The sequence below is a fragment of the Ambystoma mexicanum genome, chromosome 1p (genome assembly GCF_040938575.1).
Source record: "Ambystoma mexicanum isolate Mex_15411 chromosome 1p, UKY_AmexF1_1, whole genome shotgun sequence".
Taxonomy (NCBI): Eukaryota; Metazoa; Chordata; class Amphibia; order Caudata; family Ambystomatidae; genus Ambystoma; species Ambystoma mexicanum.
This window is the reverse complement of record NC_090921.1, coordinates 1328257323-1328401501: the sequence shown is the minus strand read 5'-3', so window position 1 is coordinate 1328401501 and position 144179 is coordinate 1328257323. Positions and strand designations below refer to the sequence as shown.

Sequence of the window (144179 nt, the reverse complement as noted above, 5' to 3'; positions counted from 1 at the left end):
CAATTTTGCACATCTTCAATCTTGCTGGGCAAAGGCCTTATTTCTCCACCTCCTACCTCATGTCCAAGGTAGACCACTTTACTTTGACCAATCTGGCACTTACTGGCTTTGATTGTCAAATGGGCCTGTTTCAGAGCCTGCAACACATGTCCTAGGTGGTTCACATGTTCTTCCCAGGAGTGGCTGAAGACTGCAATGTCATCCAAGTATGCCATGCAGAAATCTTCCATCCCAGCCAGAACTTGGTTCACCATCCTTTGGAATGTGGCAGGTGCATTTTTCAGTCCAAAAGGCATGACCTTAAACTGGTACAAGCCAACTGGGGTTGAAAATGCAGTTTTCTCCTTGGCATGGTCTGTCAGGGCTATTTGCCAATAGCCTGACGTCAGGTCAAATGTGCTGAGGTACTTGGCTGCACCAAGTTTATCCACCAACTCATCTGTCCTGGGCAAAGGGTGGGCATCAGTCTTGGTGACTGCATTTAGAGCTCTATAGTCCACACAGAATCTCAAGTCTTTGGATCCTGCCTTTGGTACTAACACAACTGGGCTAGACCATGGACTAGTAGAGGGTTCTATTACCCCGAGATCAAGCATCTTCTTGACCTCTCCTTTGATGTGGGCTCTGATATGTTCTGACATTCTGTATCCTCTGCTTTTGACTGGCAGACAGTCACCAGTGAGTATCTCATGCTGGCCCCAAGGGGTCAAGCCTGGTGACAGTGAGAACAGGGAGGCAAACTGATTTAACATAGATTTGCACTCCTCTTGTTGCTCAGGTGTCAGGTCTGAAGAGAGATTGACTCCTTCAACTTTTTCATCTAAAGGTACACCTCTGAGGAGATCAGGGAGAGATTCACTCTCTTCCTCCTCTGCAGCTGAAGCTAGGAGCAAGGCTCCTACATCAGGTCTGGAGATGTAGGCTTTTAGTCGGTTGGTGTGGAAGACTCTAGGAGCTTCCCTGGGTCTGCCCAGATCCACCAGATAGTTGACCTCTCCAAGTTTTCCCACAACCTTGAAGGGTCCCATCCATTTGTCTTGCAAGGCCCTCTGCCTTGTTGGGAGCATAACTAGAACTAGCTGGTCTTGAGTAAACTCAACCATGTTAGCCTTCTGGTCGTGCCAATGTTTGACCAGGGCTTGACCAGCTTTCAAGTTGTCACTTGCTTCTGCCATCATGTGTGACATTCTCCTCCGGAGACCTATCACATAGTCAGTCACTCTGACTGGCTTGAGGGGAGGAGCACCTTCCAACCCCTCCTTAATCAGGGCCAATGGACCTCTGACTGGATGGCCATAGAGAAGCTCAAAGGGAGAATAACCTACTCCCTCCTGAGGGACTTCTCTATAAGCAAAGAGAAGGCATGGCAGTAGAAGGTCCCACTTTTTCTTAAGGGGTTCTTCCAAAGCACCTATCATGCTCTTCATGGTTCTGTTAAACCTTTCAACCAACCCGTTTGTCTGAGGGTGGTAGGCGGTTGAGAACTTGTAGGTAACTCCACAGGTTTTCCACATGGCCTTCATGTAGTGGGACATAAAGTTTGACCCCCTGTCAGAGATTACCTCCTTAGGAAACCCAACCCTGGTAAAAATACCAAGGAGGGCCTTAGCCACAGCCGGAGCTGTAACAGTCCTCATAGGAATGGCCTCCGGGTACCTAGTAGCATGGTCTACTACAACAAGGATAAACCTGTTGCCTGAGGAGGTTGGAGGATCAAGGGGACCAACAATGTCAATCCCTACCCTCTCAAATGGGACTCCCACAACTGGGAGAGGCACTAAAGGTGCCACATTCTTGGAACCAACCTTACCAGAAGTCTGGCAGGTATGGCAGCTCTTACAATATCTATCTACTTCGGCCCCCATCTTTGGCCAATAAAAGTAGAGTGAGAGCCTTTCCTTGGTCTTCTTGAAACTCAAGTGGCCAGCCAAAGGTATCTCATGGGCTAGTTGTAAGAACTGTTGTCTGTTTTCCTGTGGGACTACAAGGCGTTTGTAGTCTCCAGGTTCAGACTCAGTGGGTTCACTGTAGAAGAGGCCATCTTCCCAGTGCAACCTATACTTCCCAGGCTCTTGCCCATCAGCTTGAGAAGCTGCCTGGTGGCGGAGACCCTCCAGAGTTGGACATTCTCTTTGCCCCTTACGAAAAGCTGCCCTGCTAGGCCCACCTTCTGCCAGTAAAGACTGCAGCTCAGGATGGTCCTCAGGGTCCAAATCTCCAATAAGGTTGGGGCCTCCTTCTAGCTCTTCCTCAGAGTCTAGCTCAACCACACAGGGTTGTACCTCCCTCTCAGCCTCAGCTGGAGGTGGAGTTACAGGTGTAACTTTGGACAACCTAGGGGAAGTCCTTGTTGGAAGCACTGGAGTGCTTGCTGCTGGCTTTTTCCTAGGAGTCTTGGGTTGCCCCTTTGCTCCTGATCTGGTAGTTACTGCAGTAAGTTGCTCCAGTGGTAGAGGAGTGATTTCTGTCATCATCTCCTGAGATAACCCTCTCAGGGTTTTCTCCCTTGCAGGTTTTGTGAGTTCCTGAAACCTTTTGCTAGGAGGTCTGGGGGTATGAGATACAACTCCAAGAGCTTTGAGGTCATTACCCAACAGAACCCTACCTGGCACTTCACATTGTACACTGACAGGTATTTTTACAGCCATATCATTACATTGGATGAGAACTGGTAACTGGGGACACATCTGCACAGGCCCACCAGCTAACTTGGTGAGGCATTTGGGTGCCTTAGCAACATCCTCTGCCTTGAAAAATGATTCATCCACCACAGTTATGCTGGCTCCAGTGTCCCTAATGGCAGGAGTCTCCTGACCATTCACCTGGACACTGTCCTTATAATACTCTTTAGTATTATCTGGGATAGAGTTATAGACATCTAAATTCTGTTGCTCCCACAACCCCAGAGAGACTAAAGAAACACTAGCTGAGACTCCAGTGGGTTCATCAGCTAGTAATAGAAAGTTTCCACTTGCCATGGGTACTTCCTCTTCTGGAGCGAAGGCTAAGGAGGCAAGCTGGACCCCTGAAGGTTTACCCTTACATCTGGGATCTCCTTTCACATGGTCAGTAGCCTTACAAACAAAGCATGAGCCAAAGGCTCGCTGGAATGGAGGCTTGTTCTGACCTCCTTCTGGTCTGGGACCAGAAGGTACACTAGCCTGATTTGGTTTCCCTTGTGGCTTACCCTTATAGTTTTGTTTGGGGCCCTCTTTGGAATTTGTAGTATTAGAATTCTCTTTGGAGTCCTTCTTAGACTGTTTTTCCCCATCCTTCTTCTGAGTTACCCCAGAATCCTTGTGAGTGGCCCTGTTGGCAACCCACAAGTCAGCAGCCTTAGCTAGCTTCCGGGAATCTAATTCCCTGGAATCAGCCAAGTGTTGTCTGAGCTCAGGAGAGCAGGCATCATAAATAGTCTCCAACATAAACAAATTCTTCATACCTTCATAAGTGTTCACCTTGTAACCCTTAATCCATCCCTCTAAGTTTTTCAAACATTCATTCACCCAGGTAGCCCAAGGGGTACCATCATGCTTTTTGAGGCTCCTAAACCTCTTAAGATACTGGGAAGGGGTCTTCCCAAACCTAGCTATCAAAGCTAGTTTCACACATTCATAGTCCTTCCTATCCTCCTCCCCCATCTCCATTACCACATCAGTTGCAACAGGGGGAAGCCTAGAGAACAACCAGGTGAGTAAGTCATTTCCTGTGATGTTCTGGAGCCCATGATTATATTCAAACAGAGACAACCAATCCAACACATCCAACTTAGGCTCATACATACCAACCAATTCTTTAGGCATCCGGGGTCTTTTAGGACTGGAACTTCTAGAGGAGCCAGAGAGAGAAACATTCTCAACAGATAATTTCTTCATTTCTAAGTCATACTTGAGCTCCATTTCCCTTAGCCTTAGTTCTTTGTCAGTTTGAGCATTCAGTTTCTTATACTCCAATTCTAGCTTCATTTTCTCTAGTTCAAAGTACTGAGGACTAAATGTGGGACCTGGTAAAGGTCCAGTAGGCACAGCAGGTAGAGCAGGCAGAGGCCTAGGGGGGACAGTTACAACAGCCTCACCCTCCTCTTCTGACTCTTCCTCAGAAACATCAACATTTTGTTCCATGTTAACTTCAACACTGTCATCTACAGTTGCTGGAGTGGTAGGTTCCTCTGAACCATCACCCAGACTTTGGTTAGCTAACAATCTTTCAATCAGCTCCATTTTCTTGCCCTTAGTCAGGAGATCCTTATGTTTACAGAGCACTCTTAAACAATCAGCAGTTTTGGCTGCAAGGGACTCTTGACTATAGCTTTCTATAACTGACATGTTAGAGGTTTTACTTTTTCAGTGCTAAGCTTTGTGGTTAGTTGCACTAAGGTATCTAAAGCACAATAAAATGTATACTCAATACAAATCCCACCGCTGTACACCAGTGTTAGGCAGAAACCTGTGCAGTTCCCTTGGGGAACACTGCAAAAGATTTAAGACTACAGGTAGAGCAGTAAACCCCTTTGGTAGCAGTCTGTACCACCCAGATTTACCTGGTAGCTGTGGCTGAGCAGTCAGACTTCTCTCAAGAAGAGTTAGGCAGTATGTAAAGTATACACAATATGTACCAAAACACAATAGCACAAGCAAACACTGACCAGAGCTTGGTTTCAAAAGTATATAGTTATTTATTTAAAATACACATAAGTTAAAAACACTCTAGCAAAAATATAGTAAAAGCACTTCAACACAGTTATAATGAAAGTAGATTCAATCCTTTCTCCTATCTAGACAACTCTAAGTAAACACCACTTAATTAAAACAGAGGTGAGTGCTTAACGTTAGATGACACTCTAGTAGTTTCCAAGAAAGGGAGAGAAAAAGCAGAAATGGGTTAGACACACCACTCTAAGGTCCAGAGCACTTGCAATAGGCTTAAAGAAGAATAAAGTCACAGGTGAGCAAAAGTCACTAGGCAGGGCCCACTCTTAGAGTAGCCGGAGCGAAAATGTGCCCAAGATCACACTGTTAGTTAGAGATTCAAAGTCTTGCAAAGAGTCAAAAAGAGGTTAGAGTGGCTCAGAAAGTTTAGCCAAAGTGTCCCAGGCACTCCCAGGTTCGAAAGCCGGGGACTAAATCTACCCCGTACAGTCGGTAGCAAGGGAAGCCAGGCAGAACACAGTACCTTAAGCGGAAAGGATCCTCCAGCGGTGGCAGTTGTTCCAGGCAGTGGCAGCAGGGCTCGACGTCGGTCAGGGGAGAAGAAGTTCTCGCTGAAGAGCAGAAGAAGAGGGTCGTTGCACTGCCCGGGAAGAAACCAGCCGCGGAGTCCTCCGGTTAAAGGGTTGGTACCGACTTTCGCGGTATGGGGGTAAAGTGTGGTATTCCGGTTGCCGGGGTGCTTGGCACAGGCAAGGCGGCCACGAGATACCTCAAAGAACGGAAAGAAGGCGAAAACTGGTTGTCCCCACCAGTCAAGGGAAGGAGCCACTCCGTTAAGAGTTCTCCTCGGTCGTCGGGAAAAAGTGGTGAGACGGTTCAGCAGGGCTCCACCGGGTGGTGTCGTCGAAGCAGGTCGGCTCAGCTCTTCCCTCGTCGGATTCTTGGTCCTGTGGCGACTTCTGAAGTCCCAGTCCCCAAAGCCCTGCTTTTATGCAGCAAACCCCCATTCACCCAGCCTAGCTGTCACTCAAACATGCTAAGTGGTGAGCCGGGCGGCTCACCACTTGGGCCAATCAGGACGGAGTGCGACTTGAGTTACCAAGGTAACTCAGTCCAGGGTGCCTAAATCCCCCTCCACCCCTCCTAAGTACCCCAGACAGAGTGGCACCACTTTGGAGGGCTTCTGTGGAGAAGCCCGCCAAAAGTGGAACAAAGGGCTCCACTTTGGGTCAGAGTTACAGAGGCGAACACCAACGCCATTTTAGAATCAAGTTTTGGCAAAAAGTCCCAACCGGAGTTATAAAAATAAATATATAAACCGGCGGTATGTTTAAGGCTACCGTAAATAATTAATTAAATGTGTTAGCCTAAAACAATGGGAAATCCCATAGGGAAATATTCGCGGTTGAATATAAAAAGTAGTTTCCACTGCCACCAGCCAAAACTCGATCAGGGGGGACGGAGACGTGCCCCCTCGACTAACAGACCCTGGGGCAATCGAATTGCCCCAGCCAGTACGTCCACAATATGATGGTTTGTACTGGTTCTGTTCAGGATTCAAGACTAGCAAAGTCTTTGGTGACTTTACATGCCCTGGGAGACAGTAGTCAGTCCCAGGGTATGGAGTCTATGTTGGGGAGTCCCTAGGACACCCCTGGGTCACGGCACAGAGGGTGCTGTGTGACCCACATCACAAAAATACATGAGGCCCTATGGAGTAAGAGACCCCATAGCCCATTCAACACAAGGTTTAACCAAGAAAACACACTTCAACATGTCCAAGAGTGAGGGTAAAAGAGTCTCACTCTTGGCAGGAGAAAAAAATTAAACCCCAGAAATCCAGCAAAGCTGCTGGGGGACTCACTAGGTAGGGAAATTCAGCCTAAACAGAGAATTCTCCCTAACAACCTGCACGCTGCCATTACCAGTTAATATGCTGTCCTTAATCCCAGACAGCTGGCCAAGCGCGCGCGTGTTGAACTACAAGCAGACCCAGAGAATGCTGGGAATTGTAGTTTCTAGACCTTCCCAGCTTAAGAGGCATATCTAAACACTCCTCGTCTTTGCCAGCCCTGAGTCCTGACACCAAAATAGCATCTACCTTCTTAGGGTCCATGGTAATTCCATGGTCTGAAAGGATAAACCCCAAGTAGGATATTGAAGACTGTGCAAATGCACACTTCTCGGGCTTAATCAGAAGATGATGCAACTGAAGCCTGCATAGTACCTCCTTAACATGATGTGTATGCTCCTCTTGGTTTTGGGAATAAACCAGTATATCGTCCAGGTAGACAACCGCGGTTTGACCCAATAAATCAGAGAACATACGATCCATGAATCGTTGAAAAATGGATGGAGCATTGACTAGCCTGAACGGCATTACCTGATACTCAAACAGACCGTATGGAGTGCGGAAGGCAGTCTTCCATTCATCCCCTGCTCTGATGCGGAGCAGGTGATAAGCGTTCCGAAGGTCCAGTTTTGTGAATACCACAGAACCTTGAACTGCTTCTAGCACCTCTGAAATGATAGGCATGGGGTAGCGATCTTTGACGGTTAACTTATTTAGTCCTCAGTATTCTATACAAGGCCTCAATTCCTTGGTGTCTCGTTTTGGAATGAAGAACAAAGATGTCATACACAACAAACCAGTCCCGCCACCATGCACCTTTTCAGATACACCAGCACACACGGTTACTGTCCCCGGGTTGCAGCCCACCTCCCGAGACATCTCCTTACCTAGGGTGCGAGGGAGTCACCATCGTCAACGAGGGCGGGCAGTGCGGAAAGTCCGACCCGGTTTGTTGCCTCGTTTCCATTGGCAACTCCCATGGAGACTGCGTTCGGGTTGGAACACCCGATTGCGGTTACTTCCTGGTTCCGCGGTGCTCTCCCGATCACGTGCCCAGAGTTCCGCTCACGTGATCAGGAGCCGGCACACATAAAACCGGGAAGTTCGAGTTTACTCACCGCTTCACAGCTGTTTCACGACTCTGTTCGGCAATTGCAGCATTCACGTTACCTTGATACTTCGGATTTGGACCTTGGCTTATGAATCACGGACTGGCTTGCTTACTCCTCGGATCTTGTTGCTCAGATATTGGTACATTGGACACTCGGCTTTGATTAACGGATTGTTTTCGGATTGCCCTTTCTTGACTCTACGATTTTCGGCCACTGGCGCTACGTGGTTAACTCAAGTGCCCATTAAGTTACCGTCAGGCTACAGGTACAGCCGGCAACTACCATCTGGGACACGGCTGACACGGCTGTCCGGATCTACGGCGCTCCCTCGCACCGGATCCCCGACACCCCAGTATCATATCCCTGTTGGGTTTAGGTAAGAGATTCTTACACACTTCTTCATATCACAGTACTGTGTTTGCCTGTGCTAACCTTACCTTCCATTTAACAGCCTCCGGGGTCCTGGCGTCATCAGATCCGGCGAACCAACAAACCACCTGTGGCCTCAAAGCTCGCACAGGGAGTTTATTCACTCATCCCTGTGGGTGATTTGTGGACAGAGGTCCATTACTCTTCACTACGCGGCAAGTCACGACAGACTGTGAAGCCGTTGCGTCGTGGAGAGTATGGAACCTGAGGACCCCGTGGCTGCCTTGGTACAGGCACTCACACTGCTAAGAGCAGATATGGTTGCCGCTACTGCTACAATACACCAGAGGTTAGACTTGATCCAGAGCACACAACATCCCTTGCCCGCTGATGCTGAGTTCGGGGAGGCTGCTGCCGCAGCGCAACCCCCAACTGCTCAGCCGATTATACCCCAGCCTCCTCCGGCCCCTGCAGCACCTCAGGTTCCAATACTCATGTCCACGCCTTTTCCCTTGGCTGCTCCAGAAAGGTTCCACGGTGACCCTAGAAAGTTTCGCACATTTGTAAACCAGTGTAAACTGCATTTCCTCTGTAGACCTCAGGCTTTTCCTGACGCCACCACTAAAGCGGCGTTCACCTTGTCCCACCTGGCCGGCACCGCGGCAGAATGGGCCAACCCTTTATTGGAAAACGACAACCCCGTCCTGTACGACTTTGAACTACTAGTCACAGAATTGTCCCGTGTGTTCGACACGCGTCACAAAGCCCAATCTCGGGACCTCGAGCTGTTAGATCTGACTCAAGGGAAGAGTTCTCTCCTTGAATACATTGCTCGTTTTAATCAGCTAGCCGCTGAGACATCCTGGCCTGAACCAAAGAGGGCGGTCGTTTTCTATAGGGGGCTTAATAACACCATGAAGGATGCTATGGCTGTGGTTCCATCTTTTCCCACGACCCACACTGAGTTAGTGGACCTCGCATTACAAATCGACGCAAGACGTTCCGAACGTCGGTTTGAAACAGGAATCCCCATTGCCACTTCATCCTCCTCTTCCTCTGGTACAGGCATCGAACCCATGCAAATAGGTGGCATTCGCAGCCCCATCACGCAATCAGAAAGGGAACGCAGAAGAACCGACCATGCCTGTTTTTACTGTGGTCTAAATGGTCATTTTGTAAAATCATGTCCCAGACGCCCTAAGCTCAAGAATCCGGTTTTTCCGAATGCTCGACCCTAGATCCGGGGACGGGATCGAGCAATACTTCCATTTCCCCGGATAGGAACCCTACTTTTGGCAGGATCAGGCCAGTGTTGGTACAGGCCACACTTAACCCTACACCCGACATGTCCCATGTCGTCTCGATTTACATCGATTCAGGCGCCACAGGCAACTATATCGATATAACTTTGGCCAGATCCTTAAACCTACCTCTGATCACCAAGCAACATCCTGAGCCAGTACAAGCAGTGGATGGTACAGCACTGATATCAGGCCCTATCAAGCAACAAACCGCCCCCATCACCCTCACTATACAAAACACGCATCAGGAAATCATCACATTCGACCTGATTACGATGCCACAGTTCGGAATCATCCTGGGTCTTCCTTGGTTACATCTACATAACCCCTTGATTGACTGGAAGTCAGGGCAGGTCCATTTTGAATCTGAGACGTGCCAGAATTTTTGTCTCACCGCACCTGACGACGCAGAATCACCCCCACGGGCCCTAGGGGGCATAGCGCAGCTCACACTGCACGAGGATATCCCTATGGCTCTCGAGCCTCATGTAGTGGGGGCTGTTGCCGTTGGTTTTCCTACTGATTACAGTGATTTCCATGAGGTATTTGACAAGGGTTCCTCGGAGGTGCTCCCACCACACCGATCCTATGATTGCCCCATTGACCTAATTCCTGATTCCGTGATTCCCTCGGGCCGCATCTACTCCTTATCTCCATCAGAAGAACAGGCATTAAAGGATTATATCCAGGTAGCATTGAAGGTCGGTCATATACGTCCCTCCACCTCTCCGGCTGCTAGCCCCATATTCTTTGTCCCGAAAAAGGAGGGCGATCTGCGTCCTTGTGTGGACTACCGCCGACTTAATTCCATCACCATCAAGAATCGATACCCAATACCATTGATCACCCCCTTACTAGACAGGTTAAGCCATGCTACCGTTTTCACAAAACTCGATCTCCGCGGGGCCTATAACCTGGTCAGAATCCGCTCCGGAGACGAGTGGAAGACGGCTTTCTGTACACGTTACGGATTATTCGAATACGTGGTCATGCCCTTCGGGCTTTGTAATGCCCCTGCTACCTTCCAACGTTTCATGAACGAAGTATTTCATGATTTGTTGGACGTATGCGTGGCTGTATACCTTGACGACATCCTCATATACTCGCAGGACATAAAAGAACATATAGTGCACGTCCGCAAAGTACTGTCCCGCCTCCGCCAACACTCACTCTACGCCAAACCCGAGAAGTGCCAGTTTCACACTGAAAGCGTTGAATTCCTGGGTTTCCACATTACACCTGGATGTTTGGCCATGAACCAGTCCAAGGTCCGTGCGGTTTTGGACTGGCCAAAACCCAGCAATCTCAAGTCCTTGCAATCATTCCTTGGGTTCTCGAATTTCTATAGGCGCTTCATCCAGGACTTCTCATCTCTGGTAGCTCCCCTTACTGCTCTAACCAGCCCCAAATCGCCTTTTGTCTGGTTGGAAGAACACCAGGCGGCTTTTGACGCCCTGAAGTCTGCATTCACTACTGCTCCTGTCCTGAAACATCCCGACCCAGAACTCCCATTTATTGTGGAGGCCGATGTGTCCTCTTTCGCTCTCGGGGCGGTCTTGTCCCAACGTTGCCCTCATTCAGGTCAGTTGCATCCGGTGGCATTTCATTCCCGGAAATTCTCTGTTACAGAAATACATTACACCGTCACGGAGAAAGAACTGCTCGCCATCAAAGATGCTTTCTTAGTCTGGCGGCATCACCTGTTGGGGGCAAGGCACACGGTCACGGTGTTCACCGACCACCGCAACCTCCAGGATCTGGCCTCGCTCAAATGCATTAACAGTCGGCAGGTGCGGTGGCATTTATTTTTTGCGGCTTTTGGCTTCCTGATCAGACATCGTTCCGGTCTGTCCCACGGGAAGGCGGACGCATTATCTCGCTCTCCGGGTGGGGTATCCTTACCTGTGTTCCCAGAAAACCTGTTAAACCAACATGTTATTTGCCTTTGCACCCCTCCTTTGTCTCTGTTAGACTCAATTCGCACATGGGTTTCGCTACATCCCGAACAGGTCACCGAGTGGGATCCGGTGTTTCATGAAGGGTTGCCCTATATCCAAAACAGGTTGTGGTTACCTTCGACCGACACTCGCAATCTTGCTCTGGAATGGTCCCACGATAGCGCCATCAATGGCCATCCGGGGCAGAAACGCACGTTGGACATTCTCAGACGTTGGTGTTGGTGGCCCTCCATGAAACGCGACGTAGAAGGGTATGTTAACACCTGTGCTATATGTGCCCAGTGTAAGCACCGTAGGGGGCATCCGGTGGGGCTCCTGCTTCCGTTACCTGTACCCCCCAGACCCTGGCACACGGTTTCCATGGATTTTGTAACTGACCTACCCCGGACAAAGGGATTCGACACCATATGGGTGGTGGTCGATTCATTTTCCAAAATGGCTCGCTTCATACCTTGTTCTGGCATCCCTTCTGCCCCAGCTTTGGCCGATCTCTTCTTTAAATCGGTCTTTTGTTTCTTTGGGTTGCCCACGATTATTGTTTCGGATAGGGGGCCCCCATTCACTTCTCGGTTCTGGCGTGCTCTCACGGCTCTCCTGGGTATAGATTCTCGCTTTTCCTCCGCTTACCACCCGGAGACGGACGGCCAGACTGAGAGGGTGAACCAGGCCATGGAACAATATTTGCGTTGTTTGATTTTGCAACACCAGCAGTCCTGGCTGGGCTTGCTGCATCTTGCTGAGTTTTCGTACAATAACTCCACACATTCCTCCACTGGCTCTTCTCCCTTTTATGTTTTGTATGGTCAGCACCCCCGCACCTTACCTATCCCGGACCTGGCACCCTCTGACAACCCAGCTGCTGTCGCCTGTGCCCGCGACTTGACGGCTGTTCAGGCTCGGACCCTTACTCATCTTCAGGAGGCCCGGGAATCCATGAAGGCCGCAGCGGACCGAAGGAGGGCGATGGCACCTTCCTATGTTGTGGGGGACAGGGTTTGGCTCTCTTCTCGTCACCTTAGGCTACCTGGTTGTCGCAAGCTTTTACCCCGTTTTGTGGGCCCGTATAGAATTACTGCTGTGATCAACCCTGTAGCCTATCGCCTCTCAGTCCCTGCTTCCTGGCGCATACACCCCGTCTTCCACACCTCTTTGTTGAAACCTTGTCCGGCCCCTACTCGTCTCCGGTCTACGCCTGGCCCTGTGGCGGTGGGTGACTCCGTGGAATATGAGGTTTCTGCTATCTTGGGTTCTCGCTTTATCAGAGGTGGGCTCCAGTATCTTGTTGACTGGGTGGGTTTTGGCCCCGAGGAGCGTTGTTGGGTTCCTGCTGGGGACGTCCATGCCCCGAGACTTGTTTCACGTTTCCACCGGGATCACCCTTCCTACCCACGTGGTCGTGGGCCATTGAGGGGGGCTCTGTCATACACAACAAACCAGTCCCGCCACCATGCACCTTTTCAGATACACCAGCACACACGGTTACTGTCCCCGGGTTGCAGCCCACCTCCCGAGACATCTCCTTACCTAGGGTGCGAGGGAGTCGCCATCGTCAACGAGGGCGGGCAGTGCGGAAAGTCCGACCCGGTTTGTTGCCTCGTTTCCATTGGCAACTCCCATGGAGACTGCGTTCGGGTTGGAACACCCGATTGCAGTTACTTCCTGGTTCCGCGGTGCTCTCCCGATCACGTGCCCAGAGTTCCGCTCACGTGATCAGGAGCCGGCACACATAAAACCGGGAAGTTCGAGTTTACTCACCGCTTCACAGCTGTTTCACGACTCTGTTCGGCAATTGCAGCATTCACGTTACCTTGATACTTCGGATTTGGACCTTGGCTTATGAATCACGGACTGGCTTGCTTACTCCTCGGATCTTGTTGCTCGGATATTGGTACATTGGACACTCGGCTTTGATTAACGGATTGTTTTCGGATTGCCCTTTCTTGACTCTACGATTTTCGGCCACTGGCGCTACGTGGTTAACTCAAGTGCCCATTAAGTTACCGTCAGGCTACAGGTACAGCCGGCAACTACCATCTGGGACACGGCTGACACGGCTGTCCGGATCTACGGCGCTCCCTCGCACCGGATCCCCGACACCCCAGTATCATCCCTGTTGGGTTTAGGTAAGAGATTCTTACACACTTCTTCATATCACAGTACTGTGTTTGCCTGTGCTAACCTTACCTTCCATTTAACAGCCTCCGGGGTCCTGGGCGTCATCAGATCCGGCGAACCAACAAACCACCTGTGGCCTCAAAGCTCGCACAGGGAGTTTATTCACTCATCCCTGTGGGTGATTTGTGGACAGAGGTCCATTACTCTTCACTACGCGGCAAGTCACGACAAAAGATGCCCCGGCTGGAGACCGGGATGGTCGAATGAGTCCGTTAGCGAGATTGTCATCAAGATAGCTCCTAAGTACTTCCTTTTCCGACACAGAGAGGGGGTACATTCTGCCAAAAGGAACCAAAGCCTGAGGGACTAAGTCGATTCTGCAGTCTTCTGGTCTGTGAGGAGGAAGTTTGATGGGTGACTGTTCCTGGAAGACTTCAGAAAACTCGGTTAAATAACCAGGAATGCAATGAATAGAGTTAGTTTCAGTCGAGCATATAGTCTTCACGGTTTCAAACAGAGGTTGGGGTAGACATTTCTCTTGACAGTATTTGGAATGGAAACTCAAAAGGTTGTTGGTCCAGTTTATCGTAGGATTGTGTCTTCTGAGCCATCCAATACCCAAGATGACCGGAAAGTGGGCTGCACGGATGATATCGAATCTCATTCTTTCAGAATGTTGTTTAATGAAGACTTGTACTTCTTCTGTAGTATGAGTAATAAGGCCGGAACACAGTGGGGTTCTGTCCACTCCTTCCACCTTTTGGTCTTCCGTCTTGGCGATTCTTTGTAGACCCACCTTGTCGGCCCATATGGTGTCCAGGAATTGCCCGCTGCACCGCAGTCTAGCAGTGCCTGAGTGTCGACTTCTCTCCCTCTGAACTGGATCTTAACCACAACCACCATGAGGCGCGTATCTTCGGAAGAATTGGCTGAGGTGACTGAAAGGGTGGTGTAGGGACTGGAGGTCGCCCCTCGATAGTCTATCCTATTAACTATCGAGGGCGTTCGTTTCCTGGCCTCCTAGGGGGAACATCTGGGCCGTCCCTCAATAGATGAGCGGAAGAACCACAGTACATACAGAGACTACCATCTCTTCTTCTTTTCCTCTCTTCTGGAGTCAACGGAGCTCGTGTAGTTCCTATTTGCATAGGTTCGTCTATGGATGGGCGCGTGGCAAGTGAGTTAGGCGAGGGGTTAGCTTCCGGGAAGGGAACAGGACTGCGATACTTCTTCTTTTTATTCATTCGCTCTGTCAAGCGGAAATCTATTCTTAGTACCGCAGTGACAAGATCTGTGAAAGTCTCGGGACGAGGAATTCTGTCGAGCTCCTCATTGAGTTCTTCTTTGAGCCCCCTGCGGAAAATGGTGTATTGGGCTTGTTCTTGCCAACCCGCCTCAGCAGCTAATTTCTTGAAGAGAGAAATGTAAGTCAGTAAATCGGTATTTCCTTGGCGTACATCTAGCAGGTCTTCACTGGCTACATAGGCACATTCTGTCCTGAGGAATGTCTATTTCAAGATATCTTTGAAGGCTGTAAAGTCTTGTAGTACTGGATCGGACTGAGATACTAGTGGAGTCGCCCAGGCCAAGGCATTTCCAGTCATATGAGTTATCATGAAGCCCACTTTGGCATGATCAGTAGAAAAAGCGCTCTTTCTGAAGGTGAAGTGAATGTTACAGGTGTCCAAGAATTCCTTCACCTTCCTTTCAGAGCCATCAAATTTTCCAGACACCAGTGGTAAAGGGTGGAGATCTGTGGACTGTTGTTCTCGAGCGGCCACTCTCTGCTGTAGCGCTGCATTGTCAGTCTTAAGCACCTGAACCTCAAGGTTAAGGTTTTGAACAGCTGCCACTAATTCTTGTATCTGTTGTGGGGTAGCCATAATTTCCGTTTGGCGTTGCAAGCTATCAGAGTTGTCAATAATGCTATCTGGCTTGTCAGTAATGTCCTCCTCTTCACTTAGGAATTGGAGTTCACCGGGTGCCCCTTCCACCTCACCTGATGTCGTTGAAGAGTAGTCCAGCTTCTTTCATCGAGATCGCCAGTCTTCTGGTTTCTTTTTTTTGAGCAGATAAGTTCTGCCTCAAAAGGAAGCCACCGTGATTCCTGTCCTGGGAATGCCCGGTGGCTCCTCTCCGCAACAGCCGGAAAGTTGCAGGGGAAAAAGCCACTGGCATAAAAAAAAAAACAGGATTTTCACAAGGATGGAACAATCGGATGGCCTTGAATGTACTTGAAAACACAAATCTGGAAGAGTAACTGCAGGCTAGAAAAAAGGTTGTTCTCTAAGGAGTGCCAAAAAGGAGCTGCAGGAAATAACTAAAAATGAGTACTAGGGAACAAAAAAAGAAGAAACAGGAATAATAAAAAATCTCAAAGGAACGGGAGCACTAACGAACATACGAAAACAGAAAAGGGAAACAGAAAATGAGAGAGAGAGAGAGAGAGAGAGTGATACCTAGAAAGCACTGGAGCGAGCAGAGGAGTGGAGCGAGAGAGAGAGCACAACTGGAGGAAGATAACAAGGTAAGTAGAGGAGCGGGCGGACCACCGCCAAGAGAAATGATCCAGAGCGCAGGCAACGAGGAGAAACCAAGAAGTTGCAACGTGCTGATCCGCCGGGTGAAGAGCAGTAAATACACTCGGCGGCGGCCATGTTGGAATAAACTAGACTGCAACTCACGTTGTGGAAACAACGTAGTGGAACATTCTAATGGCGGCCGTACTTCCCTCTATTCCACACAGGCCAGTTTCCCCGGGTTGTGACACAGGTACAGACTCTGAAAGGAGAGAATATTGCTCTGAGACAACTCATATCATTCCCTCAAGCACTGCCTGGGTCCTTACCAGGAGGTAAATATGATGGCAACCCATAAAAGCAGAAAGAGTATCTTGATGCATGCACCGTCCAATTTGTGTTCAATGAGAACTATTTTCCTGCCGATAGATCCAAAGTTGGATTTATGATATCTAACTTGGCAGGAAATGCCCAAGCATGGGCTACCCCATACGTCACCTCAAATAACCCTTTAATGGACTCATAGCCTGGATTTCTTAATAGCATCCGAGCAATGTTCAGAAGACAGGAAATTCTCGTGTCAGCCCAGGAACAACACAGACTACCTTCAAGGAACTCAGGATCTGCTCACTTACATCACACAGTCCAAACAAAATCGCAGCAGGAACGGCCTGGCTGAACAACGCATTACTTACTATTTTACAAGAGAGGCCTTCATGAAGACCTTAAGGATGTGGTAGCCAGAGTGGCTAGACCAGCTAACTTGGCAGACATGATCACATTAACCATGCAAGTTGACTATAGATTATAAAACAGAATAGCAGAAAGGAGAAAGAATAGGAATATATGAATTTTTTCAGAACCATCTAAACCCGGTCCTAAACCCACATCTACTGAAGAACCCATGCAGATAGGGGCAGAACGAGGTCCACTCACATCTACAGAGCACAATTGTCGTTACACCTTAGGTCTCTGTATGTATTGCGGATCCAAAGAACATACGGTTCGCAAATGCTCTCTAGCTCCCCCTAGATGCCAGGGAAACGCAATTTCCCATTCATAGAGGGAACCATGACTCAGGAAGAACAAATTGGTTCCCAAATAGATTCAAGTCAGACAAAAGACACCTCAATGGTGGTCATTCGAGTTACGCTTCAATTCCATGAACACCAGATGGAAAACATTCCTGCATTAATCGATTGTGGAGCAGCAGGCAATTTCATGGATGATCAAAGGGCTCAAACCCACCTTATACCAAGAGAAGTCAAATCTATCAGCATTCTGGTGGAAGGAGTGGCCCGGTCACCTTTGATTTCAGGACCCATCATGGAACAGACCGTAATCCTGAGCATGATGATAACATCTCATCAAGAATCGCTTCCCTTTGATTTAATTCGCACTGCCCATTATCCTGGGATTACCATGGTTACGGTTACACAGCCCCATTTATTAACTGGACAGCCGGATCCCTGTTTTAGGATCCAAGAACTGTATTATGCACTGTCTCACACACGGATCAGTGGGTTTACATTTTTCCCAAGAAACCAATTACCAATCTAACAGAGCCCTAACTATAAATCTACTCCTACCCAAACCAGTATTTACCATTTCAAGACGTATATGAAGAAACAGGATATAAGGCCTTACCACCTCACAGGAGGGACGATTGTTATATTGTTATACAAACAGACAAACCCCTACCATTTGGAAGAATGTATACCTTATCTATTCCTGAGAAAGACGCCCTTCGCGGATATCTTCAAACTAATCTCCATCACGGTCTTATAGCGGAATCCAAGTCACCCACAGGAGCGTCTCTTTTCTTTATTCCCAAGAAGGACACGAAAGAACTAAGTCCCTGCATAGATTCTAGAGGCTTGAATCAAATTACAGTCCCTGATAAAGACCCTATGACTCTTATCACAGACATCTTGGAGGCCTTCAAAGGAGCAGTTTACTTTACCAAACTGGACCTTCGGGGGGCTCATTACTTCATTACAATACGGAAAGACGATGAGTGGAAGACCGCTTTCTGTACCCCCTTTGGTCATTTCAAGTGCTGAGTTATGCCCTTTGGCCTCTCGAATGCCCCAGCGGTCTTCCAAAGTTTTATGGACCACGTCTTCTCAGATCTGATGCTACAGACAGTCATAGTATATCTTGACCATATATTGATCTTTTCCAAAACTAAGCAAGGTCATATACACCATGTCCAGGAAGTCCGTCACTGGTTACGTGAACACTTCCTATACACCAAACTAAACAAATGCGCCTGCCATAAGACCCAAATCCCTTATCTGGGATACAAACTTTCCTCTCAAGGAAACATGATGGATCCAACTAAGGTACAAGCTGTACTGGACTGACCACCCCCGAGAACAGAGGCATATAGCAATTCCTAGGATTTGCAAACATAGAAATGTATATCCAACTTTTCTTTCCGCATCCTACCCATTACTGCATTGCTAAAAAAGGGAATGAGATTTCACTGGGACGAGAAGGCTCAAACAGCCTTTCAGGAGTTAAAAGAAGCTTTCACCACTGCACCCATACGGAAACTTCCTGATCACGACCGTTTATGTTGGCAAAGCATGTCTCTTATGCAGCTGTAGGCGCAGTCCTCAAACAAAAAGACAATACAGGAATGGAACATCCGGTCTCATATTTATCTAAAACCTTATCCCCTTCAGAGTTGAACTATACGGTATTGGGAAAGGAATTGCTCGCCATCAAGAGAGGCTGTAAGGAATGGCACCATCTGCTTTTAGGAACACACATCCCCATTATGGTATATACTGATCTGTAATGCTTACCTGGACTCCAGGGGAGCGTAACGATCCCCAGGACTGTTGATCTGCTAATCTGGAGGCTTTAAAATGTGTTTCCTGTGTTTTGTGTTTGGGGAGCTCTCCATCCTGCTATCACATATGGGCGTGTTGATGTTGAGTCTCTGAAAACTAGGATGCTGTTGAACTCAGGAAGACTCTGGAGGCAAGTGTCTTTAAAAGTAAATGAGTCTATTTACAGAACCAAAGTGAAAAAACTGTTGTCTCTGAAGAATGAACGTTCTTCCTAAATTGGAGAGATCTCTTTTACTATCTAATGTATTCTTCTTTATCTTGCAGGTTCTCAGAGGATAAAGTTTTAACAGAAGAGTTTGAAGTTTCAAGGAAAAGAACATGGAAACCTCTTCTTGTGGAAAATTGGCGCGCTTGCTAAAAATGAAGTGCAGAAAACATGAAGGGGATTTCGGTATCCTAGCTGGAGTTTTGACTGAGGAAATGTTTGCACGCGTAATCAGGGAGATGAAACGCTGCACACCGTAAGTTTGTTTAGTCAGAAAACACTACAACCTTCTACTGCGAAGTGCGGCAAAACAACTGTGAGGAAAAACTCTGTGGAGCTTTAGGTACGTATGCGCGTAGGAATTATCTTCACTCTTAACGCTGTAATGTTTGTTTTATAACTAAGGGACCTTTTGCTTTGCAGGTCTTCGGATATGGAGAAAAAACCTCGGAATATGCTGCGGCTGCGACTGAAGACTGATGACTGAAGAGGAAACTGTGACGAAAGAAAATTCTTCTACTGGATGACTGAGGCGGTGGAAACGTAGGTCAGGTAATTCTTATATGGTCAATAGGTATTCAGTGAGCTATTCAAAGTATTCATATTACTTTCTCTTCGATTTCACAGGTTCTGTGAGCAGAAGCGTCAGTAGCGTTACAACGCTGTCAGCAGACCAAACGCGAAGCGTGCGTTACTGCGGAGGCAGGGCTTAAGTAGCCCTCAGTGTCAAATGTCTAGATCTCTGCTGATACTTGTCCATGACTCACTGGGCAGTCATTTTATGGGTATTGAAAAGCTATTAAATCCCTATGAAAGTCTGTAGTTATTTAATGCTGTGAATTGCGAGAATGCCATGTGTGCCAGGCTAACACCCACTTTAAATCTACTGATCGATACAAAGAATCCCGCTGGTCTGAACTCTTGAATCAAGACTATGAACCCAGGATGTGATCATGACATGATCATTGCAATCTACAAGCTCTTCAGCCGAAACCCAAAATAGCAGAAGTGCACGCTGGGCCTACTTCTTTTCCTCCTACAGTATCTCTTTACCTTTTCACCTGGAAAAAGACAATCTGCTGGCAGATGCTCTATCGCGCACCCAAGAAGATAAGATAGACTCCTTCCAATCCGAACCATTACTTCCCAAAGCTATCCTTGTGTTTCATCTCACCAATTTCGTACAATCACTCCTTAAGGACACAAAGGATTTATTCCCTAGTCTTCATGATCTAATCCAAATATTCCACTTGATACAAGAAGACGGCATTCTCTTTTATGGCAAACAAGTATTCATACCTTCTTCCCCTCTTCGCAAGGAAGTCTTAAGAATGTGTCACAACTCGGTTGTGGCAGGACATCATGGCACACGCGTAACCTTGGAACAAGTACGCAGACATTTTTGATGGCCCTCCATGATTCCAGAAATACGAGAATACGTTGCAGCTTGTACGATCTGTCTACAAACTAAACCACCTCATCAAAGACCAGCAGGTCTCTTGACACAATCCATACTTCCCACAAGACCTTGGCAAAACATCTCCACTGATTTAATTGTCGAATTACCAATCTCTATAGGCAACACCGCTATTATGGTCACAGTAGATACCATGACGAAAATGGCCCACTTCCTGGCATTACCGCATGTTCCCTCTGATATAGAAATGGCGCACCACTTCTTGGAACATGTCTTTTGCTTACATGGCCTTCCAGATTCCATCGTGTCAGAGGCTCCCTGTACACTTCACGGTATTGGAAAGAAGTATGTCAAATACGGGGCATCCATTAAGCTCTTTCATCAGGGTATCGCCCCCAAACCAACAGCCAAACAGAACACCTCAATCAGACACTGGAGCAGTACCTTACATGTTTCGTCTCATCCACACAAGATAACTGGACCTTATTACTACCATTGGCAGTGTATACATACAAATATTCTCTCCATACTGCTCTCGGAATGAGCCAGTTTCGCTGCACATACGGGTTTCATCCTTCAAGCATACCCTTGCCGGTCAAGTCCTCGGGAATCTTTCCTTCACAAACGGCCTTATGTCATGACATAGAAACAGGACATACACAAGCACTGACTACCCTTGAAGCATCTTGAGCAAGCGACAAAAAGATGGCTGAACTCAAAAGAAGCAAAGAACAACCCCATAGCATAGGAGATGAAGTATGGCTAGCCTCCAAGTTTCTACCTAAGAGACTAGTACTCTCAAAACTCTTCCCACGATTCTTTGGATCCTTTACCATTCTAGCCAAAGTGGGACTTGCAGCCTATCCCTGCTGCCTTCGTGGTCCCGGATTCATCCCGTCTTCCACGTTTCTCAGTTGAAACCTTACCTTCAAGATTGCTTCATTCGCCAGTCCAAGAACAAACCGCCATCAATTAATACAGAGGGCGGACCGGAATACGAGGCGTCAGGGATATGTGACTCCCGATATTATAGGGGACGATTACAATATCTCCTAGATTGGAAGGGATCCAAACCAGCCGGCGGAAGCTGGGAACCGGCATCTTCTGTACACGCTCCCTTATTGCTCAAGAGAGATCATCAGACTCATCCCTGGAAACCCGGCATTAGCCTAACCCAGAGGGGGCATACTGTCAGGAATCACCCTTGCTCCTCGAAACTCTGGAACTCATGGAGGTTACAACAAATTAAATTCTGTAACCAATCACCACACTAAAGATGACCACCGAGACTGGACAAATCAGGAAGCCTTCAAGAAGATAAGAAACGGTTTAGTTTATTCCACGCAAGCAGCAAGGGGACTTGAAGCATTCAAAAGCAGCACAAAACATGGATCATTGCATTGCTTCTTCCCTGTGGCTTGCCACCTGGACCCTGCTCTTCGCTCCATTCCCAGGTTGCTGCAGCAGAATACTATCTCCAAGCTTCCCGATCCCAGTAATTCTCTTCCCGCTTTTCCTCTAACTGTAGCTGGTCCCCTTACCGGCGTCCTTTCTCTTGTGCAACTCGCGCATTTCCCATTTATCCCTTCCTGCCTATTTGCCGTCCTCTTTACAGCTCTCCCTCCTGAGTTTCACTCTGGCACCCTGCCACAGCATTTCCTTTTCTTCCCTCGGCTGCTGCGATTCCCTTCCCACCATAATCCCATGCCCAGCACCATCAGTCTTTCTTAGCACTGTAGCCGCGCTCTTTGCGGTGGTTGCCGCTCTTCACCATCACCGCGCTCCTCACTTTCTGGTCCATGTTTCTGGTGAATACGAAGTTAACTTTCCTTTCTTGCTCTCATTCCTTCCATTTTTGTGTCCTGTTCTGCCCCTCCTTCCTCTTTCAACCATCATTGATTGCTTTTCCTCTTTGAGATTGTTGGACAGAAACCCGTTATCCCACTGGATAATCCAAGACCACTTCTACTCGTCACTTCATAGTTCATCAGAGCCAGGACATCCCACACCAGGCTGATCAGAACAGGACTACTCATAGGTTTTTTTTCCCTTCCATTAAGGGTTTTTCCCCATTCCTGCACAACATGCTGTTCTCATTCTGAGGTCTAACAGAGATGGGGATCATCCAATTAGTCTCCTTAAGAACTCCTTCTGTGACCTCAGGTTAGTGCATAAGTGTAAACTTGACAATGGGCCTCATTACGACCCAGGAGGTAAGGGGTTAATGGCGCCATAAAAAGGTGGCAGCGCCGTTAACCCCTTACCACCTAATTACGAGGTCCCTTTGCGGGTCCCCACCTTAACGGCTGGTTTTACCAGCCGTTAAGGAAGGAACCCGCAAAGGAACTTTCGAGGTAATTACGGTACTGCAATTTGCGGTACCGTAATTACCGCCTTCCCCATTCCGCCCTATGGGGGCAAAAATGGGTGTGGGGAAGGGCCAATGGTGAATGGGAAATTACCGCTCCACCAACCTTGGAATGGGGCAGTAATTCTGCCATCCACCATGGCGCAATTGGTAAAATACCGGCCTAATAGCGCCATGGTTAACGCCTGGGTCGTAATGAGGCCCAATATCTTGAAGAGTTCAGCTATTTGGAATTGAACTCCAGTGATAGTGGATTAGTAAAAGCATTTCTTGTTCTGTTGAGCAACAAGCTATATAGGATTGTGAAATTAAGTTTGGATTTTATGATTTGGTATATGGAGGTTTAGATCAGAGTAAATCCATTGGTTGGATCTTTTTTCTGATGGTTTGGGTCGACGTGTTATTATAGGAACAAGGGTGTCAAGTTGTTAGTCTGAAAAAACAAAACCCCTAACCATCATCTTGCCCACCCCCGGGCAAGCATGCTCTGGTCTCAGACAATCCCCTAGGGGGTTATGGATCACTATCCCCCCCCTTGCTGCATTCGTATCTCAGGCCCTATGTGCACTGTGTTACTCCTAGATTACTTCTAACAACAGAATAACATAAGAGACAACACAAAAATAACACATGAATCGATTCAATTATAACAACGAAATACATTTATTTATGATCACACAGAATGCAAAGCATAACAATGCAGGCAATCCTAATGCTATGTCTAATTTGCACCTTTTATGCTTCTGGTGCAAAGCAAATCTACCATGCAATATTTATAAGCCTTGTAGGTTTCTAATGCAAGACTGTGCTGCAAGTGTGTGGTTCTAATGCAGTCTAATGCAAGCGCTCCTTCATGCAAAATAAATCCATACCAATCCACACCAATCCTTCCCACTCTCACTCTACACAATCCATGTCTGGTTTCCCCTTCTCCCCTTATGTGAGTGTTCTAATCAATCAGTCAATCCATACAAAACCATACTTCCCATTTGCATGTGTTTCCAGCTCTGTCTTTGCCAGCACGACTCTGCAATCAGCCAGTCAGTGACAGGCCTCAATTCTGGTAACTGCCAACTGCCAAGCTCTCTCTCTGCCAGATCGATCTCATCAAGGCCTACGGATTCTGCTGCACCAAGTCATCTCTCTCTCATTGCATCTCGTACTCCATTTTACACCATCTCCAGCCAACTCTCTGCAACTCTCCCGAACTCCTTCAGCAACCAACTCCTACCAGAAAACACCAGGAACTCTAACGGGCTCTCCGCTCCCCCTTGGTTATACTCTAAACAATGACGCACCCATCCCTATGGTTACTTGCATTCTATAAGCTTAAGAATGTCTCTCCCTTCGTGTCAGCATTAACAATGCCTGCCAGTCTGTGTTTACATGTTCCTGTCTCGTGCGTGTGCTATCACGGCATGTCCTGTGTCAAAGAGTGTCAAAGTGACATTGAACATCATATCTCTCTGCCATGGTGATCTGAGTCTGCAGTGCAAAATACCATCTATTTCCCCATTCATTGCCACTGTTGGCCATCCCTGCATTACAAAATGCGCTTTTAGGCCCCCTTTTCAAAGCAACTCCTCTGTGTGAAAAGGCTTCCCTCTCTCCTCTCTCTACCCACTCCATATCGCGCTCCCCATGGCCCCAACCCTTGTGTTGTCTCCACGGCTCAGAGCTCAAGCTGATTAGGCTCCCTTCTTGGACAAGGGTTTGTGTTATCTGTCTGCCAAGCAAATGTTTACAAATTCCTGGTACACTGTTAATTCATAACATCTTCGCGCTGAGCCCAGTGGCGCTTCTTATGTGTCTCCTTCAGAATGGATTCAAATGCCAGCCTAATGCTTTGTAACGTTTACGATTTCTCTCGCAATGCAAGCGCTAACTACATGATGCAAACTCATTCTTAGTGCATACATACATACATACATACATACATGACAGTCTCTTCATGTGTCTCTACAAAGCATACATGTGTACTAAATGGCTCTTAATGTCATTTCAAATATGCCTTTGTGTGTCATTTCCAGGCCTAATTCGTTCTCTTCTAGTGCAAACAATACATTTCTTTCTCAGCCTAAACACTACTTCTAATGCAAACATAAATACATAGCAAATCATTCTCTGTCATGCTGCAAATATACTGTGTCTCTAAAGCACAATCATGGCACTTCAAATATGTGGAAGTGTCATTCTATTGCAAATGGCAAAGTGTGTAGCATGTTTCTCTCCTAATGGCAAGCACTATATGCAAACATATCATTCTATAAGCAAATTGAAAATGCATACAAAGGTAGCAGTCTAATAATGTGGATAGTGTCTACTTCAATAATGTACTACTCAGAACTAATACAGAATGCAATAATGGAATGACTCCATAGCCAAGAGTAATGATTGGGTAATGGTGATTCTAATGATTCTCTAACAGTGAGTCTAATAATGGGTAATGGTTCTCTACAGAAAGTACTGATTCTAATAATGGGTCTTATGATTCTTCTAATGATAACAATCCAGGCATCTCATTTTATCCCACAAAGTGAGGTGGTAATTTCATGGTAAACATTTTGCATGATGTCTCTGTGGGTGGTGTGCGAATGTATGGATTTGGAAAGTGGTTTTTCTGAAGTATTGGAGGGTGATGTTTTTCATTGATCAAAAGGACATTTTCTGAGTTGTGTTTTGTTTTGTGTGCAAGATGGCAGGAGTGTTTTGTACCCAGGTAGTAGTGATGAAGTAATGGTTGGTCCATGCTAGCGCAGTGGAAGTTGCTTTGGGAAGAGGAAGATTTGAAGGTAAGATGATGTCAATGGAATAACTTTCAGGTGTTTGGGGACTTGACAGAGGAGGTTCATGTTATGGGAAGTGTTACATCTAGCAGCAAGCAGCAGTCCCCTGCCGTACGATAGGCTAAATCACCTGTAAGCGTTACTATTGATCCTGTTGACGTTTGGCCGCTCCTCTCTGGCAGCGTGTTGTTGCAGTCCATCTCACGGCGCTGAAATGAAAATCACACCATGTTACCACTCAGCTGACTACATCCCGAGTCGGGATTGTGATGGACACACCTCCTTAGTCTGTTTAAAACTGGCGCTTTCACACAGAACGCTGCTTCTGTTTATAGCGTTCTCACTTCCAACCATTTCCTGACTTAAAGATTACCTGGTTACCGACTTCGGCTTTCTATCGGAATTCCTTCTGCCTAACGTCTCGGATCCCTTGATTCCTGGTAAATCTGACACAGGCTTCATTCTCAGATTGCCTCGCTTTTCATCTGGTTGACTCTGATCTGGCCGTTGCCGACTTCAGCCTGTCCCCGGACTCCCGCGTAGGTTCCCTCCTATGCCGCTTGTCTGCATTTGTGCGTCCCCGCGCACAGAGTGAACTCATGTTTAGTCGCTCTGGTGTTCGACTTTCCTATCAAATGCCAATACTGTCAGAGGTATCAAGGAGCCTCTACCTGAACACTGCGGGTAAGCCTTCTTCCTTTTGTTACACTCTCTTGGGGATTATCGACTTACTTCCTCTTTGGTACTGCTACTTATTTCCGTTCTTCTGCTGGTTACCGCTTGCTGTGTTTCTACCTGGAATATCAGTTACTGGGATTGCTCTCAACTACAGTTACCAAGACAGTGCACTCGGACATTCTGCTGTGGTAGTGCACCATCCCGGATCTAGTGCGACCCTCGTGCCGTTCGGGGTTACTTACCTCTACTAACTCCCTGTTTTTTATTTTATCCTGTTGTTGTGTCCTGATCTTCTTGACTGTGTAGAATCCAGTTGATCTTGTTGTGGTAAAACCCTGCACTTCATTGAAACTGTGTACAAAACGGATATTTAAATAGCTAAACTTACAGTGCCTTGCTTTTCTAATAGGGCAATACTTCTGCAATTCTATCATTCTAACTCATAAGGTATATAGAAATTGCTATTGATCACAAGTTTTCACCCGTACTAATTTGCTATACTTTCCACCTACAGCCTGGTGAATGCAGTGCGTGGTTTCCCACGCTCTTTAATTTGATCGGTCCCTCGGTCTGTTCCATCAAGCAGAGGGTCATATCATAGTAAAGAGTTCCTCAAGTTGAGGAGGCCCGGTATAGGACGAACCTTGGGTCCCCGGGTTTCGTGCTCAACGCCCCGGCCTGTGCAGTGAGTAACAGGAAGGTAGGCTGTTGTGGAAAGAACATAACATGGGGCCTCATTACGAGTGTGGCAGTAACCGAGCCGGAAAAACCGGCAGGTTACCGCCGGACTCTTATTACCATTCTGCCTCTGTGATTCCCGGAATTACCGGGGCATTACGACCCTGGTGACCAAGGAATTCCAGAGGCGGAATTGTGTAAATCCCCATTCCCATGGAGTCCCATAGGACTCCATGGGGATGGAGACAATGGAAACACTGGTTCCGTCTATGACGGAGCCGGTGTTTCCATTTCCGCCTGCAGGCGGGTGGTGGTAAACCCACCAGGTCAGACCTGGCCGGAGTGACACCTCCCGCCTGCAGGACTCTTAATCAGCCGGTCCGGAAAGAACAGTGGTGGCGGTTTTACCACCACCGTTCTTTCCAGACCGGCAGGGTCGTAATGAGGCCTATAGTGTTGTTGTGATCCTTTAATCTGATGTTGATATCACCCAAGCTAAGGAATGTATTTGTGCGGTTGGAGAGGTTGGAAAGAAAGGAGTCCCATACGTTCTGCAAGTGTTGGTTATGGCCAGGAGGTCTGTAGATGATGACAAATATTAAGACAGTGTTAGGGTTGATGATGAGTTGGATTACAAGGCCTTCAAAGTTGGTTGCAGGGATGGTGGTGATAGGAAGTGTTGTGTATGTTTTGTGGTATATGAGTGCTATGCCACTGCCTTTTTTATGTTTCCTGCTTAGTGCTTTGATAATGAAGTAGTTGGGAAGGAAAGAGTCAAGAGCTGTCGGTAAACCATGTTTCTGTGATGGCCAATGTATCTAAATTATAGTCTTCTACAAACGCTAAGATGTTATATGCATTTTTCCAGGCTGAACGGACGTAGATTTGGCCTTGTAGTTTGGTTGTGAGTGTAATGGATGTAGAGGAGATATGGTCTGGTGAGGAGTGGAGAGTTATGTTGTTGATGTGGTACTGGTCCATGTAATTACGGTTGGGTTGTAATGGCGAGGTGTCTTTAAACGGGTGTGTGGGGTGTGTGAGTGGTATGATGTGGGTACAGGGCATGTTGTATAGATTTTAAATGGGTGATAAAAGGGGTGGTAATGTGTAGTAAAGTGTTGGGGTGACGTGTGGTTTGTGATGTGTGTGTGGGGATAGTGTGTTTGGTTTCTTTTATTCTTTATATCTGAATTTTATTTCTCAGATTTTTCTTATCAGAATATCACATCTCAACTTTCAGGGGAAGAATTAGTCAAACTAAAGAAAAACTGCTTTAGAATGAAATTGCATGGGCACTTTTTACGAGAATATTTAAATGCGAACATCATACACATACATAGGATTAGTGGTTCGCAATGAACCATGTCTGTTCCTTGACGAATATATTTAACCAATTTCAGTTATCTTGCAGGTGACCTCATGGTACTCACTATAACCACAGCCTAACCTATTAGTGCTAAACTACAACACAACCTTGATTACAAAAAGAGCACACATTTTTAGATAACTCAGCAATTGCCAATGCCAGAGACAAACTAACAGAAATAAATAAACACATTTATGAGTTTAAAATGTCTACCATGAATTTTAAAAAATGAATAAACTGTCCAAAGGTATTTGAGACTTGAAAGCAGAAGCCATCTATCCATATTTAGCAGAGAATTATTTAGAGACTTGCAGTCGGAATCAAGAAGACAGATATCCAATATTTCACAATAAACCATTCCCTGAACATAGATGGGTAACCTTCTCTGGCACATCGAGCAGTGACTCACCATTAGAGGATACTTCCAGTAGGAGATATTTTCTTATGCAAGGTGAGATTAAAAGTCTTTTTCAATTAACCTAGGGGTAATGAAGTAGAAGTTAACACTGGTTTATGCTTAAAATCTACCTTTATCCCCCAGAAGATTTAAGTACCAAATGAGATCATTACATTTGAAAATGTGCCATTAGAAATCTTATGTCCTTATGAAACAATCATAGTGAAATTGGGCACAATCTGTCCAATACAGAAGGATCTGCTCTCAGATCCCTGAACAACGACAGTGATTTGATGATAAAACCTGCTGACAAGGGTGGAGGGATAGTAATAATGAGGACAACACAACATGAAGAAAATTGTTCTGGATCTCCTTAATGTAAGGGTGAATTACAGTATTCTTTAAAATGATCCCACTCCAGATATACAAAATATGAATTCTTGAAACAACCACCTTTGTGCTCCACAGGAATTGGATCACAAAACATGAATTTGAATATGTAAATACCCCTGCATATAGGGTCTCAAACTTTTACACACTTCCTAAAATTAACAAAAATAGACCTACCTGGAAGACCAATAGTTGCAGGGTGTGGTTTGTGACTTGAACCACTCTGCTAATTTGTAGACTATTTTTTTAAAAGCTCTTAGCCAACTAACAAAATCTTATTTATAGGACACTACATCAGTTATCAGCCTCTTTGAAGGCATTCTCATCGACTCTGATAATGAAGTAGTAGTGATTATGATCCCAGTCCTTGTATTCCACAAGATGAAGCCATCAAATGCATTCGGTGCCATCTGATTCTTCACACCACTAATGATAGAGTACCGACTGAGTTCATTACGGAACTTATGACCATAGCATTGCAAAATAAAATGATTTCCAATTTGATACTCAATGTTTTTTTTCAGCGTTTGCTCTAGGCCTTGCTGGCATCTATACGACAGCTTTTGCAGACCAGTATTTTCAATCCATAATCCACACTGTGAAAACATAAGAATATGGAAAAAATACATTGATGACATTAGGTTCTAGCATGGCATTGTTCAAATGCTTGGGAAATGTCATTGTTGGTTGAACAACAGCAATCTGAATATTCAGTTTCGGGGAATCCCAATATACCAACCAGAATGACATGTGTAATTACTGTCCGAACACCCACGACCTTAAGAAAAATATGTATTGGCCCTTCCTACAGTTGAGCCTTCCTAACGAGGATTACCTCATGTTGGCACTTAAAAAAGGAAAGAACTTCTAAGATCACTTGGTGCAGTCACAATTTGCTAAAAAGCGTCAAAGCCAAGCTGTGGGACCTGAGACCTTGGGTATGCACCTTCCCATTAGGATTCTGCTCTGTATGTAAATATACAAGGAAGACTCAGATGCCCAAATAAAAAGCTGATAGAAAGTCCTTGCAATCTCAAATATATTGGTCAAACGATGAGAGCAGTACATATTTGTATATCCGAATAAAATATTTAACTAATAAGATGCAAAAACAAAAATGCTCCTCTTCTCTCATTTTTTGGAATTTCAACACTCCACTGATGACAAACTGGTGGATTGTTGACACAGTTGAATCATCCACCAATATTGAATGCCTTATACTATACAAGAAAGCTAATTTGATTCACAGAATGCAGACACATATACATGGCTTGAATGAACAATATTTACCTATTAATTTAAATTTTCTTCTTTCCCTTCTTCACTTTCTCTCTTACTAGACATTTTCCCATTTTTGATAACATACGCATCTTATTTTAAGCGTAATTTTTTTTAATGAATTACTGACAGATTCTTTTTAGTCAATCCCTTTATTTTTCTTCTTCCTCATTCAAGCATCTTAATACGGATACACTACAAATGCAACGATACACACTAAGATGTCATTCTGTACATGCGCAATGACATCACTATGCATAAACGCAGTAGATTATTTTACCCACGCTATGCGAGTTTACTGCTTTAATGATTGCACATTGGCATAATCCATTGACCATCCACTTTGAATAGGGTCCGAGAAATTCACTTAAAGGGTAAGTTCACTAAAAAATGTTATGGTCCCAAAAGATGGGCCATAATCAAAAATATATATAAAACATAGTTTTTTAAAAAGTTTCTATGTAAAATTTGGAGCAAATGAGGCTCAAATTTTTGACATGGGGCATCCCTTTTGTGATATGAAGCAGCCTCCTCTGTTCATGTTAAGCTGTGCTCTCGCAGCAATAATCAAGCAAAAGCCCCCTACTGGGAGCTTTTGCCTACTGCTGCAAGAGAGAAGGTCTTAAGATGGAAGAGAGGAGGCTGCCTCAGTAAATTGCCTTCACTTTCATTTTACGTTTTCAGTGCTCCCTAAGCCCAGGGAAGCACAGAAACCGTAAAATAAAAGGCAGAGCATTTATAAATACATTGCTGGCTGCCGGCGGAGTTTTCATAATTGCTGCAACTTTCTTTTCTAGTTTCCTGAGCTCGGGGGAGCCTAGGAGACTTGAAACGAAAGCCAATGAAATCATAAATACAATGCAGTTGATTTTATAATTACAGTGGCTTTCTTTTTAAGTCTCCCGGGCTCCCCTGGCTCGGGAGACTTAAGAAGAAAACCACAGCAATCTGAAATACAACAAGGTTGTATTCATAATTGCCAGTACTTTTGCTTTGAGTCTCCTGGGGGAGCCCGGGAGACTTGAAGCGAAAGCCACTGCAATCATAAATACAATACGGTTGTATTTATAATTGCCATGGTTTTCTTTTTAAGTCTCCTGGGCTCCCTCGGCTCCGGGGAGCTCGGGAGGCTTAAAAAAGAAAACCACAGCAATCATAAATAAAATGCAGTTGTATTTATAATTGCCTGAACTTTCACTTTAGGTTTGCCAGACAAAAAAAACAAATACGCACTTACCAGCAGCACACGGCAGGAAGGATCCTGACTGCAGTCTCTGCTCTCTAGCTTTAATAAGCAAAAGCCCCGACTAGGGGGCTTTTGCTTCATTAGCTCTGCAAGGGCAGAGCTTAACACAAGCAAAGGAGGCTCATTCATTTCACAAAATGGATGCCTCCTAGTGCTTGAAATGTTTGACTTTGAGCCTCATTTGCCTGGAATTTTACATAGGAACTTTCTTGAAAAATATTTTCATATATATTTTTCATTATGGCCCATCTTTTGAGACAATACAATGTTTGAGTGAACTTCCTCTTTAATTCTATGTTCCAAATGAGGACTACTATTACATTTCAAGCTGTTGAGATTCCCTTATATCCTGCAATTTGGGGATTACATTTTGTTCTTTTCCGTAACAGATATGGAGGCCACACAGACTCATGTGTCACATTAACACTCTCCTCCATTGAGGGGCTAATATAATATTGCTAGGCATGTAAAAGATTGTTCTCAATAATTTTTCAACAAAAATATACTCATGAAGGACCTCACAACCACTTTGATTTATAGTGTAGATTCATTTGAATCAGATTTTGGATTCAATTGCAGTATTGCTTCTTTCTCATTATATGGCAATCATGAAGTCTCTATAATATACACACCTATTTACTTCGAATTATTTGATTTCATATATACAGGCTCTAATGAATTTGTGGTCCTGAGGAAGGTTAACTAACTCCATGCCGGAACATACTTCCACATTGATTCTTTTTTTATTCTTTGCTGTTTTGTAGTAAGTCAACAAACTGAATTTGACTTTCCTTGAAGCCCTAGATGCACGTAAATTATTTTTCCTTTAGCTATAAATGTGGACTTGCATGTTACACCATGTTTTTATACTATGTGACACTTTAAACACACATTTTGTTTTGTGTTGGTCGACTAAATTCACATATGTTATTTTATTGATATGTTTTTGATCACTTATATATTTCTGCTTTATCTTGTTTCTTATTGAAGTTACATCATTTGTTCCAGATTAAGATGGCAGATTTCGTCAATAGAGACATAAAAATGATGTTATATTTATTGCCTTGCTTTACACATATAAATGGGAATGTGAATAACCTAAAATTATTCAATGAATTATAGTTCTGACAGGAACCAGCTTCTCTTGGTCTGTTTCTACTACGGGCAGACGGAAGGAGAAAGACAAGACTGCCCTCTGGCAAAATGTGTCTTGCTGGTCGCTGTTCTGGGCCAACCTTCTCTGCAGTTCTTTTTTTTAAATATTTATTTATTGATTTTGACAAAAGGGGCCATAAACAATGCCCCAACACAACTCATCCCCCTTCCCAGCACCCGCCCGCCAACATGTCATTGTATCAAAAACACAGTTCCCGCCGTGCACAGAGTCCAACTGATGGATACGTCACTCCTACTTATCGGGAACAAAGCGTCCATTTCACCAGGGCGTTTCATGGTTCCTTAAGTCTCCTGGCACTGCCACCTGGTCTTGTAATACCATAGCAGCCCATATCTCCCATATGTCCCTGTGCCATGCTATCTCTCTGCATATCTCCCTAGCCTTCATTGTTTCTCCTCCCACTGCCCAGATGGCCCTCCTGTACATACATATTCCCCAGCGTTAGGGCCTCTGTGCAAGTCTAGCTGGGCTGGCCCTATTCACCAGAGGTATCAAACACCGAATGCATAAGTATGTTCCAGGCCAGCACCTCTTCGCTCCCCTCATGCTGACCGCTCTGTATCGCCCTGTTCCATACCACTGTCTCTGCCAGTGTCCATCATCTCAAATCTCTCCGCCATGCGTCAATGCTAGGGCCATTCGGTTATTTTCAGACCATAGCTATCCGCTGCTTCGCTAGTATACAAATGAGATCCCTCATCTTCGCTAAATACCCACCATGCTTGCAGCGCCCATTACCCCCACCACCTCTTTAAGGCAGGCTCCCGGGGACGGCCCCTCCATCTCAATCCCTCCTTTAGCCACCTTTGCCCCAATTCCTGCCCAAAACGTCCTGATAACAGGGCAGCCCCAGAACATATGAAGCATCCCTGCCCCTTCAGCTACCTGCTCCTGATGTCTGTGAGATTCTGTGCTGCGTCATATATGAGCAATGTGTCACATATAACTGGATCAGCTGAAATCTGGCCATTCTTGAGACTTGCTTTACATAGCGTAGGGCTCTCAACTATTCCCCTTCTGTAAATGATTTACCCAGGTCTTCCTCCCACTTTGCTCGTGCTCGCAATACCTGCCGCCACGCTGTTCTATGAATAATTCATATAATTGTGACACTGTGTGGCCCCCCTCTGTCATGTCATACACGGTATTGGGCATGTTATTGCTCCATCAAACTGACGTGCACCAAGAACTGTCCCCTTTGGAGCCCCTAATTTCTACTTCAGGTCTCGAAGTCTATTAACTTTTTTTCCTGCATCAGGTCTCAAAGTGACCACACCTTCATTTTACCACTGTGTTCTAATAGCCACTCTTAAGTATGTGCGTTTCCCAACTATAGCTGCGAGTGGTATCAATGGGGAGTAGGGGTCTTTTTTCCCCTCCAGTTAAATTTTCCTGGCTCTCCTCCACATCTTCCTACTAAGTGACAGCAGGTGTGGCATTTCCCACAGGCTTCCTTCATTTAGCCACACTATCTCTCTCAGATATAGGGGTTCGATCCACGGCTGTAGGAGTTGTGTGTCCAGAGAGACCTTGTCGGCCAGCCAGTCTAGGACAAACTGTCACTGTCCATCCCCTCTCCCGCGTAATCTCTCTGGAACATACTCAGTGCTATCCTCTTCCTTTTACCTGCCCAAAGGAACTCCTGTATTGCTCCCTGCGCTTTCTTGAAGAATGTCCCAGGGATGTCGTATGGGATATTGGTCAGATGATACAGTATTCGTGACATTGCCACCATCTTAATTAATGCGGCCCTGCCTGCCATCGACAGAGGCAGTTTCCTCCAGAATTGCATCGACTTTTCCAGGTTCCCCATTACAGCCTTAGTGTTATGCACATGCATATCGAGGAGATCATGCCAAAAATTAATGCCCTGGTATCGAAGCATACTCATGTCCCAACGCAGCCCCACCAAAGGTAGTTGGTCTGCCCTCATCCCTCTCATATCCCAATGGGAACAAGTATGATTTCTCTCGGCTGACCCTTATCCTCTCTGTAGTTGTTCTTATATTCTCAAAATGCACTTTGCTTTTATGCAAATTTCCAGGACTCAGTCCATCCTGCAGGTGCCCCAACTACACTCGATTCGGTCCCTTGAGGAGATCTGGCACACAGCCCACATATGTAAATAGGCTTTACTTACAGCACTTTTACAAAGTGCAGCATAAATAACAAATCGTTATGATCACTCTGACCACTCTCCCACCCATACCACCTCCGTCCCACTCGAGGTTGTGGGTCCCAAAGTACCTTTCCAGCTTCACCATGGACCTTTGAAAACAACACAATCTTTGATAACACATGGCAGGGCAGGCCACCTGGGCACATTCTGTGGTGTAATACTGTCTGGGTAAAGTGTGCAAGAAAGCAGGGAACTTTCTTTTTTTTAAAGCATCATCAAGAGTATGCGTGAGATCTATCTCCTGTCTCCCACTTGGTTCTGTTTATGTAAACAAATGTTATACTTATTGTGATTACAATACATTTCAAAGATTGGTCCAGGAATTATATTGCAAGGGCAAGTAAGAAAAAAGTATAGATTAAGCTGCACTGTTGCTGCACATTGGATGCACAACTGGTCTGTTGATCCTTATCGTTACACGTAAAGTGTTCCCGAACATTTTACGGTACATTTCTAAAGCTACAGTTAATTAGTCCACACGCTGTGCTCTTTGTCACTCTAGTTATGTTAGTTATGATAGTTTATTTATATAGCGCCTATAAACAATGTGTTTCAAAGCACTTCAAGGCAAAGGAGGGAACAAGGGAAAATACAATGACATTCTTACAGGCCATGAACAGTAAGGATGTGAAATAAACTGTCGTACTCGGCCTGACGACATTTCAGATTGTGTAAGAGCTAAGACATAGATAAGGAACGGAGGGGGAGAGTGGGAAGGAAATGGAAACAGACAGGCGACTACCGTACTAGGCCTGACGACATTTCTGGTAGAGCCGGAGAAAAACAAGAGGTGAGGGAGAGGGGTGCAGAAAGGTACGGGAGGAACAAAACAAGCGACTATTATACTAGGCCTGACGACATTTCAGATCGTGCTGCAGAGGAAAAAACAGTAAGGGGAGGGGGGAGGAGAGTGACAACGTTGCTATCATACTAGGTCCAGGGACATTTCGGATAGAGTAAGTGCATAGAAGAAAGTAAGGGGAGGAGATAGGAAAAGGGAGAAGGGAAAGGAGGAGAGAACATTGTTAGCAGTCAAAAGAGTGGAGAAGCAAGGGGAGAGTGAATACCATTGCAGAAGTCAGTAGTGACACATAATGTTGCAAGCCAGGACACAAGATGAAGATGGGAACAGCACGATTCAGGGCCACCATGAGTACAAGATGCAAAGGAAGTCCAGCATGAGAGTTAAGAAAGAGTGTTGCACCGTGAATGAAGTCCATGAAAGTCAAATCCAGCATTGGCCACAAGACGGCGATGGTGAAACTAGAATTTATCAGGACAGACTCCTGCAGAAGTAGGCTTGAGCGGGGTGAGGGGGGGGGGGAGCAGGGTAGAAATATCCAGCAAAACAGGCAACACCTGTGTGCGAGAAGGGGGGCACAAGGGAACATCACAGGGGGAGCAGAGGGGGTGGGGATGGCCTGTGGGGACAGAGGGAGTAACACATGTTGGTGCATGCTTACCTGCTGTCTGAGCAGAGGGTCGTGCCTTGGGTCCTCCTGGTCTGAACAGGTCCAAACAGGAATTGCCCTTTTCTTCGTCTGCCCTTCGCTTCGGACGGCTGGGTGAGAGACACCCTTGATCTAATAGTTAAGATCAGGAAGGAAGAGGCAGGGCTAAGAAGGTGGGTGGTGCTTAGGCGAGGTGACCTAGATCCACTTGCACCTGCTCCGCACCTGCAAAGGAAAAGAGGCTGGAGGGCTCCTTAAGTAGGGAAAATGAGCGGCAGGCAGAAGGTACCAGGTGAGCGGGGCTCGCTAAGTGGTGAAAAAGAGCGGCAGGCAGGAAGGCACCATGTGGGCGGGGCTGGCTAAGTGGTGAAAAAGAGCAGCAGGCAGGAAGGCACCATGTGAGCGGGGCTTAGGAAAACATTTCATTTTACGAAAGCAAAGTTTACGTAAATCAGCCCATTAAGTGCATTTGTTCTAACTAGAAGTGGTTCTAGTTTGCTATTTTTATATTAAGAAAAGGTACTGGGTTGTTATGGGGCTGGCCTACCACCTGCAGCCTGGTGAGGGTTACTTATTTTGGGTTGAACCTAATTGCTGCTTCTGATTATTGACTGCCGTTGTGCATCTTGCCTTTAAGGCTTAAAGGCGCGGCTGAGCTTTGCGTGAAGTGGGGGAGGGGGGGTAGCTTAACATGGCAGCTTTTTTTAATGCCCATTTGTAAAATGACTGTCGCTAGTAAATGGATTCATATTTGATCTTGCGCATTTTGCTTTGAATCTGGTGTTTTGCAATATTTGGTATCCCGTACATTTCCAATACCCCCTCGCCTTCGACTGTCTTCGTAACCGCAGGCTGGGCCTTGGTAGAAATAGACTGAAGCAGCTGCAGACGAGCTGCGCTGAGCTCCGATCCTCCATGCAGGTAGACTGTTTCCACTGAGGGCCAGAAGCCAGCCCAGAGAGCATGTGGTGTCAAAAAGGATGATTTTGAAAAGCAGTCCTAGTTTAGTTGTACATCATTAAATGCCTGACTTTCCTGTTTTGCATCATAAAATTAGGACTAAAAGCCTCTGAATGTAAAGGGAAAGAAATTTACCATATGAAACTTCTTTTTCTGTTTTCCACCATAAATGTAGGATTAAAAGTCTTGACTAAATGTCTCGGACTGTAAAGACAACAAGCATTGGCAAAGTCAACAGTTTGGGCTTTTTTTGTGGGCATGGGACAGGCATTTGATAGGTAGTATCATAAAGGTATACTACCTGGCAATCTCTGCACCCTAGATGGTAACAGCTAGAAAATGGCACGCAACAAAGCTGCCCAGGTCAAAAAGGAAGATCTTGCTGGAATCATTCTGGAGTCATCCATGGCTAGTTCAGGGAGATCGTCTGAAACCATCCTGAAGTATGTGTATAGGCCGAAATATTTAAATGAGATGACTCAAACACAGAAACTTCTCCAGGATGAGTTTTGATTACTTACAGTGATGATCTTTTATTACTCCAGGATGACCCCATGAAAACTTCAGGATGGGTGGGGATTACACCAGGATGACTTCATGACAACTTCAGGATGGGCGGGGGGATTACCCCAGGATGACCCTGTGACAACTTTAGGATAGGTTTTAACTTCCGGAGGAGTTATTTCATGTTGCTTAGGAAAACGGTTTTGATTCCTTGTGTGTAATACAGGTGGTATTACTATAGGGTGAGTCTAGTTAGACTTATGGATAGTGTACTGGAAAACCTCAAGGGAATTTGCAGCCATTACGTTCCATCTTTGCTAAAGCACTCAAATGTCATTAACTACGGTTCGCTGATTTAGTATACAAAACTACAAATCCAACCCACAATGCCACTAACCAACCTGTAAACTCCCTCATTTCAGCTCTCATCTCTAACTAACACGGCATCACACCCAATAAACTCCCACAATTACAAATCACTGCACTAAAATACACACTTTCAGTGACCGAAACAGAATCAGTTAAAGGTCTACCTGCATGACAGGCTCCCGATCACTTCACCCAATATCACTATGAGCAGCTAGCAATTAGTTCGACCATTCACCCCCACCAACCTACAAATTCACCAGATCAACTATATAGTTCTACACACAAGAGTACTTGCATCTTCAGTCTCACAGAGAAGCGTGTGAGTTACAATTACAGTGTCGATTAGAAGCAAGGGCTGACGTAGCAACCAAACTCGGTTGTGGGGATGTTCCAATTCCATTGTTGTTTTAAGACCGTAATCTGAATGATTGCACAGGTGTTTGGGAACGTGTAGGTGTCTGTCCAAATAGGCATGACCGTCATACTGTAACAAGGACACACTGTTGAGAAGATGTGGTGATAGAGTTGAGCTTGTCAAATTAGATCTGTCCGACAAAACATTTGTAGCAGACAATTGAATGTTACTTTATAGTCCAATATTTTGTACTTGTTGTGCAGCTACATCTTTGGGAAATGTAAGATTACATGGAGACATCGGTCCATTTAATGCGGCGTCTTTCAATTGTCCAGGTGAAGTAAGAGGCCGGTTTTGAGGAAGGAATGTAGGAGGAATGAAGAACACTAGACCTCCCTGCCAAGACTTAGGTTTTCCAGCTTTTGTGAACAGCCATTAATAAGTTTTGGAATATTCAGTTTCCACCCGTCAGCTTTTACAATATAATTCTCTTGTTCTTTTTACTGCTTCTTCTTGTAGTTCACTACAGATTCCACCAGTAGCTGCTTTTCTCCTCTACTTTCCTTTTTAAATCCTCAATTAGTCACTCTGCATCACAATATGTTTTCATTATTACATCAAATGTTTTCTGTGTCTTACTACTGTTTCTTGGCTGTGGGTATGAAAAAGGAAAGTTGAAACTTCATAATGTGACTACTAATACAACAAACATTTTGCTTGAGCTGTACACTAGTACACCTCCTCTTAAGCGCAATCCTGTCCGTCCCCTTGGATTTTTGCTTATTCTTGCTCTCCTTGGCGCTTTCCCTCCCTCCCCATGCAGCTACCCACAACTCAGCCTAGCTGCACACATACTCTGACCTGGACTATGGTACCTGAGGGCGTTCAACACATATCAATTTGCCAATAACATAAAATCAGTAGACCAACTATACAGGGAGTTACTCTAGGGAAAAGAGATGCTGTAAAAGAGTGGCAGGCATTGTGCCGCATTCATCTGTATGTGTGTAAAAAGAGAATGCCTCCGCGTAGGGATGTCAGATGTACCCTCGTCCCAAATACATTAAGAAAAAAATACATTGCTTACCCAACTATAAAAGCGCAACTGCCTTGAAATCGTTTTCTTCGCATATTTCTCTTCTACTTTCATCAAGACCCTCTATCAGCCATTTTCAATTAACTTCACCAGGAATTGCCAAAGGCTCGAATTCCCCATACTTTCCAATACACAGAGCATTGTCGGAACCAATGAAAAGCACATGAAAGAGTGTCACTATTTGAGTTTTAGCCTAAAATATGAAATACATTTTTTTTAAAAAGTTACTTTAGTATGCTCCAAGTATTTGTGAACCAGGTCTATACCCAAAACCATTAATTTATAGTGGGCTTGCTATGGATGCTCTTGCCTGATGTGGCCCGATTTGCGAGTGAAGCGTCTCTTGGTGCTTGGTAACTTCCTCCAAGATTTTCACCCATTGTGGCTTTAACTAGTGGCATCTGCCCACTAATAAAATTAGAGGTGGGTGTTCTGGAGAGACAATATGTTCTTTGCAGCGCTCTTGTACCTAAAATGCTGCAGTCATTTTGTGTGTGTCATTTAAAAGACAAGCACCGGTTTTAGTTTCTTAAATGTAGATATCAACCATCGAGAGTCCCAGCTTGCAGACCGCAACATGTACAGGCAACGATATGGACCAGAAATAGGAGGGTATGCAGGAACATAACCCATGACCAATGTGATCTTCACTGGGGGGGGGGGACACAAAAATATTACACCTTAGCAGGAAGGCCTTTGCTAATATGAGCCAGGCACTCTCCTCCAGAAAGGTCAGAAGTCTCCCCCGCCCCCATAAGCATCGCTACTGTGCCATTAATTATGCACTATAGCTGAACTAGTGCAGCACTCATAAGAGTGGAAAACTCCGGCACAAAAAGTAAACCAAGCCATGGGTATATTTTGCAGAGGCATGGTTTCTCACGCATGCGCCACAGCCCGATACATGTAGATAACTTATTACTTATAGGGTCGGGTGCACCTATCTGAGGAAGGCCTGGACCTATTTGTGTGGAACATTGTGGAGGCATTGGAGCAGCAACAGGGTTAAAGCTAGAGAAGGGCAGCCAGTAGGACCATTTATCCCCTACTTGGTGACAGTTTGAAAGCGATCAGCCTGATCAGTAGAACCGTCATTGTGTGGAACTTGGAAGGAGTCGCCCCACCCACGAAAAGATGGCCTCTGTATGCTGAACAGCTAGGGTGCCTTGAGGCAGTGGCCTTCAAACTAGGGGGCCCCGAAGGATGCCCGGTGGTGGGGGGCTTGAAGGATTATGGTGACCGTTTTTTATAGAAAATATATGCATTTGTGGTGGGGGGTCATTTATGGGGGGGCTCAGCATAAAAAGGCTTGAAGACCACAGCCTTAAGGGAATAAAGTGACCTCCCACTTTCAAGTAGCAAAGCAGTTAACAGCACTCCTTTCATGCCCAGGTCAGAAAACTCCTACGCCAGTCCTCCGATGCCCCCTTGTTTGGCACTCTCCCTCTGTCCTGGTGACCAAAATCTAGACGCTGGTATTACATCTAGGGTCACAGGTACATCAAATTCTAGGTGCTGCCCTTGACTTCCCCCGGGATGGAGATCCCACATCAACAAAGACCACCTCTCTGAACCCCTCCTCATTCCCAGCCTCTTTCGACCATACCCTCCAATAACTAAACCCTCCCGGCGCATAACCCACGCTCTAGCAACCAACTTCATGAACACACCCCTGCGCCATATCCCACATCTGGTCGCAACCCATGACCCCTGCCCCTGAACAACGATACACCCGGACCCCACCTGCCCACCCCCCTACCATCACTCCACCTCCAACTCTAAGATCAGAGGAGCTCTCTGGCGTTCCAAACATCGACTCCCCCTCAACCCACCCGAACACACCAACATCCATCTTCCCTCTAGCATCTATTGAGAACAACCCCACACTCCCCGTCCTTACACCCAGCGCAATATCACACTCACAAGCCAGAAGAGCTCTATGGCGCTCCAAACACAAACCCCCCCTCCACTACCACGCCATACTTGTGCCCACTGAGGAACTCCCCACCCTCTCACCCTACCTCCCATGCCGCCCTCTCCCTCAACCCCTATTCAGGCCCCGCCCGCAGACCCCCTTTCACATCCCTGCCCTTAAAGTAGCTTGTTTCACTTTTCTAGAACAGTAGCTTCTTCCTCCTCTCTCACACTCCTATGGTACCAAAACCCACAATAGACAGAAAGCGTGACTGGTCCTCTGCCTCGACGCTCCATACCTCACCCCTTCTCCATCAGTACAACCTCCCAGACTTTCCCACCCCTACCTTCAGACCCTCCCCTCCCCATCTCTACCCACTTGCTCGTGACTTCTCACCCAGTACACCTAAACCCCCAGCTCCCTCCAGACTCGAACCAGAAACAACTCGCCTAACCCCCCACCTCAAGTGCTTCACTCACCACTCTACCATTCCCCCGATCCTCCCCACCATGTCTCACATAACTACCACCGCCCACCTACTCTTCCCGTCCCCCATCGTCATAAGCCTCTCACCCAACCCTCAAAGTGCACATGCATCCATTCCCCCCAATACCCCCCCTGCCAGTCTCATGCAAGTCACATGCATCCTTTTTAATGGCTGCTCCATAGCAAGAAACAGACACAGCATCTTTGATCTCCTATCCTCTGACAATAACGACATTATTTTTTATCACCGAAATCTGGTTCTCCAAACAACACCAGGACCCATCCTCTGGTCGACAGTCTTGATGCACCCAACCTCTCACAACATACCACTGCTCCAACTCACTCAGGTGGGCGTTAGGGAGAATTCTCAAGTATGGCTAATTTCCCTTACCTAGCGAGTCCCTCAGCGGTTTTGCTGGATTTTGAGGTTTTATTTTGTTCGCCTGAGTGTGATCCTTTTTTCCCCACTCTTACATGTGTTTTGCTGTGTGTGTTATTTTTGTGTTCATGGAATGTGGAGCCTCACCTACTCCACAGGCATCATCTTTTTACTATGTGTTACACAGCACCCTCAGTGCAGTGACACAGGGTTGTCTTTTAGACTTCCCAACTCAGACTCCATTTTCTGGGGCTGACTAATATCCCCCAGAACATGTAAAGTTGCCATTAACTTTACTAGTCTCTTTTAAATCCACAGACCCAGTACAAACCATTTTACATGGAGTACTGGCAAGGGTTACTACTTACCCCTTTTTGTCTGTCTCTCTTGGAGCATTGTTTTGCTCCCTTTCCATTAACACTTGGCTGGTGGCAGTGGTAACTACCCTATTTTTCCTAGCGAGCGCGGTTATCTTAAATAACCATGCTATTGTTTTAGGCTATCTTGGTAGCCTCGAACTTAAACCTGATTGACCATATTGTTTTTAATATTGTTCCGGCTGGGTTTAGTCCCCATTTCTTTTTGAAAAAGTCTTTCTCGTGTTCGTCTCTATGCGCCAAACTAGGTTTGGTTCCTTTGTTCACTGTCTTTTTGCAGAAGCCCTCCTTTAGGCGCCTGAAAGTCTGGGTAAGCAGGATGTGAGGGAGGGGTTTTAGGACCCCTGCCATGGGTTCCCTTGGTAACCCAGGTCGCACTCCTGTTTGAATGGCTGGGTGACTGTCCCCACCAGGACAGCCACCCTTGCTGTGTGATTGACAACCAGGCTGTTTGAATGGGGGTAAACTGCATAAAAAGCAGGTCTCTGGCTCTGGAAGAGCAGAGTCGCCACTGGAACGAGAGAACCGAAGAGTGAAGCCCTGCTGCAGGTCGGAATCTTCAGACTCCATTGACAGAGAGGATGTTCCAAGAATCTTCTTCCCTTGAGCTGGTGGGACCAACCAGTTCACCCAAACTGCAAGCCAGGACCCCCTCTTCTGGTCGAATTCACTGTACAGAGCTACAGTGGGCCGGATAGCCAGGAAGATCGGACCCTGCTTGTGTTTTAAGGAGCGCACCTTTTATTTGTTGCTTTGCTCTGCTGCTGGTTTCTTTCCTGGGTAGTGCAGGACTCTGCAGCCTTCCTACTTCGTGTTAGTCCGACAGTCGCTTCAGGAACCGTGAGCCTGCTGGAACTACCAGGAACGACCACCGCAGCTGCAGCTTCTTCTCCATTTAAGGTACTGTTCAACATCCAGTTGTTCGTTTCGTCCAGCCGAGGTGGAAGGGTGTGAAACCTTTCGCCAAACCGAGGGCTTGTCCTTCTCTTCTCTTTAAGCTAACCTTTCTGCCGACCAACTTCGTTCTGAACTCTTGGCAAAGACTTAACCACGAACTACCCTGAACTGTGTATTATCTTGAGCAAAAGACTTTTGTCCTATTGACTTTGAGCCTATTTAACTTGATTCCATCACTGTAGTTCCTCTTTCTAGATTGCCATGCTTACTTACCTGTTGGTACTGCTCCCTTTCTGCCTAATTTTGTCTTTCCCTCCCTTTTTAATTAACAGAGTGCCATTTTGCTCCCACTTCATTTTGTGAGCTTAACTTGTCTGGAAACTATTGGGAGTAATGTGGTGTATTAAGAGTGTGATTTTTGAACTGCTTCACTTTAGTGAAATCTTATACAACTTGAGAGTAAATAAATGTATATTCTTTTACTTGGAAACATTGAGTCAGTGTTTGTTTGAATCATAGTAACTGCTGTCCTTTGTGTATCTATTTGATACTGCTCACTTGCTCTTGAGATAAGTCTGGCTGCTCAGCCATTGCTACCACTTTACTGTGTAGTACAGGCTTGTACCAAAGGTGAATGTGTGCTGCCACTTGTAGTCCTAATTGTGTGTAGTGTTCCCAAAGGGTACTGCATATAATTCCGCCTAGCAGTGGGCACACCCTTGATTCTCAGCTCCCATGTCCTCGTCTCTCTATCCAGTCCTGAACCGCTTATCTGGACAGATCACTTTGCCATCCCTTTCTCTATCCACACACCAGCCCCTTGCCCCCACCTTTGATCACAAATGCTGGAACAGAGTCAAGGTATTCCCCGACCTAGCTGAAGCCCTGCTACTCCGTCCCCTAGTAATGCTGCGCTGTGGTAGACCCTTACCATTGAATCCTTTGACTCCTGGCTTAAAGAATCACCAATTCCTCTCACCCCCCTTGCGCCCTGCAACCTCACGCAAAGGACTGTCCCCCAAATGGTTGACAACCCACCCGAGCACATTCAAAAAACAAAAAAACTCTTGAACGCAAATGGTGAGCATCTAATACCGCAGATCCATGTTCACCCTCCACCACCGTAATTACAAATCCGAGATCCGAAAGGCCAAGAAAGCTTATTATAATAAAACAAATTCTGAACTGTGGCGGCAGCAGCAGCAAAGAACTCCACAAGATCATCTCCCGAAACCTACTTGCCCCTCTGCCCAATCCACTCCCACACACACACAACACTGCACTTGACAGGGTTGCAACCCTTAACACCAAATGTTCCTCCCTCACCCCCTACCATAACACCAACCCCTTTTGATCCCATTGCCCCGATGCCCACTTTACCAACCATCAACTCTTTCAAACCCATCTCCAGAGACGAGTTCCTTGACCTACTATCTGACAGCAGACCCTCCACGTCTCCCCTCAACCCCGCTCTGCCTCTCTTCTGAAAGAAATATTCTCCTCTACCTGCGCAGGAGACCATGCAAGAGCCACATACTAAACAACTCCCTCACCTCTGGCATCTTATCATACACTGGGGATCCCACCCGATATTCCTACTCACTTGGATCTTCGATAGGGCTGCCTTGGGATTCCGACCTTCTTGCGGCAAGGCTTCTTAAGTCTTTTTTTTCTTTTCGTGGAGGTAGGGGTGAGCTCCCTCAGAGGCCACCTTGGCCTGATGGTTCAACCAAGCTTAGGGGAACCCCGAGGAGCAAGCCACCAGCAATGGGGAAAAAGCTCTTGGCACAAAAACCCTGGATGTGATTGAGCTTTATAGATCCCGAAAGTAGTGAGGACTTGAGGTTTGTGCTTTTGTGTGAAAGTCTCTTCCAATGGGATCAACTGAAGGTTAGTGAAAGCTGGAAGGGTCGATCTGTGTCTGTAACACTTGGTACACTGGGTATGAGGTTGCAGTGGCTGTACCTTCCAAAGAAGAGCTCCGAGAAGGAAAAGCTGAGGAGCTAGAAAGAAGGTGCCGCCTACTTGCAGAGGTAGTCCACCTAATAGATAGGCTGCAAGTCCGGGACAGAAAAGAATCGACCCAGCAATGGAGGGCGTTATTCTCACGGTAGCTATAGGAAGAAGACAGAATTAGAAGGACCATCCGGGCGCGAATTAGAAATGTATCCGTGCAGAATAGTGGCAAAGATGCCGATAGAAAAGAAGGTAAGAGTGAGTTGCCGAACAGAATGCAGCAGAATGGAAGAGAGCCAGATGACCCAGAGAAGAGAATGGGTAAGGCAAAAAGGAAAGCTAGAATCCTAACCAAAACGGGCGGGCAGACATGGAGCAGGTAACGAGCCAGCGAGCCTGGCAAGGCACAGAGGAAAAGGACAGAACCGCTGAGATGCAGACAAGACAGCAGAGCATGGCAGAGGGGACCGTGAGGAATCAGAAGGAGTCAAGAAGTGAAAACACAGGAACCAAAGGAGGGATCCGGAGAGTAGGTGAAGAAGCTGGAAAGTGGCTGGTACTCTACTGGATAGAGGACGAGCAGGGTGAACTCCAAGACACTGACACAACGCAGTATGCCACTGTGTCCGGCCACAGATATGGATGCAGCAGCCATATTGGGAGTAGACTAGATTGATAACTTAAGGTAGAAGCAGAATTTGGCTGCACTCACTGCAACTTCCACTGTTGTCAACACTTCCGTGGGCGGCGCATGACCTTTCCAGAAGCCTTTAAAATAGGGCATGTCAAGCCACTTCTAAAAAGGCATCCCCTCGGCTCCAGGAATTACAGGCTGTCTCCAACACCAGATTTCTCGCGAAACTCAATGCCCAGACTGCAAACTCCCAGCTCAACTGCTTCGTAGAATCCAACAAACTCCTCAACCCCGCACAATCAAGCTCCAGACCCCGAAATGGAACAGAAACCACTCTGATCTCGATTTGGGATGATCTCAAGGTTGTGGCAGACTGAGGGCTGTGCAGCACTGATTCTCCTCAATCTCTGTGCAGCCTTTCACACAGTTAACCATTCAATCCTCGTTGACCGCCTCCACTCCCTAGGAATCCGTGGCTCAGGACTCAAATGGATTGCCTCCATCCTCAGCAACAGGAAACAAATCGCCTTCCAATCCCCTTTTGCCTCAACTGCTCTCGCTGTGAACACTGGGGTACCCCAAGATGCATGCCTCTCTGCTCTCCTTTTTAACCTCCATCTGACCACTCTACCAGGAATTATCCACGCGTGCAACCTCTCCTGTAACAACTACGCTGACAATACCCAAATTATTTGAAGAATTCCCAAGACAAGCATTAACCCACGTCCCGACCTTGAAACGTGTCTCAGTGATATTGACCGATGGATGACAAGTAACCACCTCCTCTTGAACCCTTATAAAACTGAAATCACGGTCTGCTGTAATACTGCCCATCTCCCACAACCACTCCCATGCCCCCCCTCCCTCAAACCAGCCCCCACTCCTTCCCAATATAGTCAAAAACCTAGGCTGCACTATGGACTCCGGCCTAACCCTCTCCAGTCAGATCAATAATGTTTCAAAATCCTGTCACTACCACCTCAAACTCCTTAGACGCATTTTTCCTTACCTCCTCTACCCCAACAGACTTGCTGCTGTTATGACTATGTCGAGACCGGACTATGCCAACTCCTTATACCTGGGTGCACCGGCATACCAACTTAAACACGCTGCCAGAGACCACATCTCCCCCGCTCTCCGCACCCTCCTAGTGGGACGAAGGGCCACCTTCAAGACCCTATGCATTACCCACCGAGCAGTGCACAAGACCGGCCCATCGTACCTACAAGAGAAGATAAAACACTACCTCCCATCACGCACCCTAAGATTAAGCACTGCCCTCCTTCTAGTAATTCCAACCTCTAATTCTGTCAGGATCTGAGGATCCGCCTTCTCAGCCTTGGCCCCAACTCTGTGGAACTCACTCCCCCACATATTCACACACCCAAGACAACATGGCCTTCTGCAAAGCTCTAGAAACCTATATTTTCCATAATGCCGATTAAGACCATCTAAGGCCGCTGAGAACTTGCAACCTGCTGACAAATGTTCAAAGTGATACCAAGCAATGACGCAACTGAATGCAACTATTAAGTCACTAATAAGTTTATTCTGAACGCAGCAAACACGTAATTGAAATCTGGAATAGTGGGCTCATAATAACAAAACCCCCACCCAGACACTCACCTCTCCCATCACTATGCTCAATCTCTACTCTACACCAAAACAAATAGAGCGCAGCTACACCCCTCGATCAATTCGCCCTTGCTGCTCACATACAAACAATACTCCATGAACACCTCCACCTTCTACTAAAACGTAGCTATACCCCACGAAATCAGAACCCAGAACCCAGTCTTGGTGACCAACCTCCAGACTGAACACATTCAGCCGATCTCAAATAACACCACACCTAATGCTAGGATGCAGCTACCATCAGGCAATCGCATCAGCTGCGCCCATAATTGGTGCACCCAAGCACCATGTGACACTTGACGCTTTACTCGCTTGACTGACCTGGACTACAGTCCCTGAGGGTGTTCAACCCACTAGCGCTTTGAGGTCATACCAATGATATATAGAGTGCTATATAAATGCCAAATAACATACACAAGACTGCTGAAAAATCCAGAAAAGCAAGAAAATAGCTCCAAGCTCCACAACATCTAATGAGAATGCACTGGTCCAAACATTAGAGACAAAAAGATTTAAAATAAATAAAAAAAACAACATTCACCATGAAAGGCATTCACCCCAGATCATCATAAACAATGATCAAAAAGATAACTTTCTAAATTATTGACAGGGATCACTAGCCCTAGCAAGCATTCAATAAGGTTTACAGGCAAACTAACTGCTGAGGTCAAGTGGTTGGAAAAACAAACCGCTTTGAAGGGGCAATAAAATCCCTCCAGGAACCTCTTCAACCTATATAGAGAATGTGACATAAGTAAGAATAACTAGAACATGCAGTAATCCCGAGTCCCTGAAACTTACATTTGTATATATTAAAGCATGTAGCGACTTCCCCAAAGTGTTGAACAAACTAAACATAGATGGAGTAGAGCATGAGTCATGGGGGAAATTAGAACACTGTCGCCCACGCATAAAGGCTGACACAACTAGCCATGCTGTGAACCAAAAAAAAGGTAATGGAATACAAGGGTTAACAAGCCCTCTATGTGTTCTTTAAAATAAATGGCATAAAAAGCTATGCCTCACGGGTATAGCATCCGTAACTTCTAGCAGTGAAAACAAAATATTAAAAAGCATTACAATACAAAATAACAGTTTTTGAATGCCAGACAGTTTGTTCTTTTCCGGGGGGTGGAGGGGTAAAGACACAAGCTCTTTATGGGTGCTTCGACCTTGAACTTAACAATAAAGTACCTGTCCTGTACACTTTTCCATTACACAATTCCCAAACCGATGCACATACTGTAAACAATCTTCCCCAGCTTGAACTAGGTGGAACGGGGGTGGGAGGGGAATGGGTCAAGACTCTCCTTTAATGCAAATTCAGTTGCTGGACAATTAATAGATGCCACTTTTTTGTCGGCTGGTGTTCAATGGCTTAAGTGAAAGCAATGATCAGGTTGCAAGCATTGTTAAGAAAAATAAATAGATGTGGGGGGGGGGGGCATCTGTCCATTGTTGGTTAGAGGAGCCTTTTTATCTCCCTTCTTAATGAGCTTGGATGGCCAATATCTAATTGGAGTTTTTGTAAAGTAAAGCCCAAAGAGCACTGTGCCACCAGAAGCAGGAATCAAAGAACGCATTCATCAGGGCATTTCACCCAGCCTGAGAATACACCTGGCAGTGTGTGCAGCACACAGCGGCTCAAACAGTCTACCACACACTTCAAAACTTAGCCAGCCTTCATGCCAGCCAAACAAAACTTTGCAACTTGGCACCCAGAATTAAGCAATATTAAAAGATGCTCTGAAAGTCACACACACTTCCCACAAGCCACACATCAACAACCCCCACACATGGAAAATCTATGCCAGCTGGCGTCTGCGCACCGGCATGCAGCTGTCTGGGCAACTTTGAAAATGACAAGCACCGTGCCCTTTATATACAATAGACACATTCTCACAGGGGCTATGCTACACTGCAATGTTCTTAAGCAGACGACTGAGCCAAATCTTGTATCGCTGGGCCTGTGCAACTCTTTCCTTCACAGTAAAGCACTGGAATGATTTTGCTTGTACCCACTGAAGGTGCAGTCATGTTTACGATTGGTATATGCACTGTACTGTACACATAGCAATGTCGCACACAAGGGCACAGCAAGCACGTGGATAATGGACCACTTCAAAAAGCAACCAGGGATCTTGCAAAGCTGTGTTTAGTACAATAAGCTTCTGCTGTTTAAGCCCATATGTGCACTGTCCCCTAGGGACCATCCAAGCGCTCTTCCAAACTAGCAAACAAAATATATGTTAAACATATAGCGGTGCCAGCAAGATAGCAATTTGGTTTTTTGCCCTTTTTAAAAAAATAACATTTTCTTGATAAAGATAGTCACTTTACAGCAGTGGTCTTTAAACTTTGTTTACCCCGAGCCCCCTAAGAAAAAGTTACCTGGCTTGGGAATCCCTATACACATGGACTCCAAAATGTCGGTTGTGAACGGTTATCGCCCGCTGGTGTAGAATGGGGACCCAAAAGGGAGGTGTGGGTACCAAACACCAAATTCTTTCAAACTCATTGCTTGTAATAACTCAAATTAGATTAAAAGGCAAATATTTGTAAATAGCATTCAGAATTGTTTGCTACAGAGGACAAAAGTAGTGTTGGATATTTATTTCCTACATTAACGTTTGACATGTAACAATTTGTTTCTTAAGTGCAACAACTTAATTACTATCAATGCAGTCACTTGCAAGTTGGACAGTGGCATACTGGAGAACTGGTGTGAAGGGTGGGCCTGTCTTTCAGCAGCCAGCCTGTCACTATTGGGTTCAGGTTTTGCAATAGCCAACCACATGTTTTCTTCCAGCTTTGACCGATATTTAGACTTTAGGGCTGCAGGTGCTGAGAATCCAATCTCGCAAAGGTACGAGGCACTGAAAGGTAACAGTACATTTGGATAAAGTTGGAAACTCTGCATTTTGCCAAAATCCACATAAAGACAAAATTGGCTCTCCAGTAGGCGGTTACTTTGAAGCTCCTGGATGCGTGGGCACCTACGTCATCTAGGAAAGGCTGAACCACACAGTCATTGATGCTACAATTGTCCTCTGGGAAGTACTTTGAGACTGGTTCCGAGATGGTTTCTATTAGTTCAGCAACACATAAAAAGATCCTACTATGGCTCCTCAAGAGCATCTGCTAATAATGGAAACGCATCGGAATGCAGACATCAAACCTCCTCCTCCAAAACTCCAGCTTCTTCTTGAATGCTGAGGGAGAGCTTTAGAAAATGTAGCTTTTCAAAGAGGTCGCCATAGTAAGCTAACAATACATGCCAGTGTGAATCACACAGAGGCTCTTCTTTCATGTGGTCTAAACCCAGGAGAAAGTGTCTCACTTTGTTCCTGAGTTCCTAAACGCGATTTAAAACCTTTCTCTCTGGAGATCCACCTGACCTCTGTGTGAAACAAAGCATCACGTTCAGCTCCCTTTTCTGCACATAATGTGGCAAACAGACGGGCTCTTATGCAGTGCATCTTAATAAAATGTACAATCTTTACAACAGACGTCAGCACCTCTGAGAGTTCATTCCCCATAATATGCATAGGAAAAGCTTCACAGGGATCACACAGTGCGTCCACAATATATGTGGAGATACTGCCAACACTTGCTTTTAACCCAGCTCTATCACCACACATTGAAGGAGCACCCTCCATGCAAATACCAACACCGGCCTCCCACTTTAGGCAGTGGGAACTTAGGATGTAGTAACAATGTCAGACTACAGATGCAGTTGCTCTGCCCTGAATTGGTTTACAAAATGTTACTCCGATATTTCTTTTCCACGGCAGTACCTCACAAAAGCAATCAAATGTGCTCCTTTTGATAATGTGGTAAGAAGCTTCCAAAGCATTTGCATTTACTGAGGCCACATTTTTACAGCATCTTTTTGCTTTTGTATGCCTTGCAGTTGCCGTACAAAGAAATCCCTGGTCTTTTTTGCTAAATAGGCATTTTTGTTTCCAAATGCCGCCTTAATTGTGTTGGCTTCAGGCTTGCTAATGTAGCGCCACACGCTGCAGCTTAACTTGTCCAGCAACTGCGATCCATGTGAACCCAAAGTCCAAATAAGAAACATTATATTTCCGTGTTTTTGCATTTCTTTTGTCTGTCTCCACCTCTACTTCTGCTTTTCGTTTGAGATTCCTACCATCTTTGGGCACTAGGAAATGATCCAGTTCCATGTGATATTTCTGCATTATAAAGCCCGAAAAACAAAAAAAACAATTTTTTCCTGCTGTTTTGTATTGGCTTTAAAATGCGGAAATATCACATACTGCCCCCTTCGTTCCCCACCCGCTCAGTATCTTGTTAATCGGGGGTGGGGGGATCTTTCTAAATCGACCCACCCCACATCAGTACAGTGAAAAAGATCTTTTCACTTAGTAGCAACAATCCATCTAAAAAAGGAGCCTGGATTTTTCTTTTTTTAAGTCTCCAAAAGAAACCATGTGAACAGTTTAGGGGGAAAAACTCAGCAAAAATGGGTCAGAAATACTGGTTGGATTAAAAAAACACCATGTTGATTCAAGTCTCAGAAGACTCCCTGTTCAGATTGTGAAGTTCTAGCTTGAATTTTTTTTGTAGTGTGGTCTTGGACTAGGCCAGATTGGCCGCGAAAACCACACCTGGATGCATATTGCACAGATCCGATATAAAACTTCAGCACTTCCACTCAACCAATGATACATAGGGAATACAAATCCTTACCTGCCTGCGTGACTGGGCCAAGTGCTACACTGGATTTTTCTTGCTGGGACACAGGTGGTTAGGTTGACACACCGAGGCTTGGAGCGATGCAACACACCGAGGCTTGGAGCGATGCTGCTGCAATGAAAATAAAACAGCCAAGGATACATGGGTCTACCTGAGAATTAAGATTAGATGAGCAGGGGTCAAAACCAGCTCTTGGGTGTTAGGCATCAGCTAGTAAGCAGGACGGAACGCCGGGAACCTAGGAGAGAGTACACAGTGCACTGCAAATGCAACTCCCACATGAGACGTGAACTTTCAGTACTGCCCCAAACAAGACATGAGAAAGGAGCAGACTCAAAAATAGGTTTGAAATCCCAGATTGTGATTCCTAACTATACCTTTAAAATAGCCCCACCATCACGCCACAGCAAAATACAGTTGTTTTTAAAAAAGACACTCTTACCGTCGGCAAGTTGTACTACAGATGTCAGGATTTTTTATGGTGCCATCGTTGCTGGGTACTTTTCTGTCAAAGATGGGATGATAAGAGCCAATTTGTGTTCCTGCAATTGAAAAGTACAATAAAAAAAATATAGAAGTACCATATTGACCATACCAATAAATGCGCAATATACTCTGCTAGTCGGCACACATCCTGCCCGCACACAAAAGGGACCTATAGTGCAGGGTCCTATCGGAAAATCTCCAACGTTCCCTAGAGGCCAGTCCACCCCAGCTGGCAGGGAGAACAGAGAGCAGTCCGAGCAATTACCTGAAAACGTGACTCGTTCTCAGTCACAGATACAAAAAATATTAGAGCGAGAGAAAGAGCATCAGCCTGTTATATTTTACCCTTTCTATTCCTTGCCTAGAATAGTTGAGAAGTCCAGCCTGCTGACATGCCAATCATTCATCTACATCTCTTACGTTGAATCTGACGCGGTAGTTCTTAACTCACTGAGCTTAGTTTCGGAAACATCAAGTAATAGCCATGTAGCTTTTGCTGCAGTTTGGTGACAGCGCTGACATAGCAGCAGACTGCCGCGGCTGCCATGCCAGACATGTTGGCCCCTGGCTTCTCTGCAATATATTGTGCCCTATGCAGGCGAAGGCCTGGCACCCACAGCAGGAAGATATACATGAATTCCACTTTAAATCATTTCTATGGCAGAGGTACACCCAAAGTTGGTAATGCAGTGATTTTAGTACATCAAGGGATGCATAGACTCACTCTATAGTAGATGGCTACCGGGGTAGCTCAGGAAGTTGACAGACCGTTGCTGAGACGTTATATATGCAACATATAATTATGTGCTGTGATATATTGTTGATGTTTCTTTTAATGTGTTTAAGGTTCAATTTAACCAAAACAATAAAAACAAAAAAAATATATGCAAAACGTGGGACTTTTTGCAATTACTTAAAGAATTAAGTAAGTGCTATAAAATGTTTGGCCATGGGATGGGTTGGGCAACGGGTTGGGGTATTTCTGCCTCTGTAGTGAAAACAAAAAGTTGGCACCCATGAACCCAGTTTAATTTCCTAATAACTGCTGTTAGCACAATGGAAGCATTTATTTGTGATTAACCAGTTTGATAAACATAACATCTTTACAGATATAACCTGTGATAAAACACAAAGCAAAGGGCACACAAATTACGTAGAATTGGTATGGTGATCCGACAAAAAAAGAAAAACACACATCTCTAAGAAAACTAGTGAATGCAAGTTTCAGCAGCGTTTTTGAGTGTGGAAATGACCTTTTTCTCATGAACGTGTAAAATGCACATTTGAACAACCATAATGTGTCCAGCATGTAGAATGCCTGCTTTCAACAGTGATCCCCCCACAGTGATGTTCATGGCCCATTCAGAAGAAAATAAACAGGATGAGCAAATAGTGCCAGGAAATGCACGAGTGACGGCTTGGCAAAGAAGCACCGCAAAGAGGAGGTCACTGAGCCTCCAGCTCCCCTCTCCGAAGCTGGGGGCTTGGTAAAGCCTGGTCATGGCCGAGTCCCGAGATCCGTCCAGACATCTGATGCTGGATCTCGTACCTGGCCAGAGCCGTCCCATGGACTACAGGGGTGACCGGGCAGGGGGGCCAGTGTTGTAGGATATCCGGCTCGCCCACGGCAGATGGCTATAGCCATGGGGAGCCAGCATACAACACTGGCTATGCGTGCTTCCGCCCCCACTCACCTCCTCTCCTCCGTGGCCCCCAAGGTGGGGGGCACAGAGGGACCAGCATTGCAGTGATACAGCCGTCCTGCTTGCATCCTCTCCCCATGCGTTCTCCTTCGTGGGTCCTAAGGGGGAGAGGGAAGCAGTGGGACCGGCAAAGGCCTGAAACGCTTGCTTCCCGGCACCCCCTCCAACTGTGGTGTAGGGGGCTGAGCCGAGAAGCTGCATCCCTTACCAGGCAAGAAGACGCTGGCAGCACCAGCAGGAAGCAACAATGCAGAGTGGACGCACGATCCAAATGCAGGAAAGCGCACGTCCAGGCTGCATTTATTTCCTGTTTCGTGGCCACGTCGCACTGACTGGGCATGTGCATGGGGGCGGTTGCAAGTGGCTCACCATGCACGGTAAAGTGATGCAAAAAAAAGTATTTTCTCTTTTATCGCCGTCGTGGATCACACGCCCCACAGATTAAAGACCTCTGCCTACAGTATGGCTATTTTAAGGCAAAATACTCAATTGTTATCTTGCTGATAAGACTACATAGGAGCCTGCATTTTCACTGTATACTAGCATAGTAAACATGAACATGCAGGCACCTAGTCAGTAAGACAATGCAGGGAAATTAAGGAACTCTGTCCTATACAGACAGCGGAAGAAGTGCGGGGGAGAAATGAAGAAAGACATCTTGTGGTAAGACTCTGGCCGATACAGATCAAAGCACTGTCGTAAAGTTAGGCACATCTCCCTACAATGTTCAAATCAGAACCCCTCACCTCGCAGAGGCAGTAAAGCTACAGAAATAATGCGAGGGGAACTTCAGCCCTGTGGCCTCTACTCTTCTTCTTGAGCCCCGGGCTGCCGCCACACTCGTCCCCTGCTCCGGTGGCGGCCCATATATTATCCCCAGCGCTGAGCATCCAAGTCCGCGTGAGCCTGTGCAGCAGTGCAGAAAAACAAGCAAGCATGCGGCTGTGGGAAAAATGGGATCGGCCTGGGGCTTAATGTCCAACTGGGTGAGCTCATTGCTGCTTTAACAGTGAATGCCGCCTTACAGGGATCAGGGGGAAGAAAGATGGTGGCTAATCCGACTTGCTGCTGGCAGCCAAATTTGGCAAAAAACATCTGCCCAGAAATTTCCAAGGCATGCATGGCACAGCCACAAATCACTTCTGTTTGGGGGCGGGGTTGAGCCGGGATGGGGATGATACCAGCCAAAAACACTCACACAAAGATCCGCTGTTGCTGCAACCAAAATCTAAATAGGAAAAACAAACCCACAGGCACCTAAATATACCTGGCGCTCCAAAGCTCTCACGAGAGGTGCAAGCGCCTCATAAACACACAAACACCTGCCAGTGCCCGGCATGGAGTGCAGCTTCCTCTGTGATTCTCTTCCTAAACACGTATAGACGTCCTATGTGAAACGTCAGAACGATTTAACAGAAATATGTGAAATAAGTAATGATGCCATAAAGGCATTTTGGAAAGTATCAGCACATTTTTAAACAAACAAACAATGCGATCGGGTTTCATAGGCACTCAAATGATAACGGAAGCAATATAAGGCCTCCCTTTAGCCTTGTCTGCCACAGATTACAAAGGGGGAAATGCAGGAGATAAAATAACTGAACTGTTATGCTGGAAATTCGTACCCAAGTGCGTCGGCCTGCATAAAAACACATATCCCATCTGCTGCACATACATATCCCCATCTGCTGCACAAAAATCCTCCAGAACCCCTCCCCTGTCCAGCGGGGAGGATAACTAGATTTGCTGTACGGTTCACTGGTACAGTGGAAGTCCCATTGGGAAGGGAGGAAAGCGCTGTGCCCAGCCCCACAACACAAAACACATCTCATCCAGGCAAAAGGCCCATCTGCATGAGAAAACCCTAAACAGAACTGAATCCGCCTGTACTTTAAATAAATCTCACCACTGATGCACATTACAAACCCCCAAAATACAAAGAAATACCCCTTCCCCAATATTGCAACGGATGAATCTCTCCCGCTCCGTCGAGCTCGTCGTCGAACGCCTTGCCTTCGCGCTCGTGCCTTCCCAGTTCCCGCTCGTGCAAAAAAGATGACGAGGTGAACGTTGAAACCCACGTGATGCAGCGCGGCCCACGTGTGATGCAGTGGAGGCGGAGCTTTGCTATGGTCCGTTTCTCGGGTCGGAACCGGACACTACGCTTTATGAAACGCTCATAGCCTGATTCCAGGCAGCCTCAGGTGAGTGCACGCGATGCAGCTCTTGTAGTGAATGTTATATGCTTATTCATCTGGTTTTGATATAGGACAGCCTGTTGTTGGTATCGTAGACACGGTAGCTGCTCCGAAGCTCAATTACGGTACGGTTCAGGAAGGCTCGCAGACGCAGTAACTGTTGTGCAGCAGTAGGTGGCGTCACCAGGAATCAAAGTTAGGAGGGGCACAGAGGGGGCACAAAGACAAAAGTGGGTCCGGCACAGACAAAGGAGGAGGGGAGAGAGGGGGGGGGGGGGTGCCTATTAAATGAAATGTGGACTCCAGGCCCGTTTCTTGGCCCGGGAGAAGCTGGCGACTGCGGGGGGTGGGTGTGATGCAATTGCCCGCCCTGGCGTGGGCTCCAGTCACATGGCTCTCAACCATTTGTATCGCAAAGGCGGGTGAAAACACCCGATTTTATTTTTGGCGGGTGAGAGGCCCATTGAAATGAATGGGCGGGCTGGAGGCTTGGCGGGTGAATCGGCTGTTTACAAGGCGGGTGACACCCGCCAAAAGCGTGTGAGTTGAGAGCTATGTAGTCAAGGGGCGGGCGCAATTCCTCTGGGGCGACCCAGGCGAGTAGCAGCAGCAGGTGCTAGCGCTGCCTCTTACAACCTTACATACTACGGGCCGGGGGCCATGTTTGAATTTTTTCGCGCGATACAAACCTGTGTGCCCTATTGTCCGAACCCAATGGTAGCTATGGAGCAAAAAATCGAAGCTCCTGTCTTCTGCATCTGTGCATTTCAGAGCTTAGTGCTCGCTGGTGGGACTTATATTTTTAGTGTGAAGTGGCCAGGATCACACAGGAGCAGGGATGTGCCTGGGACGTGGAGCAGCCAGGATCACACACGGTCGGAGCAGGGATGTGCCTGGGATGGGACGTGGAGCGGCCAGGAGCGCACACGTAGCATGGATGTCGGTGTGCGCATCTAAAAAAAATCGCTGGGTAGGGTGTGCCTGGCAGCGGTCGTCCTTCATCCTGCACAAGCTTTCTATCAGGGCCCCTCAGTGTAAGCAGCCCGATTAACCATGCAGGAAACAAGATGCCCGGCGCAGTTACAGCCGGGTGACCACTGAGCCCAGCGGTCTGTTGCCCAAGAAGGCGGCTCTCTGGAATACGTTATAAAATCCTCCAGCAGTCCATTAAATAAATATGCCTCCATATGTCCTTTAATCCAATGCTAATCTTTGCTTCTGAATGGTTAGAGAAAGTTAGTCAACAAATGAAAACAGCTTCCTCGTGAAATCTCCTGCTAATACTATGTGCTGGCTTTGCAAGTTAATTATCAAAAGTTGCTTGGCGTTTGCCAGTAACCAAGTACGATGCTAGGGACATGGGCTTTATGTACGGATCCAAGAAGCCCACATTACATCCGGGTGGGCGGCTCGAACATAATTCCATACCATTCTTCTAAATGAAGCTCAAATCCCGCCCCAATCTCCCTCCCACCCCAGACTCTCTCAACTTACTTGATCTCACAACCCCGCCACCAACCCTGGATCCCCATTGGTTTGGAAATGGATGCGGTGCTCTGGCTGGAACTGGGAGCCATTTTCATGACAACATGCTTCCGGGAGAAGCAGACTCGCGTCTCCAAAGGGACTGGAGTTAGAGGCTTTGTGGGGCAGGGTGGGGGTGAGGTGAGGCAGACGAGCTCAAACCTCTCACAGACAGACCACAGGGAAGATACCCCACAGACCACCAACCTACTAGCTGTTCTTTTCAGACTATCGCACCTTGTCTTAAAATAAGTCCATATGCAGTAAGGAACTGTAACAACAATTCTGATAGCGGGGCACAGCCGAGTTGACCAAGGCGCTTCTAAATGCTTACCCCACCAATCCATCTTGCACAGTGTCTGTGTGTGATAATTTTTAATCGAAAGATCTTGATGACCAACTCGCTTTGTGATCTTGGGCACATTTCCCTTGTCCTCTCCATCAACCCGTGTCTTGCAGGGGAACGGCTCACCAGGGAGCAGAGACAACTGCCCCTGAGCTCACCAGTCAAAATCCTTTTTTCCAATAAAGGAATGCATTTTCCGAATGCAGTCTCGGAGATGCTCTGGAGACGTGCACCCTCTGCCCACCCTCTCCAGCATTGTGTTGACAGCACCTTTAAATTGGGGGCAGTTTATGTGTCAGCACAATTTAACAAGCCATTATTTTTACACCACAGTGATAAGAACTAAACATTGGTAATTTTTATTCTGAAGGCCATGCCTGAGAAAGTTAGCTGTCATTTTATTGTCTAAGTTGTATAGTGGCTGCTATGGGACACGGACTAAATACATACACTCAGCATCAAAGGACTTTTCATTTTCTTAACACGCCAACTACTACCAGATGGCTTGAGGAGGTGACTTGGCAGTTGGCATCTTGATTTGGAAAGCAGGGTTCATTGTGTCACCCTGCAGACAGTAGGCCATGGCAGATCAATGCAGTGGTGTGTGCAGCAATGATTTCTGCACTGCACAAGCCACACCCTGTTTGTTAATGTGTCTATGTGCTGCTCCTCTATGTAACGGCACATATGACTGTTTTTCTCTGTGTCCCGTGTCCATAAACTAGCACACTGGAATTGTTTGTGTATATGCAGCTCTAACAAATGTCCAATACTGTTCCCACACTTAAACACATACCGCAATCAAAATAAGTGCCTCAAATTGTATACCCACTAGGCCAAACGCCCTTTCTGCACTGTCGCTCCATGATTTTCACTAGCTGCAGGCCAGCACTAATAAGAGGTGCTAATGCCAGCTATGTTAAATCGTGTGCCTGCTCCCTTTTTTCTTTTGTTTTGTTTGTTTGTTGCAGAAATAACCCCTGAGACCGGCACAATGGTGAGGAGGTAGTGGCTGAGGAACTGTGAGCCCTATACCGCGTACCAGAAGCCGGTTTTGTTTAAAACGCTTCATCTGCTTATGATTGTCTGGCTAACCTTTGTAAGAAGTACAATACTTTCTGTACAATTTTTCCCTCTTTATTGGGTGTCTTAGAATATCCGTTCCGCTCTATAGCTATAATTCCCTAAAGATGTTTCTGTATTGTGGGCTGGACATGCTCAGACCGAGAGCCAGGCCCTCATCTAAAATTTTCCAGAAGCAAAAGAGCCCATCTACCCCATCTGAGTGGCTGATGTTGCAGCCCATTTATCCTCACATCCAAAAACATATGTCTGAATGAGTATGTATGGTTACAAACATTGTAATGTTAATGTGAGTGTTGTGAACAGTGAGGTGAGCACCAGCCTTGTCTGTTATCTATTTACTGATTCACACATACAACCATTGCATTCAGACTTGTTTATCAAATATAGAGATCTGTGATCATTGTTATATTCCCGAAATGCTCTGCGATTTAATGAAGACAACAGGAACACTAATTGGTGCCATTTGTCCCCTTTCCCTCTCTTGTAGGGGTATTTTGAGAGAGTACAATAGTAGTGTACCAGACTGTCCACTCCACCTTGGAATGATAACCTTCTCTCAGAAAATAATTTGTATGGTTAGTCTAGTGTTACCAAAAAAAATACTGTGTGAAGCTGTGCTCCTGCGTTTGTGGGTTTTGGTGTGAGGGGTGCCAGGTGCGAGCAATGGTGTTTTTTCAGTGGTTTAAGTTCCACTCACCCAGGTTAATAAATGGTGTGCTTGCATGTGGAGTTTCCAATGTGTCACCAGTAACCCACCAACCCTCACAGTCACCCCCATGGGCACCAAGGCTTAGTGGGTGCATTGGGTGGGGGTAACAAGTGTGTGAAAATGTGTTGCACCTATATTCCTAATATTGTTTGCATTGAGGTGTGATGTCTTGGGTTGTTATGGAAAAGGAGGAGTGTTGCATGTTACCGCTCTTGGGAGCATAGTAGGCTGCCAGGACTTAATAAAAGGGACGAGCCAGTTCCGGCTCGTCAGTCGCATCAAGAACTGATTCCTGCGTCCTCATTGTCTGCACTAGGTGGGAGCCGCGCCAGATGCAGAGGGCCTACTGGCGTGGCCCTGCATCCGGGCGGTGCCCTTGCTGGGCAACAACGTCTCACTGTTATTGTTCTGCCGTGTGATCACGGCCATTGTTGCGGCCCCGACCTGGGTGCTCCCAGAGCTGAGTCTGCTGGGTGCCCCCAGCCACAGTGCCTTAGTACGGTGGTCAGGAATCTGCAGGGTGCCCCCTGCGGTCCATCCTCTGCATGCTCGCAGTTGTTGTATGCCGGGTGATCCCGGCACTCGGTGTGGCCTGCCCAGAAGCTAAGGGGTAGGCCGCCATACTACCCACATCACCTCCCCTCCCATCAGAATGCAGGCACAAAACCATTCAGTGACTAATGGCCCATCATTGGCGGTTTCGTGCGCTACATTCTGATTGGAGGGGTGGTTTTAGCTGCAGAGGGAACATAACTGTTTTGATTGTGCTTATGAGTCAAGCAGAGTGCTTATGAAGACTTAGGACAGCCTACGTTCACTATCTATTTCTGCACAACGGTACAATACTGAAATGTCCAATAGAAGGAGGGCCGATTGGGTGTTGTCTGCGTTTATTTTCAGGTATTCCCATATCGATAGAAGTGCTGATGTTCCTCTCGTCGCTCTGAAGCCAACTTGTGATTGGTCGAGTATTTCGTTTGTTTTGATGTGTTTAAACAAAAAAAAACTATTTAGTGCAGCACAAGGCCTACATCCTCAGAAACACCTTTACACAACAGTAGGTTGCCATCAACTTTGAGCACAATTGTAGACATATAATATGACATTATTAAGATTAACATTCATTGTTTTTAACATCAAGTTGCAACACATTCACTGAGTTGATCTCTGCTTGAGCAGGTAGTCACGGAAAGGTTCCCAAATGTCCTTAGGCCTGCTACTTGGTGTCACCAGGGAAACCTAGCCCTCCTCCCTCTCATTAACATAGATCATCTCTCTAATCCACATTTGAATATCTGGGGCAACCTTCGATTTCCAATGATGCAGTATACATTTTTTTGGCAATCAAACAACCCAGATTGAAGAGACAGCGTCTTTTAACCGATACCTTACTAATCACTGAACAAGTATTTGGGAGGTGAAAGCATGTGAAGGACATCTGTAATTTCGTCTAAACAGTTTGCAACCAGCTGCCAGAACTGAGCTACCCGCGGCCAGCTCCAGTGCATGTAAGAATCAGCCATGTCACCGCCACATTTTACACAACCGCCATAAGGCGTGGGAGCGAACCTAGCGATTCTTTTGTGGGTATAATGCAACCATCAGCCTGTGTCTAGTGTTAAGAGATACTTCCTTTGTTAAGCAACACCAGCGGTGCTGAGCATCATTCACCAACCTATTCAAATCTTCCTCCGACTTTTCCTTGGCACTTTGAGCAAGAGTCTGAGCACCTTGACATTTCCTATATAACCTAGATACCAACCGTCAAGGATTTTTGTCGGTAATCACAGTCCCTATTATTTCACATTCGTTGGGCTTGGCCGGGAACGATGGCCAGCACCTTCTGACAGCTGCTGTCATCCTGCAATATTGTAGTGATTTAATTGGATTATTACCCAGTTTTTCTGAGAAGTCTGTGTGTATGACAAAGGAACCATCAGGAAAAAGATCATGCAGTTTCAGTGTTCCCTCGGGTGCCACCCTCTCTGTATGTCCTTGTAGTATGTTTGGGGGGGGGAGCCCCGGGAAATTCCACATTGGGATTGCATCGAAGTAGGGGGAAGATTCCCCAAGCCTCTTGAATATTCTGGCCCAAGCGTTCACAGTTGTGCGCAGGGTTGAATGTGCATGTGCCTACGTGTCAGTCGCACTCGTCAGCAAGGACAATAGTGGTCAAACTCGAAGCGGAACCGTCATACCGATCCAGGGCCGCTTGTATCGGCCGTTCTTGTGGTGAATACGAGTAACCAGCATATTGTGCTTGTGAGACCTCGTAGTATAGTTCGAAGTCTGGGGCCTGCATGACACCCTGTTCAAACGGTCTGGTCATACTCTCCCATCTCATCCGTGGTGGGGTTCCAGCGCCCCATGTAAAGCAGATTTCCAGGGTACGCAGACTATTAAAAAAAACAAAAAAAACACGCTACCAGGCCATACCGGAATATTAGTGAAGTAATGTAGCAATTTGGGCACCACTAACATTTTTAATAAGGAGATGCTGCCATACAAGGAGATTGGATGTCTGGCCCAGAGACTCGGCTTGTCCGCCAACATTTGTAGATGCTTCTCATGATTTTCGGCCAATAGGGAGTGCTGAGTGCGTGAAACTGCTATGCCTAGATATTTAAATTTGTCCGGGACCCGTCTGACTAGAGTCAGATCAGGCGAGGCGGTAGAAATATTGTTTGGCGGAAATAGCTCGGACTTTGATTCGTTGTTACGATATCCTGAGTAGGTGGAGAACCTCTGCACTTCCTCCAGTATCCTGGCCAGATTTAAAGCTGGATTTCCTGTGTACAGCAATTTATCGTCGGCATAAAGAGAGATTATTTGTGGCGGGCCAGCTATATGCAGACCACAGTGAATGTGTTTGAGCTGCATTATACACGCAAGAGGCTGTACAGTGAGTGCAAATAGTAAAGGGGGCGGCAGACAGCCCTGCATCGCGCCGCACCCCAACAGAAATTCGGGAGAGAGTGTGACCCCCAGTGTGGACCCTGGCAGTCGGGGAAGCATATAGTAAGTGGACACGTTCAATGAAAAAAATCCCTCAATCCCATCCGACGCAGCAGAGAGAACAGAAACTGCCAGGAGACTGAATCCAAAGCGTTCTCGGCATCCAATGAGGCAGCAACTGCTTGTGCTTGCGGGATAAGTTGTGATATAATACTGAATAGTCTTCCGAGTGATCCAGATGAACCAGCTTCAACATGTATGGGAATGTCCATGAGGACAGCAATTTAGCATACACTTTTGTGTCAGAATTGATCAGGGATAACGGCCTGTATGATCCCATGTCAGCAGCGGGTCTGTTCGGCTTCAGCAGCACTGTAATCACTGCTTCAGAAGGGGATGGGGGAAGTCGAGCAAGCCGGAGCGATTCCTCCGACACAAGTAGCAGGTTAGGGTGATACTCAGCTCCTTTAAATAATTTGATGCCCATACCGTTCGGGCCAGGCCCCTTGCCCGACGGAAGTGACATAATGGCATCAGTAATCTCCTCTGGGGTCATTGGCTGATTGTCAGCCGCGCCTCTAATGGCAATACTGAAAGGGCAATACTGAAAGTGGTATCTCGTCTAAATAGTTCTGTAGCCGAACAGCCATCGGATCTAGAACAGAGAGATTCATAGAACCTATGGAATTCACATTAATTGCCTTTGGGGTAGTAAGAGTGAGTCCAGCGGATCCCTTTATCCCCGTAATATGCTACACACCTTTCTCAGATCTAACCGCATTAGCAAGAAGTCTGCCTGGTATCAGCATCCTCGAATGGGATAACACAACAAATGGACCTCCCCATCCGCCAATTCCCTGAACTTCAAGAGATTACCCTTAATACAACCCAACAGGATCTTGTTTGTTGCCATATTCGTCTAGCTTCTTGAAGTCTGTTTCTACCCTTCCCAGCTTCCGTCTGGTGTCCTTGGAGCACCCGAAGAAATAGGTCATCTCCTGACCCACACCTTGAAGGCCTCCCAGACCGTGCTTTGATGCTGTACCGTTCCGTCATTTCTTTAGAAAAACTCTACCACTCCACTATGAAGCGTCTCCAGAAAGACCAGGTCCGACAGGCATGCCAGGTGCATGCACCATGGGGGACGGGGAGTGGTATGTCCATCCCACATCAACGTCATAGTGATAGGGGAGTGGTCAGAAATTGTGCAAGGGAGAATCTTGCTATCTTTTACGTGTGTCATCAGTGCGGCAGGTATCGGCCAATAATCAATTCTTGAATGGGCAGCATGGACCGATGCATAGTATCTGTGCTCTATATGTCAGGGTTGCGGCCTCTCCATACGTCTATAAGATCAAGGTGGTGCATGCTGTTCAAAACTGTGCTGCCTGCATTGGTTAATTCTCGTTGAGTGGATCTGGATCTGACAACCACCCAGTCTAATATCAGATTGAAGTCCCCTCTCCAAATAATACGTGTGTGGATACCCCCTAATATGACGTCCAGGACCTGTCCATAGAACTCGGGGTCATCCATCAACATTTGGGCCATATGTGTTCACGAAGGTTGTGGTGATACCTGCCAATTCACCCCATAAAATAACATCTGCCTACTGGGTCTATGCAGCGTTTAGTTTCTTGAAAAGGGATAGAGCAGTGTATCAACGTCATGACCCCACAGGATTGCAATGAATAATTAGTGTAGCCTCGCTGAGGCCTCCAGGCCGCAATAAACCCTTGATTAAGTACCCCCAGGGCGTGCGTCTCTTGTAGTATCACCACCCTTGGGGCTTGGCGGTTCATGTACGCCACCACCTTTCGTGACTTAATAGGGTGATTGAGCCCTCGTATATTCCATGACATGAATGCAATGTTATCTGTTATGTCTTAATTGTGACAACTTGGGGCCCAAGTATAGATGGACGAAACCTAGGACAAGATTGTAATGTGTGGTCGAGGAGCAGTCTGCACTGTTTTCCAGCACTATATTTAACAACATCAAAACAAAACTTGTGAAACCCGTAATTCTATGCCTTACTTGTGTCATCCGCCCCAATCTTGACACTTTCCCTTCCACCCACCCTCTTCATCACCCCCAACTCGAAAATGGAACCTATAAAACAATAGAACACACTTGGATATCCCCTTGGGAACACCATGAGCAGTGAACAGTACTTTTCAGATGGCTGCCCTACAGCAGTCCGCCCCAGTTCCTAAATGTGGATATCTGAGGATTCATACCGCAGAGCCCTTTTTTTCTCTGGCCATGCACAGAATTAGGTTCCTGTCTTGGTAGTTTAGGAACTTAGCAAGGGTGGTACGGGGAGGAGCCCATGGCCTGGGGACAGGAGCCAGAACGAATGTGGTGTGCCCTCTCCACTAGGAAGTGTTGTGAGAATTCAGATGGATCGAACATTGTTCTTAACATATTCACAATGAACTGTTCCATCAGTCCTTTACAGGCCGCTTCCGAAATCCCAATGATACGGATGTTATTTTGTCGGGAACGTGATTCCAGGTCGTCGCATTTATTGCGGATCTTGCTGATCTCCTGCTGCAAGTGCTCTATCACTGTCGTGTTTAGCAGCTTTATCTTCTGTCTCGCTAATCCTCTCGCTAATCACTAATCCTGGCCATGCACAGAATTAGGTTCCTGTCTTGGTAGTTTAGGAACTTAGCAAGGGTGGTACGGGGAGGAGCCCATGGCCTGGGGACAGGAGCCAGAACGAATGTGGTGTGCCCTCTCCACTAGGAAGTGTTGTGAGAATTCAGATGGATCGAACATTGTTCTTAACATATTCACAATGAACTGTTCCATCAGTCCTTTACAGGCCGCTTCCGAAATCCCAATGATACGGATGTTATTTTGTCGGGAACGTGATTCCAGGTCGTCGCATTTATTGCGGATCTTGCTGATCTCCTGCTGCAAGTGCTCTATCACTGTCGTGTTTAGCAGCTTTATCTTCTGTCTCGCTAATCCTCGTCTCTGCCATCGTGATGCGGGCACCCTCCTTCTCCAGTGTAGACTTCAAAGGTCCTATGGTCGAAACAATGTCATCCAGTTTCATGTTCACTGCCACAAAGCCATTCTGCTTCACTGCAAGAAGGTGATCATTTCTGGTGTTGGCAGAAGTCGAAGGCTGTTATCGGCTGGCGGCTCTGTAGGTCCCGTGGTTTTAGCGGGGCTGTTAGTATAAGAGTCCATTGGTCCTTGTTTCTTGGCTCCAGAGCGCTTTGTCATACTGCCTCCCCACAGAATACCTGCGGGGTGCTCTATTTCAAAAGAAAAAAACAGGGCTCCAGTTATCCTACTGTAGGATCCTAGCTCGGAGGGACACCGCACCATTTAGCGACCAGTAGCAGATCCACCTAACTGCGTTTTTGACACCACAGTAGCGGAAAAGAGGTCAGATGGGCTCAGTCCACAAGTCGCACCTGCCAGAGGCAGATGTTTCTCTAGGCTCAATAAGATAAAGTGCCTATCGGCCAGGCAAGCGTCCAGAATCTCAGGGTGTTTCCTCAATCTTCATCTAGACTCCAGCACAGGCTCCCCAATATGTGCCCCCTGCACACCAGGCCCTGCTCCCCAGCCCTTTCAGCTAGGACACCAGCTCGTCGCAGTAAGGATCAGCGCAAGGGCCAGTCCCGCAGTCACCCCAGAGATTCCACACTCTTATGTTTTAAAGGCTCTGATACCACCTCGGCACTCTCATTAGAAATGTCTGCCTGCCTGATCTCTGCCAACTCCAGAGGGTTATGCAAGGGTTAAGGTGTTATGTCACTTAGCCCAACTTTTGAAGATGGTGTGGCTTTTTGTAAAAGGTCTTTGTTGCACTCCAATGCCTGCACAATTTACAACTGCCCAGGAGGTGAACTAGTAACACCCTATGCCCAGTGTTATATGTGTGCAAGATTCAGGGGTGCGATGAAAAGGACAGTGGCTCACCAGGGCTCACCTCCACTCCGTGGCCCCCGCCGCACAGTGCGGCAAGACAGCAGGTCTCCGCTGCTGGGGGGAGGCAGGGCCACCACCTCACCCCAGGTCTCAACCTCGAGACAGTGGGTGCGCACCCCCAATGTCCAGGTAACAATGCAGCAGGAGCGATGATTCAGCGGCAGCCTCAAGCTGTTCTGTATATGGCCTCACAGTGTCCAGTAGAGCATAGGTGGCGGCATGTGCATTCGCAAGAGGTAGGCATCACTGAGTCTAGCCGACAAGTATCTCACTGTGTGAAGTAGGGTATGTTGCAAGTCCAGCTGCCGAGTATCACACCGTTTGAAGTAGGGTTCATAATAGGATTCAATGCCCAAATCGTCGCTGATTGTAAAGGTGCCACCGCATCTCTCAGGCCAGCACCCAGAGTCCAATGCCCAAGCGCAATGCATACTAATTACCTGTGGTTGTGCAGCAGACTGCAGCGGGCAGCAATATATATCTGAGGCACGGTCTGCCCAATTAAACGCACCTCCGACTCTCCAGCTGCCTTGCCAGAGTGTGATCAGGCGAGTCTGCGTGCCCCAACCTCATCCACTCCCGACACCTCTGCCGTATACCCGGACACATCCGGGAGCCCAGGCAACTCAGAGGTTTGATTCTGGGTCGCTAGTAGCTTCTCAACAGGGGTGCAGCACCAGCCGAGCCCTCAGTGGCACTCTGCTCCTTGGCCATGCGCCTCCCAGCAACATCATGGCTGGTAACTCTGGGCTGGCGGCAACGCGGTCTGCGCTCCTCCTCTCTCTCGTCAGGGAGCCCGCAGCCACATCCACAGGCGTTCACCATATGTCACCGATTTTCCGTTGCAGGGTGCTCGCTGAGGGGCAGGTTCCAGGTACTTCCCTCAACTCGGTCTGCCAAGCCGCTTCAGTCAGGATGCACGTAGAAGCCGTTGGGCCTCCAGTGCTACGCAGCACTCGTCATCGGCACAGTATCAGCTGCTCCTCGCACCCTGCTCACACCATTGATTGATGCCAATTTAACTCCCGCCCCCCCCCAGTGCTCTGACCTTGTCCCCAGCCACAGCATAGCAGTTTGTTCAAACGTTGGGCACAGCAGGAGGTATTAAAACCTAGGATATCTTGGGGCCGGAGTACCATCTTGCTTGGCTACTCGACAGCGCCCCCTTGTTTCGATGTGTTTAAGATGGATTTTGTAGACGTGGTTCTCCTGGATCTTCGGTGGGTAGGGCAGGTTGGCCATCAGTTTGTAGTTAGTTGCTCAGGTCTTCTGTGCTTTCTGACCTTTTTTTTTAATGAGTAGTTTGATGTTTTCTGATTTGAAGGAGGATGGTACTATTCCTATTTTGAGTGATAGATTCATTAGGTCGCGGAAGCATGTTGCTGGTCGCTGGGGTTCTGTGGTTATGGCTAGGTTGTTAGTCTCCTGTATTGTCTATTTTTGCTCTCCGGTGGTTGGTGATTTTTGTCACAAAGTGTTTGTGTATAGGAGATGGAATTTTTTGAGTTTTTTTTTTTTTCTCTGATGATTTTGAAAAGTTCTTTCTGTGAATTGTTTGCCGATTTTATTCTGGCAGCGTAGTTTTTTTTAAAATTTATTTTTGTTCTTTTTTTGCTTTGAGGGCTGGTGCTTTGTACAGTTTGAGTTGTCTTTGGTATTTTATTTTGTCTTGTCTGGTGTATTGTTCTCCATTTTGTTTCCATTTTGCGGTAGTTTTTTCTGTTCTTCTGTGAACCATTTTGCTGCCAGTGTTTTTGGTGTTGCTTTGAATGTTTTTACTGGTGCTAATGGTCAAAGGCCTTGGTGATCCAATTGTTGAGTGTGTCTTCTGTTGTATCTAGGTTTGTATCGGTGGGATCTCTTTCGCATAGGTTGTTGTGGTGGGTTGATAGCATGGCGGCCTCGTCCACTAGTTTTGTTGCAAAGTTGGAGTAAGAAGATGGTCTGTAGATAAGGAGGAATACTATGTTGGATTGGTCGTTCTAGCTTGATTAGGAGGGATTCATAGTCTTCCGCGTTGGTTGTGATGATTCGAGATGCTCGGGCGTGTGTTTTTTGTGTATAATTACGATTCCGCCTCCTCTTTGGTTTTCTCTGTTGGCGTGTATTAATTTATAATTGTTGAGTATTGCTTAGTTCGCGATGGCTTTATAGTTGTCTGACAGCCAGGTTTCTGTAAGGAAGAGCACGTCTGTACCTCCTTCGCTTAGTAGGTCATTAATTTCTGTTGAGTGTTTTGCCATGGATCTAACATTGAGGAGGCTGCCGTGTAGTTTGCTTGATCTCCCTTTCGTGTTGTTGGTATTGTTCTGACCGGTGTGTTGTTGGTTGGCTTTCCGTTCCAGGTGGGTTTTTCCCGGTTGAGGCTTTTGGGTGGGGTGGTTCTTTGTTGGTCAGTCGTTTTGTCGAGTAGACCGATATGGTTTATGGTGGGGGTTGGTTCGTTCCAGGCGGTAAATAGGGTAGCTACCCCTCTGTTGTTCCAGTCTTGATGATATAGGGGGTGTCGAGTGTGCTGGATTTCAATTTGTTCCTTGTTCTGGTTGGAGTATTGTCCATGGTGGAGACTGGGTTGGGATGGTTTATTAGCTGTGTTCCGTTTGGTGTCCTGATTGGGTCTGTATTCGTGACACTTGTTGGCTGTCAGTTCGTTGTTGCTGTGCTGTTTTTGTTTACCACGTTGTCGTATGTGGACAGGTAGCGAGCATTGCAGTCTGTCTTTGCTGTTATGTCTCCTTGGGCCATTTCAGATGTTTGAGTTTTTGGGGGTTGTGGGATCATGCTGGTCGGTTTCCGAGTTGTTTGAGACTACTTATTATTTCTGTTGTCTTTACTGGCTTCTTTGTCTTTCTTGTGGCGAGGCATGATGTGTGGGTTATGTTCCTTAGTGGGCGTCCTCTTTCGATTGGTGTTTTTCTTTGTTTTGTGTTTAGTCTTTGCAGTTTGTGGTTTGTTGTTCCTTGTATTTTGTAGTTTTTGGGTAGGTGAGACTTCAGTTGCTGGGACGTTGTGGTTCCATTTGTTTATTGCTTCTTTATTTTTTGGATCCTAAGTGATTTTCTTTATTTTTTTTATCCTGGAGGTACTTTTGGTTATGGTGGTTATGTATTTTGCGCAAAGCCAACATGAATACTGTGTGAAGTACATGTGAATACTGGCATATTTTGGTGCAGTCATGTTAGTAAGAATTCTCATTTCTGTGCTAATTCCCTTCAATCCTAGAGACCCCCAGCTCTTTTGCTGAACTGTTTAACCCTGGAGTGGGTGAGACCTTTTTCCCACTATGTGTTTTGGATTATGTGTTATCACTGTTTTGGGAGTCTGACAAACTCCATAGGCATCTACTTTTTGTATGGTGACACGTAGCACCTTCATTGCAGTGTCACTGAGAAATCATTTAGTTTAAAATACCTTTCCTTGTGTGAACTACTGATCCCAAGAATAGCAAAGTGAAATTGACTTTGCTTACCTTTTTCTCTTTGAGTGCTGGGGGGGTTACCTAGTAGTCCCTTATACTAGATTCTCATATAACAACACATTTAAAGTGACTCTCCCTACTTTAAATAAATGGCTGGCAGTGGTTTCATTTTTCCTACCATTGTGCTTTTCTACCATGGCTAAAGCCTCAGCTGCAGTATAGCACCCATGGGTGACTATTTTATCAAAATGGCCCATGTCGTCTTTTTTTCGCCATGTTCTGTTTGTGAGGTCTTTCTTGGGTTTTACTCTGTGCGTCGAAACAGATTGAAGCCCTTTGTTTGTCTTGACTTTGGCGGGCTTCAGCCCTGAAGCCCTTCTCTGGCTCTAGTGTGTCTGGAAGGACAGGATGTGAGGGAGGTCCCGAAACCCCCTGTGCTTTGTCTCTAGGAATGCCTGAATGCAACCAGTCCTGATTGGCTGGCTGTCCGTTTAGGAGAGCCACCCTACTGAGTGGTTGAAAGCCTAGGCTGTGCATGAATGGGAGAAACCTGCTTAAAAGGCGAGGGTTTTGGGACTAGAGGCAGAGTTGACCACTGAGAGAAACACCTGACGAAAAAAACGTTGTTTCTTCGGCTAAATCTTAATTTCCTATGTATCACGGAAACCTGGACCCCCGCCCCCCCTCTTTTAACTTTTACTGTACCTGCTTCTCTCACTTCCTCCTTTACTAATGTCTCTCGCTCCTTTGGCTGTGGAGGCGGCCTTGGTCTTCTCTACCACCCCAAATGTCTGTCTCCCCCCCCCCCCTGTCCCACTCCTCTCCCTGTCTTCCCCTCTTTTGAATACTTGTACAAAACCTTAACTTACCCCCACGCTATTTCCTTTCTAATTATTTACCTCACCTGTCCCTCTCACCTCCTTCTATGACTTTGCCCAACTCCTCTCCCTCATCTCCCCGACCCTCCTTCTATGACTTTGACCACCTCCTCTCCCTCATCTCCCCGACCCCTACTCCCCTAACAGTACTTTGCGACTTTAATCTCCATCTTTCCACCTCCCACCAATCCCCCCCCCCCTCACCCCCCTGGCTCCAACCATGATCTTATCTTCATCTCCTCCTTCGCCCCTTCCTCGGTCTCTACTCTTCCCAGCTATCTCTCCAACCACGTTCTACTCTCCTTCTCCCTCATCCCCTCTGTCTCTCCCCCACCTGCCCCCTCATCTTCCATCTCTTTGTACAGACGAGACCTCTGTAATTTTAACCCCTCTCACTTCTACGAAACCTGCTCCCCCTCTCTCACTTTTCTTCTCTCTCTGCGAATGATGCTCTATCTACTCTATCCTCTTCTTTCTGCTCCAGTCTCGGCCAACTTTACCCTCTTTCCCCCTTCCGCCCGTGCCGTAAGCCCGCCCAACCCTGGCATTCCTCTCGCCTTCTGTCAATGCGCCGTTTTCTAACTATATGAAATGCTTAAATGAAAGAACACGTTGATTTTTAATTATGTATTCATGGACCATGCTTCCAGGTAGCACGGCTGGGCTAGGACTAAGTAACCGAGAAGAGTCTATGACCAGAAAATGCAAATGTACCCTCACTGAGAGGGGAGTGTTTGCCTCACCCTTTCAAATGTTTTGTTTGGGCCAGCCCGTTTTTGCCTTCTGGTTCTAGCAGTGCATTCAGACAGTTATTACAGCACAGCAGTTCACACCCTGCTGATAGCTAAAGTGCTACTGAATGCAAGTATTTTAGATACTAATCCATCACATAGGTTTTCAGCAAGTGAATTGAACATTGAAGAATAGACCTACATTATCCTCTAGGTGATCTGTTTAAATATTCTGCCAGCTGAATATTCACAGTAAATGCTAAGATAAATGCTTTTCTCTGCAGTTTTAGCACTCCACCCATCAAGCTACCTGCTTTCTTTAATTTTGCAAAGCATATTTTCTGTAACACCTCCCTTCTTATCTGGTAAATGCAGATGACATGCCTACTACCTATTAACTCTCCTTAATATCTTATCGTAGCTGCTATCTCAGCGACCTTGCGGTCATTGCTCCTATCTAAGCAACTTTCTAGGAGAAGGAAAATGCTGCCCTGTGAATGAAGCCCCTGATCTTTCCCCTATTCCTGTAACATATCTTTGCAAAGAGCAACACATTTCAAGGGCCTAGAAGAAGTATAAAGACTGCCCCAATATCTGATTTCCATCATAACCGATGTTACAAATAAACAGCAGGCCCTGAAATGCATCTGCATTAACGTGATTTCTGCACGGGCTGTAGCTGCAGCCACTCTGTGTTGGGTAATATTTTGTAAAGTCCAACTGGTGTGGGATTTCACAATGCTTATCTCTTGGTATTAGGCAGACCCAACTCTTAATATAGGGGTAATGTGAGCTTTAGAGAAGCACAATGAAATCAGTAAACCCAAGGCACCAAGTAAACACTTAGTTATATAAAATTATTTATATATATATATATACTCTCAAGGTAAACTGAGCATTCTTTAAAAAGCATTAACTAACAGTAACATTCAATGGAATTCATTTAAACAAGAACCAATAATGCAGGCGATTAATTCTTTTCTATGCTAAATATGTTCCAGCACACAGAGTGACATCAATCAAGGTCAGTATTGGCATTAAAGTAGAACACACTTTCAATCGGTTCAATAGGTTTCTCAGAGAGGGATCTAGGCACTCTTTTATCCAGCAATAATAGTGTCAACAATTAAAACTTGTAAGGGAAAAAGCACTGCCAAAGCCAATAGGGTTCAGAAGAGGAGCCTTTAGGAAACAAGGACAGCGAAAGTCAATGGGACAGTTCCAGTTGTGACGCAGCTTTTCTTAGATAATGTTAATGAAGCAGTCAGGAGTTCTTTGGAAAATCCCGGGAGCTCAAGGGGAGCCCACTTGGAGCACACGCTGGAAGGCCTGCACAGGTGATTTGAGGTTAACTCCAAGGGGGTTAAAATAGTACTTCCCAAGCCAGAGAGCACTACAAATGGAAAAAGGTAGTTCTACCCCACCCCCACAGTACATTAGAATTGAAGAAGAGGTTTCAGCTGGACGCCTTCCTGAGGCAGTGATGCAGACCCTTGTTCCTGGTCCTTATTCGTGGTGACAAAAGGGAGATTGTCTGGTAGGATTCTGCAGCAGCACCCTTGAGAGGGACTCTACAGCAATGGATTCCACACGATTGAGTGGCTCTTTGTGGTTTTGGTGCCTTTTTCTCAGCACCAAAGAGAAATGAAAAGCTCTGGTTGGAGTTTCCTCAGTCCTGGACTCGGGTGAGGGGACTCTGGACAAAGAATTCCTGCTTCTGCAGGCCCTTGAAGGTGCCCACAAAGTTTTGGCTGGATTTGTTATCTGGAAGACGATGCACACGATAATGGTCAGTGGTCCCCGGGCTTTGGGATTCTGCAGCCAAGGAAAGTCGCCGCAAGTCAGGGGGGATGAGCTAAAATGAAGCAGGTGTTGAGGCTAGTTGGTCCCACCAGCCCAAGGGAGGAAGTCGTCCTACACGGATCTTCCCCGTCGAACGAAAACTGGATCAACACAGTTGCAAGGCTTCACTAGTGCTTCTGCGGTCCTGGAAGGTGCTGCTGGCGTCTCTGCTCGTCCTCTTAGTTGGATATGATGTTCCAGTGGTCTACTCTGCCTGTAGTCCCGAAAGCCTCGCATTTATGCTAAATACTTTCACAGCCCTACAGCTGTCATCACATGTGGGGGCGGGGGGGGGGGCGTGGTTTCGACCTGGCATGCTTACAAACAAAAGTAAGTGACGTTTCGGGCTCCTTCCTCACTTCCTGCCTTCCAAGACACACTGGAGCCTGGGCAGGCTTCCGGACTGAAGCCTGCCAAAGACAAAACCCACACAGGGCTTAAACCGAGTAAAAGTCCAGAAGGAACTAGCAATCAAGAAATGTCGAAAAAAGACGGCCATTTTGCAAAAATGGTCATCCATGGGTGCTGTACTGCAGCTGACAAGTCAACCTGCTATTACCGTGCACAAAGGGTAGTAAAAGGTAACCACTGCCACCAGCCATTCATGTTAGTGTAGAAAAAAGGTACATGAGAAGTGGGATGAGTTGCAATGTAACCCCCCAGCACTCCACATAGGGTGGTGTGTGCTGGACCCACAAAAGAAAAGGTAAGTAAGATAAAAGAAGCTATCTCGTTCTTGGTACCTGTAGTTCACACAAGAACATGTATTTAAACATTAAGAGAAGTCCAAGGGACTTCAGTGGCACTGCACAGAGGGTGCTGTATTTTACTATGCAAAAAGCAGATGCCTATGGAGTTTACCGGACTCCATTAATCAGTTAAAAATCCTAGTCAGAAAAATGCACATGCAAAAAGAACAACTCGCTCAGGGCGTTAAAAATCAAAAAGATCCCAGATTCTAGCAAAAGAGCTCGAGTGTCTCTAAGGTCAAAATGAATTAGCACAGAAACTGAAAATTCTAACACCCGATTTCTTGTTTTGTCCTTTCCTCTCCTCTTAACACCTTTGGGAGTGGGCTTTATGTCGCCCACCCAGGACCCAGCGTTTCCAGGTGTTGAAGGAAATCAATCGACATAAACACTGACGCATTCCTCAGAGCAGCGATAAAAACAGGCAATCCGTTGATCAAACAAACCCTCCCAGTAGCAGCCAGGTACTGAAATTCGGCTTTGAGTGACATAATAATTTGGCTGAAGCCAAATAGAATTCGAATTTCAGTACACCCCTAGTTGGTATCCCCAGAAAAAAGGATAGGAGGACTTCAAGAAGGAGTCATAGTTTGGAGAAATGGTGTGCGCACCTCCCCAATAAAACGGATAAGTGTTTTGTTAAATATTAACCCTTGAATTCAAAAGGATACAGAATATTAACACACTTTATCAGCTGCTATAGTTGTTATCCCTACAAAAATAGATGGACTCCAAAAAGAAGCGTATAATGCAGACACATGCTCTACTTGCTTCCCCAAATCAAGTCGCATTTGGAAAGAGTTAACCCTCAAAATTAAGGGGATGGCAAATAAAACACCACTGAATAGGATATTATAGTTACTATTCCCACAAAAGTGGTTGGACCGACCCCAGGAAGAACATTCTATTTACCTACTCAATACAAGAACATTTCAAGTGGTACAGCCCTCCAAATCAAGGGAATACCAACAATTACAGGTCCCAATGGGATTTTCAATTTGAAGAATATTGAGGGTTACCACACAGTATGCCATGAGGGCCAGAGGTACTGAAGGGGTGTCCCTAAAAGGGTATGGTGGAGTTGGGGGGGAATACCATGTCTCACCCAATGATGTTGCTCCACCCCCCCGCCCCCCCGAGGGTTGCTTACCCATGTGGCCCTCCCTCAAATAGTCACCCTCGGAGTCGGGATTAGTTAGTGGCTGCCGTACCCTTGTCCCATGAGAAGAGGCTACCTCTGGGAAAGGAGTTAGGACCTCATCAGATTCATCAGTGTCTCCTGAGGTCGGCTTCAGCAAGGGATTAGTTCCTCGTGCCTCTATGGTACCTAGTGTGTTGGGCTTGTACATTGGCCAGAGTCAGTTCCCCGGCGGGACTTTCATCCTCCAATACTTCCCAATGTAAGGCCAAGTGATCTTTTCTGAGGTTTTCTTGATCTTACAAACTCTTGTGGTAGCTGTGGTGGGTCGGAAGAAACAGTCAGACTCATGTTGGACATGCTTAACTGTTTTACTGAAATAATAAGGAAAAGGCTTACCTCTTCCCAATTGCTATGGGAATGCTCGATACCTAACCAAACTAAGGGTGCTCGTCTGTCATTAAAAGCAAAATGTCCTCAGTCCAAAACCTAGCTTTAATGGACCCTAACACTAGAATTAATAACTACAAAAACGGCCAATATATGTATCTTCTGGAATCTTCCCCTTAGCCGTCTCTCTTGAAGCTTTATTTCAGGGTTTCCAGTTTTCAACCAGCCTGACTTTTTCATGTGCTGACAACAAGTTAGTAGGAACTATATATTCTTATTACTACTTTCATGAGTTTATACAGTTCCTAGGATACGTTCGTAGTCCGCTATCCCAGAGTGTGCAAGACCTATCAATGGCCTTCTTGTTATCCTTTTGGGTATAATCTTGAATATTCCTTCCTTTTTATTATTAGTCCTTTGAACTTTAACTTTGACTCTTTTTCTCTGTTGGGGTCTGTTATACATTTCACAATGGTGTGGCACCAGCGATCTTGGGGCCTCTCTATTGGGCTCCCCTTCCTCTCACTTTGTCTCTGGAGCGTATTACTTATACTTAATGTAGAGCAGTATTCAAAGTCTCAGTTTATCCACAATTATATTTGGTGACTTTCTTGTGTTTTACTTTGTAACTTTCTCGCTATTTCTCCATACACGTCTGTTCTTTCTAAATTATTCACAGTCAACATTGGGGGCGATGGTGTGGCAACACCAGTCCTGGGGCCTCCCCACTTGGTTCCCCTTTTCCTCTTTGATTTTGGAAATTAATATTTGAATTGAACTCAGAGTGGTTTTCAAAGTCTTCTACTAATGGTTTCTCCACAATAAGTCTACAGCTCTTGTTGTAGTTCATTTCACTCAATATATGTGGTCCCGGATGCCAACCCCTTCTCCGTTCCACACAGTACCCTTGCTTCTTTGTTGTGCCTTCTCAGGGCTTGGTGTCGACAGTCTATTTGCCTATTCTGCTGGTCTCCTTTCTCTGCATCGCACTGGGTTGCTGTGGCCAGCGTATGGCTGCCGATGGAGGCTTTCGTTCTGCCTGCTTTGTCCGGCCTCAGCGTTGTTCGTCAGGCACCATTCCCATCATGGCTTCTCTTAGGATTGTCTCTAGTCTTCCCTCCTTGCAGTGGTTTTCCCCACTGTTGCGCCAGGACTACGGTGTCTGTCTCCGGTGTTCACTCCTTCGTGGGCTGCCGTGAACTCTGTGGCTCCACACTGCTCCGCCCCTCAAAGACGTTACTACGTCGCAGGGCTTCCCTGGCATATGGCTATCTCTCTCCTCTCAATCGGTTCGTCCCAGTTACATACGCATTCAAAAGGGCATTCCGTTTTCCTTCAGGTGTTGTATCTGAACCAGCATTACCTGAAGCCCAACACAAGGATGACACATTACTGATGGTTGAAGGTAATCCCATATAGGCAGAGAGTGTTGGTTGCATAGGGAGTTCCCTGTGGGACCGAGAGTCCTTGTCCCCTAAGGAGGAGTCACTCCTAGTGAGGTCACACTTGCTCAGACCCCTAGGAAGGGTCTTGCATAGCAGGCTCACCTCCCTAACCTCAAAGTGGGTAGCTCCCCCTGTGGATCTTGATTCATCACACAGCCCTCTGGGCTTCTTCCTGTCTCATGCCTTCCTCCACAGCCAAGATCTTTTCCCATACTAGTTGTACAATGGGTTGGCCTGCTTTAATTATATGGGGTGTCTCCCCAGGTTAAAGAAAGTGATCTTCAACTCAGGTTGATAATCTCCACTGACTGCTCCCACATCTAGCGGGAGTCAATAAGCTAGACCTAGGTCTGGGAGTAATTCTTCCCTACAGGCCCACTGGAGCTTCTAGCCTGAAACCCGTCCTGACCAGCATCTTCCATCTTGGCAGGATCTTTGTATCCTCTTCTCCATACAGACCCCAGCCGGTGGCTTTGGGGGGGGGGGGCAGAAATCTAGTTGGTAGTTTTGCGGCCCTGTGATGTATCTTCCAGCTCATCCTGCGTACTTTCCTTGAGTTTAGGCTTCAACCCGGCTCACTTCCTTTGCCCTTGTCTAAGAGACTTGTCCACATAGCTTGGTTGATGACTTCTAGTTCCACCCAAAAATCTCTTGCTAGAGGAGCACCACCTTCCTTCCGGCGTAGGTCAACCTCTGTCAGGGTCTGGTCTAATCCCACTGCTGACACCAAATGTGACCGGATGTCACAAAGAAAACCCACTCTGACTCCCTGGGAAGGTTCAAGGAACTTTATTGGGAAATGCACAGAGCGAGGTTTGGATGCAAAGATTTCAGGAGTTTTAAGGCATCTTGTCTCTCTTGGGTTACCGTCACTCTAACCCAGCCATCTGTAACAGTAAGTAGTACTAGTGCACGGTAACCCCTACTGCTTTCTCCGGTGCTTGCCCTGACACACTGGTTAGCTGCTGAATCCCTAGGTGCCTTCTACCTGTTCGCCTATAACCCTTCTTAGTATTCTGTGGGAAGGTTTGGGGACAGTGCCATACATTCACACCATTGGAAACACTTGGCCAGCCATGTGCACACTTTCCTTGCCCTTCTACTCTGTTCTTTATCCCTAATAGTTCTCCCCAACCCTTTTCTGTTCCTCCGATCTTTCACTCAAGGGTGGAGGTAGGAAAGCAATCTCTTCTTTCCTCCTTCTCCACTACTCCACTCACTACAGCTATTACCCTTGACTTCCACACTACAAATCCACCCGCTATTACCGCTCTCCTGTGCTTGGGCATTTGTAAGGCACACATAAGAAATATTTTTCAAAGCACCCACAGGGCAGAGGGAAGGGAGCAAGGGAAACACAGGAGAATGGAATATAGCAGTTATGAGCACAATACAATAGTGGTCCTACTAGGCCTTATGAACATTCGAAGCAGACCAGTGCAGAGAGAGAGAGAGAGAGAGAGAGAGAAGGGAACAGGGGAGGGGCAAGTGCTAGAGGTTCCACAGGGGTTGGGAGGGGAAGTGCCAGTTGCAAAGGCAACAGGTACGTGCCACTTGGTGGAAAAGGTGTCACCAGCCAAAACAATAAGTGCAAAGCTGTTGGGGAGAATTCTCATTCTATGGCTAGTTTCCCTTACCTATAGAGTCCCCCAGCAGCTTTGCTGGATTTGAAGTTTGTTTCTTTTTACCTGCTAAGAGTGAGACTCTTTTTCCCACTCTTAGCAAAAATGCCTATGTGTGTTCTAGGCTATTTTTGTGTTTAATGCCTATGGGATCTTTCTCAACCCCATAGGAACCATCTTTATTCACATGTTACACAGCACCCTCAGTGCAGTGACACAGGGGTGTCGTAGCGACCCCCAAACATAGACGCCATACCCTGGGACTGACTACTGTCTCCCAGGGCATGTAATGTCCCCATTGACTTTACTAGTCAAATCCTATGAACTAAACCAGTACAACCCATCTTACTATGGAGGTACTGGAAGGGGTTAATAGTTTTTCCCCTAGGTTCATTTTTGAGAGGGTGCCGTACAGTCCCTCTCAAAGTTTCTGGCTGGTGGCACTGGTTACTACCATAAATATTCGACCGCGTATATTTCCCTATGGGATTTTCCCATTGTTCGGGGATACCACTTTTTCTGACAGCCTCTAACATACCGCCGGTGCATTTTAATATTACTTTACTCCGGTAGGTTTTATTTGCTAGAACTTTAATATAACTTCTTTCTCGTGTCTTTCACTAAACTCCTAACCCAGGTTGGGGATCCTTTGTTCGTCCTTTTGGCAGGCTTCTGCTGAGAAGCCCTCCTTTCGGCACCACTGAGTCTGGGGTGGGTCCATTGTGTGGGAGGGGGAGTAGGACCCCTTGACAGGGTTGCCTCAGCAACCCATGTCGCATTCTAGCCTGATAGGCTGGATGGTCTCCCGCCAAGATGACCACTCCACTGTGTGAGTGACAGCTAGGCTGTATGAATGGGGATCTTTTTGCATTAAAGAAGGGTCCTGAGGACTGGAAGAGCAAGACGTCTCCACTGGAACTAAGAAGCCGAAGAGGAGAGAAGCCAAAGACATCTGCAACGACTGAACCACCGGTGAAGCCCTGCTGCAGTGTCTCGCCACTTTTCTCCACACGACGAGAGAAGATCTTCATCTGCAAGAGCCTTCTTCCCTTGAGCTGGTGGGGCCAACCAGTTTGCCAATCGCCTTCCCGGACCTGCCTTAGTCGAATCTCCCGTACTCTGTACTCTGAGGCCGGATAGCCAGGCACCAGTCCACCCGGACCACGATTTAAAGGAGCGTACCTTTTATTCGTCGGGCAGCACCGCGGCTGGTTTCATCCGTGGGTAGTGCAGTAACTCGAACCTTCCTCCACGACGAGAGCCTCTCTTCCTCTGCTGGATCCCTCGAACTGCAGGAACTACCAGGAACAACCGCCACCGCAGGAGCCACTTCTTAATTTTAAAGGTACATTGTTCCGCCAGGCCGCCCTTTCTTCGCGGTAGCACTAAAGGTGTTTTAAATCCTTTACCTACCTGTTGGGTTAGCCGCCCCTCTCTCTTAACATTGTCTATTCGCTTTCTGCATCCACCTTTTCAACATCGTTAACCAAAGACTTGACTGCAGCTACAAGAACATTTTGCTCCTGGGCCGTTGCCCTGTACCACTAACTCTGGCACAGGCCTACTGACTCGGGCTACATTTGTTAGACCTGCCTTCTTTAGATTGATTCTCATCGAGAACTGTGTGGTGCACCTATTTCTACTCTTTCCTTCCCACTCTTAAACCTTATGAAATGCCATTTTGCTCAGTTTTCATTTGAGAATTGGTCATACTAATGCATTGCCTTGCTTAAAACTGGTTCACACACTGATGGGAAGTGTTACTAGGGTGGGTAAGAACCTATTTCTATATACTTTGTTAGAGGATCCCTTGTGTGTAGCTGTATCTGTGCCGTTTTGCTCAGTTTTCACTCTGGTTCACTTGGTCTACAATTTAACTTGGGAGTGTGTATATTTTTCCTTTGACTTAAATTAACTTGCGACTGTGATACATGTGTTTAATTAGAAGTGTATAAAATAAACATATCTACTTTTTAATACAAAGCTTTGGTCAGTGTTTCCTTGTACCATAGTCTTGTAGGCCTATTGTGTAAACCCTGAATACTGCTCATCTCCCTCTTGAGATAAGTCTGACTGCTCAGCCACAGCTACCAACTAAATCTTTGTGGTACAGACTGATACCAAAGGGGATTTATTGCTCTCACCTGTAGTCCTAATCTTGTGTAGTGCTCCCTAAGGGAACTGCACAGGATTCTGCCTAACACAGGCCTGTAAGATGTCACGGCCAGTTGGTGCACAAGTGCAGGGGGCGGGCGATAGGACATGACGCAGAAGGACACTGTGACTGTGGGGGGTTTAGCACGAGAGTGGGAAGGAGGAAGGGGAGGAGGCGAGTAAAGTCTTGAGGTGCTTGCAGAACTTGACGAGATTTGGCTGAAGACGGAGGGAAAGGGGAAGGCTGTTCCATAGGCGGGAGCCAGCCGAGGAAAGAGAATGGCCACCCACTGTCTGCTTAGAGAAAGGCTTGACAAGCAGAGAGTTGGAGCAGGAGCATCGGAGGGATCTGGAAGGGAGTATTTGGTGAGAGCAAGTTGCAGATAGCTTGGTCCCCGGTCCCAGGCCGCCTTATGGATGATAGAGGTGTTTAAATTACAGCAACCGGGAGCCATTGGAGAGATTTTAGGGCTGGATAGATACGCATCCCTATTCTGGATTAGCTGGAGGGGCAGAGAGAAGAAGGTAGATTTGAGTAAGAGGCTGTTAACAATGGACCAGCCTGAAGAGTACCAGAGCTCTGGAGACATTAAGCTTCTGGAGAAAAGTGAGGAAAGGGAGGATGTCTCTCAGGGGGTAAGGTTGGAAATGGGCCTTCTTGGCAAGGTCCAAAATGTGAGGCATGAAAGGGAGAGAGGACTCGATAACTCTCACATTTCTGGTTTCGGAGGAAGGAGGGCGGGGGTGGGGGGAGAGAGAGCGCCCATAGAGGGTGGCCATAGTGAAGGGAGAAAAGAGGGAACAGGAGTCTCGACAGGAAGAATGTCAGGCTTGTTGGCATTGAGATGGAGATCATTGGAGGTGCGCCAGGACTGGATCGGGGACAGGCAATCGGGAATGACAGAGGAAGTCTGAAGAGATGTAGAGGGTAGTCTGAAGAAGAGTTGGGTGTCTAACACTTGAAGTGTGGGGAGAAAGTGGAGAGAATGTGAGCAAGATGGGGAGATGGATGTTAATTTGTCAAGGCAAAAGGATAGGGCCCTGGGGAACGCCACAGGTGAAGATAGAAGTTGGTGAGGAGAAGGAACCCAGGATAACATGGGAAGGATGGTCAGTGAGGATGGATTGTGTGGAGGGATCAAATGGACGGAATAGATGTAATGTGTGGATTGGATGGAATAGATGGAAGGGGTGGAGTGGATGAAATGGATGGAATGGTAGAAAAAAAAGATTGCATGGATGAAATAGATGGAACTAATGGAGTACTCAGTTGGAACCGTCAGGATTATGAGCATTTGCCTGAGTCTCTTCTGGATGGAGATGCTAGCGTTGACATGTCCCACATTTGGGTGGAACTGTAAACATTAGCCTGAGTCGCATCTGGATAGAAATATGAATATAAATGTTTTACTTGTGTATCACTGTGTACCCTGCCTTCCTGTTGCCATGCTGTTGCTATAGCTGTATTTCCCCCCTGCCCCCCACCTGTCGTTATAAGCCCAGCCTCCTGTCTCTATGTGCCTGTGTGTCGCTATGTTCCCTGCCATCCTGTTCGTGTGCCTGGTCTCAGGCGCCTTAAAGATAATCATCATCATCACATCACTACGCTCACTCTCCACTATACACCATCATTTAACTAGAACACCGCTATACCCCTGACTAATTTGGCCTAGCTGTTCACATACGAATACCACCCCATGAACACCTCATCACCCCAATAAAGCGCAGCTAGCTGAGCACATTCCGGCCTAGTCGCTCACATATGCGTCCTTCAGGCCTAACGCAGCCAGAGCCCAGTCTGGGAGTTCACCCACCAGACTGCACACATCCAACTGATATCTCCAGCACCACACCTAATGCTAGGATGCAGTTACCACCAGGCAATTACATCAGCTCCACACATATCTGGTGTACCCATGCACCCTACAACACTATCTCTCTCTACTGACCAGAGCTACGGTTCCCGAGGGTGGGTAACCTACCAGCGCTTTGAGGTCATATGAATGATATATAGAGCGCTATATAAATGCCAAGTAACATAACGGAAGGCGGTTGGAAGGGGCGGGGGGGAATAACTCCAGAAGCTAATGAGGCATTAAAAATGGAGAGGATGTAACTAATATATTGGACTTCTCCCCAGAGTTATTTCTGGTGGTACATGTCCATGGGTGGGCTAGTACCTTAGGTGGTATCCAAGAGAGGGATAATATTAGTTTCGTTTTATTCTAAAGTCTGTCATGATTATGTAATTTGAAGGTTTAGGATTTTGGGTAATATCATGAGGGTTTATGTTAAGAGCATTAGTATAGGACACCTCCACGCTAATCTTTTTTTCACCTAAAATTTGTATCTAGTTGTTTGATAAAACGTTGAGCTGAAGGGAGAGCTGGGCTGCTATTATCTTTGACAATCTCAAAGATCTGTTTAGGAGGGTGGTGGCCTCGCTGATGTTAGTTACAGCCAAAAAGGCCCCCTTTGCATTATTTCCTTTTTATAGAATTATTGAAAATGTCTGAGAGAATGCAGATAATCATCATTCTCAGACTGCTGACATTTCCTCTCCAGGTTTAGTACTTTCCGCTGAAGGAAATCACATGTGTACCAGGTTTTCTTTGGCGCATGATCAGATTATGCCCTATGTAGTGGATGCCCAAAAGGGGGTTTCTATGCAGCAGACAAGCGTGCATTGTTTTTCCTTATTTTTCTTTAATTGTTATTTTTGTGCTCCTCTTTAGACTTGGGTCCCGTCCCTGCAGGAAAAATTGCAGATACATATGGAGGAAAAGGGATTGGATGTAGGAGTGTTAGTGTGGTCGGGCTAAATGTAGCGCTTTATTTTAACCAGGAGGCCTGAACATAGTGACAAGGACCTATTCATGTCCGATCTCTTGGTGGGGCAGCCTCTGCCTAAACACCCTTGCTGTGTAGGACAGTTTAGCTCTCCTGAATCTCCTGCTGGCATGTCAATGCTGCTGGGTGAGGGTTGTTGGCCAAGCTCAGCTGAGGGATCCTGCATCTGGGACAAGCTTGTGTTTGGAAACCGAGGGCTATATGTAGCCGGCTCTTTTCCCAATAGAGGATGTATGATGAGGTTTCCACATAAGGCAGTGGAACTGGATCTAGGCCCTCCCTGTTCCTGACCTGTGTGGTAACCGTTGGGTCTAAATCTAAATGATGTTTAGTGCCTGAATGTCCCTTATTATTGCAAGGAATAATGACAGTGGCTCAGTGAGCCACTGGGAATGTCATGCTCAGGTGAAGTCTTTTGCAAGTAAGATGCTACAATTAGAACAGGGCTTCAGGAGATGCTGGGGGCGAAGAAGCCACATCATTACAATTCTGTGTTGAAATGATCGTCTATCTGCGCCTGCTTGCATCTAATAAGGTCCGCAGATTTTTGGCATAGCGGTACCTTGGAACGCGAAGCTTTTTTTTTTATCATGGAACAGGTGATGCAAAATCGGGAAGCTATTAAGATAAGCCATGTTGGTCACGATGATTAATTACATAAGTGTGGAGAGGGTGTGGGGGGGGGCTCATATTCTGCAGCCCAAGAGGCTTCTGCTGCTTTCTCTCCTTGAAAGGGTTTTTCCAATTGTGCGGCTTTCTGTCTCACCCAGTAGAAGCAAGAGTGGGCCTTTGACCTAGTCATAACTGTGCTTCTTGATCTCCCCAACATCCCCCATTCTAGCTCCCACCCAGGTGGAAGAAAGGGTTATGTTTACTGGTGTTTGGGGCCATGTCTTTCTGTCTGGCTCCTGGGACAGCTTGCTGTTTGGTCAGGGTCGCAGACCCTAACAAAGTGTGGCTTTTATGATCGTCCTAACCCCAATCAATTGTTTCTTCCGTGTGCAGCTTGTGGTACATGCAAGTATTGCTTGCTTGCTGATTTGGACCTTTTCTGTGAGAGACAGTTTGTATGTGTAAGAGATGGTGGTAAAACTAGCTCAATCTTGTAGTTGTGACGGGGTCAGTAGTCTGATCCTGTTAAGAAGAAGGAATGGGGACCCTTCTCAACCTGCGGAAAGAGGCCTATCTGCGTGGAAGGTGGCCTCTAGGAGGGTCCATACTTTTCTTTGTGCCTGTCGGATTGGTAAATGTACCCCTCTTAATCCCCCTATAGCTGAATGCCAAGATGCTGGCCAGTTTCTCCCTGCTTTTTCTAGGTAACTACTGTTACCAAGACCAGCAAGAGACCCTTAGAACGATGGCCCAGCCAGAGATCAGACTATAGCAGACTTCAGAATTGAACATCACACTCTAACCGGCAGCGAGGTGAACACAGGAACCAGCACACTCCTGGAACTTTACAAATCACCATTGCAAAAGGCCAGCTCAGCACTAAAGGAGGGGCTGCCTGGCAAGAACTATGATCCTTCTGGAGAATCACACTTCACTGGAGGAAAGCCTCAGAGCAGCTCCTTGGCAAAGGACTGTAAACTGCTCTGGAGAACCCTGCTCACCTGTAACGGAGCTGCAGAACAGCTCCTGAATGGAGATTGTAAACACATGGAGACATAAGAACTGGAACATTTGTTATGGTAGGCTGTCATTGCTGAACTCTGGCGGGCCAACATGTGAGAAATTGGCATGACTTGGACCCACATATGCCTTTTAATGCACGTAAACCCTCCTGTGTGGGGTCAAGGGCAGGTAAGGTTGGCCCAGGGAACTAGACCAATGGGAGCAGGAGGGGTAGGATCTAAGGGGCCACTGGCAGCAGGAAGGGGTGGGTTGTTCGAGTGAGGTCACGGGAGGAGGAGGTGATGGCAGACCAAGAGTCCATAAAACAGAAGGACCATGAATGCAATTTGGAGAGAAGGTGAGGTATGGGTTGGTGGTTGAGAGTGGCATTGTATTTTTATTGTGCTGTAAATTGTGAGAAGGTGGGCAGAGTGCTGTCGGAGTGTGGAGTGTCGATGGAAGTAAGCGAGAGGGGGAAGAAGCAAGATCGGAGAGTGGAGGAAATATAGAGATAAAGGTACATGGGAGGTGCAGAAGAGGAAGACCCAGGGAGAGGGCAGGGCAGGACAGGAGAGTAGGATGACGGGTGAGTGTCCGAGTCACAGGGAGAGGAATTTCAAAGCGCGAATGTCAGAACGCTGAGTGGCCATTGAGTATCTGGAAGACACCCCCACGACCCCTCGAATGACCCCAGGAAGTAGAGTAGGTCACACCTAGGAAGTCCCTGAAGTAGCTGGAGAAGACATGTTGCCTTTAGGCCAGCACCATGAGCAAGTACGAACTTGGATATTAGGAGTTACTGATCAGTATATACTCACTGGGGGAGTAGGGTTGCCTCAGTAAAGGAAGGATTTGCTATCCCTAGTTGAGAGAGAGGAAATGCCCTTAAATCCTGTTTCTATCACATTAATAAAAGCCCTTGAACTTCCTTGGGAGTTGGTGTGCTATTTAGGTAATCTGTGACATGATCTTGCTCTGTGAGAAGTAAAATAAAAGTGTAAAGTTTAAGCATAAACTTGTTTTAGTTACAGCATGTGAAATCTGTGTGGTTTGACCAACTTTAGTGGATAGTAGTGCTCATGCCTGCTCTGGTCGGCATAAAGTAAAGGCACTAGTGTCATGTGAAGGAAACTGGAGCGGAGTGTAAAAGCACAGCAGAACATGCACACTCGCTGCTTTTATGCCTGCTATTTATGCTCCGGGAACATGGAAAAAGATATCCACAATGTTCTGAGCTTACTTGTGCAAGTCCCTAGATGAAGTAGCCAGAATGAGAAAATGTATTCTTTATGACCCGCTCTGTTGTGACTGTAACCATCACAATCACATTTACTGCCATATTTCTTTTTTCAAATGATTTCTCCAATGTTAGTAGGGCTAAATATCGGGTACCAATGATAAATGCAGAAATTGTCTGTGGTAAATCATCAAATAGAAATTACCTTTTTGCTGGCTCAAGCTACACTAAACCTCTGACAATTGTTATAGGAAACCCCCCAGACCATCTTTCTTCAACCTGCCACGCCATTACAGAAGGGGAAAGACCTATGCACATCAGGCGTTGTCCCACCCCAACAGGGGCAGTCCAGCCAGAACTGCTTGTTAACAACCCTTCTGGGATGGGTATGCCCTGACGTGGCTCATACGAGCCTCGATACCCAAGCTACATCTCACTAATGCTGCCCAATGAGGCCGAGGTAGGTCTTTGTGTCATTTAGAAGCCGAACATCCCATTTTTCTTTGCATTCTGGGCTTGCAGTTTAATTTCTTATTATAACGAGCAGAAATGTAATTCGAACGTGATGCATCGGGACTAGATGACCATCCCCAGAACGCCATTGGGTTTGCCTCTGAAAAGAAAAGGGGACCTCCCTAAAACAATGAAAAGTTAGGGATTTGGGGGCGGTATCCTGCGCAGGATACAATTTTCTACCTTTTTGATTGAAACAAAAAAAGCTCGAGGACTACATAAATAAAGCACTCTAGGTGAAGGTGGCGATATGAAAGTGCAAACATTCTATCTAAAAGCAACTGATGGTTTGTCGTTGATGTAAATGACTTCACTTTGGAATCCAATCTGTTGTCTACATGCTTGTAAGCAGTCAGTTTAGGCTGTCTGCTGCATAGTGGGGGAGAGCTTGCTGTGCAAATCCAGGCACGTAAAAGCTAATGCCTGTCGCTGGTGAGGGCAGACCCTCCCAAGACAGTGCAGGTGGAAAAAGGTGAAATTGTACAATGCAAGTTTCTTTGAAAGTGTACTCTTCATATATATTGCATTCTGGGAAGTGTTGTGCCTTCCAATGACACCAATACAGTGGGAAAAGAAAGACCAATGCGAGCCTTATGAAGCATTCCATGAACTAACCTTTCATTTCATTTTGGCGGGCATCCTGGTCTCCCACCACTCTTTCACCCTACTAAGAGACCTCATCATATGGCTCAATGACCCAGATAACCCCATGATTCGACCATTCTTAGATAACTTGGAATCCCTCTACATGATTCAGCAGGCAACTTTTGCCACCCACACACTCTTGGTGCGATCTTCAGCTCCAACTACCTAATCTCCAAACCCCTCCCCCCTGTCCCTCGTGACTGCTCATATGAACAGACCATGCAGCCATCTCACTCTTGGCACCAGCCCATCCCCTGCGAATGGATAACACTGCTATGGAACAAGGTCATAGAAACCCCCGCCCTGGCTGACTCGTTGCTCTACTTCTTTCCCAACCTACCACTAGCAGGAGGGATCCCCTCCATCAGCCACTTTGACTCATGGCTCTCCAATGCACTCCTACTTCTTACCCCCTCAAGATCTATCCTCCTCAGACAAGGCCAGATGGTCACCCCCCCTGCTTAAATCCCTCAAAACTCGCAACCACTCCCTGGAAAGTAGTTGGTGGGCCGACCCATCGCCCCAAAACAAACGGCATACACCCGTCGGTACCATATCTACAAAGCTGAACTCTAAGGCCAAAAAATCCTTTCATGGTAACAGAAGCTCCAACGCCTGTAATAATAGCGGGGAATGCTGCAAGATTATCACAGAATTCATGTGTCCCCCTCCACTGCCCCCCATCGCACATCTCCCAAACTCCCTTTGATGCCCCCTCGGGCCACTTTCATAACACGCCACTAGAAAGAACCTGCACATAGCTAGCAGCACTCCCACCCCAAATAATTGCTCCCCCCTCATGAACCTGCCAACCAGCCGGCCCATTTCCCCATCTTCTCCCTCCCATCTGTAGACTTGAATTCCTAAAGCTAGTGGCCGAAAGCCGTCCATCTGGATTGCCAGAGCGACCCATGCCCCCCATACCTCTGCAAAGAAATCTTCAACTCCACCTATGCAAGTAGCATTGCAAGATCCATCCTTGACTCTTGGGCACCTTCCTGTCAGCCTCCAAAACATCTCATGTCAAACCCCTCCTGAGAACCCTCACTCGACCACCCGCACCCTCCTCCTTCCCTCTCCCTCTCCTCCTCCTGCCGGCCAACTACAGACCAATCTCTTACACTTGCTTCTTAGGCAAACTCACCAACTGTATAGCCTACTCTCAGCTCTGTACCGTCACGGTAGCCAGTCAGCTCCTCGACCGCCACCAGTCTGGCTTCAGACCCCTTCATGGAACTGAAATATCCCTGGTCTCCATATGGGATGACCTCAAAAACATTGAAGAGACCGACCGCTGGCTGCACTCATACTCCTTATCCTCTCGGCAGTCTTTGACACTAGTAACCACAACACACTCACTGACAGACTGCACTCCCTTGGTATCAGGGACGCTGCACTAAGGTGGATCTCGTTATTCCTCGCCAGCAGACAACTAATATCCCTCCTCCCTCCCTTCCCCTCGAGCGCCTGCTCCATCATTAACCGAGTCCCTCTAGGCACCTGCCTGTCCCCTCTTCTCTTCAATATCTACATGAGCCCTCTCCCCACACTCAACCGTTCACACAACCTTACCTGTTAAAACTATGCTGACAGCACAAATCATTTTCAAAATCCCCATCTCCTGCCTCACTGATGTTGATTTCTGGATGACGGGTCAACCACTTCCTCCCTCAATTCTGGAAAAACAGAAATCATGCTCTGTGGAAAGACCGTCCTCTTCCCTCAAACCAACCCCCCACACTGCATCCCCGCAGTCAGAAACATGGGTTGCACTATGTTTCTGACCTTACACTATCACACCACATTAATTGTCTAAATCCTGCTACCTAGACCTCTGTGCTTACTCGGTTGAATCTTCCCTTACCTCGCCTACCCCCACAGAGTGACTGCAATCGTGTCCATTGTCCTCTCCTTACTAGACTACGCCAACTCTCTCGCTCTATCATGGCGCCTCTGCTTATCAACTCATAAAGCTCCAAAGGGTCCGGAATTCCACAGCTAGGTTACTCCTTTCCCTCGGTCCCAGAGAGCACATCACCCACGCCGAGCACATCACCCACGCCCCGTGTCCTCCACTGGCTTCCCGTCAGGGGACTGGCCACTTTTCAAGCCATGTGTATCACACTCCGAGCCCTGCACAAGACAGACTGTCAACAGAAAATCACCCTCTACCACCCGAAAAGAAACCTGCATTAAGGGACTGCTCTCATCCTTGTAATTCCCCCCTCCGACACCCCCCCCCCTCCAGCCCCGTTGCCTAACAAACCGAATAGGTGGCTCCACATTCTCTGTCCAAGCCCCCACTATCAGGTACTCAGTGCCATTTAGCATTCGACATATTGCACAACATCTCTGCCATTAGAATGCAGCCATCACCCATGACAAAATGTGGTGTAGCTGGTCACATCTTCTACTCCTCTCGCACATTCAAAGCACCCATACGCATGCCTGCTGGATATGGGTAGCTAGTAGGGACCCCTACCCAATTTCGCTCTGACTGACATGTACACACGCATTCTAAAATCCTCTGAGGAGGTCCCAGAGGGCGTTCCACCTACAACTCGTTGGGACCATGCCACTGTTGAAAGGCGCTATACAAATAATGTTTGCATTACACTACGCAACTGCTACTGTGTGTATTTAGGTCTTATTACCAGTGGAAGCTGCTAATAGAAAGCTTCCTCTCAGAACAAAAGGAGCTTTTTCTATTACCACAATGGAGCGCAGCTCCGGGCTGCCACTATTGTAATGTGAGCCCCATGAAGCGTTTCACAAAGTGTAACTTGTTATTAAAATACGAGGCTGCCACTTAGGGAGCCATTAATACAAAGCTTTCTCAGAATTAACAGGGTTTTATCTATTACAAAACAGAGTGCAGCTCGGTACTTTGCTGCTTTGGTCTGTGATTGCTCGTTAGAGGGGGGGCGGTGCTCAGAATAATGCAGCCAACCAGCAATCAAATGCAGGGTCAGACTGGGACAACAAATGGGCCCGGACACCCAAAAAAAAGTGGCCCTCTCCTCACGACCCTTGACCTCTGACATAAACGGAAGTGGTGTCATTTGACCCCACCCCAAAGTGACATCCAGGGAAGCGATTTAACACGACGTTTCACCCCTTGACAAAACAGGAAGTGCCATCAAATAGCATTGTTCCTAAGTACCACTACGAAAAACATGGTTTTGCAAAAAAAAATAAAAAATTATAATACTTTTTTTCCCAAAACCGGGCCAGGCATGGGCAGAAACCGGCCCCCACGGGCATAAAGACTGAGGGGCCAATCCGACCCTGATCAAACGGCATGGTCCCGAAGACAGCCGAAGTCGGGGGGGGGGGGGTGGGGGGGTTCTGGGGTGGATACTGGGAATGTATGGGGTGCCAAATATTACATTACGCCACACTGGAAAGGTGCTCTGCATGTGCCTGAAAATAATCGTAACTGGTAATTTTTTTGTTTAGTGTCTGGTACACCGCTTCATAGCATTGTCGCTTGAGCTATTTCCAGGGCGGCTGAAGACGAACCGGTGCCCATTTCAAGAATATGCTTGGGGCCCCTGCCAAGACTTGGGATCAATCATGCCAGCCAGGCACACCTGTGTGCTGTTCTTGCAGCTCCCCCAGTATATTTCATGGACTGAGAAGAATTCTTTGGTAAATCTGTCTTGCATTACACTGACTAACATGAAATATCAAGCAGGTAGTATATTTAAAAAAAAAAGTCAAATGGAATGGGTTTTTAACACATCTGAACAAATCGGGCGTAGTTGGCTGCACAAAATGAAAACATAAATGTGCCATATAGCTTAAGCACAGATAGTAGCTATAGTCGCTCAACCTGATAAGCTATCTGCTATGATTTCTATTTTAGCATGCAAATACCCTGATACAAGCAATGTAGCCACATAACAATGAAAAATGCAAGAAATAATTACTGAAAAACGATGGGAGCATAGAATATAGAGAGCACTCGAAACATGGCTGCTTCTTTAATAAGTACTCCGCTGCCCATACTCAATTGCATATCCGCTGTAATCTAAATCACTGCGAGTAATATATATGTATCAACTCCTTTATTTACTCGGGTTTTGCGTGCTTTATAAATGTGAAAATAAATAAAATATGGGTGGTGGGGAGGAGTCATTAAGCAGGAGTTGAAGACACACACCAGGAAAGAGCAAACTGGCTTGTGATACAGCAACAAAATGGCTTCTTTTTTTTTTTTTTTTTCCTGCAGGGCAAAGACTGAATAAGGCAGCCCAGTCTTAGGCAGCAGTTGCCCATACAGCCTGACATTGATAAACGGCAATGAGGCCAGGAAATCACGCAAGCAGCCATTGCTGCGAGAATGTCTAAGCTTGCGCCAGATCGCAGGTGAGACGGGAGCACAATAAAAGCTGCAAACCGGCTGTAATTCTTTCACAACCCAGTTCCAGACTAAAGCCCCACCCATGCCCCCCACACTTTTTGGAAAAGTCCCCCCACTTTTTTCAGAGGACAGCTTGATATGCTAATTTCTGGTGACGCCACATTCAAATGTTATGCTAACGATCTCTCTCTCTCTCTCTCTCTCTCTCTCTCTCTCTCTCTCTCTCTCTCTCTCTCTCTCTCTCTCTCTCTCCTTTTTTTTTTTTGATCCCTGACTGGTCAGAGTGCAGACCTGGTGTAACGCTCACCTGGTATCCACAGGGACGTCACTCAGCCTGTTCTGACCTGTTACAACCTCAAACCCTTCCCTGGAGTCTACTCGACTGGAGACTGGGCCTTGTTTTCTTGGAAAGTGTGCTCCGTCCTGCTTTCAGCGCAGGGGCACGTTGATTGATGCGGGCTCGTTGCTGTCTAGTTACTTCACTGGCAAGAGTCCGACAGGTAAGTATAATGAGTCTTTTGAACAGTTCTCGAACTTCGTTCCTTTCCTTCCGGTGATGGCCGGCGTCCGCGGATGGCGACGTGCTGCTGAGATGAGTAGCGCTGAAGGTGAGTGAGAGCGCGATACGCAAGTAAACGCGGTATGCGGCGCCTCTAGATGTTTCCACGCTAAACTGGAGTGTCTTTTCCTTCTTGCAGATGGATGAGAAGTTCCGTAGACAGAGTTCCCCCCAGAGCGGCTGGGATTCAGGTAAGCGTTTGAAGCTCGTACAGTCTTTAAAAATAAGCGAATATTTGCTGAATGCTTACTAATGCCTTTTTTTCTGTTCTTTTCCCTTTTCCTTAGGAAGTGGCGTGCCGGGATGGGAATGACACCGCCGAAGATGCCCGCAGGACAGAAGAAGCAATAAATGATGGGCAGAAGCGCCGCAGGGTAAGGCTGTTCCTAACGGTGTTCTTGTAGGAGCTGAACGCAGAAGAAAGATGCAGGCCTACTGGAGAACGATCTGAACACGGTGAGTGTCACGCTGCAGGTGCAGAAAACACAAAGCATGTTTCTCAGCCTGGGCGTGGCTTAAATAGTCTCTGGGTATCCCAGGTGTCTCTGGGCTGAACCACACCCAAAAGACTAGACTGCACATGCAGTTCTGGGAACCAAAATATGTGGGGGCATCCATCTTGTCCCCATCAAAGCACTAAAAGTCCAATCCTCAATGTCATCCTATGGGAGTGAGTGAGTCTGGTGCCACAAGCGCCAAGTCTGACTCCAAGTGGGTCTTTGGAGGGATGGAGAGGCCCTTGAGGGCCATGTAGGTGATCGTGGCTTGGCTCCAGCCTGACATCTTGGAGGGCTGGGAACATGAGGGGCAGGAGTCATGACACCTGGTAAGAGATTTTTTACACCAGTAGTGGGTTTACAACTCCAATAAGTCATTGACTCTCTGAAGACTTCTTTGAAAAAACACTGGCAGGCACTTAGTGCAAAGCTTAAGGGTAAGGCTTGATTACATCGAACTCAGAGTTGAGCATGTGTTTTGGGCAGGGTGGGGGCAAGAACTGGGTGGGAATGGCCATAGGGATTAGCATGGCCATGGGCCGTCAAAGGATGGGCTCATAACCAAACACCTGCAGGCTGTACGTCTCCCCTCAGTTCCATGTCTTAATATTGTGGCAAAAATGGCCGTGTATACAAAATATTGCGGCAAAAATGCTGTGGTTTTGCCGCCACAATCGTGTAAAGGATGCGGGGGTGTCATGCCCCGTGTCGTCTCACCCTCAAATCTGCTTGTTTTCACAAAGGCATGGAAGCTGCCTTGGCGCTGTCACAACGCCGCCACTTGAAGCACTACACATTCCGGCATCCTTGGTTCAGAAAGGGTCACGTGACTTGCACGCGACATGCTTCTCGTCTTCCTCACAGTATAGCTATAAGTACGGGTGAAGTGTGCGGCCCGGTACTCCTTAACCGTTGCTTTTGCATTAAGTTAAGTCGCGCCTTGAATCCTGTCTTGCTGTTTGGTATTTTTGAGCCGGACTGCTTTCTCGACCGCAAATACAGATTACCCTATTCCAGCTTCTGACGTCTGGCTCCTGCTTTGACCGCTTCCTTGATCACCGGACCATTTGCATTCCGCTTGACGCTCCTTTTGCCTATCCCCAATTTGGTTTAAAGGCATGGTCTAGTAAATATTTTTATTGTCCCAACGGGTCGGCCATGTTTTTTTAGGCCTAAGTGGCTCGATTTTAGAAAACTTTCCTATGGACCTTACCCGAGTTTTCGTCCATTTAACGCACGCGAAAACAAGCATCAGGGAGCTGCCATTTTCTGATAATCCTATCTTTTCCCCGATCGCCCTGGCTGACCTGCTTTTGCAGCACTAAATCAATTCCCCCGCCCCTGAGCCTGTCATCAGCAGACTCGTACCGCCCATTTCCCAACGCCAAAGCACGTCTCGTGTCAACATTCGCTGCGCTTCAGCTAATGACGTGTCGCCATGGAAATGGCAGGACGCCTCTCTCCTCAATAAGTATAAACAGACCGTTTCACAACACACAGCAGCCGATTTTCGATTCCATTACTCTCTGTGTTACTTTTGAGTATTCTGTGACTCGTTTCAGTGCTCTGGTCAGCTACCTTCGCCGCTTGTAGCCCGTGTGAACAGATATCAGTACCACCGCTATAAATTATTTTAGTTTGTTTAACACACAATGGCTACAATAATGCCCTACATGTACGAGCCCGAGTATACCGAGGAGGAACTACTGGAAAGGGAAGCACGCGAAAACGATGGGGATTCGGACGGCAGTTGGCAGGACGAATCAACAGATGAAGTGCCTGGGCCTAGTCGAATGGACGGCGTCTCCACCTGGTGCACATGCAATCGGTGCGAGCTAATGCCAACTGAGGACGAGAACTGCTGCTGCCGAGAAAACTCGGGATGCCTGGCCTACATTTCGGAAGGCAAGCCACGACCGCAATGCATCACCGAGCTGCCAGACTTCAGGGCAGCCTGCCTCACACGGGCCGTGTTGAGAATAATGATGGTGCTTATGCACGAACTTCGAGCAACTGTTCGTCCTCGTAATCCGAGTAACGAGTAAGTATACTCTGCTTGTCATGCCACTCCTATTTCATGTTCTTCTACTATATCCAAAATTACATCTACATATAATTGTAACGCATGTAAGTCATTCAATAGTGTGCATTGTCTAGATAGCATTTGTCCGTGTAAAATACCATTAGTTACAAGAATTGTCATTGACAACAAACATTTATTAAACTTATCTGGGTCATTTAAAAACAGTTTGTTTCATTCCTTTTCACAGGTGGTACAGGCTGGTGGCCTATCGTTCCTTTACATGGTGGCTTCACGGGAGGCTTGGACACCGCGTTCGAAGAGTGATACCCGCCTGTGCCGTTCGTGCCATTAGAGAAACGTTCCCGAGTGACAGCGGTCAGTACAGGGGATTTTCTCTCGCTGTGCTGCAACCTGACCTGTATAACCTTTAAAGTCTTCTATTTTTGTGTCATGAAAATAAGATGCAAAATAAAACACCACATATATTTTAACGTTTGTCTCGATTTTTTAAATGAATCAAGTGTGTCTCCATTCAAGGATGGACGTCAGACACCTGTGCAGGGTGGTCACTATCTATCTAAGCTAACATAACATATTCTCGATAATGCATGCACTAAATAACACTTGTTCAAAGTCTTTCAGTAGGTTATGTCTCTATAAAAGTCACACATATATCTATACTAACAATTACCATTGGATTATACAGGCCCTAGGGTCTTGGCCACTATAATACACCGGTTGAAGTGTGGGTCTGTGCTCACAAGAATCTCCGGTATGTGGCATTTGTTATTGATAAGCAACGATAAACTATCATTGATATAAAGGCGATATACTGTATATTGATATAAAGGCGGTTCGCGCCGGTGGATGCGCGCTGGCATGGGGGGCTGTGACGGGCGCGAAAGGCCAAGGTGCCAAACTGCATGTACACTTCAAAAGGTGTCCCACGCCAAGGGGCCATCGGTCACATGGCCTCCTCAGACCCCGTGTCTCCAGGTTGGCCTCCCCCGAGGCAGGCCGCCCCCCCCTGCAATCCACATAAGTGTGTCTACATTCAGCAGTCTTCCTGTGCCTTATCTGCACGCCCCAGGGCCATCCATCCCACCCCCCTGTATCAAAGGCGGTTCGCGCCGGTGGATGCGCGCTGGCATGGGGGGGCTGTGACGGGCGCAAACGGCCAAGGTGCCAAACTGCATGTACACTTCAAAAGGTGTCCCACGCCAAGGGGCCATCGGTCACATGGCCTCCTCAGACCCCGTGTCTCCAGGCAGGCCGCCCCCCTAATACCACGACATACATACGTCATTCATTCACAAACACACCCCATTTTCTAATACTTTGAAAACTTCTCTATGTCTCATGACAACATCTTTGTGCTTTGCAACTCAACTCTTGAACGTGCTACCTGGGAACCACTGAGATCTATGCTAATCTGCTTGTCGTCGTGCTATCCGTGAACTCTGTGACCGACCGCTTCGAGCATACCCATCAGTGCGCTACATGTGGCCATCCACCTATTCTCCCGCAACATACTGCTCTGCTTGCTGAACCCAACTGTTTGTTGGTCAAGGTAAGGCCATGTATCCTGGTTATATTTCGCAGATTTTTAAATTACTATCTATTTTCCAGTAGAGTACAAAATAGTGCTATGTTCATTGGTCTCATTGGTCTCATTGGTATTGACTTGAGTTTCCAGTCAATAATGTTAGCATGTTTCCTTCTCGTGCAAGACAGAACATCCAAGGGACGAGTCACATGTTCAGATTTCAGACACATCAATTATACATTTCTGCAACTTATGCAAATACTAAGCACATAATGAACTGGTATAGTTCCTGCGACCAAAACAAACCTTGCATTGATCATTGTATGATTCATTTACTTTTGTATCAAATCTTTACTCTTGAAGATTGTATAATAATGTCGATATTTACTTTTCAGATTCATCAACAATGCCTGCCTGTTCGATTAGCGGTTGCCCTCCGAAGACCCATGCGAAATCTGAAGGAACTACAATGCATGTATTCCCGAAAACTGTTGATCGAATAAGAGAATGGGTCAGACATTGCGGATATCCACTGGATGAGCTGGAAAGTAGAGTCCAACAAGTCTTTGTGGACAAGAGGGGTGATCGATACCGCATCTGCAGCCGGCACTTTTCCTTGGACATGTACACAACTTCTTGGTTAACAAAGAAGAATAAACGGCGAACGACACGGAAATTGCGCGAAAACGCTATTCCCACTCTATTCGTCCACATTCCGCCACCGGTGAGTCAAGTGTCCGGATTTGGCTTTAGGCCTTGCGGTGGTGTGTAGCCGAATGGATTAATAGATATTGTAGGTGTTCTATCCCTTGTAATAATTTCGATATTGATATGAGTGTATACTTTTTTGAATAATGACATTTATCAATATATTCTTTTTCGATTTCATAACCCACAAACGCAATGTATATATATATATATATGGGGAGAGGGAACTGTGCTGTATTGAGCATTTTTCAGGTATTCTGTCGGCTTACATGGCTATTTTTAATATTGGCATTTCATTATCAATCATTAATTGACCTTTACAACTTCTTGACTATCCCTTGAATCTGAAGCAAGAACATTCTACATCCTTGACGTGGTCGCAGTTATCAACCACTTCTAGCGCGTATCAGGTAATCTTACTAGGCTAATCCGCTACAGACTTGTTTTATGCATGTCAAGTAATAGTTTTATTCTATCGTGTGATTATTTTACAGAATGTTTGTTTACTGCTTTCCAATTAATATACACCTTAGTTGATCGTTCACTGGTGTTTGTTTTCAGTTATAATTGGTGTTATCCATAATAATGCAAGTACTGTCTTTCAGGGAGATGCTGAAGCGTCCGCCACATCTACAACGTTTCTAGATGTTCCTCACCAGCAGGAGGTATGGATACTGACAGCTCCATCGAGCGTCATCATAAGAGCTGGAATTCTTGTCGTTGGATTGTTCTACACAATGTTTCATTCGTGGTTAGCCGTTGATATGTACCTGTGCTGTCGACCCCAGGGGTATTTTATGTTTTCGCAATTGTAATCCTCACTAATGCAAGTACTATGTTTCAGGCAGTTGATGGAGCGTCAACCCCTGCACTTGATGCAGAGCCTGACATTTAAGTATACGAATCGGCGCAACAGCTTTCTGAAGTGCGCACTACATTTGCAACATCCATAGATATTCTTCAGCAGCACGAGGTATTGATAATGACAGCTCCATCATGCGTGATCGTATAACGTGATTCCATTTGCTATACTTTCTTCCCTATTAACGCAAGTGCTGTGTTTCAGGGAGACGACGGAGCTTCCACCACAATCAAAACATCTCATTTAGATGATGCAGATGTAAAGGAATCGTTGAAATAAGTCGATGAAATGTGATCATATTTGGATTTTCCTTCATACTTTTGGACCATGCATCATTTGCGGTTATCTCTTTATATGTACCTGTGCCGTCGACCCCAAGTGTGTGTTGTGTTTCCAATATTGAAAAGCATACTAATGCAAGTACTGTGTTTCAGGGAGATGCGGATGCCTCCTCTCCAATACAACCATTCATGGCAGTCCATGCAGAGCCAGAGGTATGGATACTGACAGTTCCATCGAAATAGATCATCGCTGGTCGAATACTTGTCCTTTGATTGTTGCACACAATGTTTAAATCGTATTTGGCTATTGAGATGTACCTGTGGGTTTGTCCTCACGTGTGTTTTATGCTAACAATATTTTGATACATAGTAATGAAAGTACTATGTTTCAGGGAGACGATGGAGCCTCATTCCGTGCTGTCTATGCGGATACAGAAAATAGAGTCCTTGCAGCGCAAGAGGAAGGGAGGACATGCGGAAACGAATTGGAGCTACAGCGTGCAGATGTTGAAGGTCGAGTCAAAAAAGTTGCAAAGAAAAAAAAACAAAAAAAGGTTAGTTACAAACAGTTAATAACTTTAAAAAATGTTTTGTGGTGGGGACTATTTTATGTTTTTTTCCAGTCAATTCTACTACACTCCATCTTGTGTTTAAACTGAACATCCCTTTTCCAATCTCTCCTCCAGTTACCCGTGGGCGTCAGAACTATACACACACAGACAGTGAAGCGAATGAGAGATGTGGCTTGCCAGACCATGTACACTATGGAGGAACTATTAATTGAGGCGAGGCGTGTTCAGGCTCGAGATGTTCATGTCCAATGGCCAGAACATGAATTAGCTGTGTTTGGAGACTACAGCAAAGTTGCATTGGACCATAGCTACAGTGCGACCGGACCACCACAAGATGTTATTGAATGTATTGAAGATAGCTCTGAAGTAGTTGCAGATCAATTTACACAATCTACACCCGCCAAAAAATTGCCACCAAAAAACATGTCGACATTGTGTTCTCCCATCAATGTTGAATTAGCAGATGTTGAAATGAGAGAGAATGAACCAGCCGCAGCATCCATAGACGCAACAATACTTGATAGCAGCGATATTACTTTCCAATGTGTTGAAATCTCCACAACGTTGACGCAGGATGACAGTATAATGAAAGGGAGCAAATACATTGTATTCGACAGTTGTTTGATGGAAATTATAAGTATGCTGAAATGTGTGCGTTCCATTAGAGGGAATGTATGTGGGAAGCCATTAATTAATGTGACTCGTCAAATAAAAGGCAGTAACGTCAAAATAAATGCCGCCTGTAGATTAAATCATAGGTTCTCATGGTCTGCACAACCAATGCTGGGGAAAATGCCAGCAGGCAATCTACTGTGTGCAGCTGCATCACTTTTTAGTGGCTCCAGTTTTAGAAAGTTAGAGGCTTTCTTTCAGTTTGTGGGACTCCATTTCATTTCTAAAGCGCTGTACTACATATACCAACGTGATTATCTGTTTTCGGCCATTAGTGATGCTTGGAAAATTGAACAATTGTCTCTAGCAAGTACATTCGAAGGCAAACGATTCAGGCTAGCCGGCGATGGACAGTGCGACAGCCCTGGATTTTCTGCCAAGTACTGCACCTACCACTTTCAGGACATGGATAGTAAGAAAATTGTGAGTTCGGTGGTCGTGCAGGTAACACAATGTACATCCTCAGTGGCCATGGAGAAACTAGGTTTTATAAAATCAGTGGAATATCTACAATCGAGGGGAATGCACATCGACCTCATAGCCACGGATAGACACGTTTCAATTGCCAAGACAATGAGAGAGCAGTTTCCACATATTAAACATCAATTTGACGTACGGCATCTTGCTAAATCAATCAATAAGAAAATCTCGGCTGCAGGGAAAAAAAAAGGTTTTGAAAGTATTTTGCAGTGGTCACATTCTATCACCAACCATCTTTGGTGGAGCTCAAAAACTTGTGAGGGGTCAGTGGAAATACTACTTGAAAAATGGCGGTCACTGATGCACCACTGTACCAACGTTCACCGCTGGACAACAAATTAACATTTCCACCAATGTGAACATGGCCCTTTGTCCCCAGAGGAGGCACGGAAGAAGAAGTGGTTGATTCCATCTTCACCGACGCACAAAGCCATTGAGAAGATTGTTTCCGACAAAACTCTATCAAGAGATTTGAGAGGACTGACAGAATTCTGTCACACAGGAGATTTGGAGGTGTTCCACAATATGTGCCTAAAGTACAGGCCAAATCGCTTGCATTTTAGCTTTCGGGGCATGAAACATCGCACTCTACTAGCGGTTTTGGCCCATAACAGCAATGTCGGGCGTGAACAATCTAGGACTAGGGGTAAAGTAAGGATGCCTCGCTACACTTAGGTGTTTTCAAAACGAAGTAAGCAATGGGTGATCAAACCAGTCTATGATGAAATGCAGTTCGACTTTGTGAAAGGCCTTATTGTTGCTGTGTTAGAGAAGCACAGATATGGAATTTTGGACGTTTCTGTACAGAGCAGTGATCCATTGCCACCAAACATTGCGACTGTGCCATGCCCACCCGATGCACAGCTGATTGTGAAGTACAAATCCCGGTTTAAATAATTGCAATACGATTGTCTTTTTGTAAATAAATGTTATTGTACAGTGTACCTGTAAACCTAACCCCTAACTTCACCATCATGGGTGGCGAACAAGCTGGGTGTCATCTTTGAATTCTCTCTATTCACCTCACATATGTGTATGTATATATTTTTCTCATGTCTCATCTCATGTAAATGCTGCGCACTGTTAACGGAGGGGAGGCTTGCGTATTGCAAATAATAAAACAAACAAACAATAAATCTCACTTTTAACTCGACTCCTGTGGTACTTTATACTTTCCCTGACCTTCCGCCAATAATTAAATGTCTCAATTTGGGCTGCAAAGCTCGCAGACAACGGTGACAAAATTGGGGCACCAAGCAGGCCGTGGCATTTGGGAGAGAAGCCAGTTCCCATTTGCACATTGAGGCGCACTACATAGACGGATTCTAAACTTCAAGTTCTCATAGATGCCTATACTACGTGATGTTGCAAATAAAGAATGCGAAGGACAGCGCCCAGATGAGGCCCACAAGTCGCACTGGAAGTATAAGGGTCTATTGTTTTTTGACCTTGAGACAGGGACCATGCCGAAAGAACTACATTTGAAGGGAGTGCGCAATAACGTAAGAGACGATAAGGCAGAAAATTCAGAAACTAGACCGAGTTTCAGTTTTAGGTCAGTATACGAAAAATCATTGTTAAGAGCACGGTCCGTTTTACAGACTGCATTACGAAGAGACACAATGGAAATTTCAAATATAATGTAAGTAAATCTTTACACGCTTTTATACCGGAATGAAGATTTAATGAATGGATGCATGAATGAATGAAGAGCTACGAAAAGCAAGTAAAACTGTTCGTAGTGGGCACATGGGCATGCAGGTCCACTGGTCTCAACAATCTCGCTCCATGGCCCAGCCACTTTTCCCTGCACTACGGGACTGTCTCTGTATCCTTCAGCCCCTTCTCCCGGCATTTACCTTGCACTTGCCACCAGCTGGCCCTATTATTTAATTTGTATTCAACTAACCTTGTACAACCCATCCCCATGCGCGATCAGAAAGACACCTGGCCTAGTAGGATCGTTGTCTGTCTGCCCTTGTTCCCCACCTGCCTCGTCATGCCTAGAAACACTTGAGTATAGGCGCGTTACAAATGCCATATCATATATCGTATCATTCCTCACGCATGTAGACTGTCGTTTATCATTGTGTGTTGGCCTCGATTTATCTCGTTACTTTTCGCATTTATTTTAGAGACGAACATACTCCATTGAACTACCCTTGCAAGAAAATAGTTTCTGATCGGCCGTAATAAATAAAATGAGTAATATTAATGAAGTTCGGCTAGTGAGACTAATTATCATTTTTTTGTTTTCATAACAGGTATTTGATCCCTTACTGCCACTGCCATCTGTTTGAGACACCGGCGGATGGATTCTTCAGCAGACACCTGCAGCTTCGTGTCAACAACTGGAGCACGATCACCATATTATGGGAATATCGCCAAGGGCCCACATGCCCTTACGCTGTACTAGTGGCTAGAAGCAACATAACAACCTTTAGGCTGGACTAGTGCCTATTTGATGGAACAGCCTTGCGGTTCACCGCGCTTCCAAAGTGATTCTTTTTACGAAAATGAACACCCTGTGTACCATAAAGGAACACCGCGTGACTCAAGATGAAACGGAACAGTTATTGCGGATACAGATAAAAGAAAATAAATGGCTTCCGGAGTTCATATGGCAATTGCTGAATATTCTCTAAACATTTAATGTCAAATAAATGTACTTTACCAAATGTACCATGTTGCTGTTTCATTGTAAAGTACAGTTTCATATTCCGAATTGTGGCGCGCTGTGTTGTGAGTTGATCTGTGTTGGTTTCCGGGTTCTGTGTGGAGTCGCGCAGAAGACGACTGGGCGCGTGTGCCTACACAGCACAGTAACGTCACGGGGAGAGGCGAGGAATATGAATGTTTTTGATAATGTCAGGCACAGGGGCGGGGGAATGGATTTAGTGCCGCAAAAGCAGGTCAGCCAGGGCGATCGGGGAAAAGATAGGATTATCAGAAAATGGCGGCTCCCTGGTGCTTGTTTTCGCGTGCGTTTAATGGACGAAAACTCGGGTAAGGTCCATAGGAAAGTTTTCTAAAATCGAGCCACTTAGGCTTAAAAAAACATGGCCGACCCGTTGGGACAATAACATTTTTTACTAGACCATGCCTTTAATTTTCGTCCAACCCCGACCGCTGACGCAGCATGCTGGCATACACACATTGTTCCCGTTCTGTGTACGGCAGTCGCGTCTTGCTTCTGGCTGTTCCTGCGGGTCAAAGGACTTCTGCATTGACCACAGGCGTCTGACCCTGTTTGTTTCCTATCACACCTTATCCCTAAGTGACTCCTGGGCGCTTTGCTGCTGGTCACTTTTGGTCACTAACTGCTACTTGCTTGGAAGGTTTTGTTTGGGACTCTTTGCTGTGTAGGTGGATTTCTTTTGGACACTTTTAGTTGGATTGCACTTTTTGGGACGCTTTGCTGCACCCGGAGGATTTCCTTGGGACCCTTTGTTGTTTGGATTGCATTTTATGGACATTAGTTGCACCCTCGTTCCGTTCGGGTTAGCTGTACGGGACTTTCACTCCCTGGAACACTTTGAACTCATTCACTGGTCTCCAGCACATGTTCCCAGCACTCCAGTAGGTTCTTCGCTTTTGTCACTATTCACAGCAGGTAAAAGTGGGGAATTGAGGGAGGTGCAGCGGGGTTGTTTGCTGATATACCGTATGTACAGTGAACCTGTGATCTTTGTCTTTTTTCCCTTAGCTCTGTTGCTGCTCCTGACTTTTCACACAAGCCCGTGGCCTGTCGGGTGCTTATTGTCCTGCAAGACGCGCTCTTGGGGGTCGGGGGGGAGGTTTACGGTCTACTGTTCAACTGGCACATAACTCCAAGGGTGAACAGTCTCCTAGTGAGGGTACTTGTCTTGTTGTCTCCACTGGATCACGACAGGGGGACACCCCCCACAACCCCTGGACCCATTATACCATTTAAGGGGAGCAGGGGACACCCCCGCAATCCACGCTCCCCTTAAATGGTATAATGGGGTACACCTTTACCAGGTCAAACCACAGCATTTTTGCCGCGATTATTTTTACTGGTGCAATTTTTGCCGCAATTTTATTACCCGATACCCTCTCCTCATATCCCATTCTTCCCGATCTGTGCTTTAATGCAATAGTTTCAGCTTATAGGTGTCAGAAGCGATACAAAATAGCCCATACTAAAACGGGCCAATATAACTGCTTTGCCAGTTCTGAAATTACAACTACCTGTACATTTCTTTTAGATTGGTTTGATGGACAGGGACGTCTATTTGGAGCAGAAATTACTTGCAACAACACATTTAGTGATTGCGCAGGCATTCCCGCATAGGGTGTCTGTACAATAGCACAACGATGAGAACAAGTGGGGAGCTAGTTTGTTCTTATCAGAGTGTAAAAAAGTGAGACATACTAGCGAAGGCACAAAAAAAATAGTTATAACTGGTGACTTACAAAAGTAACATTAACCTAAGGGGCAAGTGCTTCAAACTGAAGAGCAGTACTATTTAAATATACAAAATTATATTAAGCGTCACTGGAGGGGTCAGGTAGGGAGGATGAAGAGAGGGCATGGGGAGCTCCCTCTTTAAGTAAGTGAAGTTTAAGCTGAGCTTTGAAGAGCTACACAGTTGGGCTGGCTATGATTGTTTTGGCCACTGGGTTTCAGTTGCGTGGCCGAGTAGGGAGAAAGAGGGGAGGCACATGGAGGGTATGGGATGGTGAGGTTAAGTGCAGAGGTGGATCGGAGGGAATGAGATGGTGAGTAAAATGAGATGGAATTAGACCGGTGCTGAGGAGCAAGACGATTGACTTTGTATTGGAGAAGGAACTTGAAAAGGGATGGTGTGGTTCTAGAATGGCCACTGAAGGAGTAGCAGCTTAAGGAAGCAGCTCCTGTCCTCCACCCTATCAACCATCTGAAACCTGGCTGAAATGTCAAGCAAGAACAAAATTGAGACAGTGGACAACCCTCTTTCTCAGAAACCTAAACAGATCAATGAATATCCTGAAGATAACACACCAAGCAGTGCTGACATCTTTAAGCCTCTGAAGCAATTGGCAAGTGATATGGGTGAGGTCAAGGCAACTTTAAATGATTTGTCTGGGAAAGTCAGTGGCTTGGAGACTCGCATGATGGATGTAGAAAATAGGACATCTGGTTTAGAAAGGGAAGCTTCTGGCAGTTTTACAGAGCATACCAAGAGCTGCAAGAGAGTATGTCCAGACTCCAATCGACAAACATGAACTTGGAAATACAGGCTAGGAGCAACAACATTCGCCCGATTGGTATTCCTGAGAAATCTGAGCCAAATCTGTCTGTTCTGTATCTTACAAGGAGGTCTGCCCGGATGTAATGTACAGCTAAGTGACATTTAGAGCTGGTAAACAAGAAGCAGGGAAAGCAAGTCAGATAATTGTCAAGTTTGTGAGACCCTCCATGAAGGAAAATGTGCTACATATTGCAAGACAGCATGAATCACTAACTTGGCAAGGAAACTTATTTCATGTCTACCCTGAGTTTCCAAAGGAAGCGGCAATTAAACTAAAGGCATTTGGGCAAGTAAAGCGCATGGCGAAAGAACGTGGATTTAGAACTTCATTGTTAAAGGCAGCTATTTTGAAACTATTTCTGCCTGATGGTATAAAACACCCTAACACCCTTGATCAGGCTTGTGCCTGGCTTAGAAACTTCCCCAGCAAAAAATCCTCACTATAAAGTTTTCATTGTTTTCACTTCTCATCCTTTTACTCCTTCACTTTTGACTAAATTGCTATAATGTGTTCACTGAAGTGTTGTTTTTCAATATTTAAATATTGCTTCTTTATATTGCTTGCATTAATAACTTATTTTTATTTACTTTCTTAATTGTTTCAGTCTCTGCTGTTACGGTTGCTGTGCACGATCGCTCAGTGTTCAGTTATAAATTGTGGTGTTCTTTAATGTGTGTCATGCTGGTATTGTACGAGACTGTTTTCGAACAAAGGACCTAGAGGGGCGCAGGGTGTAGACGTAATTGTCATTGCCCTTATACGGGCGGCACGAAGGTCTTCCAGGTTTTCGTGACCGTGTCGCCACTAGGAACCCGTGACGGAGAGTCCTGATTGAGGTATATTGGGTGCATTTGGTTCGGCTATTCTTGATACACGGAACGAAAATTCCATTCCGTCTGATATCTGCACCTACTTAAGTGTTAGTGACTGGGGCTGACGGCGGCCATGATTGCATTAAGTTCGTAATGAGATTCATTGGTATGGAGATTACACTGTTTGATGTCCGAGGATTCGTTTGGGCTTTAGTAATGTGCGTAGACCTCTGCGGCGTAACTGTTCTCCTGCTGTGTTACGCGTATAGCCAGTCAGAAGCCATTGTAGTACTCTCATATTATTCAAGCCTGCATCGCGTGCTCTGACTCACATTGAATTCAACGCTTATTCCATATGTATGTAGATTACTTTTATTTCCCTTTGTACTCTATTTAGATTGAGAAAGTTCACAGGGATTATATGGTGTGGAGGTATTAGCTTTTGTGGTCGTAGGTGTTGATCAAGGTACAAGTTGCCCTCTATGGAGGTTGCAGGCGCTTCTTGCCACCAGGATAACAGGCAGGGTTTCTCCGCCAGAACCATGCGGATGGAGTTTGCAGGGACAATGTATATTTGGCATAGTGTTAATGGGCTGGTGGGAATTATTGATCATGTCATTATCAAACGATAATAATGCAGGTGCGAACACACAAAATATGGTAAAAGAAATTTGATAATTTTCTTTGAACAACTATTACTGTTGCATGCCAATTTTACATACGAACATTAAACATTCTAATATAGGCAGGCGACTTTATTCAAAGGTCAATGCTGATATGATGGAAAGAAAAATGGTGACCCACGAATCCGTGCTGTTACGTGTGCCTTTGACTTTGACTGGTGAAGGGACACCCAAGCCTGGGTGTGTGCTCGGGGGATATCCTTGACATGCTACTTTTGGATTTGGTAGCCTCTTTGTGTGGGCTCCAAGTGTGTAACGGCTGTGTGGATTACCAACATGCTGCATGGTACTTGCAGGCTGTATGGGCGGGTGCTTCTATGCCTGTATCATGTGTAGACTTTATGAACACAGTGAATCTGGGACTCTGCTCTTCTGCTCTGACAGGTAAACTATGTATACAATTCAGTCATATATTAGTGAGTATAGTTGAATTGGTTTTATATGCACATAACTTCTTATTCAGTGGTTTGGGTTCCAGATGCACTGCTTATTTATGTGATTAATGGTATAATCTTATTGTTGGATATGGTTTAACTTGCTATTGTGATCTTAGGGTGCTGCCGTTATGGAACCTCAACTTGGGTATAGATGGCTTTTAGGTACTGTCTACTTTTAGACTGATTATAGTGAAACTGATGGGACGTCGCAAACCTGGCTCTTTTGCTTGGTCAGTGTTTCCCACAATTAATGCACATTAATATTAGGACAACAACTTGCCTGTTTTAGGTGTGCAACTCATAGGGGTAGTCGTTTTGGATTTTATGTTTATTGAAGGTGTACGCTCTGTTTATACATTGGTGACAGCTATTGTACATATTTATAGGGTGGGGGCAGGAGGGCTGGGGTTGATGATTTTCTTTATAGAGTTGTTTATTAAGAATATTGCATTACTATACGACCTTTAGTGTTATGTCTGTGCAGTGAGCCATCTATTTGTAACTAATACCAATGTTATCTGGTTTCCTTATGCCCTGGTGGCTTTCGCCTTTCTCTTTTCGCCTCTGATCCTTTTTCTCTTTCTACTATTCTATACCAATCAAACTTATTGTTTTACCCTAAATAAGATTTGCGACATGAATGCTAGATCTGTGAATCATCTTAACATTGTTTCATGGAATGTAAATGACCTTAAAAGTGCTGTGAAGCGGACCAAAATCTTGTCTTATTTGAGATCAACTTCATGTGACCATTGCCTTCCTCCAGGAGACACATCTAGACCGTATTGAAGCTGAAAACCTACAACGGGTAGGGGTCGGTCAAACCTTTTTCTCGACCTATTCGTCCAGCAAAAGAGGTGTTAGCAGGAGATCTTTAGAGTGTCTGATGAGGAAATTAAACCTGGTGGACATATGGTGATTAGAACACACGCCTGATAGAGACTACAGCTTTCATTCACAGTGTCATACCTATTCCCGCATTGACTTTTTCTTGACCTCTGGACAGGTGACTTCAAGCTGTTATGATTCAAGCATCGGGCTCATTGCCGTAACAGACCATGTATCTGTATCCTTACGTCTTTCATTGCAACATACTCTGATCAAGTCCTCAAGGTGGAGAATGAACTCTTAACATTCTGAATAATGAACAGATTAGAGATGAGGTTGTGGAAGAAAGTTTCAAATCAATAAGACTGGTGATGTTAGAGTTTCCACAGTCTGGGAAGCAATGAAATGCTTTGTCTGTGATGTCCAAAACTAGTAAGCAAAGGAAATTGAAGGCTAAAGAAATCCAAAGGTTGTCTGCTGAAGCTAAGTGTCTAGACAACCAATTTGCAGCAGGCAAGGAGGAAGGAACTAAGGAGTTGAGGAAAGCAAAGTATGAATTGAAAAAAGTAATATCCAACCACGTAGATTATGCCTTATTCAGGCAGAGAATTAACTACTTTGAAAACAGCGAGAAAGCAGGGAAGCTGTTGGCATACAGACTAAAGGCAGTCGTAAGTGATTGCTTTATTACTGCAATTAGAGGTCTGAATAATTCTCTGGAAACTCAACAAAAAGATAAACATATTATTCCATGACTTCTATGCAAAACTCTATGAATCTGAACTAACGTGAGAATACAGAGACAAAATACTTTTGTAATTTGTTAGATTTATCTCAACTGTCAGATGACCAGGCGGCAAGTCTTGAAGGAAAATTGGAAATTGAGGATATTCGCCTGGCAATTTCAAAACTTGCCGTAGGTAAATCACCTGGTACTGATGGATTGCCTACCAAATTTTATAAGATTTTACCTGATTCTGCTTTACAGCTTCTATGTGATTTTTACAACAATGCTTTTGAGTCTGGCTCGCTAGCAGATACGATGCGGCACGCTTTAATAACGGTCCCGAAGAAGGACAGATCTGTTACTAGATGTGAAAGCTACAGGCCAATCAGCCTAATAAATACTGACTGTAAAATTTTGGCAAAATCTTTAGCTGTGCGTTTGTAAACAGTTGTATCATCATTGGTCCATGAAAATCTGGTCTGTTATGTCACTGGAAGGGCTGTGGCTGGCAACATGAGACGTCTGTTGCTATCAATTAAGAAAGGACATAAACAGCCAGTTGCCAATGCAGTGATCTCGCTGGACGCCGAGAAGGAGTTTGATCGTGTGGAGAGGGCCTTCTTGTTCTCGTGCCTGGACCGAATGAAATTTGGACAGGACTTTAAGCGTTGGCTACAGCTATTGTACACAAATCCATCTGCAAGTGTGCTTACAAATGGCCTAATTTCAAATGCTTTCAAACTGCATGGGGGTACCAGACAGGGCTGCCCGCTGTCACCCCTATTATTCATTTTGTCTATGGAGCCATTGGCAATACGATTGCGAGCTGATGCCAGACTTCAAACGATAATTGGAAGTGATCATAATAACCTAATCTGGCTCTACGCAGATGATCTACTGATTGCCTTTCAGGATCCTGCAAATTGCATACCTCACATGATGCGAGATATTCAGCAGTTTTCTGTAGTTGCTGGTTATAAGGTGAATTGGAGTAAGTCTGAAATTCTCCCAGTCAATAATCTCTGCCAGCGACACACGTGCTCAATTCCAGTTCAGATGGTGTACGGAAAAGATGAAGTATCTGGGCATCTGGATCGGTCCAGAGGTGTCCAAGTTACCAACAATACATTTTGCAAAGATCTTCCCGAAACTAAAATCTGACCTGGCTAGATGGGGACTTTTGAAATTGTCCACATGGGGGGAGATTAATTGTATAAAAATGAATCTGGCACCACGGGTAAACTCTATTTTGTCTATGCTTCCAATCAAAATACCAGGTCATCTTTTTAAGGAAATCGACAGAATCATGCAAAAGTTCATTTGGGATGGAAAACTGCCAGGGCTTGCAATGTGGAAAATGCAACTCCCATTAAAGCAGGGAGGAATGAACTTGCCAAACTTCGTCGACTACCATCTTGCATTTGCCACTCGCCATCTATGTAAGATCATTAACACAGACAAGGAGCGACCACATTATTTGGCCTGAGAGTGCTGTGCAGTGTCGCAGCTGGATTCCAAAGCTCTATTGAGAATCAGAAAAATAAAATCAAGAGAGTGTAATCCATTGACAGGATTCTTGCAGGACTGTTGGTATGGTATTTCTAAACGCATGCGTGCGGAGCCTTACTTCCCCGATGCTGCCAAATGGCTTAATCCGGCACTGAAATGTCAAGGTAAAGTCCCCTTTTGGCCAGAATGGTTTTTAACGGGCATAAAATACCTTAAAGATTTGATTGAGGGGTGCAATTGGATCTCATATGCACAACTAAGTCAGACAGTTTAACATGACAGACTGTACATTTGCTGAATACACGAGATTAAAGAACATTGTTAAAGCAGGTTTGTATGTGTCTCAAGTGGCAGCTCAGAATGCCGCCTGGTCAGCTCTACAGACATGCACAAGCTCATCTCAACCTGCGGCTAAAATGTATGGGGTCTTAAAGGCTGGCCGTAAGGGAGATCCGAGGCTGCCAGCCATATGGGCAGAGGAAATGGGGGAAGATGTCGATCCAAAATGCTGGCATCAATGCTGTGGAAATATGCGCCTGATGAGTCTGGACTGTGCCTTAGAGCATCGCAGACAAAGCTGCTCTTTAGATCTTACTGGACACCCGTAAGGTTATTCAAAAGACAACTTTTGGAGAACAAGCTTTGCTGGAAATGCAAAAACGCGAGCGGCTCCTTCAGTCACTTAATCTGGTTTTGTCCAAAGACTAAAACGTTCTGGGAAAGTGTATGTGAGAGATTAGGCTTTCTTCTGTACTGTACAGTGCCCATGGCTTCCTCTCTATTGATTCTGGGGGAGGTGTCTCTGATGGATGAAGTCACATTTAGCAAATCAATGTGGTTGCTCCGTGCTTGCATGGTCGCTAAGAAGATGATATTGAGATCCTGGAAATCGAGCAGCACCTTCAATAGCGATGAATGGGTGGAAGAGCTACTCACTGTTTCAAACTACGAGAAGGCCATCTATAAAAATGCAGGAGACATTGACAAGTACTGGGACGTATGGAGAAGTTTCCTCAAGGTTTATGAGTGATTCACGAGTTACATTTGATCAGTAATGTTTCTGGCAATTGTTGCTACCATTGCTATATGATTCCATATACTACTTCCAAGTTATTGTGTGATGCTTCCATAATTCTTATGACTGATTTATTGAAAATGCTTAATTTTGGATTCATTATTTATGAACACTTACTGCTTTTCCTTCTTTTCTTTTTTCCTTCTGTTCTTCTTTTCTTTAGCTTCGTTGGTTAGATGTTGTTGGATTAATCCATTGTTGTTATCCAGTTGTTTGGTATACTTATGTTTTATTCTAATGTTGTACATTTGACTGGTGCTTGTATTTTGTTTCTATTGGCTATATTGAAAATAAAAACTGGAGATTGAAAAGAGAATGTTGTGTATGGAAAGCCAACCAGCATGTTGTCGGTAGGTTGTAGAGAGTGTGGGTAGCAAAGTTGAGGCCTTTGTATTAAGGGAGGAAGGAGTAGACTGGAAGGCCAATGATTAGACTTGAGCAGTAATGCAGTTTGCTAAGCACAAGAGTGGATATTAGTTTGTGTAGAGTAGTTAGTAAAAGAAAAGCGATGACATGATGTTTCGGTATGTTAAAGTTAATACGAGCAGCAGTGGTAGTGATTCATTGTTGCAGTCGTAGGACACTATTAAAGTGGACCCCTAGAATGTGATCCATGGGGGTTGAGCAAGGTCAGGCGGGAAGGAGATGGAGTCGGGGGAGGTGGGGAGAGAGGGATCTCAATTGAAGCCAGGAGAAAAATGACTTCAGTTTTTGAAGAGTTTAGCACGAGGAAGCATAGAGCCATCCTGTGACGAATTGCAGTGAGGCAGTTCGTAATCCGTTCCAAAATGGCTGGGGAGAAGGAAGGAAATGAGAACAATATTTGAGTGTCATCAGTAAAAAAGATGATGGAGAAAGCCAAAGGATGAGATGTCCGGAAGTACAGAGGGTGAAGCGCAGAGGTCCCATGACTGATTCTTGGAGGATGCCAAAATGGAGATGGCTGGGGTAAGAGGTTTGCCAGTTCCAATAGATTTTAAAGGATCAACCTTCCAGGTAGGAGGTGATCCAGGCACGAGCAGATTTGCGAAACGGTCCTGAAGAGTTAGAAAAAAAGGTGTGGGCGACTCTTTTGAAACTGGCTGAAAGGTCCAAAAGGAGAAGTATAGAAGAGAGTTTGGAGTGGTGAGCATTATAGAGAAAGTTGGAGACATGCAGGCGTGCAGTCTCTGTGGAGTGTTCACTAAAGAAGCCAGATTGAAGTGGATCCCCAATGTCATTATCCTCCAGTTACTTAATGATCCAGCCCAAGACCAGCCGCTCAAAGACTTTGGAATAATGGTGGGGAAGGAGAGAAAGTGGTTGATAGTTTGCTAGGACATTTGGGTCGGTAGAGGGTTTCTTTAATAGGGGTAAGACAGTTGCAGATTTGAAGGAAGCAGTGGAGAGTCGAGCAGAGGGAGAGTTTAAAGAGACCAGCGAGATAAGGGCAAGTGATTGAGACTAAATGTTTGAACATTTTGGTAGCAAAAGGGTAGATGGCGCAAGAAGGGTTGGCACTGCAAAGCATTCAGTAGAAGAGGTAGGAGAGAAGTAATTGAGTTGAAAAGTGAGGGGAGAGGTGGTTGACAGGATGGTTTGGGAGGGAATGAGTAGAGGGCTGTCAGTATGTCACACAGTTTAGAGTAAATGTAGTGGGCAAAGTCATTTGCATAGAAGAGGAGGTGATAGATATTTGGGATGTGTGAACAAAGATTGGAGGGCAGATAAAAGTTTGCGGCAGTGCTTGTGAAGGGAGGAGATTAGGTTTGTGAAGCAGAGTCCCATGCAGAGGGTAGGGTAGCAAGGGAATTTGTGTAGGGTAGGGGTCTTAATTTGCACCACCATCGTAGGTCATGGCTCATGTTTCTTTAGAGGGTCTGAATTTCAGAGGTGATCCAAGGTTGAGGACGGTGTGAATGTGTGAGCAGGATAATATTGGTCCAACAGAAGTGAAAGTCAAATCGCAGTCCATGGAAGAGGCATGAATGTGGGAAATGTAGGAGAGAGGTCATCAAATCAAGGGGCAAAAAAGTCCTGCTTGACTTTACTCAGATCTATGTGATTACTGTGAATAGAAAATGCAGAAGACAAAAATACCCATTCACATTTCAATGCAATTGTATGCAGGGGAGAAGGTGGAAGGGCTGAGGTGCTATAGTGAACAATGGAGTGATCAGAGGGAGACTGGTTAATTGAGACGTCAAAGAAGGAGGGTGAATTGGAGAGAAACACTAGGTCAAGATAGTTGCCACCAAGTGAGTAGGTTGTTCATGGAGGTAGTGGTCAAATAAGATAAGTTCAAGGCAGGTGGCTGCAGAAGGCTTGGGGAGGTTGTCACCCTCCATGACAATGGGTATGTCAGTGGGAAATGACTCAAGGAGAATGGTCAGATCAGGGAAGGAGTTTAGAGGGCCCCAGAGAGATTGACGGACAACCAGATGAGTTAGAGGAGTAGGTGGGAGGAGTTGAATAGTGGCATGTTCCAGAGAAAGAGTTGATGTTCGATGTGGTAGACCGGCAGTGCTGAAGGCCTTATTGATAAGGAAGCCTGTGCCACCACCCTTCCCAATCGGTCAGCGAGAGTGGGAGAAGGTAGTATGGAGTCCGTATGGAGAGCTGCAAGTGTAGCAGTCATGAAGGGAGAGCCAGGCCTCGGAGATCGTAAGAAATGAAAGTTGAGGGTGATGGGAGTCGAAGTGGTCAGAGATGCAGGGAGACTTATTGCAGAGGGATTGTGCATTCCAGAGGGCAAGTGATGGGTGTTGCCATGATGCAAGTGAAGACCATGAAGAAAGGGTTTATCCTAAGAGAGGTAGAAGGTCGGTGGTTGTGTGGAAAGGGAAGGGGTTGATGATTGGCTGAGAAGACGCAGGTGTAAGTTCTGAGTTGGGCTAGAATGGGGCTAGAGGTAACCAAAAGACAAATAACAGACCCAAAACAGCAAGGATTCTTGGTTCTGTGAGGTTACAAAAGTTCTGCAGTGAAAGGGTAGTCCATGGGTTGAAGAAAACCTATGCGTGGAAGCACAAATCGGGTAAAGTGGGAGCTCTATGTATTCGTGGCTTGAGCAGGGGTTCTGGCCCTATGCCTAGATGGGCCAAAAGGGGGAGCTGCGAGTTCTGGGTGTTGTAGGCCTTATCACAAATTCCCATCCTAGAAAAAAATCTGGCACCTCAAAATGGTGGAAATGGTCACTGAAAATACTATTTGAGCTATTGAGGAAAAGCTGCACTTGTAAGCAGCTGGCTAATAAATTGTTTGTTTATGCTTTTATACAACACACATGTAATTTCTTTTTTTGTGTTTTTTGCATGAGCCCAATTTCTCCCATATATTTGGTTTGGTGGAGTATATTGACAATACTTAGTGTTTACCAGCAAACAGTATATTTCTATACTGACTGCAATATGAGGACATACTTGCACTGCTGCTGTAAACACCTGGCAGAATAGTAAGGGCAGCAGAGGAGTATTTCACCTCTGACTGCACTCCGTCAGGAATTAGGCACTCCGATTTTAGTTTTGGTTTCATGTTGTGTGTGATAAACAAATGCATGAGAAAAACTACCAATATGTTATGTTATTTGGCCTTTATATAGCGTTCTATTTATCATTGGTATGACCTCAAAGTGCTGGTGGGGTTGACCGTTATGACCGTGTCCATACTGCGCTGCCTGTGCCCAAAATGGCGGGCGCAACGCAGCACCACAACGAGGCTATAGCCTTGTTTCTAGCATTGCTTTTCCCTTTCTTCTAATTACGCTGCGCCGGCAGGCATAATTGACCAGACTAGAATAACTGCCTATTGAGTACTACCCTAGGCAATCTAATATACCCTTTACGCCGTCTAGCTACTATCCAATGCTCTGTCACAGTCAATCGTAAACATTGTAACTAGAGTATGTATATTGCTTTATTACATATGGTCCATTACCCTGCTAGACCTGTGCATATGACCGGCCTACATCTGTTATCCTAGGATATATTCTACCCAGTTACTGCCAGCACCACTACCGACTGTGATTTGCTGTTATGCTGCTATGTTGTTATTGCATAGGCCAATATGGAATGTATTGTGCTAAATTGACCTCACACTTAGGCCGACGGTGCTACTCAACGCTATTACTCAACACATCCACATTTATCATGCCAGTCTGCTTTACATTGCCGAACCTGCACTGTCCGCCGCAATGATTAAATAATGAGTGGAATAATTTGTTCAGACGCCCCCCGCCCACCCCCCTAACTCCACTCGAAACAGGTTGTTTAGTTCCAGATTAATTTCCACTGGGACTCTTTCATAGATTATTCCCGCGTCGACCCAGGTGGCCGATATTTAAGGTGTAGGCTACAATACTGCTCCAGCCACCTTCTCACCGAGCATATAGTCCTGCTTGGTGTGCTACTTACCACCATGTTTTCATTCTGCATTGTGCAAGATTGCCTACCCTGTTCAGGTAGCTCCTACATCTCTTATGGAAACGGCCTCTTAAGAATAGCCTGCTACTGGCATCATCCCATCCCTTGTCCCACACCATTTCTACCTACCACACCTCCATTTTTGCCTTTGATATTTTTGCCTTTTTGTCAGGATTACCTCAATACCCTAAGCACTACAAAAAACTTGAAGAGCTTACTGCCTACTAAGCGTGCATCTTTGATAGATCAGGATTTCGCCCTAAATAATACGGTCGACTCAACCACCTACCCGATTCAGGGTACCACGAGACTACATCGCCTAAGATCACATGCTAATTTGCCCCTCATTAACTATAATTCAGCCTGTGTTCTGCCCAAACGGCCTAAGCCCAATCCTTTGCCCAGCAGCAAACAACATAAGACGCCCTCTGGAGTTATTGCCAAACATCCTGCTAGTGCCATTGATAATCGCACTCCAATCATGACCCTAGAGCAGTGGTCTTCAAACTTTTTTGGCCTGGGTCCCCTCTGAGCAAAGTTTGGGCAGGCCGGGCCCCCTCAAAAGTGGCAGATGGACAGTATGTAGAAATCACTAACCTTTGCATGCCGTCACTGCACCCTATTCCCAGTACAGACCCTGGGCTCTCCGCACCCTACTCCTACCACTATCCCAGTGCTGCCGTCCATCCTGCTCCCAGCACAGTCCCATTACACCAGCATAAACACATCCATACACATTTAAATAAAAAATAAATCACCATAAATGTACCTTCTGCAATGGCCTGCGTGTGGTTGCTAAAATCCCCAGCTCCAGGTTGCTCTGCCCGTATGTGCGAGGAAGCGCAGGAGCCCCCCTCGCACATACATACATGCAGTGCCCCAGACAGCATTTCCAATGAGCTATGCAGGGCTGGTGAAGCTAAACACCCCCCGCGTTGCATAGCTCAGTGATCATGTGCGGCTGGGGAAATGAACTGTCAAAGGCAAACAGTGTTTCGCTTTGACAGTTCAGCCAGCCCAGGAGCACTCCCTCAGCTGGAAAAAGCAGCTGAGGGTTGTGCTCAGTATTTTACTGGGCTTGTTCCTCGGCTCCTCCATAATGGGTGAGGTGGCCAGTGGGTGGACGCCCCCTCACCCATTATGGATGAGCCGGCAGGCTTGGACTGGCCTATAGGGCAATAGGGCGATGACCTACCAAAAATGCAAAATGCTAGTGTAGGCCAATCAAAATGTGCCACTTTTTTGGCTAATGTGGGCCAGTTTGAGGAGTTACTTCACTATGCAGCTAGTAGTTTTGACCATTGTTGATGAATAAATATTCTTTAAACATCACAATTTGTTTACATTTGAACAAAAAACAACCCCTTTGGTACTATTCAAACAGTCTGTGACTGAAGGACTGAATATCCATTTGCAACTGCTGCCCCCTGTTTCAAAAGCACCAGAGCAGGAGGCAGCGGCTTCCTAGTCATGGTCCCACTCTGGAACAAGCTCCCACTAAACATTAAAAATGTAGACTTTTCCCAATGTTTCAAAAATTATTTACCTGGTTATTCAACCAAAATCTAACCACTAATAAAATATCCACCCTCCGTTGGCCCAGATACACGGCTCCCTAGGGTAGGCTATTACCAGAAGCTGTATATAGTGAAAGTGACCATGCAATGGATTAACCTACGTAACCTTTTGTATCACTGTCTTTGTGTTGTAATTGTAATACTGTTTTGAACTTTATTGTAGGATGTCTGCAACAACGCCATGATACCTGAGGGTTTGGCTAATGTAATAAAATAAATAATAAATAAAATAACACCCTCAGGGACCGCAGTAGAGAGTGTTAGTGTCGTTGTGTACAGCCAGCCCTCTAGATAAGCTGCGTATTGTGCCTTTTTACGCATGCAATTATGGCCAATACAAATGATTTAATTTCCTACTGCGTACCTTGTATGCTTTATTTATTCATTAAAAAACATACTTTCCACCAATAGATGGCACTGTAGTGTTTCTTTTGTCATCTGCAGCATAGCAAGACAGGATGATTAGGCGCACATGAGTAGAACACTGCACTTCTGTGAAACTTGATTTGGTAAAATATTTTGTTTCTGCTTCTCAAGTCAAGAGTCACAGTTCCTTCTACCCTGCACCAGACTGCCACACTCCACGCACAGGAGCTCTCTGCATGTGACAGCTGTACTCATTATACATCAGCCTGACCTGCTCTGTAGAGAGGATCTCCCTGCAATATGCCCTGCATACAGCCCGTGGGCAGGAGCACCTTGCACTATGTAGCGCCTACGCCCCACGGATAGGCGCTCTTGCATTAGACTGCTCTCCACGGGCCTGAGCGTTGTGCATTAGACTGCCTTGGTCTGTAGACGTGAGCTCTCTCAACTATCTAGCGCCTTCAACCCATGGACAGGAGTTCTTACATTAGACAGCTCCATTAGACTGCATCCCTCAAGAGACAGAAACTCTCTGCACCATGTAGTGCCTACACCCCTTTGGACAGGAACTACTGCGTTAGACTACTCCGTTTAGTCCTGAGCTTTGTGCATTCAACTTCCCTGCTCTAAAGCAGGAGCTCCCTGCATTATGTTGCACCTACACCCCATGCGCTGGAGCTCTTGAAATAGGCTTCTCTATATGGGCCTGAGCGTTGGGCATCAGACCGTTCTGTTCTATAGACGGGAGCTCTCCCCATTAGACTGCACATTATACGGGCATCAACCCACACCCACAATTCTTTTCAAATGCAACACGATAAAATTTCCTGCCAACGTGCTGCATTTGAAAATAATTATTCTTTTGAATTTGGCGCGAGGGAGTTTAGACGTGGCTGCAAAGTCAGCCACGTCTAAACGTCCCTCGCGCCAAATCGATGGCACCAGAAAGGCTTCTGCGCCAAAATGGGCGTGCTGAACTGGCCGCTGCGCCAAAGCGGTCGCGGCAAACCGGCCTGCGTCGAATCGGCGGCACCAAAAAGGGGTGTACCGTAGCAAGCGAGCAACACAATAAAGCATGCACCCTTACCTACCCTGAGCAATGTCTATCGCATTGTGTGTAACCCTTTGTCTCTGACTAATTAGCGCTTTTTTTTCTGTTCCCTTCATATTTGGCTTCCTATCCACCCCCCCAACCTTGCAACCATTGAAGTTATTAGCGCCTCCGAAATGTTGTTGCTCTATTTCATTTCATTCAAAAGACTTCTCTGGGCAACGTCCACATGCTGGCACTGCCCATCTGTTCCCACCCACCGTTTATCACAGAGACAAACTGGAAATGTACTTGTAATCAATAGTTGACATTTCCTAAATTTGTGGCTTGACTTGAAAATCAAACTTCGTAGACTTCTTAGAATCCATTTACTATCCTTTATGTTTGTGTTAGATGGCTACGGTTCCTCAAATGAATTTTATGATTTGGTGGTAGGGTGACAACATTTTCAAGATATAAAACCCAGGGCAGGCCACCAACATAAAAGTAGCACTGGAATTTGACAGTGGCTGTCATGACAGAACTTTAGCAGTTGGGTGAGGAATACAACGCGTTCCCCTGGATGTAAACTGTGCTGATATGTAGTGACAAGCATGTTAAAAACAAAGGAACTTTTGCTTTGATTGCTATAAAACCAATTCTCAAGCAGCCTCTGTGGCACAATCCGTTAATTCATGTGACAGGTGTTCGAGCTCACCATGGGACATAAGAGACCTAGTTTAAGTGTTAATTTTAATGTAAAACTACCAAGCTATTCTAATGTTTATTTAATTTTGAACTGTTATGTGGACTTGTTGGTAAATGAGCATTGTGCATCGAGATGTGAAGATTTACTCTTCCAGCCGTGACAGCTGGGATGCTGCCAGTGGTCACCCCCACCAAAACCAGTATTGGGCTTTTAAACAATAATGAAAATGAGCATGTGGGGCAGATGGCCCAATTCCTGGACGTCTGGTCACCCTACTTGGGGCTGGGCACACCACAACTGTGTACGTGTTGGATACGTTTTACTCTCTTGCAGAGGAGAAAACTCATTTTTACTCTCTTGAAATTGCATTTACTCTCTAATTTGAAAAAGCATGCGTAAAATACTCCCACCTCAAAATCTTACCTGGAGCACTGTGTGCAGCTGATGTAGTAGCCTGATGGGAGCTGCATCATAGCATTAGGTGTGGTGATGTCAGTTGAATGTGTGCAGTCTGGTAGGTGGACACCCAGACTGGGTTCTGGCTGCGTTAGGCCTGTAGGACGCTTATGTGAGCAGCTAGGCCGGTTTGTCGTGGGATATAGCTGCGTTTTATTAGAGTGATGAGGTGTTTATGGGGTAGTGTTCGTATGTGAGAAGCTAGGGCAAATTTATCGAGGGGTATAGCTGTATTCTAATTGTGTGAGGGTGTAGAGTGTAAGCATAGTGATATGATATGGTGTGATAAGATAGTTCATCCACAGAGCGCATATGCTTTGTGGATGGGCACAAAAAGGGGGACAGCGAGACAGCAAGTTGAGCTTACAGTGACAAGACGGGGCTAGAGGGATACATGGCGACATCATGAGTAAGACGGAGACGGGGCACGCAGCAATACACCGGCACAGTGGGGCATACAGCGACATCACAGGGACTGGAGCAGAGGGGTACACAGCGACACAGGGCACACAGCGACACACGGGCACAGTGGGGTAGACGTGACATCACCAGGACTAGAGGTGTGGGTAATACTGAGGGATATATAGCTGCATCACGGGAACAGGAGGGCAAGGTACACAGTGACACACGGGCATAAGGGGCACAGGGAGACAGAGGGCTGGGCTTACAGCGACAGTAGGGGGGTAGAGTGATACAAAGCGACATCATGGGGAACAAGGAGGCAGGGTGCACAGCGAAACACGGGCACAGAGCGATACACGGGCACAGAGGGGAAGGCAATACAAAGGGATACATTGCGACATCACGGGAGCAGGTGGCCGGGGTACACAGACACGCAGGTCGCATAGCGACTTCAAGGGTACTAACCGAGTTGTCGAACCTGGAAATGGGAGTAGTTTTGATCCAAGGAGATCATTATTCTGGATTCAGGGACACAGTTGTCTATGGCTGAATTAATGGTTGTATTCATTGATGACATGGTCGGGAAATCCCAATGTGTATTTTGTCAATGGGTTGTTGGAAATTAAGTCGCTTCTAAGGTTGATGTTGGTGTTATGGAAACAGCCATGTTTTTAGTACTTTGCGGAATGTCATTTAGTCTTGGGTGTGTCGAATATGTGGGGGAAGCAAGTTCCACAGAGTTGGGGCCAAGGTTGGGAAAGCGGATCCTCCGATCCTGACGGAGTTGGTGGGAGGGATCACTAAGAGGAGGACAGTGCTTGATCTTAGGGTGCGGGGTGGGAGGTAGGGTTTTAACTTTTCTTGCAAGTATAATGGGCTGGTCTTGTGCACTGCATGGAGAGTGATGCAGAGGATCTTGAAGGAGGCCCTTCGTCCGACTGGTAGCCAGTGGAGGGTTCAGAGAGCCGGGAAGGTGTGGTCTCTAGAAGCCAGGGCGAGGAGCAGTTTAGCAGAAGCGTTTTGCACTGTTTGGAGTTTATTAAGGTGGTATGCTGGCGCTCCTAGATATAGGGAGTTGGCATAGTCCAGTCTCGACATTACAATGGACATAACAGCAGCAAGTCTATTTGGGAAGGAGAGATGGGGAAAGATGCGCCTGAGAAGTTTGAGATGGTAGTGACAACATTTAGACACATTGTTGATCTGTCGGGAGAGGGTTAGGTCAGCGTCCATAGTGCAGCCGAGATTTTTTACTGTGTCGGAGTGGGGTTTTTTGTTTGCTGGCTTGGAGGGTTACAGAAATGCCTGTAAAATCACCAGTATCAAATGCGCTAAATTAACTAAATTCTTGTCACATTTAGATGATTTGAGTACTTTGTGCCTGCAAATGTGTTAATTGTGTTTATCAAGCAATTTTGTGTTTAATACATTTCTTGATTAACCAAGCATGTTTTTAGTCACTTGAATAAGTGAGCAGTAATAGCATGCCACCACACAGTGATACGTTAAAGAAAAAACGTAAAAATAGCAGTCGTTTATTCTAGTTTTGTAAAGAAAAAGCACATACCAGTACTAAAATGCTGTTCATTTGATTCAACAGATTTATAGGCAATTAAAGAATATAAAAGTTCTAATGTTAAAAATATCTGAATTGGGTGAAACTGTATGGCTATAGAAAAACCAAAACTCCCTTTGACATTTCATGCTTTCCTCAAGTTTACTTTTCATTGCATATATTGGCATAGCACTTTAAGTATGATCTCTTGGCCATGCTGGTCTTCAACTACAATTCATGGTTTACAGTGGTGGAGGTGCACACAAGGGCCATACTTTACCTTAGCCCTCTGCTCCCACTGGATTCATCGTTGCACGTGGGGAGTGGCTGCTCCTTAACCTTTTTTGAGTTGACCCTAGCAGCAAGTGACTTCCGAACCTGTTTAATTGAGAACTGGAATGTGGTTTTAATACCCAAATCATTGGACTGGCTGCTTGTTCTGGTATAACCAATCCCTGTCTCTTTCAGGTTTCTTTTGGGGGCTTCTCCTAGGGCCCACTGGGACGCTATTGGGGATAAACGATGCCCAATATTCTGGGGGGGGGGGTACTTCCCTGAGTCTAGGCCACTACTCTGCACTGAAAAGTGCACAGTGCCTAACTATAAGAGGTGTATCTTAGTGCAGAGCTGTACAAAAGACAACGGCCCAAGAAACACATGAATTCAAAGTCCTCCAAAAGGAAGGGTTGTTGACCCACATAAAGGGACAAAGAACAGTGACTCTGAGCCAGGGTACATCATTCACCCTTTAAACCCATCATGTATTGGCAATTGGGTGCGCCATGGCTCCACAGGCAACTACAGATGGCGGGGCTGCTTTACCATAATGCTGTATCTGTCATACACAGAAAGGGATAGATGTGAGGAAGACGGCATTAAGGAATTTAAGACATATTGAAGTCCCAGCACGTTTGCCTTTCTTGAAATCTAAAGTTGCCTGTACAATAAAGCATTTTTTCTCCTTTTGTTTTCTTTCTTCTACTGTAGATACCAAATGTAGCAGAACACAACCCGATATACTGCACTGGATTCCAGCGATAGGCATGGGCTAAGAGAGGGAGCAGCAGCTACAAAGCAACATGTAATGTTCAGCAACGGCACAAGGGAAGAGGTCAATTTTCAACTGTGTTCTGTTGACCGCAGAGAAGAACCTATGGTGCAGCTTTGTTTGGACGGACATCAAAAAGACAGAATGCATCCAAGTCTGAGCGCCCAAGATGGGGCTGGAGCAGAAGCTAAATTCCACGAACAAATTGAAATCCTTGAGATACAGGCAGTTAAGGTAAAGGAGGAGCTGGAAACATCTGGTGACCGTCCAGTGACTCCAATACTGGGTGGTGAACTTGAGTGCACCTTGTGTTTGGAGTCCTTCCAGTATGTGTCAGAACTCATGTTCCACGAGCAGATGCATGGAACCAAAAGCCGCTTTGAATGTCGGATATGCAGGCGACAGTTCCAGTGCACCTCTAACCTAAAGGACCATTACAATGTCCACACAGGGGAGCGCCCATATTGTTGCTGTTATTGTGGCAAGACCTTCACACAGTCATCCTCCTTGGTCATTCATGAGCGTACTCACACAGGGGAGAAGCCATTCAAGTGTAATGTGTGTGGCCGGTACTTCAACAATGCATCCAACTTTGTTAAGCATAGGCGGCTGCACGGTAGGGGGGAACCAGGGAAACCCCTCGGCGAGACGGATATAAAAACGGAATGTGAGGTCCTGACTGAGAAGCCATACATATGCTCATTCTGTGCAAAATGTTTCAAGCGTGGCTCCGATCTGCGAGACCATGAGCGCATCCATACAGGTGAACGCCCATATGTGTGTGGTATTTGTGGTAAGAACTTCACACAGTCATCTGTGCTGACTGGCCACATGCGCATACACACGGGTGAGCGCCCCTTCCGCTGCAACGCATGCGGAAAGAGCTTCAACAACTCCTCCAACTTCAAGAAGCACCAACGTATCCATCTTTTTCAAAAGGTGCTGGGAAAAACATTGGGGGACATGAGGATGCCTCCTTGCCAGAAGCAACCCTTGAGCTGCAAAAATGAACTGGAATATCCATTGGAACCTAATACAGTCTCATCTGCCCAGGGGGTGGGGTTAAACAATGTTGACCAGCTACTCAAAGGGAGCGAAGGTGAAGGCCTAGTAGACTGGTTGGTCGAAAAAAAGACCTCAATCCTGGAACCAAATGTGGATGGCACTGCCATACGCATCCATGGAGGCACAGCCTACCTGATGAACAGAGTGAAACGTCGCCATGTAGGAGGAGCAGGAGGGAAGCCGGGGTCTGCCTTAAAACTTGCAAGGGGTGCAGGACCTGCTCAACCTCCAAGGGACCACCAAAAACATATTCCTTATGACACCACAGAAGATGGAACAAAGTACATTTCACCCGAAGCTAGTATGGAAATCCAGCTAAAACAGAGGCTTGTGCATTCCCTGGGACTGAAAAGCATAAACGCTAGTGATCCATCCCCACTCAAGAGGAAGGAGGTGGGATCCCGGGATGGCCCAATTATTCAAAACGGGAGCTGTGAACCATCAAATCGGCCAACAGCCAGCAGGACTCTGCATAGTCCAGCCATCAAAAGGGAACCTTTGGAACACCCTCTCTCTGATCAGGAAAGAGTATTCACCTCCGCTGAGAAGACTGCTGCCAACTCAACAAATGTGAGTATGCAAAACCTCCAAGGGGTGTTCATGGGTCTCTCTGGAGAAGTTGAATCAGGTGCCTGCAATGGAAATGCATATGCTAAGGAGGAAAGAGCATACAGCCTGAAGAATGTACAGCAGTCCTCGGATTCCCCGAAGAATGAGGAGGGTAGAACGGTGGCTGATCAAGCATTTCAGTGTTTGCACCGGAGGGAACTCTCTCCAAAGAGAATGCGCCTTCTCAGCACTCAGCCAGACTGTGTGGACTTCAAGCCATTCATCTGCTTTGTGTGTCCCAAGCGCTTCAAGAGAGCCACTGATTTAAAGGAACATTTGCGTGTCCACACAGGAGAGAGACCCTTTGTATGTAGGGTGTGTGGCAAAGCCTTTACCCAGTCCTCCGCCCTGTCCACTCACCAGCGCATCCACACTGGGGAAAAACCATTCCAGTGTGGGGTGTGCCACAAAAGGTTTAACAACTCTTCCAACTTCTCCAAACACAAGCGTGTGCATTCTGGAGAGCGGCCGCACAAGTGTATGCTCTGTGACAAGACCTTCCAGGAGAAACGCAGGGTGTGCAGACACATGAAAACTGTTCATCATCCTCTTGGATGAAGGTGGTCTGTTGATACTTAGTTGGGGGGCATTGGGTGTAGTTTTACTTATCTTCACATCTACTGGAAAGTCTTCTAGAATCTCTTAATAGGTAGGCGATTTCTGTTTTTGAGCATGACATGGTTCAGCCTACATTGATGGTTTCTGTACCTGGAAAACCATGGCAGTCATTTCAAATGGGATGTAGGTAGCTATCAACTATGGGGCTATATGCCACTTCCATGTTCGAGTGACATCTGATACACGAGGAGAGTGAAGCTTTAGTTGTCTTTGATGCCACTATGAACGCAAAGGACGAATACATCCCCTAGGCAAAAGCTACCCATGTATAATTTTTAAGTTGTGTATCCCCCCCTGGCCCCGTATCTCTTAACCATCGGCTCATCAGCCCCCTTCGACCATTATTGCAGGGAGCGTAGAGAGAAGGCACAAAGGAACTAAATAAATTATACACACGCAAGGGTCCCTCTACTCTAATTCCAAGGTATACCAAAAAGTGAAGAAAAAACATACTGGCAGAGAAAATGCTTTATCTCCCCCCTCCACCACCCAGCAGTTAAGTATGAATGCCCTAATACTCTACGATGGTGCCCTAATAGCACGATACAGCATTTCCAAAGAGAATTGGTTGCTAATATCTTCCTATGGAAGCCACACACACACACATACGTATTCATTTCGCACTGACATCTGACATTCAAACAGTGTTAAAACGTTTCACCATGTGGGGTGAGATCAGAAGTGATCTTTTGAATCCACACTGCCTCTTTTTCCAGCCACCATTCTTTAAGTTGATACACTAATGTAGTAGAGCAGCCTGCATTCTGTGACAATTATGTATTGATGTTCGGAAAAGACATGTTGATATTGAACCTGTTACACTATGCTTTTAAACAAAGGGGCTTGACGTTATGGCCTAATGGATGCAGGGGGATTCAGAAGCCAGTCTGTACGATTCGTTTTCTAAGAGAATACATTTGGAAAGACGTCTACGTGTGTTTATTTTTGTACTAATTTTGTCTAGTTTGCAAGTTACATTATACAAAGCTAGAACCGATCGTAATTCCTCACCAGCAAGAGTGCATTTATATAGGGCAAGGTGCAAAAAAGATTAGCAAACACAACAGCCAGAATGGATGTCACTATCTTTAGAGGTGATTGATAGCTTGGGTATGTGTTAACATTGTGATCCCTCTTCCTAGCTCCCCTCCTATGGACCCTCTCCCTTTAGAAATGTAGTGCAAGAGGCAATCACTGTAAAAGCAGTGGTTGGCAAAGCTTTATATTGCTTTGTCGGCAGCTTCTACACGAGATTCTGACGTCCTTTCTGATTTTGAATTCCTATTGATCATGTGTGTTCCAAATGACCGATCCGAATTTGAGTGCACAGATTTGTTCTTCAGTGCAGGCCATGTAGAAATCTGAATGCGTTCCACATTTTCACACGATTTGGATTGTGGTGCACTGTTACGAAGATATGTTAACTCCCTTTCGCTTCCATTTTATAGTGAGCCATCTTTTAAAGGATAAATACAATGTGCCTCATTCTGAGCTTGGCAGAGCGTAAAAAGCGTAAAAAAAAAGTGTTGGTAATTAACGGCACTTCTTAAGGCGGTAACGGAATTACCACCACTCCAAAAAAATCTGAGTTTGACATTGAAATTGAGGATTTACCTCCAGCATCATGCTGGACTCGATCCCCATTGTGTCCTGGCAGGACTAACACTGCCTTACCACCACTTGAATCCCGTGGAAACGCAAAGGACCAAGTGGCTGTAATTCGACTGAATCACGACCAAACTCTGAATGAGACCTCGTGCCAATAAATGCAAATCTGGCAGTGACTTACTGTTTACCCACAGTGACGTGTCTAATAGTTGCGAAGAGCAGAATTGGGTCCGTTTTTGGGGAAGAAAAGAATACTTCACTTGAAATTCCAAATCGACATGAAAATTCAGCATTGGGAAATGCCGACATTGAGGTGCATTGCAGATCACTGTCCATATCACACAATTGATGCTCGCTTATATTTTGTGTACATTGTTTTGCGGCATTATAGAAATAACATATCTCGAAACATCAGGCTTTTTTTTTGTATTTATCAAAGCAAATCATGGTTTTATTCTGAACACTCTAGATGTACCGCACTGAATGTTTTCGTTCCTTTACGTTTTATGCTGTCCTTTACGTGAAGTACAGGGGTCCTACAGGGAGACCTCGCCATGTGCGATTCTTCAATGAGCAGATGAGCTGAAATGTTGGCGTTGTAGTGTTGAAGTTATCCGTGATCAGAGAGCAAGGTCTCAATGTGTTTTCAAAAATATTTAAAGCTGTAAAAATTGTTCTCATTTTATTTTAAGTTTTTTTTTACTTTCATGTTCAACATGCGACTTCTCTGCTGCAGCAAAATGGGAAAATCCCCTCTTCTCCTACTTGCTGTGGGTGGACAAAATAAAAATGTGAACATCTGACCTTGGCCACAAGGCACGTTTGCAAACCTGACTGCGAAAAGATAAGCATTTGCCCCCATAACAGCGGGTGTTTCTTAGTCCATTGTTTTTACTCTTATCCCAAGGCCCTTTTCACCAGTCTTACAGAGAGCAGGCATAATATTTCAAACGGCTCTGATCACCATAATCAATCCTACCATTGTTGCATACCTTGACGTTCAGACCTGAGGCTCTACTTTCCTGTTAAGATGTGGCCTTCCAAGTTTGCTCGGAGTTGGCCCATTACTGTAATTAAATACAATATTCGTGAAGATGAGACTTGTTTAAATGTACACTGACAAGACAGCCACTGAAGGCCACCACTTCCATCGAAGTACCAAATGCATGATCACAGATCGCCCATTTGTAAAAGGCTTTGTTCAAAAACGTACATCTCCTGGAAGGTACAATGCTCTGCATCTAAAAATAAAGCGGTGTCCAAGTTTCCCCCGCATGTCCCAAGTAGTCCTTAACACTTGGGAGCCCCATAATGCTGGCCTATTGCAATTCCCACCCCACCGTTGATGTATATATAGAGATTTTGCTGGTATTCGGTTGAAACTTGTGCACTTCTTCAAAAGAAAATGTTACTCACTGTAGTGACTATTCAGACGCGAAGAAAGACGGAAAGTTGGGCATGGCATGCAAAGGAGGTTCCCCCATGGGGCGTGACTGGCATGCCATTGAGATAAAATGCTAGATTATGGTACTATGCAACAGGCTGCAACCCGGTCCCGTTCAATTGTTTTTCCATCAGTATGGTGGAAAGGGGACGGGATGTAAGGGTCCAGTCAGTCAGCTCATATACCCTTAGAGCTAGAATGAAGTCTAAGCAAATTACCTTTCAGAGGCCATACTGTTCCTAGACTCTGTCACTGCTATCCCAATTATGATTTCCAATTCATTTAACTTCTTAACCATTCAATGTATATTCAACCCCAGTTTTGATACATTTTTTGTTTCATAATTATTGATTTTCAATGTCCTTCATCACTGAATTCCGACTTTATCAAACGTTAAAGAATTTGCTTTCTTGTTGTACATGTGCAAAGCATGACCTGTTGCACTACATTATATCTCCTATGACCTGACCACATGGTTTTATTTTGTCAGACAAGCAATATTTGTGCATCAACCCATCCAGCTACCAGTAGTAGTAGAGGTGCTGATCTCTCTACTGAGCCTTTGCCATACGCCCTAACTAAATCACTAGCAATGACTTGGGCTTACATTGGTATTCTTAATATGATGCACTCAGCAGTTTCATTCAAAAAGACTTGGATCCCCTTGTCCCGCTACCCATAAAGACATAAAATATTGTAAGATGCTCCCAAAAATGGAAAAATAGCAAGTATGGGTATGATCTATGTAGAGCTGTGCTACTGGGTCTCTTTAGAATTATGATCAAATGGTAGGCTGTGTACTCCTTACTTCAAGCCCTCCTGTTGGGACCTGATAAATTATCAATGCTAAAGTTTGGTTGAGTATGAGTAATTGCGCTCTGCCTTGTAATAACAAAGTGAATTATTTGTAACATCGAAATCCATTTAGTTTCACTTTAATAATTGTCCAGAAACATTGTTGCTCGTGTTTCTTTATAATCCTGTGTTACGGTGTTCAGACGACACATGTTTCGACCCCTGGGCCGTCCTCAAGGCCTATTCCTCTGTTGTGTGCGGTTAATACACCCTAATGGGTTATGTACATAGGTATACAGCAAATCGCATGTATGTTCTTTGCTTTCATTCGGTTGCAAAATGTTTGCTGCAGTACAATTCTAGCTTCAGCCCGTTTTTCAGATCCTGCGGCAAGGATTCTTTTTAGAAGCTCAAATAAGATCAGTGGTGTCAGATGAACTTAAAACGTTAAGTGTGATAGGGTTCAGTCCCTGATTCATGATAAACCTCACCCAGAACCATCAGATGGCAGATTGTAGGCCCATCTCTAACCTTCCTGTGACCCAAAAGCTTCAACTCTTCATTGAGCCCAATGATTTGCTAGATTAAAATAAAGCAAGCTACATGGCAGAGCATGGAAGTGATTCGGTTGTAATGCCATTCTGGATAATCTTCGACTAGAATTAAATGGCAGAGGTGTTGGGTATGTTATGGTGTGTACGGCAACATTTGACACAGTAGAAAATGCCACGTTATCTCGTTTCACCAAAATTGGGTTACACAGACTAGCTATGGGTTGGCACAGTTATTTTCTAGCCAACGATCCTATGTGTTTTTGATGCCCCCTTTTCCATTTATCCCTTAGTTGTCTGATGTCTCCCAGGGCTACAGCCTTTTCCGATCATCATCTATTGGTTGCATTGCGCCTTACTGTCCTTCGTTAACCCCTTTGATGTCACTAGGTATAGTTACAGAGGACTCTCCAATCTTGTTCAAAATAATTTACCTACTCCCCAACCAACTACACATGGGGCTTTTGTGCAGTAGAGGCTTGGATGAACCTTCATCTAAAAATGTATCCTACAAAGATGGAACTCATGATAGTGGGGCCCCCAATCCAGGGCAACACCCAGGGAACTGGTGGAAACTCACAACTCTACCCCTGCATATTCCTATTGATTTAAGATTGGGATCTTAATCCTCCTGGATGATGCCCCGTTTCCGAATCCTCAGGTGTTGGCTGTGGCGAAAGATGTTTTAATAACTGCAAATACTAAAACATGCATCTTCAGGTGATAATTTCCCTTGTTCTAGCACGTTTGGATTATGGGGGGCGGGGGGCAGGGCAGTGGGAGGGCATATTAAGAGTGAAAAAATGATGCCGCCCCTGCTCTCCTTCATCTTAAGTGACACAGGCATATGGCTCGCTCTTGTTCTTCCTCCGATTTCTTGAAACTAGTTGTATTTATATTGAAGTCATTATGTTTGGTGTATAGAGCCAATTGATTTGGCCCTCATTTCTGGATAAACCAGTTACCTCGCTGCCTTATTCATCAGCTGATATTGCATCATCTCACTTGTTGAAGGTGCCTAGGTATGCGACTGACTGGATGTGCCTTTTCCTCAATAACCACCAAGTGGTGGAATGAGCATCTGCTGTGGCTTAGACCTAATATTAACCATGTGGAATTTATAAGAAAACTAAAAAACACTATTCAAAATGTACCTGGAATAATTCCCTTCTATTTATCTACCTCTTACCCTTGCCTGGTTTTCAGTGAGTTGCACTCAATACATGACACATAAACTAACTAGTTTGAAACTAATGAACTAAGTAAAATATAACTGGACATTGTCAAATGGCCATGTGAGACCGAGCTAAATAAATATATATTTTTTGACAATGTTTTTCTTTCCATGTGAGAACTACCGGCATCCACATTCTTGCCACATCACACGGTAACCCACAATTCACTTTTTTAAGAAAGGTACTATATCACTTCCTATGACTGGAAAAAAGATTGGCCCTAAATGCCTAAATTGAACCCCTAAACAAGGTGATGGGATGCTTCTAGTTGTTTGAATGTCAGTAGGCACAAATAACGACCAAGAGCTGAGCTTCAGCCGGCATCTTATTGTGCTGCCTTTTGAACTGAAGCTTTGTATGATGTAATGTGTGAGATGTTTTTTAAAACACAGATATGGTGTGGGTTGGTATTTCATAGCACTCTGGAGATTTCTGAGGCTTGTGGATCTGCTTTGAATCACATGTTTTGCATAGGCCGCGATCTAGTGGTACATGCAGAGTATTGCATGACTTGCTTTCGAATGCTGAAAAGGGACATCGACTGGTCGAGTCTGAAATACTATCCCTAGTGTGACTTCTGTAGTACCCATGGTCCTTCATGCATCAAAGTCCCTCCCCCATAGTGGATGGTCACAAGTTGTGGAGTTCGTGGCTTGTAGCTTTCATTAATTATTAGCACCCTTGCAGGCGGAGCCAGCCAATCGGGTGGCTAGGGATGCAGGCTTGAACTGTCGATCAAAACTATCGTTCCATGCCGCCCAACGACCGGCTCCCCCTGCCGACATCTCCCCCCCCCCCAACCCTCTTGTCTCTTTTTGTTTTTAATCACCAGTCCTCCCCAACCCCCTTCCAACCTCCCATTTCGCTCGGGCCGATAACTTGGGCTGCGTTTAACACCATATTATTACTTAAGCTTAATATTGCGTTCAACAACAAACGTAGTTCTTTCTTCTCAATGGCGCTTTCAACGGACAAAGATAATCTCCCAAAAACTCCTCGTCTACTGCCGTTGCAGCATCGCCCTACCTCAAGCCTTGGCCTATAAAGTAGGGAGGGTTGTCACATTTCACGTGTACCTTAGAGAATGTCTACCTTTTGACTTCTCCTCTTTTCTGCTTAGACTTTTACAATATTCCTTTATCATGGAGCACAATTCTTTTAAATTCTGCCGCTCGTGTCATAAAAAGTATCCCTGGAAGGGCACCCATAAGGTGTCCAACCGGTGCTGTCCTTGATATCACCCTGAAAAAAGTTGTGCTGCCTACTAGCTTTTTCGAGCTAATATTCTAAAGGACTGGCGTACTAAACGTTGGGCGGCCTGTGCCATTCAGGCTGAGGCAGCTATAGAGGTGCCGAAGAGTTAGAGGAGGCATTTAGTGCACAAAGTGACGCTGAAGATGAAATGGGAGCAGAAGCAGTTTCCCAAGTGCTGGTCCGTCCCCCCTCCGAAAAGGCATGTTGGTGGCATCGCTATGGAAACCAAACACACATAATAAACATGGGGGATCTCACTTGCGTTCTGTAGGGAAACGCACAACCCCAAGCCTTTCAACAAAACATTTGTCGAAGCATGGCAATGCGGAACAGACACGCTCCTCCAGCGGTTCTGCCTCTACACAGATCTTGTACAGTAAAAAAAAAAAACACCAGCGCCGAAAGATCATCCGTAAATATAAAACATGGACTGCAAATTTCGATAGCGCACTCATAACGTGCACCGGAACAGATGTCGTTTCCCTGTACTACTCGCACAACTGAGCATGCTTCATCAGACAAACAACTGTCAAAATGCCTCAGTTCACACATTTCTGCACTAGCCCATACGTCGCTGAAAATCTCACATTTCATGGAAGCCTCTCTTCCTTTTATCTCAGGCTTTTGGTTATACCCCACATCATACCCTGAGTAAGCTAAATTCCCTTTTAAAGTAACTGCTTCTTCAGTCCGTGGACAAAGGAGAAATCCCATCAAACCATGAACAATGTATCTTCCTTTGTATCCTTTATGGAAAAATGTCCCCTTACAGAGAGACAAATGAAAATAATGTAAGGAGAGCCACCCTCTGTCCAAATCCTCCAGATTACAGGTGGATGCCCTTTTACAGACCCATGTTACCACTCTTAAACAAGACCTGGTCATTGAGGGGGATCAGGACGATACTGACTATTGAGATGATCAATTTGGTGATGACAATACTTTATTTATTGGTCATTTGTTAGGCTCTTATACAATTAGCAAAAACTGTTGCAAAGCTCCCACAGGGCAACAGGGAGGTGGACAATGAATTTCAACAGAGATAAATAATTGAATTAATATTACAAACATTGGGAATGTAGACAAACCTTCTATGCCTTGTGAGTGTTCAGAACGTGCAAGTGCAGGGGTGCCGTGGTGCTTACGGAGAAGTGCTCAGGGTGAAGTGCTTAAGAAGAGAAGAAGAACGGAAGTACAAACTCCCTTGGGAGCCTAAGTCTAAGTAAGGGCAGTAAGAATAGACAGCAGCTGGTATGAAGGATGTGTGGGGCAGGGCCCAGAGGATACATACAGGCCCTGCACATCAGTCGCGCTTCTGTATGATTAGCGAGGAGGAGAAGGAAGAAGTGAAGAGAAAGGTCTTGGCTTTTTCGGAACTTGAGGAGTGTTGGGCAAAGTTTGTATGCAGTACCCTCTGGAAACACTCCAAACAACTCTGACTACAGGTATAGGAAACCCAACCTTTGGCATAAGCTTGTACTATACAATTTTGGTAGCGTGTTGAGCAGCCAGGTTTATCTCAAGAAGGGTCAATGTGAGCTGTAGTGGAGTTACACAGAGATTTACAGTTACAAGTATTGAAATAAACTCTTAAATTAATAATTAGTATATCAGTTACAATAAACCTTCAGAAGAGAGCAATATAACGGTAACGCTCAAATACACTTCATGAAATACACACTCTTAAGATCTCTAAATCCGTAGATACCCTTTTGGGATGACCCACAGACACTACCTACACCCTCACGTGACTTCAATTGCTAGGGTGCTGGAGACATTAATATATCACTGTTGCATTTAGAATCATAGTAATAAGTAAAAGGAAAAGATTATTTAGAACAAACAAGAGACCACACATGTTCTTAAGCAGGCAAATACTTTCAGGTCCCCCAATAAGAGTCATTCAGTAGAAGATGCTAAGTCAAAATCAATAGGCAAAAGTCTATGTGAGCTCAAGCACTTCTTTGTAGGTAAGTAGAAAGTCTTTGCACAATGTTTTAGAAGGCTTTGAAGAAAAGAAGAATCAAATGTAGGGCCACAAGTTGATTACTCGTGAGTAGTAGAAGATGCAAGCAACTCTACGTTAAGAGGTAAGTTCTCTGACTCTGTACAGTACCTTTTTAAAATGAAGAACGTATGCAGCAGATGACTTGTTCCTGTGCAGCTCTGCAGATCTCACTGTTCCTGGGGCTCGGTCATGGGGACAAGCGGGAGGACATCGGGGGACTCCTGCACTGCACTGGGACGGTCAAAACTTGCAACTGTCAAACTTCACTCGCAGTGGCTGTTCGGTGTTTCAGCTCTTCGAATCTACCGCAAATAGCAACACTGCGGTTCCTGGCTGTCGAGATGGACTTTCCTTGCTTCTGGGGTCCTGCACTCTTGAGGGGGCTCAGGCTCGGCCAGTCCTGCTTCTGGGAGTGCGGAGGATCTTCCTGGAGCTGTGGGGCAGCTTAAAAGCAACATACACAATCTGGTGGTGTTCTCCCTGGCTATACGGTTTCCAGCAGCAACTCTGTGGAAATTCAACCAGCTCTGAGAGATGGATGTCCAGATGGCTTACTTTGGAGTTGATTGGTCCCACCAACTCAAAGGGAGAAGTCGTCCTTGCAGGGGCTTCTCTGTCGAAACAAATTTGGAGTTTCAGCACAGCAGCAGGGCTTCACCGGGCAAACCAATGGTCCAGGAGTTGCAGGAGGTGTCCTCTTCAAGTTCTTCTTCGGTTCCTTCCCACCCAAAAGCCTTGCCTTTTATTCAGTTCTCTCCCATTCATTCCAGCCTAGCTGTCTACTGAGCCTACCCAGCAGGGTGGCTCTCCTTGACGGACAGTCAGCCGGCCAATACCAACAGAGTGCATTTGGGTCTCCTAGGAGACTAAGCACAGGGAGGGCACCTCCCTCACTTCCTGCCTACCCCGGACACCCTGGAGCCTGAGGCAGAGTTCACTTGTGAATCCTGCCAAAGGCAAAGTGAACAATGGGATCAAATCTGGGTTGGCGCACAGAGTAAATCTCAAGAAGGACCTTTCCACAAAGAAATGGTGAAAAAAGACGACTAGGGCCATTTTGACAAAAATGGCACCCAGAGGTGCTTTACTGCAGCTGCAAACGTAACATGGTAGTTAAAACGTAACCACTGCCACCAGCCATTCAGTGAGAAAAGGGTAAAATAAAAAATGTTACATGAGAAGGAAGACAAAGGGGAAACTAGGTAACCCCCTCCAGCACCCTATTGTAAGATCGTGTGTGCTGGGTCTAGAAAGTTACAAATGTAAGTAAAGTCAATTTCACTTTACTGCTCTGGGAAACAGTAGTTGATTCCCAGAGAAGGTATTTAAACCTGAAAGACTTCACTGTGTCACTACACTGAAGGTGCTGTGTGACACAATGTTAAAGACCATGTCTATGGAGTTTATCAGACTCCACAACTCAAAGAAAACACAGCGTACAAAATCACATTAAAATACATGAGAGTGGGGAAAAAGGGTCTCACTCTCCAGGTTAAAAAAATCAAGCCCTCAACATCCAGCAAAGTTGCTGGGGGTTTCTAAGGCGGAGGGAATTCGCTAATTTCTGAGAATTCTCCCTAACAAGAAGGTCCTGCTCAAGAGGGAAAGGAAGGCTATTCCACAGAAGGGAGCTTGGCGTGGAAAGTGAACGGCCACCAGCTCTCTGTTTAGCAAACCGATGACCAAATCTTGATTCCCCCTCCCCTGCAGATGTTGATCAGCCAGTTGCTGATTCTCTTATGCATGATCAGGTCTTATACAATGATCTGTTCAAAAGGGCAGCATATCACTTTAAAATACAAATGCAAGATGTTCCCCAGGATCTAGATTTTGTAGACTAAATGTTCGTAGAGAAATCTGCTGGTCAATTTATACCTTTACTGCAGTCAATAAAAGGATACAACCCTCTGAAGTTACACCATCATTTACTAGGGTTGTTAACCCCAGAATAGAAAAGACGTTTCGGCCTGCACCGTCTGACCCTTTTGTACATAAAGGATCTCAAACCTGACCAGGGGCACCATTAGCTTCTGCTGAGGCACCCCCGGGAAGAGCAAAAAGCTTTTCGCAATAGGGGAAAAAAGGAAGCAACATTGCATATCCGGTGTGAATTGCTAAGAACACAACTCTTGTTTTCCAGTTACAATACGTCCCTTTGGGATAAGGTACGAACTCAACTAGGTTCTGTCTCCGAGCCTATTCATACAGAAATGTAAAAAAAAACTGTCAATGAAGCTAGACAGGTTGTGAATAACATTATTAAAGGCAACCTCGATGCAGCAGATAATGCTGGCAGAATTGTTGCAGACGGAACCTTGTTACAATGCCATGCCTAGCTATGCCTGTCGGGATTCAAATTGTAAATGCAAGCAACGCTGTTAAATATGCCCATTGAAAGCAATGTGCTCTTTGGGAAGGTAGTTGATGACGCCCTTGAAACAGCCAAGAAAGAACACAAGACTTTAATCAAACACAGCGACATCCACTCCCTTTCAGCCTACATATCAAGGAGGGTTTAAACTGGGTAGATTTCGGGCTGCAGCCTCTAAAGCACCACTCCCCAAAAAACGTGAGGCTCCAATTCAGGTCCTCTCCCATGTTTCCCCCGTTAGGGGGTTGAACATCACATTGCACATGGGAGGGAATCACTTTGGACAAGTGGGTTCTTTCCACTGTGACAAAAGTGTACTCCATAGAGTTCCTTTCAAAACTTCATCATCCTCCTCCAAAACAGTGCAAAATGTTGCAAGAACATCAACAGATTCTTCAAGGAGAAATCCAAGCTCTTCTTCAAAAAGAAGCGGTAGAACTGGTCCCCCCTCACGAGGAAGACAAGGGTATTTATTCAACTTCCTTCCTTGTTTCCAAAATGTAACTATGCGCCCTGTGTTAGACCTTAGTCCTGCAAACATGTATGTCAAACCACAAATGTTTCAAATGACTACCCTTCAGGAAGTAATCCTGCTATTAACACAAGGGGATTACATGGCTACATTGGGTAAGAAAGATGCATACTTTCATATTTCAATGTTGCCAGCTCAGAGAAAATCTCGGGTTCAAAGCTGGCACGATTCATTACCAGTTCGAAGTGCTTCCCTTTGGCATATCCTCAGCACCAAGGGTATTCATCAAAGCACTCGCAGTGGCAGATGCCCACCTGCGCATAGAGTCGATTCCACTGTACCCTTATCTCAATGACTTGCTAATAACAGGAAAGATAGCTCAAGCGTGTCACCTGAGCACCCAAGAGACAACCTGATTTTCAAACAAACTAGGATTCTCAGTCAATGAGAAAAAATAAATTCTCGTTCCAAGTCAAACAAAACAGTTTCCTGGGTCCCAAATCCAGACTGAAGATGATTTGGTCTTCCCCCTCCAATGAGAGGGTACACAGATTTCACATAACCATACGGAAAGGCCATGCGCCTCCTAGGTATGATGGCCTCTTGCATTTACATAGTACCTCACGGCCTGCTACGCATGTATCCTATGCAAGAGTGGCTAGGAAGGCCATGCGCTTACTAGGGATGATGGCCTCCTGCATTGACGTAGAACTTCACGCCCAGCTCTGCATGCGTCCTATGGCAGAGTGGCTAGTGAAACAATGGTCGCAAGCAAGTGGTCAATGGGATGATCTAGTGGTAATTTTGCAGAACTTAGTTCAGTCTCTGCAGTGGTGAACAATGAAGATCCTTCTGCAAGGGAAATCATTCACCACCCCTACAGTACAAGCCAGTCTTACCACAGATGTATCACTCTCAGGATGAGGAGCACATCTCCTCAACCACACCGCAAGTAGACTCAATCACTCACAAAGAAATACATCAGCTTTCTAGAGTTATTAGCCGTGTTCAAATCCCTCCAAGCTTTTCAACACCTAATACAAGGGGAAACAATCCTAGTCCTAACGGACAGTACAACAGCTATGTTGTACATACACTGGGGAGAACAAACTCCAAGTCTGTCCAAACATGCACAGAACATCTCAAACTGGGTGCTAAAATGCAACATGTTCCTCTTGTCCCAGCATGTTCTGGGGGCACATGACTGTCTAGTTGATGTTTTAAGCAGAGAATTACAGCTTCCATCAGAACATGAATGGCAGTTACACAAAGACATTCTACACAATGTCTTCTTAAACAGTGATCAGACATAGATCTATTTGCCTCCCAGCACAATGCCCAGACTACGCATCCAGGTACCCACAAACGGGATCCAAGGGGAACACTGGATGAACTAGTCCGGGAGATTTGCTTATGCATTTCTCTCCCCCCTACCCTCCCAACACCACATCTCTACAAGATCATCCACAAGATGCACCAGGAACAAGTCATCTTCATTCTAATAGCTCTACTGTGAGCACGGCAACCATGGTATACCTGCTCACAATGTCCCTTTGCTCACCAGTGAAACTTCTGTGCCCATACAACATGATGTCTCAACATCAGGGCAAAGTAGATCATCCGTGCCCTCAAACTCTGAATCGGCAAGCGTGGCTCCCAAGGTCATAGTTTGGTCATCTAAACTTAACACACAGATGTATGGACAGCCTCAAGGAGGCACGCAACCTAATACCAGCCATTGCTACTACAATAAATGGAAACTGTTATGTGGTACAAAACTAAACTGTTATCTGGTACAAAACTAGAGACATAATCCAATTGACTGCTCTCCTTCACACATTGTTTTATATTTGCTTTACCTTTTGGACACAGGGTTAGTTTTCAACTCTCTTAAAGTCCACTTAGCTGCACTGTCTGCATACACCACATCTCAAGCGAAGGTTTCTTGGTGGGAAGTGTTGGTAATTAAAGCATTCATGGAAGGAGTTAAAATATTACACCCACCTATTTCAAAACCATCACCTGGTTGGGATTTAAATGTACTTGAAAAGCTCATGGGGTACCCTTTTGAGCCAATGCATAAAATGTGTCTTAAACACTTCACCTGCTTTTCTTGTTGCCATTACATCCATCAGAAAGGTCGGTAAATTACAAGCACTCTCAGTTCAAGATCACTTTCTTACCATCCATAAAGACAAAGTGGTGCTTAGAAAACACTTCCATTTATCACCTAAATTTGGCAGAAAAAGCCTCAATATGTTAGGAGGGCTGTTATGCATTACCTTAACCATACAAAGCCAATCGGGAAGCCTGATCAATTCTTTGTGTCCATAGCTACTGGAAGAGAAGGTGACCCTGTCTCTAAGTCGGCTATCTCAATGCGGATAGTCAAATGCTTTCAAATAAGGTACTCCCTTTCTAAAAAGACACTGCCTTTCACACCCTGTGCACACACTACACATGGCACAGGGGCTTCCTTAGCTTTTATTTCAAATGTCCCTTTAGATTCCATTTGTAAAGCAGCTACATGGAGTGCCATATGTACCTTTACACAGCATTGCTGTCTGGATACTCATTCCAAACCAGACTCGCAGATGGGACAAGCAGTAGTAAAGCATCCATTTGCTGCTGTACCTTCAAACATCCTGCCACCTTCCTCAGGTACAGCTTGCTAGTCTATGTAAAGCATGTGATTCTAAGCAGATCCACAAGCCTCGGAAGGCATATGCTACTCCCCGCAATCGTATTTCTGATGCTTGCATCTGCTTAGATTAACATGCCACCTTTCCTCCCCTCTTGGAGTTGAAGGTATGTAGACCTCAAATACCTTGCACTTTCTCTTATGTACTCACCCAAACACTTCATGCTCCCTCATGTCAGAAACAAAACAATCTGAGGCACTTCGATGTATGAAGGACCATGGGTACTACGGATGTCAAACTAGGGATAGTATTACAGACACGCCCAGTTGACTGCCTTTTTCGACTTTCAAGAATAAGTCATGCAATACCCTGCATGTACCACTTGATGGCGGCCTATGCAAAGCCTGTGAATCTAAGCAGATGCAAGCGTCAGAAATACGATTATGGTGAGTAATGTATGATCTATATAGTATGCTGTTTTTTTAAAAAATTCCCCCACATGTAATGCTTGCACAAAAGAACAATGGTGATATATGCATTTTGGGCATAACCTTAAACATTTTGTTTGGCATGGAAACCTGGACAAAACATTTTGACGTGCTTCGGCTCATTTCAAAATGTGATAATCTGCAACCTTTTAAAGTAATTTAGGTTTACAATGGTGCCGTTGGATAGGAGCTGCAGTCAAAAGAAGCGGGATAGATTAATAAAAATATTTCTGTTCGATATGTGTTTAGATCACATAATCCTAGATTCCTGCCATGTTTCCTTTTTACTGCTGTACAAACTTGAAAGGAGCAAAACAGTAGCACCGTAAAGGCATTGATTTAATGACCAACTGTGCATAACAAATTCTTTTTGTATATAACCTTTGACGGATTGCCAAGTGCTCCTGAATTTTGGGAACTAGAGCATAAGCAGATGTGATTTTTTCTAAGTGGTCAGGCCAGAATTAGAACCTAGCTCTCCTGCTTACAGCGTTGACAAGTTGATCACTAGACCCTTTTCAGTACCTCTGCTACATTGTGTAATCTTTTTACAGCTGTGCCTTCGGTGAGCCCCTGCAAGATAGAACCTGAGACTTATTTTTGTTGCCTCATTGAAGCTGTGTTGTTTAAGAGCCCCCTGCACAAACATGTCGCACAACCTAGATGATAAATAACTCTAGATATGCAGCATTTAATATGGCTGGCTCTTTTATTAAAACCAGTCCTTCGGTTAAGAACCTGGGAGTCCCCTTTGACTCTTCGCTTAACATGAAGAAACATGCCAGTCAAGTGAAGGCATCTTGTGCCCACACTACTCACTTGATCAGGCAAATAAAACCTTTTTTGTTATCCGAATCTAACACTGCCTCCCTTGCAGTTGCCTTGGTCAGCTCTAAACTTGACTACAGTCCAACGTGAACATTCTTAAAGTTGCTCAAAATAACGCGGTCCAGGCTGTATGTGGTCTCTCCAGAAAGAAGCACGTTACTGAGGCACGCATCTTCCTGCACTGGCTTCCAATCAAATATCGCATCATATAAGGTTTTGCTTCTCAACCATAAATGACTTAATGATAAAGCCCCAGTCTATCTTAAGGATCGGATTAAGCATTCAGACTCCATCCGCTCGCTTCAGTAACACCAGCAATCTTGAGTCTCCCAGATACAAGCTGGAGCGATATGGTGGCATTAGTTTTGATCCCATTGCCCCGCGCCTATGGAATCGCCTCTCTCCGTATCTTTCCTGATTTATCCTCTTTTAAAAGATCTCTTCAAACATTTCTCTTCAACTCCAATGATTAGACTTTTTTTTCGCACTGATGTCTCTGGTTTTGATTCGTCTACCCTACCCTGACTTTCTGCACACTGAGGCCTTTGGTCGAGTTTTGCTCAATAAAGGTTATATAACAAGAACCTAGTAAACGGAGTCCTCTCTCCGCCCGTATTTGTTTGTTTGATATCTAATTACGTTTAAGTCCCCTTGAGAAATCGGTATGGTTATGCACACTGTTGTACAATAAATTGCAATAGCTTATTCCTTAAGAATGTCACTTCCTCGCTGAAGTAACTCAAATAGTGGTTTGCCGGTTGAAAGGGATTCACTCCCACACCCCGGTCAAAATGGAGCATTTAAGGTACAACACCTAAAATAAGCAGTATCGTATCGCAGTTTGTGATGCTATACTGCTGATTTGCTTTATAATTAAAATATCATGTCACGTGTAACAGCGACCTGATTAATAGAGCGAAGATTATAAGCACAGTTAGCCTGGCCTGAGCTTGGAGCGCACGGGCAAGGCTCCCGTGCTGGGTTGATACTTTGTATCAATTTGTGTGGCCTTCGCGGATGCCCCGTCTGAAGCATATTGCGCAGAGGAAAGGAGCAGTTCCAGTTCTAGTCATAGCCTCTTCTCCCCGATGATTGCCGGATTAAGATGATTACCTTGGAAATCATAGGCTATTTGGAATACTGCAACAGGAACTACCTGGGACAGCCGATACAACTGGTGCAGTGACTGCAGGTACTGCAAAACTCTGCAGCTAGGCTAGCCCTTAATTTTCCCAGGCTGACACAGTCTATGGGCCTGTTAAAACAACTTCACTTGTTGCTGGTGAAGTCATGAGTTGAGTTCAAAACCCTTTGTGATGCATCAGGCTCTTCATGGCACAGGCGCCATCTATAAGGTGGAACACTACTATCCCGCCAGATCTCTCTGCTCATCCTCCCATGTGCTTCCTACACAGCCCTAGCACTGAGAACACAGCCTGCAGGCATATTACCTTGTAAATGTTCTTTGAAGCGCTGGACTCCAGTGATTCAACATTTAGAAAGCCATATCGGGCTGTTTTGTCAGTGCAGGGCTCACACAGCCCTGAACTGATAACACCCTACAGGCATAAGTGTTCTAAAAGTTATTTGAAGCGCCGGACTGCAGCAGGACTGACTGAAGCTGTGTCACAGCTTGTGGGCAAGCCTCTTTGCCTGGAGCCAAGCAAGTCTGTGGCACCCGTGGGGTGCATACATTCTAATGAAAACAAAGAAATGCTGCTAGGGTGTTAATAGCCATCTAATGGGGAACTGAAAAACTGAACTTCCACCAAAAAGTTATTAATCCTTCTTGATCAGCAAGGGGCTGTTTTGGAGGAAACTAAGTGATAAGAACACTTCACGAGACCACAAAGAAGGTGATGAATGCAGCTTATAACGTGCTGCAAAGTATGGAATAAAAGAAGCATGTTGCTGTATCATAAGATTCCTCACTG

General features: G+C 45.8%; 1 protein-coding gene across 1 annotated transcript; it reads left to right on the top strand.

Moving 5' to 3' along the window:
• Positions 1-56911: 56911 nt before the first annotated feature.
• Positions 56912-127481, top strand: LOC138453691 (zinc finger protein 271-like). The gene is made up of 2 exons (XM_069606763.1): positions 56912-57027; positions 124197-127481. The coding sequence occupies exon 2, from the start codon at positions 124294-124296 to the stop codon at positions 126487-126489; it is 2196 nt and encodes a 731-aa protein (XP_069462864.1). The 5' UTR covers positions 56912-57027; positions 124197-124293; the 3' UTR covers positions 126490-127481.
• The last annotated feature ends 16698 nt before the right edge of the window (positions 127482-144179 follow it).

Bases quoted from the DNA above. Each gene is read 5' to 3' on its own strand.
- LOC138453691 (XM_069606763.1), top strand. From the start codon at position 124,294: ATGTTCAGCAACGGCACAAGGGAAGAGGTCAATTTTCAACTGTGTTCT.